Source organism: Bacillus rossius, chromosome 5 (assembly GCF_032445375.1).
Source record: "Bacillus rossius redtenbacheri isolate Brsri chromosome 5, Brsri_v3, whole genome shotgun sequence".
Taxonomy (NCBI): Eukaryota; Metazoa; Arthropoda; class Insecta; order Phasmatodea; family Bacillidae; genus Bacillus; species Bacillus rossius.
In genome coordinates, this window is record NC_086333.1 from 75,563,987 (window position 1) to 75,708,165 (window position 144,179).

General features: G+C 38.6%; 3 protein-coding genes across 4 annotated transcripts; all 3 read left to right on the forward strand.

Moving 5' to 3' along the window:
* Window positions 1-5,335: 5,335 nt before the first annotated feature.
* On the forward strand, window positions 5,336-40,219 carry LOC134532029 (uncharacterized). Its single transcript, XM_063368158.1, has 6 exons — window positions 5,336-5,414; window positions 20,147-20,382; window positions 23,016-23,196; window positions 27,240-27,431; window positions 33,180-33,288; window positions 36,596-40,219. Exons 2-6 carry the CDS (start codon window positions 20,262-20,264, stop codon window positions 36,821-36,823), a joined length of 831 nt encoding a protein of 276 aa, XP_063224228.1. The 5' UTR covers window positions 5,336-5,414; window positions 20,147-20,261; the 3' UTR covers window positions 36,824-40,219.
* A 1,876-nt stretch (window positions 40,220-42,095) lies between these two features.
* Window positions 42,096-105,465, forward strand: LOC134532030 (uncharacterized). The gene is made up of 6 exons (XM_063368159.1): window positions 42,096-42,150; window positions 45,845-46,030; window positions 49,361-49,559; window positions 101,035-101,235; window positions 103,491-103,596; window positions 105,195-105,465. The coding sequence occupies exons 2-6, from the start codon at window positions 45,883-45,885 to the stop codon at window positions 105,363-105,365; spliced, it is 825 nt and encodes a 274-aa protein (XP_063224229.1). The 5' UTR covers window positions 42,096-42,150; window positions 45,845-45,882; the 3' UTR covers window positions 105,366-105,465.
* Window positions 105,466-117,912: 12,447 nt separating this feature from the next.
* LOC134532031 (uncharacterized) lies at window positions 117,913-134,864 on the forward strand. Of its 2 annotated transcripts, none has more exons than XM_063368161.1 (6): window positions 117,913-118,095; window positions 122,029-122,139; window positions 125,199-125,361; window positions 127,611-127,802; window positions 131,436-131,556; window positions 133,968-134,864. In XM_063368161.1, exons 2-6 carry the CDS (start codon window positions 122,043-122,045, stop codon window positions 134,169-134,171), a joined length of 777 nt encoding a protein of 258 aa, XP_063224231.1. In that variant the 5' UTR covers window positions 117,913-118,095; window positions 122,029-122,042; the 3' UTR covers window positions 134,172-134,864. The 2 variants fall into 2 exon arrangements, with proteins under 2 accessions (XP_063224231.1, XP_063224230.1); XM_063368160.1 differs by having other exon boundaries at window positions 117,999-118,095; window positions 125,097-125,361.
* Window positions 134,865-144,179: the final 9,315 nt, after the last annotated feature.

Here is a 144,179-nt window from a genome sequence, read left to right on the forward strand (position 1 = left end):
GAAGCACGTAGGGATATATCTGTTTTACACTGACGATTAGACTAATAGCAGTAGTGGCCCTAGAATTGTCGGGACCCTTAGCTATTTAAATTTTAACCCTCCCCCCCCCCCCCTTCAAATGGTTTTGCTAATTTATATTAGGAACATTTTATATTCTTTCCCGATAAATTATCTTCCAGTCAGTTTTATAAATGCTTAAGATCAAAATTCCTGTTTAATCACATCAATATACGCGGCAGTAAAATCTTTGAAAAAAATTTTTTAACATAAAATCATGAATTGAAATAGACATTGGCCCACACATTATGTTACAAGATAACAAAAAAAAAAATTTGTTTTTCCCATTATGGTCCGTATTTTTAACAGAACACTAAGGAAACAAACAAAAAAAAAACAGCGCGTGTAACTCAGTACATGTAATAGAAGTGAAACCTTTTTGGCAATTCAAACCTAGACTCGTAAGTATATCGTAAGGGGTAAAACGGTAGAGAGAGTGAAATAAGATAATTATCTAAATAAATATAACTCATTGTTAAAACATCACACCATAAAGTAAAACTGTGAGTGTTTCTGTTCCTTCAAACAATTCTGCCTTTTTGAATACGCCAAATCTCTGAAGGAAATATGAAATTCATAACAGGTAACTCTATCTATGCGGGAAATACAGGGACTTTTGAAAAGCGCTCTCTGCGCTGCTGGTTGAACAAGAAGGAACGCGAGCATGCTGGTAGGAAATATGAAATTCAAGGCACTCATAGCTGGCGGTATAGGATACTTATATATATTTTCCGAAGGGGGGAAAAAAACGAATGCGCACACTCTCTGGCTTATTCTTTCGTTAATCGATCTAGTTTTTTTTATATCGGGGGACCAATCATAGCAAAAAAAGGAGAACGAAAGCGAGCCCAGCAACGTTTATAACATAGTGCTCTCTTTATAGCTCTTTGACCAATGACCTATTTTCTGTAATTTTTCACGCCAGAAATGTTTCACCGCAATGTTTTCACGAAAACGTTTCATTAGAATTCGGCCTTGAAATTTTACTCTCGCCGCGCCCGCGCCCAAAGAAGTTTCACTTCAAAAAATAAAAAATGAAAGCACCGGGGAGGGTACCCGGCTTGCCCTGCATTGGAGGAGCCGCCCCACGTACTTTATTATTATTTTTTTCCAGCATAAACCTTACTTAAACTGACATGTGCAATGGGTATGTTTTAGAGTGATGAGCGACTTTCTTTTTCAAAAAAAAAAATAACGATTACAAGGAAAACTTAATAATAAATAAAATTATATAACGGCTGTTCTGTACCCTCTCCTTCAGAAAATCCTGGGTTTGTTGCCGAAGTTCGTACAGTCTGTCGGCAGAAACGCCGCGCCGGTGTGAACGCGACTTAAGGGAATGCCTCTCATTTCAGGTCATGATTTTATATTTATATTAATTACTGATCAAGTTTTAGACTTTTTCAATTGTTCAACTTTCACGAAATGAAAAAATATATACAGTGCATACTTTTTGCATAATTAGCTGCCAAAGTTACATTTTTGATGTTTTTGGGTCGTACAAATAAAGAGAATTTAATTTATTGCAGAAATGAAACTTTTTAGGTTTAACGGCAGTGCCACTGGCTACTTCATGAAATGGTTTTCATTTCTATCACCAAAAATACATTTCATGTTTCTTGGCTGTCAAAATCGTAAAAAAAAATTGAGAATTTTTTGGTATTCCAGGTAAAATTAATTAATATTTTCTGAAATAATTTCAAACAATTTCTTGAAGTAGCCAGTGGCATTGCAGTTAAACCTAAAAACAAGTTTCAGTTCTGCAATAAATTAAATTCTCCTTATTTGTACAACCCAAAAACGTTAAAAATGTAGCTTTGGCAGCTAATTATGCGAAAAGTATGCGCTGTATATATTTTTCATTTCGTGAAAGTTAAACAATTGAAAAATTCTAAAAGTTTATCTGTAATTACAGTAAATATGAAGTCTCGACCTTAATTGGGAGGCAACCCCTTAATGGCCGAGGCGCTCCGGTTCATTGAACCCTTCCTTGCATTCTTCCCGGTCTGCGCAACCCGTCTGTTCGCCGTGCAGTGGCGTGCACTTGCCGGGACAAGGTCTGTGATCGGACGTGCGACACAGACCGGCGCGGCGCGTGCCTCCAGAGCACAAACTAAACTCCGCCGGACAGAAATTCTCGGACGGCCTCGGGCCATAAACAACTTGCGGCCACACGTCTCTGTAAACACGGCGTTATGCGGGTCCCGTTGCGTTGATGTTTCGGCGGGCCACAGATTCGAATAACGGTCAAAGGGGGAGGGGAAACGGAGGAGTGGGTCTCGCTACATCGGTAAGGCTCAAAAATATTTGTGTAACCTAACCTAACCTAACCCAACCCAACCCAACCCAACCCAACCTAACCTAACCTAACCTAACCTAACCTAACCTAACCTAACTTAACCTAGATGTTTGAAAAATAATTGTGAGCTGAAAAAAAAATTAGGTTTTCAGTAACCAGTGATTTTTTTTAAGTTATACTTCTTTATGCGCGTTATGAAAAAATTATGAGAATGAATTTTTTAACATGCAAATAATTGACAGGATGGAAAAGGCTACATAGAAATAAAAATAATATATGTGCTTTTTAAATAATTCACTTTAGTGATTGATGTTTAATACGGGACCATCTAATTAAAAAAAAAATATTTATCTGTTGTGAATATTAGTGATAGCCATTGTGATTATAAACTTTTACAATTTACCGTATGTATGATTTATTTGCATTATAAATCATTACATTATTATTTAATAAATAGTTAAAATAATCAATCAGAATAAACATTCAAAATAATGAATTGAGTAATTATTAATTGAAATTGATCACAATTATTTTACAAAATTAAATAAGCCCTAATTAATTTTATACATGTGTTTTTATGAATTTTGAATACTGAGTATTTATTATTATTATTTTTTTAATTTTTATTAATCCATACTTTACCAACCGTATTTATAATATCAGTTTAGTCAGTTTAGTCATTTTATTAATTTTTCTATTAGTTATTTGCATCCAAAATTAAAGGTAGTTTTTTTATTACGCCAACAAACTACAACTTCTAACGCGCGTACATATGTACACGCACATTTGTTTTAAGTTCCTTCTCTGATGTAGTCTACAAATGAACCAATGGGCCGGCCGGTCGGACAAGTGTTAGGCGGCTCCGACAGAGAAGACATCTGCAACCGCAGCCACGAACCAATCCGGGCCTGTCTGTCTCTCGCTGAGCATGAACACAAGTCTCGTGATACTAGGCCCGCGGTGTATCCTTGGCGACAGCTGGGGCATGGTGTGTTGAAACGTTAGGGTGGTGATTGTCGATAGAGTGCCTGATACGTGAGTTAAATACGTTGCAGCATCGTCTTTGTGTTTCGTGATTGGTTGGGTTTCTCTCGTGTAGATGCCTGCTTTCAACGCACTTGTCAGAAGCATTCAGTGCGGAAGCAAACGCGTCCAGAGTGGTCTAAATTCTTTCTGTCTCCCTCTTCTCCCCCCCCCCCTTCCTCTTTCCAAATAACCTTTCCGGAAATATTTACCTCACTGAGAGTAACACTTAGTCAAGCACACCAAATTTATTAACATCCCACAAGCTTTCAAAAAATTTTATACACTGACAACGATCTGTGTTGGAGGTACCATGTGCCTTGATGCTGGAGAAATTAGCGGTCTCAAACGTCTAGAATGAACACCAAAGTATTTTGCACACTCGGGGCACACGTATTTGTTGATTGGCTGCTGGCTTGTGTTTGAGGCTTGACTGGGATACCAGTGATCCGACACGCCTGTTGGCAGTAGCGGACCTGGGCCATTTACGTTTGCGAGGCCCCAGTATTCTGAAGAGTGGTTTTACCCAGAGGAAGAGCAGCCTTTGGGTTTAGAACATCTTCCGGGAAAAAAATTTGTAAAATAAACTTTCTAATCAACATTTTCAAAACCAACTAGAAACTTAAATTTCGACCAAGGTTTTGCTGATTTATTTATGTCTTAAAAGTAAAATTACAAATAACAACCAAGATTAATTTAACGTTGTTAAAATCAGAATAAATGATGTTTACGTGATATAATGAATATGGTTCACAATGTAATGGCAGGAATTTTACCCTGCAGGTTCGTCGGTTTTTGTAAAATAGCTGTCGCGGGACCCAGCTTCAGAGCCGCCCCTGTCTCTCAGCGAAGGTTTCCCAGACGTCCGTGAGAAACCGTCTGTGACCACGTCACGACGATGTGCACGTGTTTTAGTTTCAGACCGTCAAGAATTGAAAACTGCGAAATATTTCGGGCCTCTTCGTGCAATGTGGCGTCTTGTTTATACTGGAATGAATCATTCGCTATCCTGTACATACTTGCGGTGTTTGGTTTACTGCTTCTCATTTAATCTATGTGCAGCTACACTCACGCAAAGGTAGCTTTAGGATGAACCCTCAAGGTTTGGGGGGGGGGGGGGGGATTTCGCACAAAGAAGGGTGCAGTTACAAGTCGTGACGTTTAAAGTCAGAGATTGGCCTCGGATTGTTCACAAAAAGTATGGTATCAAACAATGAACTTTAGTACTTTCATACAAATTGTGACGAAAGGAAAGTTCAACACATGAATTAAAGTATTTAATTCAGCATAACTATACCCTACAAAAATAATTTAAAAAATTGGTTAGAAGTCATACTAACTTGGCGAAATAAAAAAAACTTTAATTTTGAATGCATATAAATATTATAAATACAATAATAAAAAATACTCGAGTGATATTATAAATACGGTTTGTCAAGTATAAATTAAATCAAATTTAAATTTAAAAAAAACTGCTCATTATTCACTATTAATATAAACACGTGTATAAAATTAATTATTTAATTTAGTAAAATAATCTAGATGAAATTTAATTGATTCTGAAAATCAACAATTATACTGCATGTTCATTTTATTAAATAATAATGTGATATTTTATCATTTATAAGGCAAATAAATTATACATACGGGAACATAACCTCACTTATATAAATACACTTTCTAACACTACAATTCACAATAAATAAATGTTTTCATGCAATGGACCAGTATTAAATTTCAATTAAAGTATAAGATTTAAAAAAAATATATTTTTATGTAGCCTTTTTTTTTATTGTGTGAAAATTTCGTGGCAACGTGAAAATTCACTCTGCTCATTTTTGCCGCGCGAGAGAACGAGCGAACACGTGCGCGGGGCTGCATGTTGTGTCATCCGGGTTGATGGGCAGGACCCTCCCCAGTGCGCATGCGCCAGTAGCCGTGACCCCGCCTCCAGGGTCACTCGAGTGACGGCGGGGTTGGCGCGGGCTTCAGTCGAGGTCCGCGCGCGGAGCAGGGAGGACGTGTCCGAGGCGAGGTGAGTGCGACTGCACTTGGTGGAGTCGTAGAGTAGGCGTCTTGGTAGAGCCGTCTCAAACACAGAGTCAGGAGACGGCGTGCTGTCACGTCATTGAAGCCACTTTTTAACTTCGCCACCGCCATGTATTTCCGTCCGGAACATTGTGGAAATGGTGCTCGATGACGTCTGATGATGTCTAGTAAGTATGAATTAGAGTCTCCGTTGTTAAAAAATCAATTTCATAAAAAAAATGGGCGCGTGTACTTATGTACTTACTTGGCATAGTAAAAAACATAACTTTAATTGGGGTGATATTATAAATACGAATGGTGAAGTATAACTTAGATAAAAAAAAAAAACCTCAGTTTTCAATATGAATACAAACACGTGAATAGAGTTATCTATTTGATTTAGTAAAATAATCAAGGTAAATTTTAATTAATAATGAAAATCAATAATTATGCTAATGCGCATTAGAATGTATTATTTTTATTTATTTATTAAATAATTTATATTACAATGGAAATAAGTTATACGGGAACATAAACTCTCTTTTTTTTAAAACACTTAAAAAAGTTTATAAACACAATTTATATCACTAATATTCACAATAAATGTTTAAATGATATGGACCAGTGAGCAATATCATTTACTAAAGTATATGATTTAAAAGTAATGATATAATTTTTATTTGTATGTAGCCTTTTTTCATCCTATCAAATTTTATTGCATGTTGCGCGCGCGAATCCCAAAAAATTAATCTCGTTAAAATATTTTACTTGACTTTGCTTTGCCATCATTCATTAGATATCATTTGCTGAGCTTCCTCAGTTAGTAAACACCTGCAAAGTTAACTTCTACTGTTCCGTTAAAAAAAAAAAAAAAAAAAAAAACTTTTATAAAACACTTTGAGTAAATAATAAAAAAAATAATGGGTGATGGACAGAGTTACAAAAAAAACCAGTAATAATTAGTACCTATATACAAAATTGTAAATCATAAACTATTCCATTCGCATACTGAGTCGAAAGTATTTTTAAGGAAAGAACCAATTCTTACAGTCAATTCTCAAGTTCTCGGTCATAAACTGATCTCACAAATGTTTCCCAGTAGCATGACATGTAGAGACCTGAAAAATTCGCGGATTCAATTGGAGTAATGCTACAATTCAAATAATTATACCTCAGTGCTGCTTCTGCCATTGGTCCACTGTTAATCTGGAGCAATGAGGGCCAATTGGAGATCCTCACTCATAGAATTGTCGAATCACAGGCTGCCCAGTCGAGACGACTCACAAGTCAACAGCCAATGAACAGTTGGTATTTGCCAGAGGATAGTGGAGTCTATCCTGGAGGTCGTTGAACCCGCGAATTTTTCCAGTCTCTAATGATATGATTTTTTTTTTTTTTTCGCGTGGATATCGCGCTAGTACGCCGAGAGTGATGCAGGCTGCAGGAAGGGGATCCACACTCAACTTGAGACATGACTTAGAACCACGTAACGCCGAACCACGCCAGTTAGAACCGTCGCGAGTTAGAACCGTCGCGAGATAGAACCACGTGGCTTGGAACAGGCGCGACGTGTGATGACAGCTCCCCGCCGGCAAGAATGTTTGGTCTCACGGCGAGGAGCGAGGTCTCGCTGCCAAAACAACACGTGACCGGAGCGCTGTCGGCCCGGGCAAGGCACGTGCTGTGGGGAAGCCTACCATTCACTCGTCCTTCTGGACGTACTCACGTTGGCAAGCCTTCTTTCAACAGACAAGAGAGCCAAACGCCCGAACGTTAGTGACCGGAAAAATTCGCGGGTTCAATGACCTCCAGGATAGACTCCATAGTTCTACGTGCACTCGGTCAAATGCCACCCACTCATTGGCTGCTGTCTTGTGAGAACGTCCCAACGTAGCAGCCTGTGATTCGATAAAGCTTTGGTTGGATGTTTCTCTCATTGGCCCAGCGTCATCCAGGTGAGTTGTGAGCCAATAGCAGAGGCAGCACTGAGGTATAACTATTTGTTTTTTAGCCTATCGCGAAACGAATTCGCGAAATTTTCCGGTCTCTACCGATCGTGCATCTTCGGTTATTTTTTTGTTCATTGTAAATAAATATGCAACTCATGATAACTAACGGTCAATTAGGTTAGGTTAGCTACATTATAAATACTTTAAAACATTGTGGACGGTTGATTTGGTTAGGATAGCTACATTAAAGATACTGTGAAATCATGTCAACGGTTTCCCCCAAATAAATACACCTGTTGTGGTACGGGAAAAAAAAAAAAAAAAAAACGAGCATGCGAACTTCGGGGAACTTCGTGTTTGGCTCTCTCATCTGTGAAAAGAAAGGCATGCCAACGTGAGTATTCGGGTATGTCCAGAAGGACGAGTGAATCGTTGGCTTCCCCGTGCGGTGCGCCGAGGGAAGGGAAACAAGCATAACCGCGCGGCGTCTGCGCCTGCGCAGACCCGGGGTCTCGCGGACTGGGGCGGCTGCGCTTCGCTCCCGTCCGTTCTTCCGCCGGCGGCCTGCCATCCGCGCGAACGCCGTCGGCAGTTGTGGCGGTAGCGTTAAGGGGGCCCGCCTCGTCAGGGGTGTACCTGTGTTAGTGAGGCGGGATGCTAAGCGCGACGCTCGCTGGTGCTTCCAGCGCGGTGTCTCCTCTGGACTGGCGCGCAGTCTTTTCGTTATCACAGGATAACTATGAAATTTAAGCGGTGACCGTAACGTAATATGGCCGAGATATGTAGAAAAAAAGTGTAATGCAAGTCCCTTAACCCTGCAGGACTCAGGTGGGGTCTGGCAGACCCCAGGCTAAATGTTTTCTGAAGCTACCACTATGTTGCGCGCGCGTCTGCCTTGTGGCTCCAGGTACCTTCAAGATTGGGAGGGTAGATAATGCTGCCACCACGATTGACAGTTTCCGTTTAGTCGTTTGCCTGTGAGGACCTACGAAAGTCGCCTGGGGTCCTACAGACCCCACCTGAGTTCTCACGGTATTTTCTCATGTCAACAAGGTAAGTAAATAAACAAATTTACCCTGCAACAGCCATGTAATTCTGTAAAATGTAAGACGTTTTTTTATGTGTGTCAAATTTTATTGTGATATTTTTTATCTTTAGATGACATGCCCATGGAAAGCTGAACAGGAGCGATTACATAAACTCCTGCGTGAAGTGGAAGAGGAATTGGAAGCAGAAGACGGATCATCAGGTAGCCCTGGAGGACAAGATAATGCGGCATTTCCTGAAGATGAGGATCAAGAAGAAGACAATGTAAGTGAAAGTGAACATGAGACTGGAACAGAAGAGGACGCTGACACGTCAGATGAGAGCTCAGAAGTGGATTCAGGTAATGCTAATAATAAGTATTACGTAGGACGAGATAAGATAACAAAATGGAGACAGAATGCATCATCAGCTACATGCCGTACTAGGAGCCATAATATAGTAAGCAAATTACCAGGAGTGCGTGGATCAGCTCGAAATGCTTTGACAGTAATGGATGCACTATTTTTGTTTTTCACATCGGACATGTTGGAGAACATTGTTGAAAACACTAACGAGCGTATACGAAAAGTAAGTGCTTCGTATTCTGATAAGCAGCGGGTAAGGGAAACTGAGATAACAGAATTACTAGCCGTCATGGGTTTACTCTATTTAGCTGGAGTTTTCAAATCTGGAAGGCAAAATCTAAGGGATTTGTGGGCGGAAGATGGCACTGGCATAGAGATTTTCAGACTTACGATGTCACTCTTTCGATTCAAGTTTCTCCTACAGTGCCTTCGGTTCGATGATGCAGGTACACGTGAAGAAAGGGCAAAAACTGATAAGATTGCAGCTATTAGAGACTTCTTTGAAGCGTTTGTAAAAAACTGCATAAATAATTACTTGCTTGGTGCTTATGTGACAATCGACGAAAAACTGGAAGCATTCAGGGGACGTGCTAGTTTTAGACAATACATTCCAAGTAAACCGTCTAAATATGGCATCAAAATATATGCCCTTGTAGATGCAAGGATGTATTACACAAATAACCTAGAAATTTATGTGGGAAATCAACCAGAAGGCCCATACAAGTTGAGTAACTCACCTCATGATGTTGTTATTAGAATGGTAGCCCCAATTTCCGGGTCAGGACGAAATGTAACAACAGACAATTGGTTTACTAGCTATCCTCTAGCAATAAGTTTGCTGCAGGATCATAAACTTACACTCCTAGGAACGATACGCAAGAACAAGAGGGAAATACCTCCTGAATTTTCAGAAACGAAAGGAAAACCCATTGGTTCGAGTCTTTTTGGTTTCTGCAAAGATGTCACCTTAGTATCTCATGTTCCTAAGAAAGGAAAAGTTGTAATTTTATTATCTACAATGCATCACGATGCAAAAATTGATGAGAGCACTGGCCAGAAAAAAAAAAACCAGAAATAATAACTGACTACAATCTCACAAAGGGAGGAGTAGACATGGTAGATCAACTATCATCTCTATATGATGTGTCTCGCAACAGCAGGCGGTGGCCACTGACAGTATTTTTTGCTCTAATGAATGTTGCTGGAATAAATTCCCAAATCATTTTTCAGAGCAATTCAAAGAGCGAGATGAACAGGAGAACTTATTTGAAAACACTAGGACTTGAACTCGTCAAGAAATGCAGTACCGAAAGACACCAAGTCCCTTGTCTTAGAAGAGAGCTGCAGGCAAAATTAAAACCTGTAAAACATGATGATAAGGATACTCAGCCTCCTACAAAACTATCTAGACGCTCACGGTGCACTGTGTGTCCACGGTCAAAAGACAGGAAGACAAACGTGCAGTGTGTGCACTGCAAAAGTCACATTTGTACTGACCACATTGTTCCATTTTGCAGGAATTGTGCACCTGATACTACAGAGGACAGCAACTGAATCCAGAGATTTAAATATCAGAAATGACAGTCTACAATAATGTTTATTAATTTATTTTATTTAATACAGCTTGCTTTTCGTTTTGAATATTTTTTGTCAAAGTATTGTGAAATGATATGATTTTCATTCATAAAAATAGTGTTTTGTATTGATTTATGTTAAATTCTGTGTATTCACATTAAATCTTAATATTTTGCTATAAAAGTGATAACCGAACGTCAGATAACAAATATTAATGGTCGGTTTTAAATTATGTCATTTCATAAAATATATATACAAAAATGTTTTTGGGGTCTCTCAGACCCCACCTGAGTCTTGGCGTAAAACCTTGGCACCTGAGTCCTGCAGGGTTAAGTGCTTTAAAGAATCTTTACTGGTTGTTTAACGCCTAAAACCAAGCGTTTTAGCCAAATCTCTTCGAAAAATACGGTTTAAAAACATAATCCGAAATCAAAAGTACTTTTTGGCCCTCTGCAAACTCTTAAATGCTTTCCGTAAGCAGACCCCACTCGGATATCTGGAGTAGTTTTGAAATCGCGTTGTTTTTCCCGAAGCTCTGCGCACCGTGTGTGTTTCCGGGTAGGCGCGGAGCTTCAGGAAAAACAACGCTATTTCAAAACTGCCCAACTTATCCGAGTGGTGTCTGTTCACGAATAGCATTCAGGAATTCGCTGAGGGCCGACAAGTAGTTTTTTTCCCCGGATTAAGTTAAAATGGCTAAAATGCGTGTTTTCAGAGTAATTTTTAGGCGTATAAACAACAGGTGCAGATTCTAGAAAGCACTTAAAGGACTTGCATTACACTTTTATCTTCATTTCCACGCCATATAATTTAACGGTCACCGCTCAAATTTCATAGTTGCCCAATGCACGACGAGAAGACTGCGCGCCAGTCCAGAGGCGACACCGCGCTAGAAGCACCAGCGAGCGTCGCACCTATCATCCCGCCTCATTGACACGCATACAGCCCTGACTAGGAAATAACAAATACCACGCGTGTTCTTTGTTCTTCTGTGCTACCAAAGGACACAGATCGGGACCAAAATTTCAAGTTGACCAATCATTGTATTCGGACCATCGCCCCCACCACACGTTACGTCAGAAGGTCGCGTGAACCGATCAGTGATCTGTGTCCGAGGGAAACTATTTGGGACATTGCAAATGTAGACGGACCTTCACGACGGCTGCGACGTTGCCAAGCTGCGCGAGTGTCTGCTCTGACCTTGACCCGCGCGAGACTGCGCTGATACCATCTAATGCGTGTTGATCTGAAAGCCTCGCCAAGAGGACGACAGAAAGTCTTCGCCAAAGATCCTCGTAAACTGAAAGACTGGGAACTAAGAGTTGTTTCTTCTGTATCAACAATCACTGACTACGCTGCCGTCTGTGAATCCACTAAAGTAGTACAGTGATCGAAGGTGCGTGACGATATAATGTATCGATATAATGTCGATATAATGTATCAACTGTTTTTTAAGCTCGAACGGAGGTATTAGATAACTATCAGTTTCTCATAGTAGAGTATTATTAATAATAAGAAACGCCTTAAGCTTGTTTATTGCCAGGATGCTCTATGTAATTTCAAAACTCTAAATGGGTCTATTTCGGTATAAAAAAACACATTTAACAAAAAATTATATTAAATGATAAATGGGATTTTCTACTATTTAAATTTTAATTCATACATTTAATCCCGTGATAAACATTTCAATTAATATTTAATTATAAGTATTCACGCTCTCTGTGAATTTACGACAGAAATGGCTAGATATAGTGGTGCTACCTATCGGGTCGCTTTTAAACACTACTTGGGCACATATCGGGCTATTAGAATGGCCACCCGTTGCTTGTGGCATCGAACACCCCGCTCGCGGTGAAGGAAGAGCTCTGGCGAGTCTCAACTCCGAAAGCACTCGTCCCAGCATTTTATTGCCACGTTTTGGCAACCTCAGATTTCGCCTGTTTCTTCGGTTGTAAGAAACTATCTTATTTTTAGGATTATAGGGCCTGTGCAGGAATCTTAGAAATTTCGATCGAATACTTAACCATTCACAGTAAGAAGTAGCCCTGTCCTTAAAATATGATTGTATATGTGGGTGTAATGGTTTATGATTGTCTTTTAAATAACAATTATAAACCATTACATAGTGCATAGGACAACTATGAGATTTGAGCGTTAACCATAACATTAGATGGCGGATAAGTGAAGATAAAGTTGTAATGCAAGGCTCTTGAGAACTTCCAAGAACCTTTACCGGGCATTTTATGTCTAAAATTAATTTTGAAAACACTCTTCTAAAATTGCAGTTAAAAATCGGAATACGGAAATATAACTACTTATTCACCCTAGCATAATCTTAAATGCTTTTTTTTCGTAAATAGATACCACTCTGACAACTGGAGCAGTTTTCAAATAGTTTAGTTTTTTCTGAAGCTCTGCACACCTTATGTGTGCCCAGATAGGTTGGATCCTTAATGGTAAAACCAGTAGGAACAAAAACCTCTCGGAAAACGATTTTTCGCAAGTTACCAATCTTTGAGAGCTGCGTGCTAATATTATTTATGTTGGCTGAACTTTCGAGTTTGAAATGTCACATTCGTGAAAATTTGATTTTTGTAGGTTTTACACGCACGCATGAAAAAAAAAACGGAACAGCATTTACTGAGTTCTCAAGTAATCCAATGGCGTTCATTCGCGGAGTCCTCGCGGGCAATCATCGTTAACACGCTACGTGAGTTCGCTTCAACATCACGACATGACTCAAGAACCTAGAGTCGGTGGTAAAGTGGTTCAAAGCCCAGGACCTTGAGCTACGAGGTCTCGTCTGCGCGTAACTGTGAGGCGTAAAACTTAAACGAATCAAATTCAAATCATATGCAATCATTCTGGGAACAGAAAATGTATTTTTTTTAATCAGTGTGCTTAATGGATAGCGCAGGATGGCGTCAGTTACGCAATCTCTGCCCCATTGACCTCCTTGCCAATGGCGCCTGACGTTACTGATAAGGGGTGTCCCCCGCGCGACAGTCGCGGCCAGTGGCCACAGATAAGACTAGAGTACAGAAGACAAGCCGGCACCCGTGCAGACAGCTGATCTAGGCTAGAGGTGACGTACTTACGGCCCGCACAGTTGCGCGTTAGCCGTCATCATTCTTGGCATCATATGGGTAGAATAAGCTGTCGTATAGGCAGAAAATGTTCAGAAACCACACGGCAATACCCAAAAATACCAATTATTTTTCTGTACCTAGGAGGCATAAGACACTATGTCAAAATTTTTTGGACAAAATGCACTTATCTTGACCACCTTTGACGTTTTTTTTGTAGTGGCATAAAACACTAAGTTCTACGATAGGTATGTAAAAAAATCACATATTTTGGTAAGAAAATAGTGGAGTACCTAAATAAGTGAAAATTATTTAAACTGCTCTCATGAAAATTTTTGTTCTTCTGACATAAATTCTTATGCCTCCGAAGTACATTTTTTTTGTAATCTATATGGTAATTCGTTTTTAATTTATTCTTTTATTCATTTAAATATATTTTATTGAGAATTATTAATCGTTTCATCTTCACATGCCACCTATTGTATTCATTGGCCAATGCAGAGAAATTAACAGCATAAAAAAAATTCAAAAATTTGTAACATTAATAAATATGTGTCAGGCACTCAGATTCGTTTCAAAAATAAAATCTGGTCCTTGTTTGTTAGACTTCGACAACCCGTGGTAATTTTTTTGCACAATTTCTTCTATTTATTTGCGAAATTTTCTTAATTCCCGTGAACTGTAGATAAATAGCAGACACAGCAAAAAGGTAATCATATTTTAATTTATGGCTGGTTTTATGTAACGACGCAATACGCAACCAACAAAGGAAAATCGCGGTCGTTTACACAGCACGAAACTCCACAGTTTGAAAACGTAAAACAGTAGAAAACGAATTTCTTTCCCGAGCTTATTTGGTACATTCATGTCTGTCATAAAAATTGTAATTTTCAAGTATGGAAGACGGTAACGCAAGCCTAAACGCAAGAAGTTGACGCGTTGCGTAATTGTGTGTTGCGTAGTTTATAAACGAGTACTTGAAAATGTGATTTTTTTAACTTTTTGTGGCTTACGTTATTGCGTTTCTTGCTTAGTTTTTTTAATCCGGCCTTAACCTATCGTGGAACGTATACGTAAGTCATTCTTCCGTTCTCTAGCCATAACAGTAAGAAAAAGCAGTTCATTTACAAACAAATGTTTATGTGATAGATGTGTGGCTCACTTGATTTTCGGTTATCAAAGAACATTCCTCCTTCCCCTTAAAAAAAATACTCCCTAGAAAAAACTACCAAGGATTATTTTCTAGAACCACCATCTCTCGCGGTGTGGCAACCTCACCCGGCCGTAATAGAATAAGTCGAATTTTTGATCTTTCATTTTAATTGTGTAACGTCTCAGATCTCAGAAATACGTGCATATTGGTTTCTCTTGCAGCATAAGTTAGAGCCAGTTTATTTTCGCGAAACATTGTGGCAGGCGCAAAATTTATATAATTTGTTGTCAGAGCAACAGCCCATCCCTGAAAATTAGCTTTAGTTTTTGTTAATTAAAAATAATTTCGTAGCAAGAATATAAAAAAAAACACAGATTTTCTAAACTGAGTGCTGAAAGAGAAGGTTAGCCCCTTTTTTACACTGAGAAAGATAACATTAATAAATAAACAACCAAAATATTAATAATTTTCCTATTAAATACTATTGGAAAAATGAATTTTTTAAAGAATTGAAATAATTAAGATGATTTTAGGAGTCCGTATTTATCATAATACCTACTTTTAAAATTATATAATAACTCCATTTTCGACTTAAAATTACTGAAAAATAAATTTCATATCCTAATTTACAGTCATATATTAATAGCAAGGTTTGGTTAAAATTATTAAAGCTACTAATCAATGCCATTCCACTGATTCGCGGATTTTTTTTTAAATTTTTTAATTAGAGTGTAGATATTCGGGATACAAGTCTGTCATGAGCTATCACGTTAGTTAATGTGACTCGCTGAAGCTCAAAACGACATTTACATAACGTTTCGAAAACGACTCGGTTTGTTTTTTGTTTTCGCCATGTCCGTGTGCTTGTGTATGACTTGAGACATAGTCTTGTCTTGCGAGATAGCGGCCACGTCTTGCTCAAGATCGACTGGTTTGCTGATCGCACGGCGGCTGACAAACACTTGAACCCACACTTCTGTCGACGTAGTTCGCTGCAGTGGTTTGAGCGATGTTATTAAATGCTAGCGCGTGATCACTACGCAACAATTGCTATTACAACTAAAACTATCAGCTGGTCTTTGCAATAATCTCTCTTCGAATAAAACAAAATAGGCCACACCAACACGCAAACGATATTATTATCTCTTTAATATCTAAACACAGTTTTGGAGTCGCATTTGCTACTATCAAGTGGTGGGAGATACATCACATATTGCTCAGTGCCTGGAGCAATTTGTCTGTCATTAATCAGTTCCGTGTTTTTATCTAAAGTAAATACTGGCAATTCCTGTCATGTGATAATCTATATATATATAAATTTTTTTTAGGCAAATAAATATGTTCAATCCTGGTTCGATTACCAGTCCGACACTTTAATATAACGTAATGCGCTCACGAATGACCATTAGTTAGACTGACTCCGTCAAATGTTATTTAGGTAAATTGAACAAATGTTAAATGAATATCATTCATTTAATAAATTATAGATGCAAGATAAAGTAAATTAAAAAAAGCCTACAGGTATCGTAATTAATTGTAGCAAAACGGGGGTGACAGTCAGATAGATTAAAGATTATTGTTTCTTGGCATACCGTTTTGGTTATATGAACAGAAATTTAATACGTTCTTTGAATGAGTCTTGCAATGGGCAAGATCGATTAAAAAAAATATATTGCTTGATTATCGTGCAATTAATGTAGAAAAAGTGTAAAAACAAAAATACAAGAAGAAGAAGCCAAAACAGCTGATGTCAAATGACTAGACTACACAGTAAATAATTACGTGGCAAGAATTTTGTTAATAAGAAAAAATATATATATATTACAACGAGACAGTTGTAACGATAACAGTAAATCCAGACGCCAACCTTTGTCAACACAACGACAGACAGATCAACCCGGCGATAGAACTTATCAGACATTCTGGACAACACAGACGATCACAGAAGGCTTCCTACAACAAAACACTATGCGGTTGAACCGGAGCGGTTGCCAATTCCTACTTCGTGATGTCTTCTAGGTCAGTTGTTTGCATGTTAAATTTCGATAAATTTATTTAGTGCGTTCTTGAAGATCTACATTGTGTACTCTGAGAAAAGCAGCCAAAAGAAAATCGCCGTGGAAGGTCTAGCCGCAGCGGCACAAGCGCATAAGTGCCACCGGCCTGCGCCATAGCTAGGGACATATAAAATTCGCGTTACAATTTGCCAGCAGACAAGACTGCAAACAAGTGTACGTTGAATAACCTCTGCCATTGGTTACTCGACACTCCCTGCGACAACCTGGAGGACACCGGGAAATTCGTGTGTTCATGTCACGAGAGGGTACCACCAAGCTGCCTCAACTGTTGGCTCCACAGTTTAAAAGGCATACTCCTGACCAGTAAGAAACGCCCAGCTAAATAATTAACGAATCACAGGGTAGCAGGTTGATACGTCTCACCAGTCGGCAGTCAACGAACAGATGACATTTGGCCCGAGTATGCAGAGTGCTGTGGAGTCTATCCTGGAGGTCATTTAAAATGCGAATTTTTACAGTCCCTAACAATCCATGGAAGATTGAATGTGCCCCCGTTGAGGTTACCTCCAAGGCCCAGGATTCTGATTGGGTAGGACTCGTACTTGGTAGTGGTGTTCCGATCGCTTGGAGCAGGCTCCAAGGGTTCCCTAGCCCGATGCGGAGTCGACGTGGTGAGCGACGACACAGCTCCGGTACTAGCCTGGACAGCTAGCAGAGGTTGGATACGCCTCCACCGGACCACGGGTTCACTGGGTGTTTTGAGGGGTCCCAGTGTGATGTGGGAGATCGGGGTAGGCGCCAGCAATGCTGATAACTTCTCAGAGCTTAGGACGCAGCCACTTGTTTGGTTAGCTGAGTGAGGCAGGGGGGTGACGGTGGTGTCTATGCTGGGATGGGTAGCCTCAGCCTCTGATCATAGCTGGATCTCTAACACCTCTCCTGTTTCACGTATACTCTGTATCCGTATCCACGCCCGTGGGGGCCCCAGGCCGGCAGGGCCGTATGGCTGAGAGGGCTTGGTTAAAAAACCAAAAGGGGGAGCAATTCCTTATTCAGTTTACTTTACTAGTCCCTAACAATGAGCTGGCAAACAAATTTAGGGCCCATTCTCGATAGAGGGTATAATATGACAGCAGCCGATCTACCAACTACACCGTCCGTATTTTGTACCAAAAATATGAATTCCATCCTGTGGTAACAAGAATGGTTCGGGTCACCTCTAGCCGTGAAACGTGATGTTGACAGTTAAATCGGCAAACAAGCCATTCAACGATGGCCTCAAAACATTTCCGGTGCGGAAGGTTTGGGCACGCGGTCTCTGTTCATGACTGCAGCCGGATTCATGCAACTCCAGGCCGGAATCGACTTGCCTGAGTATCATCATGCCTTCTTGTGATGCTCGCTGGTCGATATCGAGGGGTCATGTCCTTCGACGGGGTCACACGTGGTTGGGCAACCACATCTGCTCCTTGTTTACAACTGGCTCAGGGTCTTCAAAGGCGTGTCAAGACCACTGCAGGCCAATCACTAGAGACCTGCAAAATTCGCGGATTCATTCGGTGATAGGCTAGAATTCAAACACATATACCTCTTAGATAATTTTGCTATTGGCTTACTGTTCATCTGGACGAATCTCAACCAGTTATAAACCCTCAACAAAAGAAGGATCGAATCACAGACAAACCAAATGAGACGACTTACAAGTCGGCATCCAGTGAACTTGCGTTTTTTGCCCGAGTGTACAGCGGTATGTGCAGTCTATCCTGAAGACCATCGAATCCGCGAATTTTGCAGGTCTCTACCAATCACCAACGTGAACCGGATGGATGTTTCTATTCTTCAATTTCACTTTTCCGCCCAAAAGTCAGAGGCCCGGAATTTCAGTCGATAAATCTCACAGTCATATTCTTTCCCATTGACTGATTCCTTTCTGTAATTAAACCACCTTCTTCTGTGTGGGTGAATGTGATTCGGCCACTCCACTGCTGGCTGGTAGTTGACAGTCGTATAGGGACGTGTCAAGAGATTGTGATCCAATCACAAAAGTCTACCTTGCGACCAAAAGAACCCAGTATCCCTAACAGTAGTTAGAGATACGGAAATTTCGCGCTTTCTTATCGTGTCGAAATGGATCGCAAACATGCTTACTTTTGAATTGCTTTGAAGATTGGACTAAAATTCTCTCAACACTTCCGTCTACGATTGTGGGCCAGTTATCTCATAACTACCACTACACAGAAAAATATATTTTCTGTAAATTTACAAAATACTCCTTTGGAAACCATATATATTTATTTAAACCTTGGAAATTATAATCGAATATGCTCTTAATACCAAAAGATATTCCGGGAACAATTTACAAATAACTTTTAACTATTGGAGGTACTGGGACAACAATAAGCATAAATACCCGGGTAAGAATCCAAACACAGTATTTCTGCGAACACTATTTTGTGGTAATACAGTTGTTTTCATGTAAAAGTACACATTTACAAATATTTGTAATTTTGCATTTCATATTTCTGTTCCACTAAAAAAAAATACATTGTAGATAGCCAGAGTCAAGTTAACCCTTTTAATGAACCCGGGGGGGGGGGGGGGGGGGGGGAAGAGGTTATCTGCAGAAAGAAATGAGCAACAGAAAATTTTGGGTAGAGTATAACTAGGGCTGTGAATTTCAGTCTGACGCCACATGGACCAGTGAAGTTTCTGGGTGTCTAACAACGGTCATGTCTCCATCCGGGTGGTGGCCCCGTCTACATGGTTACATGTTTATCGTGTGAAGCATTTAATTTCCTTCAGCCCATTGCTGCGCCGTATTGTTTAGACGTCCAAAACATAAGCTAAAGTTCAGTGTTTGCATTGTGGAAACAGTTTTCAATGAATTTTTTTGCTTTTGAAAGTGACGGGTTTTTAAGGGCGAAGATTCTGATTCACACTTACTAACCATCATCAGAAGTTATCAAGCAACATTTTCGCTGTGTTCGGGGCCGAACAATATGGCGATGATGAGTGCAAAAAAAAGTGACTTCAACTGTGTCACGGTATGCCGTCTCCTGACAATTACTAAAGCTGAGTGCCAAATTAAAAAAAAAAAAACAGTAACAGCAACACTAGGTCGAGCGCACAAGACTTGGCCGCCATTTTTTCCAACCTACTGATTGACCATAGCGCATTGGACGGTCGTGTGCAAGGGAGATAGGTCGTGCACATAGGAGGGAAATAATTTTTTTTTTTGCTGTTACGGACGCATACGCAACAACCAATGAGAGTGGAGTATAAAGCCATTTTGGCTAGAAATCTGTGGCAAGAAATTGTCGAGATATTGCAATGCTCAGGTGTGATCCCTTTAAAAATAAATGTAATGCTGTTGCTTATAAGTCACTGGCAAAAATTGTAAATAAAATAAATATTACGTGGCTAGAATATTCAACTAAAATTATTGTTATATTGGTAAGCATTATTTATTTATAAGTTGGAAAACTGTGCTCGCCAATTGCTGGTGAGGTGTCACGGGATAACATTTGGCGGTTTATACAGCTACATATGTACTAACACTGCCAACAGATGTGTGATACTCGGCGAAGTTTCACCGGCTGAGATCGACAGTGAGATCTCAGGTGCGAGCAGACTTGGTGCGCGCGGCCAGCCCAGCTCCAGGTCTCCACGTGTGAGCGGCCACATGGCGGCCATCGCGCGGCGCCTGCTCGCCGTCCTCCTGCTCGCCGGGGTTTCGTCCGCCACCAGCGGCGGCATCTTCAGGGGCGTCGTGGACATGGTGCTGCACCCCCGGGAGACCCTCGGTGAGATCTCCCCCCCCCCCCCCCTGCTCCAAGTCCGGCCCGCGGGGTCGTCCAAACACAACCCGCCCTGACGATACTGCCGTTCTCACGTGCAAACACCTCAGCTCTCGGTACACGGCATTTGTTGAGGGCAATTCCGTGAATAGAGCGGAAGTCGCGTGGAACGGAAATGTGTAACCACGGTTGCTTCCGTCTGTGACGGATGGCGCAAAAAAAACAACGTTTACAAACCCAATAAAAAAAGTATATATTATTAACTGTTTAGTGAATTGTAGCAAGATGGCCATGTTTTTAAATAAAATTCGTTTTTTTTTTCTTTCGGAAATTAGGTCCAAAACCGGTTTTTTTTTTTTTTTAGTCTTTTATCAGAGCCGTTTCATTTCATAATTATTTATAATTTCGGTCTGCAATAGTCGACGTAGCTTCTCCGGCAGCATATTTTCTTATGTAGAATACATATATTGTTTCTTGGATATTAATCTTACATTCAAAGTTTTATTATATTTGTTTTTAATTACTATATACTGTTTTTAAAATGTAGTAGCAGGGTCGTAGTCAGAATTTTGGAAAAAAGTAAAGGAGGGTCTGGTTTAACAAGTATATAATTTTTCAAGAATAAAATTTTCTTTATAACTGAATTCCGGGGAATAGTGGGCTTCTAACACTCCAACTTTACACATGAAAATTTAAGAAATGATTTAGCTTGAGTAAAGAAAAACGGAACATTTTATATTCTGTTTTTATTTAGTTTTAATATTTTGTTCTTAAATAAATTATTTGAATAATTCGTTAAATAAAGTCATAAATACATGTATATTAATGTTATTAAATATATGAAACTCTCATGTCAAGTGTGTGTGAAAGAAATGCTTACAAAACAAGTGGAGTGGCGTCGCCGCTGACGCACCCTCCTCCTCTACCGGTTCCCCCACCACGTGCCTAACTGTTACCCTCATGCGATAGGAATTTTGGTAACGCTCTAAAATTGTAGCCCCCACATAAAATATGTTTCACTTAAAAATCCTTCCAAATAATATCTATGTAACCTCTATGTAGTTAGATTGGTACAATTTTGTTATTCTGTCTTGAATATTTCTTTCTTTCTTTGAAATTCTGGGAGGGAGGGGTCCGGACCCCCCCCCCCCCCCCCGGAAAGCTTTCATACATAATAATCCTCTAATTTGTGACCTGTCTCAAGACAAGAGTCTTTAACCCTGAAAACATCGGACGATGTTCGACTACAGGAAACGTTATCCCCACAGAGGACTTAATAATTTCTCAGTGTTTCAGAACAGTATGTGGTTTATTTAACGTCTGCACTATTTATATCATTTAAATTAACCTTCATAATTTTTTTTCTAAGGAACATAAATAATTCTTATTTTTTCCCCACATGTTTATGTATTATGTTTATTTTCGAGATGAAAACATTCGTTTATTGTTGTTTGTAAGTTGTACAGATGTAATGTACACAAAGATAAAAAAGAGGGATGGATAGGATAATAATTATGTTCTAGAAAATCAAGATGGTTTTTAAATTTTTTTTCCTGATAAGTAACATATTTATCGTCTTTTTTCCCTTCTTTTAAACAGGGTCTCGCTGTCTTAAAGAGCCGATATGGCTGGAGCATGTAATGGTTCACGTTTTTTTAAGGGTAGCCCCACATGCTAGGCGCCATGTTATGTATGTACTCTGTGTGAATGAACGAACTACTTACTTCCTTACCCGGACCGGACCTCGTTCCTGGGTACGTCCCTGGAGGCGGACGGACGGACAGACGGACAGACGGACAAGTTATTTCGGGAAAAAGCCCGGCCAAGCCTCACCCCCTCCACCTCCTAGATCTGAACCCGTAAGTTTATACTAGGATCACCGCTTTTCTTCTTTCTTTAGATCCATTCGTGCACCCTCTTGCTGGGGTAATCTAATGGATTGGCCTTTAGATGTTCCATTTGCCAATTTTGAATGTTTCATGTTACCATTCTGAGGGTCTTTAACGGAAATAACTCGTCCATTATGTTTTCACCGCCATGACAGCAGCCAGTATATGTAGCTTTGTCATTTCGATTAAAAACCTTTTCCTCTTGCGTCCACGCATAAAATCTGCACGACGGCGGTTGTTTAAAAAACTCAAACCTTGCAAGCCTCGTGGTATCTCTCGTATGCCACTGGGCTGGGACGGTTGCCTGTGCCCAGCACAACCATATACGAGGGCACTGATCCCACCGCCAGTCGGGTGTCTCGGTTCTTCGCCTGCTTGTCTTGTCCGTAGAACTCTGCCTTGACCTTCTTGCTGTATCCACAGCCTCTCTCCTTCTCCCGCTTTCTCGTTCCCTTCCGCCTCATTCTGGTTCGGACGGACGGACAGACAGTAGGACCAGTGACGTGTGCCCGGTCGCGCAGGCGTGGCCGTGTGGACGGACGGACAGACGAGCGAACGGACAGGACAGAAGGACAGACGGACAGAACGACCAGTACCGGCAGCGACGCGTGCCCGGTCTCGCAGGCGTGGCGGTGTGGACGGCCAGGACAGAAGGACGGACGGACAGGACAGAAGGACGGACAGGACGGAAGGACGGACGGACAGGAGGGAAGGACGGACGGACAGAAGGACCAGTGCCTGGGGTGGCAGGCGCGGCGGTGCGGACGGCAGCTGCGGCGGCGGCGCGGGTGCCGGACGCGGTGCTGGCGCGCGGGCTGGACGGCTCCCGGGGGCTGCTGAGACGCGCGCACCCCCTGCTGGGGCTGCCGGCGCTCGACCCCTGCCTGCTGCGGCGCGTGGACGCCTCTCACCGCCTGCCCGGCGTGTCCGAGTGAGCCTCGTCAACCCTGTCTCCACCGACACACAATCACGGCACTGTTCTTTACAATGTCACAAATAGGGTTTCCCCCCTTTTCTTTCTTGCCCCAGCGCTCTTAGCCGTGAGGCCCTGCCGCCCTGGGGCCCCCATGGGCATGGATGCGGATACGCCGCATACGCAATCAGGAAGAGCGTTAGAGCTTTTGGCTATGCAAAGAGACTGAGGCTACCCATCTCAGCTTATGCATCACCTCCGGCCCCCTACTCCACTCAGCACTGTTCTTTACAACTAGAAACATACATTTTTTTGACGTGATAACGTCTTATAAATCGACGAACGCCGGCTGCACGCACGAAAAAATTGTCACGTTCCGCCTGAGCCGAGGGTGCAATAACCGGCCAACGGGGACGCACCACAACGCCGAAATACCACAACGCCGAACATACAATAACGCCGAAATGCCAAATTGACCACAACGCCGACAGCTGGAAAACTACTGTGTACCACAACGCCGAAATACATTAACCCCGAAAAAATGTCATTGCAGGACTGCCACAAAGGTTAGGTTAGCTAAGGTTAGCACACAAATTCATTCAGTTGTTTTTTATTTTGCTCCTGCCCCCCCCCCCCCCCTTACCCGCAGCAACATTTTTTGGCCTTACTGTATTTCGGGCGTTGTGGTACACAGCAGTTTTCTAGCTGTCGGCGTTGCGGTCAATTTGGAATTCGGCGTCATGGTATTCGGTGTTATTGTACGTTCGGCGTTGTGGTAACGACCCCCGGCCAACCCCCGTGCGAGAAATTCTTCTATAATATCAAACAGGTTAAGGCGGGCTTTTTAACTAATTGTTCGTGATTATATTTAAACAAATTATTTAAATTAAATTTGCAAAAAACTGTAAATTATATTTTGAAAATTAAAAAAGTATGCAATTTTTCATCAAAGTTTTGTTATGACGTTATCACGTAAAATTATCGTCCGTAAACCGACTTTACAGACAACCCCCCTTTTTTTAATATAACAAAACTCCCTAATGGATCCTGCCAGTAGTCATATAGGCTATGCTAGTCTCAGAAATTAAGCCATGCGCATGTCTTAGCACGCGCCTCGTTACTTGGCACAAAGACACTACCGGATATCGGAATTTAAAAAAAAAATCGCTAATCCTGAAGATCCTGGTAAGGATAACGGGACAAAATATTTAAATTATTGCATTGTCATCGGCCCTCGATAAGTGTGCAAAGTTTCAAACCAATCCGAGGTTTTGAATGGGGTGAATATCACGTTCAAAAGATTCCGTTACATGGATACATACAGGCGAAGCTAATAAAAGCTTGTTAATAACGTGATTTTCTGTTAGTAATTTTCTTTTATCGTTGTACACAAATATAGGGGACAAATTAATCTCCATTACTAAAATTCATTAAAAATAAGTACCTACATATGTTTCAAACTAGATCATACAATATATAATACTAGCTGCAGTATTGGAAGTTGTCCGGGCTGAACACAGAGTGATATTTTATCCGCGAGTTAAAGCAAATTGGATAGCGCTATATGACACACAATTACTGATTGTTTTGTCTAAGACCTATGATGTTCTGTTATAAAAATGAATTTTACCCACGGCGATCAGTTGAACGGTTTAGAAGTTGATGCGCTGCTGCGCCATCTAGCGTCACTTCGATGTGCCAACTTTCACGGCGATCGGTCAAAACGGTGTCTGAGTCTATCGACGTCATACATACCAACATCCATTTTTTTTAAATATATTTCGATACAATTTATCTATTAAACTTTGATAGTCACACTTCCTGCCACTAGGTTACGTTTTACACTCCCCCCTGTGTTGTTAGTACAGAGCTGTCTATGTACTGTCTATGTACTGTCTATGGAGTGAGCATCTCTTCTGATTAAACTAAACTTGTCCTAGAATTTTCCTTATAGATTGAACGAAACTCATTGGTAGGGGCAGGCATTTTTCGCGAAAAGATCTGAACGCTTAATAGACTGCAACAAGGTATAACCAAACCCGTGATTTTTTTCCTTGTGATTGGCGACCGTATGCGAAATAAGTCGTTGCCTTATTTGACCGAGACATTCAGGACGCGTTTGCTTTCGCACTGAACTACTGTGATTGGTGTTGTTACTATCTGGGAGAAACTCACCTAATCACTAAACACAGACGATGCTACAGTTTTTTTTAACTTTCAGCTTGTCTCGAAATCTGCATCCCCCTACTCATTGGTAATAATTATACAAATGCAATCATGTTGTGAGTAGTGTTCATCTAACATGAGGACTGGGTCCATGTATTTTTCGCATAAAAATTTTTCAAGACTGTGTGTTACATTGTAGGGATCGTCTGCGTTTCATCATTGGTCGAATTTCGTTCAGAAGCAAGTCTACAGTCGGCACACGAATCGTAATAACTTTGTACGGAAGCGAATTCGTCCTGATAGGCGTGGCCAAAAAGGTCTTGCAAAACACGCCCGTATCTCATTGCAGTATACTGAGCGTTCAGATGTTTTCGAGAAATCTACATGGACCTGATGATAACTACACATAGAAGCAAGGAATTAAAGTCAAACTGCATTAGACACAGAAAAAAATTCTGTACTTTTACAAAAGATTTCTTTTGGAAACCAGTTGCGAAGATATAGTTTGTTATACTTAAAGAAAGGTATTAAAAATTTGTACAACAAATGGCTATGATTATTTTTGCATAGGCTATACGAAATGAGTATTTCAAGATAATATTGAATATACACAAAATTGTCCTGAATTGTTTTATTGATGTTTCATTCAAGCATAATTCTGTAACCCATGGAAAACAAATTTGAATATTCAATAATTTGTCTTTATTTTCATTTATTTTCCGTATTATTGTGCGCAGTTGATACAGGAAAGATATTCAGGGAACGGTTTAGAAATAATTTTTAACTCTCAGAGGTACTGGGACAACACAAAGCATAAATGCCCCGGTAATAATATGAACCCAGTATTACTGCGAACAATATTTTGTAGTGATACAGTTGTTTCCCCACGTAAGTGTACAAATTTACTAATATCTGTGAGTTAACAATTAAAAATTTATGTTCCATTTAAAAAGAAATTTTTTTTACAGTGCAACCAAAAAAAATAGTTTTGCTGTCCAGATAGGAAGGGAGGGTGGGGAGTTGTTCTCACTTCTACTTCAAGTGTTGAAGAAGATGGTGAAGACAGCAGGGTTTCGAGGCCAGCGTCCGGAGTGGCTTGGCTCCCGGAGTTGTTGCCGCGTCGAAGGCAGTTGCAGTCGCCATCAGCTGAGGTGCTATGGAAGTTCTCCACCCTGAGAGAGGGGGAGTGTTCCACGATTGGCTGCAGCTGTTTTTAAAAGCAGCACCCCGGCAGGTGAATTCTACCCCTGAAGATGGCGACTGCAACGTCGACCGCGAAACGCCGGTGACCGTCTTCGCCTTAGACTCGACCACGACCACACACTGAAAGAAATTTTTGTATATTTTACAAGGAAAATCCTTGTAAACCATGTTGCCAAGGATATTACTTGTAAAACTACAAGGCCGAGCTTCGTACCATGTGTAGAGACATGCAAAATTCGCGGATTCATTTCGCGATAGGCTAGCATCAAAACAACTATACCTTCATACCGATTCTGCGATTGGCCCACATTTTATCCGGGGAACTGTGAGCCAATGGGAAACACTAAATCAAGAAAGTGCCGAATTACGGACAGCCTAGTTGAGACATCTCACGCGTCAGTAGCCAATGAACAGGTGTTATTTCCGTTAGTATTTAAAGGACTGTGGAGTCTATCCTAGAGGTCAATGAATCCGCGAAATTTGCAGGTCTCTAACCATGTGTGATTTTGCAAGGCTCTGCCTTGTAGTTTTGCAAGAAATATCCTTGGCAACAGGGTTTCCAAGGATTTCCCTTTAGAGAGCAGCGAGCCGCGCGGCTCCAGTTGAAGACTGTTGTGCGTGGTGTGAGCGTGGAGGGGAGAGCCGGGGAGATGCCAAACGCGCCCTTACCGGCGGGTCCGCCCTGCCGACAGGATGAAGGGCCACCTGAGCGATGTGACGGTGCGAGGGCTGTCGGCCTACCGCGTGAGGCGCCTCGCCGTCAACTGGGCCGACAGCACCGCCGACCTGGGGCTGTCCTTCCCGGAGATCGACGTGGACGGCTCCTACTCCGTCAAGGGCACCTTCGCCGAGTTCCTGCCCGTCTTCGGCGAGGGTCCCTTCAGGTGCGCGGTCCTTGGACGAGGGGCGGCCAGCGACGGGGGGAAACTCAGGGAATTTATCGAGTACCCGGGGGAAATTTTGTTAATGATGAGGTTACTGATTTCTTTCTCACGCTTAGATTACAGTACAGAGAAAATGGCGACCATAGTTTTCAGACTTAACTACCAGGCTTGTTAACATTACAAATATGATACATTATAATGTTTTAAAATATTTTTTTTTAAATTTTACTACTTGTTGGTTTTTTTTCCCTTAAGACTATAAATTGTGTGTTTTGGCAGTATTGTTACAGTTATAAACATTCTGATACCAAAATAATTCACTGTTTACACTAATTATGTTTTTCCGCAGGAGAAACTATTTTTAGCAGTCGGTCCTTGTAGCAGTCGGTCCATACAATTATCTGCTGAGCTCATAAGAGCAAAAAAAAAAAAAAAAAGATGCCGTATTTTAACTATCACTCCTTAAAAATAAATAATGTGTATTATCAGATCAAGTACCCGAAGCACAAAAGAAAATTTTGCTTCCGAAACTCTTACTCCAAATCTTTCTTTACAAAAAAATGTTTTAGATACATGTTTTTATTTTATTTTATTGCATTACAAAGTAATTTCTTGAACTTTTTTGCACAATGGTGTATTTATGGCAACACAGCACACCGAAAAAGGACAGCACTAACAACAGAAATCGTGCTTTGGAAAGAGAGAGTAAAACCCATTTAAATGCACACTGCAATTTAAGGATGAGACGCTCTATAGTTAGAGCAGAGACTTATACGTACACGTCATTTCTTCCTCTTTTCCGCCCGTATCTAAGTTTTCCTCCCATACGTTTCTGCTCGTGAGTATATATCATCACTTCATTCACTCGCATTGAGTCCAGTGCTATAGACTATAGTGCGATGTAATAATAGATAACTAGCTGTTGCAGTAGTGAAGTGTGGTATGCGAACGAGTCACGATCTTCAATTTGAATTTGGTAGTTATTGCCTACTAACTAATATCGATAACCAGGGAAATTTTTCCGCAAACCATTAACAGCCAGATAATTTTTTTTATCTTATGTTTGCTAGCCACCGTACTGATGGTTGTAACAAAGGAAAAATCCCGGGTTCCATGAACTCCAGGATAGACTTAATGATACCGTGTTTTCTCGTGTTTTATTCGTCTGATCATTGGCTGCTGTCTTAGAGAGGACTCGTTGTCGTCTTGGACGAATTGAATGTAATTGGTCAGTACAGGTCTCTGCTGGTTTTTCATTGGTCCTGATTGCCTCGTGGCGAGTCAAAACAACTGCGAACCGGTTCAAGATGTCTTAGGCCGGTATTCCAAGACACCAAAATAAGGAAGGATTAAGTTTTGAATATGCTACACCTGTACCCTAACCGTATAGGCCACGGATTGTCCCTTGTTTTTGGAAGCGATGGTTGCGAAACGTCCGCTAGAATACGTTTAAACCATTTGAAACGCAGAGCACCGTGCATTAAAACTGATGCCTATTTGATTCCTTACTGTGATTCCGTTTGGTACGTTCTGGAATATGGCCCGCAAGTTAGGTTTAGGTTGTGTTCCAACAAGGCAGTGCTTTTTCGCTACCTTAACCGAACGACTTGGAAAACTGACCTTAAACACGTACAAGTACATATTCCGATTTATCTTTTCGTTACGTAAGATCACATTTTCCACGTCTCTACTGACGGCAGATTTCGCACTTTCTTCATGTAGTCTCGTTGAGATTAGTAACCACGTGTACATCATCAGTTGTATGTCTACTTACTCGGTGGCTGCTGCTTTATTTCTCCGGTTTTATAGGTCGCACGTGATTTTATTAGATTTGTTTCATTTTTTTTTTTTTTTTTTTTTAGGAATTTGTCCTGGACTCTTAGTCTTCAAGAGCGTGATAAATAACCCGTTATTGTATGACAATTATCATTAAGATATACAAGCAAATGAAATTTACGTGGATTTTGTAGGTCCCTCTTACTAATGGAAAATAGAGATCGGAAAATTTTGCGATAGTTTAATATTATAATACGCTTACGTTGTGATGCCACTGCGATTGAGGCCTCACTTGATGTTGACGGCTTTAAGCCAATGAGAAACTGAGAAACAACAGTCAATTTCGCTATCAGCTTGCAGAAATTCTGTTTTAAAATACTTAAAACATTTGTTGTAACTTGAAATGGGTTGTGAAAGTGATACATTATTTTTTTAGTAACTTAATGTGCGAGTGTGTGTGTGTTTGTGTATGGTTGGCATTTACATATCATATAAGTTAATTAGCTTAAAATGTATATTTAAATAATGTATGGTTTTTAGTTTTTTTTAAATAATACGGTGTAGTTTATATAATTTTATTTTTTGTAAATTATAGTTTTTATTCTTGTTTATCTATTTTTTTAAAATTTTATATTGAAATTGTGTATATTTTCTACATAAGAAACCAGACCACCATTTAAGAGCACACACAGAAAAATTTAATAAATTATAAATTTCTAACCGTAGTTTCGATATGAGCTATTTTCTTAAGTATTTTTATAAGTGATTATTTCTTTGTTTTTCGATTATATGTATATTTATATTTGTAAAAGCATATATATTCAAAAAAAATATGTGGTTAAATGTAAGAAAAGGCGTGCCCACGCCTTAACTTTCGCCGTATGTAAAAACAAGACGAATATATATATAAAAAATAAATAAATAATCAACTGTGGGGTGTAAAAAATTACCCCGTGCGGGGGCAAACAGCCCACGTCCATCTCTACCTGCACCGCCAGTTACAAGCATTGTTTTTCAACCCCGCTAACCTTGACTTCGACAAAGCTAGTTGAGTAAACGCGGTAGAGACGCAAAACTAAATTAGAAGTTTTATTGGGTATGCAGTAGGTTATTGCAGCGTTCAAACCAATTACATTATATGCAAACATTTAAATTTATTCCCGATAAATTAGAATACATGAACTACAGACAAGTGGAATAAAATATATAAAAAAGACATAAAATTTACAAATGCTATACGTGACGCCCGGCCGTAGCGAACACGTTACCTGCGGCACAAAAACCTTGCCATCGCATAAGTCTAAGTCTGTCCTTCATCGCCGCGCGAGGGAGGGGGGGGGGGGGGGAGAGTCCACACGAAATCTTGGCTACCGTCCCAAAACAACCTCTTCTTCCACCATTAATAAAATTAAAGTTTTACTTACATTGGTGCTCGCCGTGCCGTAGAAATTTACCAAACTGTAGCGCCTCGGGTACCCGGGCTGTAGACTGGCCGTAGACGACACCTGTTGCACAGTCAAATGGCGCCGGTGGATGCACTTCGGGGCGTGGTGGATTAACACTCGCGACTTGCGAAAAAGTTTAAAATCGTTGATGCGAAATACGTTGCCGTACATTCCAAATTATAAAAAATATAATGCAGCTGATGCGGGCCGCGGCAACGATAACTCCGCGTAGCAGTGTCCATGGTTAACCGTTCATACCGAAGTGAGGGTCGCGTCCCAACTCCCGTGCACGGAGTTACCCTGGGATCTCATATTCACAACTCGACCCGCCGTCGGTCAACATCCGCAAGCTTCTTCGACTAGACGGCGACTGCCTAGAGTCCAAACTGTCCGCTCGCCGCATACGTCACACTCCCGTGACGTCATCCACCTCCCTCCGCTAATTTCCCCCTCTCTCATGCGTGGACAAGTCCATTCAGCAGGGGTCAATGGCCGCACGGTAAACCACAGTACTAGATTAAATATTAACTAAAACTAGTAAAGACGTATAAAAAAATAAATATGAAAAAATTACGTTAAAATTATAATTAAACATAATAAACACTAAACATAATCACATGAGACACCTGAAGTGTCTCACAACAGACATCCCCAATCAAAGACGACACCCAAACTGGCTGCTGAGTGGCATGTGACATTTTGCCTAAGCATGCAATCGAACTTAATAGTCTCTAAATCACCAGCCTGCTATGATTGGCTCCAGTCATTCTTACACGAAGATTACAAATGGCAAAGGTACATCGAGGTCATTTGAGATGATGAAACAAAAATTATATGATTAATTTCACGATAGGATAAAATTCAAATGCGTACATAACTCTAAGCCGATTGGCATATCTACAGTAGGTACATATGGAATACTCCTGGCCGTTCAGAAACTAGCAACTAAAGAATCATTGAAAATCGGGCTAGCAAGTTGAGACGCCTCACCAGTCGACAGCCAATGGACAGGACACATTTGCCCGAGTATGCATAGGACTGTAGAGTCTATCCCGGAGGTCACTGAAAACGAGAAATTTTTTCGGTCCTCAAGTTATTTCCCCAGTGATTGGCGGTCATTTCAAGAGAAGCCATTGCCTTATTTGTCCAGGCCGCTTGGGATGCTTGGATCACGCACTCGCGCGCCTGAAGGAAACCCAACCAATCACGATAATCAGACGATGCTACAGTGTGTTAACACTTTAGGCTAGTATCGATATCTTTACGCGAAAAAAAATTGCATGCCACCTGGTGATGACGTTCATATCGGGAATTTTGGCGGAATTAATGGGTGGTGGGAAAACACGGGAGTGCCGCGAATAAATCCACCGCCCCACGGAAACGTCCGCCACGTGTCCCACTTGCTGTAGATCCGTGTTAGACCCGGCCGGGAATCGAACCAGGTGCGCATTGATGCCAGGTGAATGACATGACAACTCGATCACCCTGGGAGACTAACTCGGAAAACCTAATTCAAGATTATTGCAGGCTGTCAAAAACAGGTCTGTGCCGTAGCAATAAAAGTTAAGCTCTAATCAATTAATGCCGCAATGCAAAAAAGTATATTGGTTATTAGTAGCGCCATGCATATTTCGCGAAAAGATCTTGAGACTCATTGAAAGTTTACACACTGTACCATCGTCTGTGTTTCGTGATTGGTTGAGTTTCTCCCAGCTACATGTCGATTGTTACTAACACCGATCACAGTGGTTCAGTGCGGAAGCAAACGCGTCCTGAGTGGCTCGGTCAAATAATGCAGTAACTCTCTCGCAGACGGCCGCCAATCACAAGGAAGAAACCAATGGTGTGGGTATGCCTTGTTGCAGTCTAATAGGCGTTCAGATTTTTTTTTCGCGAAAAGTGTCTGCTCCTAGTTATTAGTAAGGCCAGGAATCTTTCGCAAAAAAAAAATCACCTATTAGACTTCAACAAGGTTTCTTCCTTGTGATTGGTGGCCGTCTGTGAGAGAAGTCGTTGCCATATTTGACCGAGTCCCGCACTGAGTTACTGTGATTGGTGTTGTAACTGTAGACATGTACCTGGAATAAACTCACCCAATCACGAAACAAAGACGATTCTACAGTGTTTTCAACTTTCAGGTAGTCTAGTTGACTGACTGTGCCTCTAGGGGGAGAGAGGTTTTTAAAAATACACCAAAATATTGAAAATTTTAAAAATCAATGCTTTTTTCGGTTTGGAGTGTTTTCGAACCAAAAGATCGGGTTATGGTGCGAAATGTGCCCGTTCGACATCCCCCTCCCCCACGGAGGGAGCTAAATAATGTTATGAACAATTTTTAGCTTTTTTTTAATAATATATTTATTTTAGAAAATAATTTTAACAGTGTTATTTGTCCTGTAGCTAAATAACGTAATGAATATTTTACAACATCTCCTTTTTTTTAATAACGTAATTGTTGTAGGAAACAATTCTAAACAACGGACATCTACAGCACGTGATAAGACTATGTTTTTTTGTGTGGTTCCAGGGTGAACATACGCGATCTGGAACTCAACACTGTGGTGTGCTTGAGCTACCTCAACAAGACCTTGTCGGTGGACGCTTTGGACCTGGACTACAAGTTCAAGCACTTTGAGGTCTCTTTGCAAGGATATGATGATTTACTGCCGTGAATATCACAAGTAGGGACCTGCAATATTCGCGGATTCATTTCTCGATATGCTACAATTCAAATAATTGTACCTTAGCGCCGCTTCTACCACTGTTTCACTGTTAATCTGGAGGACTGAGGGCTAATTAGAGACCCTCGCTCAAAGAAGTGTCGAATCACAGACACTCGGTCGAGACGACTCACAAGTCAGCAGCCAATGAACAGGTGGCATTTTCCCGAGTGTGTAGAGTGTAGTAGAGTCTATCCTGGAGGTCATTGAATCCGCGAATTTTGCAGGTCTCTAGTCACAAGTCATTTCGTAGGCGCACGCATTGTCCTAGCCCACCAACCGGCAGACCATATTCTCGACACATATGCCAGTGTCGGGTCGACCAGAAGCTCATCTGCAGCATCGGGTAGCAGTTTTGTTGTCAGCCTGTCGGGTACTTGCAGACTTAAGGGCCCCGCCTACCCGGGCACACACGCGGTGTGCAGAGCTTCAGGAAAAACAACGCAATTTGATAACTACTCAAGATATCCGAGTGGGGTCCGCTTACGAAAAACATTTAAGAGTTCGCTGAGGGCCGAAAAGTACTTTTGATTTTGGATTAAGTTTTTAAACTGTATTTTTAGAAGAGTTTAAATGGCTAAAACGCATGTTTTCCGAGTAATTTTTAGGCGTAAAACAACCGGTACAGATTCTTGAAAGCACTTAAGGGACTTGCATTACACCTTTATCTTTATTTCTCGGCCATATAATGTTACGGTCACCGCTCAGATTTCACAGTTATCCTGTGACGACGAGAAGACTGCGCGCCAGTCCAGAGGAGACACCGCGCTAGAAGCACCAGCGAGCGTCGCACTTATCATCCCGCCTCACTAATACCTTTGAATATATATACTGTATAGAAGTCGCGAGTGGATAGGATTTACTCTACGTTTTTCAGAAGCGTATGAGAGCAGCTTGGGAACTTCACCGCTGCAGTGCGCTGCCGTAACGCCCTGTATCGTCTTAGTTGTTATTTACACGTTAGAGCGCAGCGCTGTCGCCCGCTGTCATTCCCCGCACCCCCCACCTATCATTCACTGCAGCTCGAGGTCGTTCAACGGGAGGGGGAAGGGGTGTTTGAAGAGTTCGATTCTTGTCCGCTAGGGACCACCACAAGTCGATGCCCTAGAGATGGTGGCGATTGCGGCGGTGAATTAACCAACTACCTCAAAACCGTATTAGAAATTTTAACCTGGGCTGGCGACTTCTATACAGTATATATATTCAAAGCTAATACTCATACACACCTGACGAGGCGGGTCCCTGAAGGTGACTGCCTGGCGAAGTACAGACCTCCAGGTCTCAACGCGCCATGAACTTAAAAACAATATGAACATAAAATTTGTAATGGGGTGCTTGATATCATTTGTCTTAAAATTTCTATCACTAAAAAACCATATTATATATGATATAATTTCTCTTACTAATTTTAGGATTTAGTCAATACGAAAAATTTGGGAAATAGTCATTTCTAAAATTTTAGGATATATACATTACGAAAATTACTATATGAACTTAACAAACAATACAGAATTACAGACCTCTCGGGATTTATTAAACGCGTCTATTACGAACAGCATTTAAGAGTTATGCAAGTTTCGTCTACAACGTGTATTTTTTTGGACAGTGTAAAAGGCTAAAACTATTTGTTATTTGCGGACATTTATTAGTTATGAAAAATTAAATTAATATGTTCTCAGATGAAACAGGTGTAAGTTCATCTGTGCCTAGGTTAACATTTTTATAGTTGTAGCAGGAATCCCTTACCCAGTCCAAAAACAATTTCCCAGAATAAGGGTGCGCTTTGCTTTTGTAGTTGCTGACAAGTATCAGTACCTCGGTTCACGTCTTGTTATAGGCACACATTCCCAGAGAAATTGTTCTTTGATCAGCCCCCAACAAAAGACAGCTGCATGCTCTAACTCTTTTCTGGTGACTACTACACCTGCCTGGAATGAACTACCTGAGTCAATCAGACTTCAAAATTCCCTTTCGGTATTTAAGAAAACATTATTCAGGTACTAGCTAAACTCCGATGCTCAGGTTTAGCTGTGGTATCCATCAGCAAAGTGTTACTGCATGTGCGAAGAATTGCTTGAATGTGCATGAATTATCATAAGTAAAAGTATTTGTATTTTTAGAATTGTTTATGTCTTGGTTATTTTTTATAAAAAATTCTGTTACAAAATTTTAATACCGATAAAATTATATCTTTAATTAGATTTTTTTAAAATATATATCCACTTTAAATACCTTAACGATAGGTCAATCACGTTTATCTTATGTACCAATGACAGTGATTTGTTTTTATTTATTTTGTATTTGATTTTATTTATAAGTCAATTTCATTTTTCATGTCTATAGTTTTTATTATGCTTACATTGCACGTGCAAACTTTATAAATATTTATGTGGTTAAGTGTAAGACAAGGCGGAGTGCCTTGACTTCGCTAATTAAAATCAAACGTGAACCTAAAGGTGAAGTTAAAACCAAAAATAATTTTTCCCCAAGACAGATTCCTGACTGCAATGACTAGAGCCACGATTATGTCACAGATTCATGTCACTCCAGCAGGCCAGGTTCAACTTAACTGTACATAATCAAGCCATTTTAGAGTGTTCATTGGACGATATTAATGTCACATCTTTAGCGGGTTGCACGGGATTGGGTAACAACTTCTGCTCCTTGTTTTTAATTGGCTCAGGATCGTCAAGAGCAAAGTCGTCGAACCATCGACGTGGAGTAGATGTACAGGATGGGGCTAAAGGTGTGTATCGGTTTAGAAGGGCTATTAAAAAAAACAGAGCAACATACAGAATTTAGGTTTATTTTATTGGAATCAGTATACATCCCCATTTTTTTAAATCAAGTTCTGAAGATCACATCAGGAAAATGTGGCCATCACCAGTGATGCAATGATGGAGGCGAATATTTTGGAACTCTTTGACAGCTTTTCGGTACATTTCGAGAGGTTTAGTGGTGATTTCCTCTCGAATGTACATCTTAAGTTCTTCCATGGTGTGAGGACGATGTTTGAAAAGCTGTTTCTTGAGGTAACCCCACAGGTAGAAGTCACAAACTCTCCAATCCGGTCAACGTGGGCCCCGCGCTCCGTTTCAAAACCGACACACACCTTTGGCCCCATCCTGTATACGAGCTTCAGGTGTCCTACTCGTGGCTGTGGGCATGTCAGCTCGAGGGTGCCGAGGTGGTTCGGCCCATCTGGACTGCGCTGTGGTTCCAGAGCAAGTTCGCGGGGCTGATGGGCGGCGGACAGACGGGCGAGGCGGTGAACGAGGTGATCAACGAGAAGGCGCCGCAGCTGCTGGTGGCGCTCTCCCCGGTGCTGAAGCCTCTCCTGGTGCGGCACATCCTGGGCGGCGTCAACTCCCACCTGCGCAGGGTGGCGCTCAGCCGCGCCGACCTGCTGTCCTGGCTGCCGGCCGCGTGGCGGGGCGCCGACGTGCGGTGACCTGCCCGCGCCCCTGTCTCTCCTCCCCGTCAGGAACACTTCTGCGATCCTCAACTCCTTTGGAAGAGATCAGTGATACCTACCTGCTGGGCAGGAAGACAGCAATCCTCAACAACCTTTGGAAGAGATCAGTGATACTTATCTGCTGGTTAGGAAGACTTAAGCGATCCCTTTCTCCTGGTCAAGAAGACTTCAGTGCATCTTGCCTCCTCGTCAAGAAGACTTCAGTGATATTTCCCTTTTTCTTCAGAAAAACTTCAGCAATTCTCCTGATCAGGACCACTTCAGTGAACCTTACCGCATCGTCAGCAAGACTTCAGTGATCCCTTTCTCCTCGTCAGGAACACTTAAGTGATCCATACCTCTTGGTCAGGAAGACTTATGCAGTTCTTACCTCATTGGTAGGAAGATTTCGACATTTCTTAATTATTTATTAGGAAGAAACGAGTGTTCTTATATCCTGATCGGACAGACTACCGGTACGATTCCCCAGAAAAAAAAGTTGGTGATTATTAGTTCACGGTCAGAAATACTTCATGGTTTCTTACCTCCTGATCAGGATGACCACCGAAATCCTTATCTTCTGATCAGAAATACTACGATTCTTACTTTAGAATCAGGAAGACTCAAGTGTTAATTGACTTCAGATCATAATCTCAGCAATTACGCCTACCTTTTGGTTAGGCAGACTATCTGAAAGCCTGATTAGAAAGACCACAAAAATGTTCATCTCCTGATCAGAAAGACTATTAGTGCGATTTTTACATCATAATCTAAGAGACTTTAGTGATACTTACAACCTGTTCTTAAATACTTCAATTATTATTTCTTCTGTCAGAAGACCACAGGTATTACTATTTCCTGATCAGGCCGACAAACATTTTTGTCTTCTAATCATAAGCACTTTGGCGAAAGACTGGGGGCCAAGCTCGAGTTTGGTACTCATTTACTGAACATTCCGCGTGAATACACGAAGCAAGAGAATGACACATTTTCAAATTTGTATGTTATGTGTGAATTACGGGGACGATCAACACTGGACCAAGTCACTTTATGCTCTGAGCCACCCGCAGTATGAATACAGACAAGCCTTCTTCAGAGGATGAACCCCTAGGATGAACCCCTAGGAAGAATCCTATATCCAGTTACACTCATCACTGACTCACTGACTCTGTAACGCCAAAGATATGTGTATACCTTGGAGACTAGCGTACCATGTAGCTCAAATATTAGCTTGCTCCATAGAGATGTGTATAAAATAGAAAATTTAAGTGTAACAATATCGCAACATTTTAAATACAACTACATAGGTGGAACACATTTTGATTGTTATATTCGTCAATTTTCAATGGGTGCCGTAGGTGCCTTGCGAATAGCTATGCTTATAATTACAAAAATTGTTTATGTCTCAGTAAGTTTCGTTAGCGAAAAACTGTGAAAAATTTTTCCTTTTTTGGAAATCCACATTTGCGTCATATTAACTTAATCCTTTATTTTAGAAACAACATATGACATGTCTTCTGACACTGTGTTAGGTGTTATTTTGAAAATAAGCTATAAGCTTATATGAGTGGATATTAATCACCTATGGTTAAATTAAATTAATGCAACCTATAAAAATTGGCATAATTTTAATCAGATTTTGTTACTTAATTTCTAACTCTTTTTGATAATTTTGTATTGACTGTGTACAAAAACAGGAGGGGAACAGGTAACTTTTTTTCTGAAACAAAAGATGATAATGCAAAAAATTTATTTCAAAATGTAGCTCTTGTTTCAGAAATGTACAGAGCAGCCTTCTGAAAACCTGTAGGTATATTTTAGGGAATTGCTGATACTAATAGTTAACATACGCAATGTAAAGGTACAAAATAAAAGTAGAAACACATATTGTAGTAGAATAATGTAGGAAAGTCGTCGAAAATCTGCGAGACAAGTGATGTACAGCGATCCTGGGGGCCTCAGCTGTACCTAGCATTGCAAACAATGTTGTTAGTACGAGATTTAGAGGTTTAATTTCACGTTAATTGCTATTAAATGCGTGAATGGGTTATAAACAAATGCATTAGAGTGCGTGGAATTTTTATCTACAATAGTTTTAATTCTTTAAGGCTTCTGCTACAATGTTTGGTGAAGTGTAGGCTTCCCGAATTCCAGCTGACAATCCATAAATGTGGCAATGGATAGAAGCCTGTTACATACACAAATTTGAATTTCGTGTGTATGATTTAGCTCATGCCACTAGGATCACTGTAGTATTGTCTCTTGTGTCTCGCATATGTTAACGTGCTTGAATTTATATATTGTCTTCTACAATATGTGCTAGAAACTACTAAGTGTCTTACTCCTGTCTTTTTTTGGACTCCCTAAGTAACATGCTCGAATTTACCATTTCTTGTACATATACCCGAGTCACTACCAACTGTTTATCGGCTACTTACACTATTGTATTTCACAGCTAGTTTTTTTCTCTCTTTGGACTATGCTGTTCGTGGTTTATTGTTGATTCAGGATCGAGCAGGCATGCAGGTTTGTCAACAGAACTGTTTACCAAACGAACTTATGAATATATTCAGTTGCAACATCTACGTCATTTAAGTACACCCTGTGCCGAATAAATTAACACAATTTGTATTAACTTTTTATTTAAGGTGAATCAAATGTGAAATAAATGACATGGTATCGCAAGGTTTTGTTAAAGAAATTAAGGAATTATATTTCCTTTAAACTAATCAATAAATGTGTTTTTTTTTATAAATCTGTGAAAATAAAAATTGTGGTGGCGTAATTATGTTTGGTGAAGAATAAGTTCTTATCTGAGAATGTAAAATATGTGTGACTTAATTTTTTTTGCATGTTATTGTACATGAAAGATGAAAGTTATTTTTTTCTCAAACATTCAGATGCGTTATCTAGTCATGCATTCAGTTGGTGTTTTTGACTTATAATGTTGACTACAGATCTGTTTTTATAACTTTATAGTTTGTTAATGAATGATCAATAAGATGTAAATTGTTAAGAGGCGTCTTTGTTGTTGAACAACAGGGATGTATATATACATATATCTTAAAACTACACAATAACAATCAAACAAGAAAATGACGCTAAAAATGCTAAAATAAAAATATTTTTAAACATTCAATAGAAAATAAAACCTAAAAACTACTTTAAGATTTATGATTTTTTTCTTGTTAATTATGTATATTATTTAAAATTTGTGGACAGTGTGTAATAATACCTGAAGTGCTACAAATTAATTAAGTCGTAGTCATGCAAAGGTTCTTAAAAAAAATCTTGTAGGCTGTATTTTGTACTACAACCACCAGCGGTTTGTTTATTGAATTAAATTTCCCTGAACAGGAATTTTGTGTATGAAATAAAAATAATTGAACAAAATTGATGTTTCTTTCTTTCTTGACGTGGATTCGACGTGAATGCCGGTCGGGTGGCCACCGAGACAAACTCGACTCACCGTTCACAATCAGTTCTTTTGACGTGACAACGTCTAATAAATCGATGAACGCCGGCTGCACGCACGAAAAAGTGTCCCGTTACGCACATTGTTCCGTTACTCGGTGTCCCGTTACGCTCATTGTTCCGTTACGCTGTGTCCCGTTACGCTCATTGTACGCTTGCGCCGCATCTATCTCTCTTCCACTCGATTGGCCTATGCGTCCGAGGAGAAGAAAGACAGCGGCAGCACACAACTTACATCTACACGTGAACTGTTTCGTCGACTGTTTATAAAGTGAAGTGAAAAGTTAATGTGGTTTTCATTGCTTATTACAACAACAATTTCGGCAATAAAGGTTAATTATTCTTGCATTTTAAAAATCTGATTACTAGTATAATTTCAAGTATTTATTCTTTTATTAATAAAATAAAAATTATTCAATTTTATTCATAAAGTATGCAATCATTTCATCAATGTTTTGTTATGACGTTGCCACGTTAAACTATCGTCCGTAAACCGACTTTACAGACAACCAATTTTTTTGTCAGTTCCTAAAATCTGTATCGATGCGAAACCACAAATATGACTGCTGCGTTTGACTGATATATTACAAGAGCTCGACAGTTATTTCGTAATAATAAGGGTTTCCAATGTTTTTGAACCTTTACTTCATGGCTGATCGTCTTTCAAAACTTTGAAGATCTGTTCCGATTTGCTGAATAAACAACTGATTTCTATTTTTAGGTGTCTCAATATAGGGATGAAAACAGTTTCACGAATATCGATATATAGGTCTTTAGATTTATCGTTTCGACGATATCATGCCAATAAAATATCGGCTTAATAATGTCGATTCATCAGGTTATTGAAATATCGAAACTATTACCCTTGATATTAACATTAACATTTAGGTATATGTCACATTGAGTTCGTGATATGTCTAAGATTGAAAAACTAAATTACCTCAAAAAAGTCTAACTCTTAGCCTACTATCAAAATTCAAATTGATTTTTATTTACTTACAAAATAACTCAACTAATGTTCACAAAAAAATTAAGTTTCCGTTGAGTCTGAGATCAATATCAGTATCAATATCATTATCGTGACCTATTATCAAGTATTTAAACTGTCAGGGTATATAACCGACGTGTGATTATATATTTTTCCTAATTGTGTGTGGGTTTGTGCCAGGGGGGGGGGGGGGAGGATAGTAAAGTGGAAAATATTCCAATTCAATACCTACTATCAATACAAAATATCGATGTTAAAAAATTTATCACCATCAAAATATTAATACCAAAACATCGATAATTTTAAATAAAATATCAATATTCCCGATATATCGATATTTCTGATATATCAATATATCGTTGACATCCCTACTCAGATACTCATAAATAAGAAAATAAAGGGACAAAATAGTTCCTTAATCACTAGGGGCATGTAAATTTCGCGAAAATATTTTGAGACCAGCGGTTTTTTAATATATATCGTGATTGGTTTAGATTCTCTTGGGCGTATGTCTTCTGTTAGTATACTAGTCACAGCCATTCTGTGCTGAACAAACGCATCTTGAATGGGCCGGACGTATGCGGCGATGGCTTCTCACGCAGACGAGGCAGAAAACCGCTGTTGCAGGTTACCCTCATCTGCAGTCTAACGAGTTTTCCTATTTTACGCATTAACCTTTCCGCCAAGACTGTGGGCTCAGCGGCCTAACACATCTAACGTAACTCTGGCACGCTACGAGGGTTGGGTACTCGACGGTCTACTCGAGATAGCGCAGCGCATAGCTCGCGTTTGATTAGATAGCACGCTTTGCAAGGCGAAACAAACAACCCGTCCTCAGATGTTCGCGCCCGAGACTTGGAAGGTGAGTGAGCGGGTTATTCACGCACGCTTGCCTTGATTCACTCGTTCAGTAGTATCTTAAGGTAGAATAACATTCACCCAAACACTTTCAAAACCAGCATTAAAAAATATTTCGTCCAGAACTTTGTACTTGGCCATAAATCCAGAAGAGTTCCACAAAAAAAAAGTCTTTAACAAAATAGTTAACATGTTTATTTTCTAAAATTATGGCCAAAGTAAATGCAATATATTGTTAACTCTAATGCATGAATTAGCCAGCTGGTATCCAAGTACCAAGAGCGTATCCAGAATTTCATTTTGGAATGGCCCGGGGGGGGGGGGGGGAATAAATAACCGCTGTTTGTTTTAAAATCTTTCTATTTTATTGGTGGGAATGATAGATTTTTTAAAAAAAATATTGGGTTGGGGGTGAATCCCATTTCCCCCCCTCTTTTGTTTACGCCCCTTCTGTGAATGATCATTGCATAAGGAAAGATTGATTTAAAATATGGTTTTTAACACTTCATTGCAGGTTTTCACTACATCAGTCTGTTTGTACCTGACGATGAGAGCATGTGTCAGTTCCCGAAACGTCGCAACTGTTTTCCTCAGTAAGCCAGCTGTGTTCGTCTGTGTCGTCGTCGCTGAGTTCGTCTGTTTGCTGTCGTGTTGTCCAATGTTGTTGTTTGTCTGTATTTTCTGTTCTTGTTACAACTGTGTTGTCGTTGCCAGCCCACTGTGATAGTCTGTGGCGTGATGTTTTCAGACTTACTCCTCAACACGAATTCTCTAAGCTGTTCATGGATTTAATAACATCGGTATATACTCGCTTGTTTCTCTGTGTTTTTTGTGAGTGCATCTTTCCTGTCCTTTCTTGTAGTTTCTCTGTGGCGTACAGTGGGGGAAAAAAAAAAACAGAAGTGGCGGATGTCAATAAAATGGTTTTGAAATCAGTATTTCAATCACTTTCTTACCGATTGGTATAGTGTTCGGGCCTACAGTTTTTTCGGGTCGGAGGTCAGGGTTGGGTCGAGAATGCATCCTCTCCTGGCCACGGGAACGGGTCTTGTGCGGAAGGCAGGGGGAAACCTCCGCAGAGTCTCCCCGCCTCGAGCCTGCTCCGAGACGCTCGGGCGAGGCAGCGAATAAAGGCCTCTGTCACGCTGGCAACAGTTTGGCTTCCATCACCTCAACACCTTCCGATATGTTGTGTCAAATAAATTTGGAGTGTTGTGACGTCACCGAAAAAAGTCACTAACGCAGCCATGTTTTTTTTTTGACAGGTTGGATGGCTTGAGTTTCCGTCAAATATTTTGTATATGTAGACTGGGTTCTAAAACATGTCGGATGTTGGATGCAATCGGCCAATCAAAATCGTGTCTAGTAAAAAAGGAAAAGGCATTCGTTTCCGTCACAACGGTTCTTCATAATGCCGGAGGAGCACATGGGTGATTAAAAAGGTTACAAATTTTAAAAAAATAAAAAAAAGTTAATATTAATGTTGTATACGAAAACATCTCATTTGTAAAAATGAAATTATATTTCTATAGCCTTAAAAAATTCTCTGAACATTTATTTCATTACGAAACGAATATTATTGTGATTTAAATTGATACATGTTTAAATTTCAATAAATTAAAAAATTTCATCCACAACTGTATGCATTATTTAATTTCAAAAATTGATAGTAAAAATTAAAAGGTTAAGATAGCTCAGACCAATAATATACTTTAATAGTGTGACATGATTAAAAACATATTTGAGGTTATCTGTCAAAATATATTTGGTGGATAAAATTGGAAGCCATTTTCCGTCCAATACAACCTCTCCAACTCTATTGTAGAATATATTGGAGACAAATATTCGACAGCGTGGCAGGGCCTTAAGCGCAGCCTTGTTGAGATACAACTCGCGGGTCTTATTCCAGAACGTGTCCAAACCGAATCCCAGCAAGGAAACAAATCGGCAACAGTTTTAATAAACGGTGCCCTGCGCGAAGCTAGAAACTGGTTTGAATGCATTCTGACGGAAGTTTCGTAAACATCGAGACAATTGTTACGGGATAAATACTACAGATAGCAAGCAGCACCATTGCACAAAAATATACCTAATGGCCTTTCTAATATTCTCAAGTACTTTTAAAGTTGCGATGATTTCTTGTCATGATGATTAAAGTGTTCAAAATGTATTTTAGGATAGTTTCTCTATCACAAAGTTTCATTTGGCACACCAACACGCTTGGCGCGTCCCCCGATGATCACAATAATGACTATATACACGAGTTAATGCACGTCAGACGCGGGTCCGCCAACTGGACGAAATAAACGCAAAAGTGTGCTCTGCGCATGCGCGGAATTTGGGCAACAGATCGGAAACGGATAGGACACCAAAATCCGTTCCCTAACAATAAGGAACTGGCCGTGTCCTATCGTGCACCGTGCGCGGATCAAGTCAAAATCTCTCTCTCTCTCTCTCTCTCTCTCTCTCTCTCTCTCTCTCTCTCTCTCTCTCTCTCTCTCTCTCTCTCTCTCTCTCTCTCTCTCTCTCTCTCTCTCTCTCCCCCTTTTATTTCACTTTTCTCCGTCACGAAAATATGATTTCTGACATTTTTTTTTTAAAATTTAAAGTTCAAAGGACATAGTAATGATCTGATATTCTGCACTGATATGTTTTTATTTGAGCACTGTGGAATTACTAGCCTATTAACCCTCTGTCACATTTTGTCATGTTTAAAGATTTTTTAATTTTTAACTATTTTTTTATTTTATGTACTAAAAATCTTATGCTCTAATTATAATAAATTTTAATATATAATTTTTTACTAAAACATGACTAATGTAACATTTCTTATTGCCCTAAAGAATGATGTTGACTATATGAAGGCTACACCATGACCCACACATTTAAAGTTTAAATAATCCATGTATCATTGATATATAAATTGTCCACTTCAGCTGAAGAATAGACTGAAAGGGGTAAAAAGTTATCACAAATCCACAGCCAAGAAAAAAATCTAGTCTAGTCAGAGGGAGGGGGAGAAAAGGCCAGATATTATGCGGTGGTTCGCGACCCATACCCACAGTCCTGAACCACCAGGGAAAGAAAATTTACCACAAATTAAAAATAAATATCCCCAACCTGACAGGGAATTGAACTCCTCAAGCTTTAGCTTTCGAGTCAGAAAATCTATCACTTCAGACAGGCTGAGTCTGAAGTCTACGAACTTCGGCTACATGTTCATCAAGACGAAAGAAGACTATAGCTATATTATCAACATTGTAACTCCATTTCCCTAACTTGGGATTGTTCTTAAAGACTATTTCAGTTTACTGTTATATTACAGGGTATTTTCAAAATCATAAAGTTTAATTTGGCACACCAATACGTTTAGCATGTACCCCAGATTTTACAAAAGTGACTACATGCAGGTGTTTATGTTGCTACACGTGGGGTCCTACAACTTTGTCCCTCATTTCAGTTCCATTCCCACTGAATCACTCCCACCAAATGCCGCATGTCGAGAGAGCTACGATGTTCACGCATCATAAATTAACATGGCGCGCGAAACTCAGCCTTGATGACGGTGATTGTGACTGAGGCTCGTGATCCATCGTGGGGCGTTTCCAAAGCGCCGTGGTTCGAAATGTTTCGCGGTGTTTAAGCGCGGCACGGGGTGGGTTGGGAAGTGTCGTCAACCACGTTGCCGTCTGTCCCAGGCCCTGTGCGACAGAAACACAGACACACAGACGCAGGGATGTCCAACACGATGGCGTGGCTGTTGGCGCTGTGTCTGGCGGCGGTCCACTGCGCTCGGGCCGACACGGACGGACAGCTGTTGCTGGACACGCTGACCAACCTGGCGAAGATGACGCCGCAGTCGCATAGGACCAGGGAAGCTTCGGGTGAGTCCCTACAGTGCAACCACCTCTATGGAGAAAGACGCCATCTTGGGTCCTGTTATTTTTTTTTTAAAATGGAAACATCTTTGGGTGATATAGAGTGAAATTTCAAGGTCGAATTTTAATGCAACGTTTTCGTGAAACATCGCTGTGAGACGTTTCTGACGCAAAAAGGACAAAGAATAGGTACTTGGCCAAAGAGATATTAAGAGAGCACTATGATATATACGTTGCTGGGCTCGTTTTCGTTCTCCTCTTTGTGCGATGATTAGTCCACAACCATCAAAAAAAAAAAAAAATTGAACCGAGAGATAGATGAATGAAAGGATAAGACAGAGTGTAAGTGCTTGAGCCTGTTTAGAAAACAGATATAGGTATCCTATACTATACAGTCAGCTGAGAGCGCTTTGAATTTTATATTTACTACCAGCACGCTCGCGTTCCTCCTTGTTAGACCAGCGTGCCTGCATTTCCCGCATATATAGCGCTATCTGTTCAGAGATTTGGCGTGTTAAAAATTGCAGAATTGTTTGAAGAAGCAGTAACATGCGCAGTTTTTCTTTACGGTGTGGGTATTTCAACAGTGAGAAATATTTATTGTTAATTAATAACTATTTATTGATCAATAGCTATTGATAACCTGAGCTGTTATCTTTGTAGTGAGCAAAAAAATTTGTTAATATCGTGTTTATTATATTAATTTATTTATATTTGAATCAAACTTTTAATAAATACAAAAAAGTTTAGAATTCTTGAATACTTGAAAAGTAAATGATAGCCAAAAAAAAACCGAGCTGTATTATTTTTATAAAATGTTCTTCTTTCTCTATTTTGCTCTTTCTCTTTTTCTCTGCCCAATTACCTCTAACGATATATTTAAAAGTCGAGGTTTGAATGGCCAAATAAGTTAAACTTATATCACTTGTAATGAGTTACACACACTTTTTTTTTCCTTGGTTTATTTTCACCAACACAATTGATCCACCTATGACTCTTTCAATATCTAAGAGGGGTGTATAGGACTCGGAATAAGCCATTTAAAGACCATAACCATCTTCTAACGTTTAATTTGAAAATTCGGCTTTTCTAAAGCATAGTATATAATCTATATGTATAAAATTGGATTATGGTATTTATGACTTTGATAAAAATAAGACACCGTTTGACCGATCGCTATGGCAGTTGGCACAACGAAGAGTTTTTTTTTCTTCATGGAACAGGTTTTTATGATATCCATTTTTTTTGTAACTCGCCGCTAGATGGCGCTGCAGCGCATCAACTTATAAACCGTTCAATCGATCGCCATGGGTAAAATCATTTTTATAAAAGAAAATCATTACATGCAATAGATTTGTGTGTCATTTCTCTATGTCCACCACACTGTCATATAGTGCTATCTATTTTGCTTCTAACACGCAGACAATAGATCGGCATGAAAACGTTTGTAATCGATATGACGTCTATGACCTGCCGCCCCTCCAGCTCGAGGTACAGTCGGCACAGTGTGTCCGCGCTAGGGATGCAAACGATACATCGATGTTTTCAAAACATCGATGTATCGTTCATGAAACATCGATGTTAGCATCGATGTTCTGAAGAGCGATACATCGCCGATGCATCGACGAAAAAGTCCAAAACATCGACATCGTTCATCATTAAAATTACCCTAGTTTTTTATAATATTTTGGCTATCATTTCATGAATATTTATTGAATATATATAAAAAAACGTTACGATACATTTGGTTTTTAAGATACAATTTTTTAACTATCTATACTTACTATAAAAACCTACATTTTTAAGTAGGTATCAAAAATGTTGTAAATACTTACTGAACTATTTGGTTGATTTCAGCATCAATTTTTTTCCAGTACTTTAAGATGTGTAAAATCATTTGGAAAAAATAAATAGGTACCGTTGTTTACACAAGAATTTTCTTTTAAATTTTGAAAAATATAAGGAAAAAAGCAGCGAGACTTTATGGACAATTTCATAGCTTGTTGTACATACAAGCTATTAATTGGTACCGATACGGTCTCGCTAGCTCTATCGAGAAAATTAATGTTACATTTGAAACCTGCACATACACTTCATGCTTTTTCCCTAAATTTTTTTCCAATTAAAAATAAATTGTGTAAAAAATAGTTATTTTTTAATTGAATATAGACTTATTCAAATACTGTAAAAAAATAAGGATACCAACCAAAATGGTTTAGCGTTTATAACATTTATTTATACTTAAAAATGTAAGTTTTATAAGTATCGAAAATTAAAAAAAAAAAGTTTTGTTGAAAACTAAATGTCGTATCGCAATGGTTTTTGGATAGATAGATCTCTCATGATCTGTACTATTTACAATATATTCACGAAATGATAACTAAAAACCTAAAAGACAAGGGTAATTTTATTTTAAATAAGCCTGTGTCTTAAGGCTGCAGGCTGCCCGGGCACACATACAGTCAGTGGCGTAGCCAGGATTTGTGTATTTGGGGTGTTAAGAAGAATGCCCCCACACCCCCCCTGTATTAAAGTGGTGGGTCCGGGGGTCCTCCCCCGGGAAAATTTGGATTTTAAGGTGTAAAATAGTGCTATTTCAGCAGTTTTCGGTACTTAAATTTAAATATTGTAATGGTAAAATTTTTTATTAATTTTTAATATGAAATTTGTTTGAGTGATGAATAAGAAATTTAACTAAAGATTTAACGCTAAAGGGGGGGGGGGAATTGAACCCCTAACCCCCCCCCCCCCCCCCCCCCGGATAATCTCCTGCATACGGTGCACAGAGCTTCAGGAAAAACGTGATTTGAAAACTACGTAAGATATCCGAGTGGGGTATGTTTACGAAAAGCATTTAAGTGTTCGCTGAATGCCGAAAGGTACTTTTGAATGCGGATTAAGTTTTTAAATCGTGTTTTTAGTAGAGTGAAAATGGCTAAAAGGCGTGGTTTTGGAGTAATTTTTAGGCATAAAACAACCAATACAGAATCTTGAAACCACTTAAGGGCAGTGCAGTACACCTTTATCTTTATTTCTCCGCTATATAATGTTACGGTCACCGCTCAACTTTCACAGCTATCTTGTGGATATTGTGGTCAGGAACCTGTAGTAGGTATGATTTTTCGCTACATACTATAATTTAAATAATTTTGGCATGTTTTTCCTGATATTTAAAAACATCGGTTAAAACATCGATGTATCGGTTGTCAGAACGATTTTTTTTTACATCGATGCTTTTTCTTTTGAACATCGATGTTCGTGATATCGATGTTTTTAAGAGCGATGTTGCATCCCTAGTCCGCGCGCGGACAAACAGCTCACGCGACCCGGCGACAGGTTGCAGCTCGCAGGGCCAGGGCTGGCGCGACCCGGCGCTCACCATGACCCTGTCCCAGGCCACACTGGGGGACATCAACGACTTCCTGGCGCACTCGCTGGGCGCGCCCTTCGACCTGCTGGGGCTCAGCGTGCCTCGCCTCGACCCCCTCGTCGTCGAGAAGTTCGACGTCGACACGCAGGACGACCTCCTGGGCAGGTGAGTCCCCGGCCGCGACTCAGGCCGGCACACACCTGAACAACTGCACCGCCACAACATAGTGTTCGCAGTGTCAATGGGTTCGGATTCTTGTCCTGGAATTCATGCTCTGTGTCGTCCCAGTACCTCCAGTTGTTCAAGTTATTTTTAAACAGTTCCCCAAAATAACTTTACAGAATTAATTTTGCACTTCAATAGACAAAATAAAAAATAAATAGTTTATTTTTTTCATGGTTTGAAAAATTATGATTGAATGAAACATCAATTAAAATATAAATCTATGCTCCAATTTTTGTGATATATTCACAGTCTAGTCTAAAAAAAATGTATTTCACGCAAGGAAAACTATTAATTATAGTTTTGTGACGTACAAAAATTTCTTGTAGTATTCTTTAACTATTTATTTGGCAACTGGTTTACAAATGAATCTCTTGTAAAAAAAAGATGTTTTCTGTGTAGGAGTTTTAATGTGTATGTGTTAATCAGCTGTTTATTTCTGTATTAAAAGAGGTGGTTATATTTTTAACTTTTCCTTGAAAATTATGGATAAGCACTGTGGCGGTACATCGCGAAGACATCTACCGCACTACGCCCACCATGCGGCTATCAGCACCGGCTGTCCCGTCGGTGTTTGTACACCCCTGGGCCAGAATGCAGCGCACCCTCCAGGAGTCCCGTTAGCCCGGATGCCAAGGGGATTATCACCCCTCCTCCGCGCGGGCTAGCAGGCTGGCGAGGAGGAAAGAAGAGACAGTTACAGTAATTGTAGATAGCACAGACACAGTTAATTAACACACGCACGTGAACTGTAATAGTGCTTCCAAAATTTAGTTTTTGCGCCAAATCCGAACAATACTGCGTGTCGCCTCTTTACCTTATCGAAGTATTCACTTGCGAGGCACTTCCTTCCGTACCAGCTGGAGGTACGGCCCCATCCATGCCAACCCAGGCACGGACTGCCTGGCGCTGTGTCGAAGCATTATACACCTCTGCCCGCGGCGTAATTCCACCGCACGTGCGTCGGCGGCGACTCGCAGTCCATCGCTCCCCGAGGCTCACAGCTCACTCCCCACTCCCGCACTATGGGGCTGGTGACGTCAGACCGGGAAGCGACGATACCGCGCCCAGTAGCCGACCATAGAACCAATATCGATGTACAGTATTAAAGAAACTGAATCAAACCAAAACAATGAATAATAAATAAAAGAATTATTCATAAAAATTAAACAATTAAAAATACTGCGACTTAGTTTTAAAGATTAAAACGGTAATTTAAAATTGAAATAATTGAGAAAAATCAGAATAGCCAAAATAAAATATAAATAATAATTGTGGCCTGGTGGCCACAACAACCCCTAACAAAAAAAACTTTGGTAGATAAATTAGCTAAAGATAAACGCCAAATTGATAAGTGAGACAAACATTACGTTTACAAATTTAGTAACTAAAAATATGTTTTGCTTAGCTCAAAAGATACCTAGAAAAAAATATGCAAATAGGAAACGTTAAGATTAAGAAAAATATAAAAGATTAGAAAACCTTAACATCACAAAGCACATAGAAGATATGACTAGATAGCACTACAAATAACTGCATATTAGCAGGTAAATCTTAAAAGCTAAGACAAAAAAAAAATCCAAATTTTAGTACATCAGTCCAAAAACATGATATTAGCAAAAATTGAAATGGTGTAGTCCAACAGTTAGGATCGATAAATTAACTTGGACACTTCGATCCAACAAGACGTACTCAAAAATAAATCAGGAATTTAGGTCCCGCCTTAATAATTTCTTTATGTGGCTTAAATGGGCCCCTTTTTTAAATCTTATTAGGCCTTTCGACGTCTTGCAACAGAGCGGTTACAGGTCCCAAAAACTTTATGATCTTGAAAGGTCCATCATAATCATATTCTAACTTCGCAGTTTTGTACATAGCTTTATTACTTAGTACAAATTGCTTACATAAAACTTCATCTCCTATCTTAAATTCATCATTCACCCGTCCTTTGTTATAATATATACTTATTTTATTTTTAGCTTTTTTGCAAATTATCAGCTGCTTCGCCCCACATTTTTTCCTGCAGACGAGGACTTTGAGTACTCAAACATTTCGGATGCAAACCCCAGCAGTTAAGTAAAGGATGCGGTACGTTTCTCCCCAAAAATATTTCTGACGGCGTAAATTACACAGTCATATTGAAAGCCAAATTTAAAATATGGATGATACTATCCCACTTAAAACGATGATTGCGTTGTAGAAAAATAGTAAGACCGATCTTGATATTTTTGTTCATTCTTTCCACTAAATTAGGATTCGGGTAATAAGGACTGGTAGTGATATGTTTGATACCCCAATGGAGGCATATGACTTAAAAAATTTTACTAGTAAAATAAGTGGCATTGTCCGACACAATCTGTCCCGGGCTACCAAACATGCTCCACACCTTACTTTCCAAAGCTTTTATAATATTTTCACTTTTCATACTACGCAAAGGAAGAAATAAACAAAATTTTGAAAAAAAAAAACCATCCACCAAGGGTGAGCAAACAACTATTACCAGCTAGGGATCTTGGCAAAAACCGCTGGTAGCGGGGTATATACCTTGTTTCAGTCTAATAGGCGTTCAGATATCAATCCCTGATTTCAGGACTGTGAAAATCGTGTCCATCTGTGACGTGTGTGTTTTTCAATGTTTGTTTTTGGCGAGTGACAATTTCGATTGACTATTTCGATGGATGGAGCCAGTGGCGTAGCCAGGATTTGTGTATGGGGGGTGTTAAGAAGCATCCCCCCTCCGTATTAAAGCGGGGGGTTCGGGGCGTCCTCCCCCGGGAGAATTTGGATTTTAAGGTGTAAAATAGTGCTATTTTAGCAGTTTTCGGTTCTTAAATTTAAATATTGTAATGGTAAATTTTTTATTAATTTTAATATGAAATTTGTTTGAGTGGTGAACAAGAAATTAATTAAAGATTTGGTGCTAAGGGGGGGGGGGGGGGTTGAACCCCTAAACCCCACACCCCCCTGGCTACGCCCCTGGATGGAGCCACATAGGTCTCTACTGCGCAGCACGCTCCTCATCGCTAGTCCACGCACGTCACGTCACGTTACGTCAGTTGGGCCCGCCCGTCTGTCACGCTCCGCGGAGCGACACGCGCGCATCCTGGCGGCGGCCGGCCGAACCACGCCGCAGTCTCTCCTCTGCTGCACGGGCGCGCGGGAGTTCTCTCCCCCCTTCGCTTTGGGCGTCCTTGTACTGGAAAACAATTTTTTTAAAAACCCATTTAGAAAACGAACAAACAGGGCTACCACCGCAGCCAAGTAGTAGGCTTCTGTTGGTCGCACGTAGCAACGTAAACGGAAGAGCTGCAGCCAAGTAATCGGCTTCTAGACGTAAACGGGAGAGCTCAGCACTGCCGAGTTAATCCGCAAGGGTCCATCTCCGTTTACGTGTCACATATATGACGGGCCTTAGACCTGGCTTATAAACTACGCAAAAACGTAAGATGCAAACTATTGAACAACCTCATTTTAGAGTACCTGTTTATGAACTACGCAAGGTGCAATAGCTGGGGACCGGAAAGATTCGTCGGTCCAGTGTCCTCTCGGAAAGACTCTTTAAGACCTCTGTAGACACGGTGGCAAATACCACCGTTCATTGGCTGCCGACTTGTGAGACGTCAACAGGGTAGCTTGTGATTGGTTGCTTCTTTTGTTTAGTGTTTGTAATTGGATCAGTGACCTCCAGATTAACTGTGAGCCAACAGCAGAAGCAGCATAAGTAGAGACCGGAAAAATTCGCGAATTCATTTCGCGATAGGCTAATATACAAATAGTTTTACCTCAGTGCGGCCTCTGCTATTGGCTCACAATTCACCTGGATGACTCTGGGCCAATGAGAAACGCCCAACCAAAGCTTTATCGAATCACAGGCTGCTACGCTGGGACGTCTCACACGACAGCAGCCAATGAGTGGGTGGCATTTGACCGAGTGTACGTAGAACTATGGAGTTCATCCTGCAGGGCATTGAACCCGCGAATTTTTCAGGTCTCTAAGCATAAGTAGTACATATATGTATTTGAATTTCAGCCTATCGCGAGAGGAAACCGCTATATCTTCCGGTCTCTAGCAATAACGCAACGCAGCTTTCAATAAATTAAAACTATTTTAAATTCTTATGCCATTCACTGTAAGGTCGGTTCTGTTCATAGGAAGCTAGGAAATGTTATTCTATGAATTTTCACATAGAGTCTCGAGCTTTTCTTTTGTAAACTGTTGAACTTATTAATGGCATTAATATAATAAATTTTAAACGGTTAAACGTATTACATCAAAACCATTCTATGCATTTGCACAAAAATGATAGTTACGTAGTTATAATAAAAAAAATTCAGTAAAAAAATTTAAGCACTTTGAAATAAGTTCAGTAGTCCTTAGTAAATATTTTTTTATATTCGTATGGATATACCAGTCACAAATACATTTTGTATTAGATCAGTAGGTAGACTTAACTTAACGGGTATTCCACATCCCATTAATTATGGGATGAGTTTTGGCAGTTGTTACGAACGCCTTCGAACATCAAAGGAGCGTCAAACACACACACCAAACACAACACAAAACACACATCACAAACAACAACTAAAACACACAACATACAACCAAACAAACAACTAAAACGTACAACACAAATAACCTAAAACACACAGAAAACACAAAACCCATAACTCAAAATACATAAAACACATATCACAATACACAAAAAAAAAACAAAAAAATATAAAACAAACACAGACAAAACAATACATAAAATACACACACCACAACATGCAAAACACACACACACCACAACACAAAACACAATCATAACAAAACAGACACCACAAAACACAACACAAAACAGACACCACAAAACAAACAGCAAAAAACACAACACAAAAAACACACATAACACAAAAACTCTAAACAAGAAACAAATTTCAATGCAAAATACATAACACACACAACTCAAAACAAAAAACATATAACACAAAACACACAAGCACAAACCACAAAACACACCACATCACACACCAAAATTCACTACACACACCACACCATACAACACATACTACACAACACACAACAGAAACCATATAAAAACACATGACACAAAGCATAACACACACAAAAAAAATTTCAAAAACCAACAAAACACACATCACATACAAAAAACATAACACACACAACACAAAAACACATAACATAAAACATAAACAAAAACCGAAGACACACAAAAAACACCAAAAGCACACCACAGGACACATCACAACTCACTACTCACAACATATACTACACAACACACAACACAAACCACAAAACAAAAAACACACATGACACACTTAACACAAAACACACATCACAAAATACAAAAAACACAAAACACACATAACACACAAAACACAAAAACACAACACACAAAATGCATTAAACAAAAACACAAAACAAAAACAATATGAAACAAAACAAATATCACAAAAAACACAACAAACAATTAAACTCACAACAAAAAACACACTACAACAAAAACACCTAAAAAACAAAACACAATACAAACTACACAAAAAACACACTACACACAACACAATAAACACACACAAAACACACCATCCACAACTTAACAAACACCACATTCCATTCACCACAAAACACACACCACATAACACCACATTCCACACAACACAATCAACTCAACACACCCCACTCAACACACCCCAATGAACACACCACTACACACAACACACACCAAATCACACTCCACACAACAAACACCACATTCCATTCACCGCAAAACATACACACAAACACACAAAATGACACACACAAAACACAAAACGCATAACAAAAACATAAACCACAAAACACCAAAAACACAAAATTAAACACACAACACACACAAAACACTTGACACAAAAAACACCAAACACACAACACATAAAACACACAACACATAAATCACACAACACATATATTACAAAACACATAAATCACACAACACATTAAACACAAACCTATAAATCACACAACACACAACACAAAACACATAAAATGCAAAACACACAACATGAAACACAAAACACACACCACAATACACACACCACATCTAACACCACATCACACATCACTCCTCACACCACAAAACACATAAGTCCACACACCACACACCACATAACATTCAGCACACAACACACCAAAACTCACTACATACACCCCACCACACTACACAACAGACAACACAAAACACATTTCACAACACTAAAACACCAAAACATAAACCACAAAAAAACACAAAACACTTAAAACACACAACACATCAAAAACCACACACCACATCACACATCAGTCCACACACCACAAAACACTCACCACACCACACACCAAATTCACTACAAACACCCCAACAAACTACACAACAGACAACACAAAATGCAAATCAACATAACACTAAAAGCACCAACACAAAACATATACAACACAAATCACATTAAACATTTTACACATTAAAACATATAAAACATAAAACGCAAACACATAAATCACAAACACACAAAACATAAACACACAAAACAAAACGCATTACACAACACTAAAAACACTAAAACATAAAGCACATACAACACAAATCACAGAACAAATAAACAAAAAAACACTTATATACACAACACATAAAAAACAAAACACATAAAACACACAACACATAAAACACATAAAATGCAAAACACACACCAGAAAACAAACACAAAACACACAAAAATAACACAAAACCCACAAACCAAAACACACACCACATCAAACACCACATCCAACACCACATCCAACACCACACACTCATAACATCAGTTCACACACTACACACCACATTACACCACAAAACACTCACCACACCACACACCAAATTCACCACACTCCCCACGACACTACACAACGACAACGTGAAACACAGCACACAATAATAAAAACAAAAACACACAAAACACATACAAATAAACACATACAACATAAAAAACATACAACACAAACCAAATACAACACAAAACACATAAATCACAAACACATAAAAACATATAATACAATAAACACAAACACATAACACACAAAAAACATTAAAGACAATAAAAACAAAACACAATAAACACAAAACACAATACACAACACTAGAAACACCAACACATAATACATAAAACACAGTAAAACATAAAAAACAAAACAATTAAACAAAAAAACAGACATAAAACACAACAAAAATAACACACAAAACATACAAACACAATTCACAAAACACATAACACAAAACAAACACACACCACATCCAACACCACAGCAAAGACCACACATCACATTATACATCAGTCCCCACACCACATCACAACACCAAACACTCACCACACCCCACACCAAATTCACTACATACACCCAACACACTACACATCAGACAAAACAATACTCATATAAACATAACACTAAAAACACCAACACATAACACTAAAAACACCAACACACAACACATAAAAACACAACACATAAAACATGCAACTCATAAAACACACAACACATAAAACTAACAACACTTAAAACACATAACACAAATCCAAAATACAAAACACTTCAGAAAAAAACACACCACAAAAACACAACACTAAACAAACCACACAACACAAAACACATACAACAACACACATAAATAACAAAACACATAAAACACATATAATACAAACACATATAATACAAACACATATAATACAAACACATATAAAACAAACACATATAAAACACATTAAACATAAAACATATTAAACATAAAACACATAAAACATAAAACACATACTACATACAGCACATAATACACACAACACATAATACACACAACACATAATACACACAACACATAATACACACAACACATAATACACACAACACATAATACACACAACACATAATACACACAACACATAATACACACAATACATAATACACACAATACATAAAAACACAGATCGAAACACACAACACATAAAACACACAATACATAAAACACACAACAATAAAACACACAACAATAAAACACACAACACAAAACACTCAACACATAAAACACACAACACATAAAACACACAATACATAAAACACAAAATGCAAAACACATCACAAAATACACACCACAAACCACACACAACAGAACAAAAAACACACACAAAACAACAAAAAAACACGCAACACAAAACTCAAAACCACAACAGAAAACTCATTATACATAAAACAAATTAAGAAACACAAAAACACCAAACACATAAAACACACAACACAAAACATAAAATGCAAAAACAATATACACGAAAACAAAATACACACCACAAAATACACACCTCACAACACAATATCACACCACACTCCGCACACTACAAATTCACACCACACAACACACATCATACCACATTCCATTTACCACAACACACACAAAACGCACATCACAACAACACCTAAAACACACAACACAAATAACACACAACACATATAACACACAACACACAAAACACTAAAATGTAAAACACACAACACGAAACACAAAACACATAACACCAAACACACGCCACATCACACACCACATCCAACAGCACAGCAAACACCACACACCATACCAAGCATCAGTCCACAAACCACATCCCAACACAAAACACTCACCACACCACACCACACACCAAATTCACTACATATAACCCACCACACTACACAACAGAAAACACAAAACACATTACACAACACTAAAACCACCAACACACAAAACACATACAACATAAAACACATACAACACAAAACAATTACAACACAAAACAATTACAACACAAAACACATACAAACACAAAACATAAACAACACAAATCACATAAATAAGTTTAACACATAAAACATATAAACATAAAACACAAACACATAAATCACAAACACATAAAACTAAACACATAAAAAACCAAACACACAAAACACAATACGCATTACACAACACTAAAACATAAAGCACATACAACACAAATCATAGAACAGTTAAACAAAAAACACTTAAACACACAACACATAAAACACATAACACATAAAAAACATAAAATACACAGCACATAAAAAACATAAAACGCACAGCACATAAAACACATAAAACACATAAAATGCAAAACACACACCAGAGAACAAAAACAAAACACACACATGTAACGCAAAACAAACAAACCAAAACACACACACCATATCAAACACCACAGCAAACACCACACACTTAACACATCAGTCCACACACTACACACAACATCACACTTTAAACACTCAACACACCACACACCAAATTCACTACACACACCACACGACACAACAGACAACACAAAACACTTTACACAAAAATAAAAACACAAACACACAAAACACATAAAACACACACAACATAAAAATACAACACAAAACACATACAACACAAAAGACATAAATCACAAACACATACAACACAAAACACAAACACATAAAACAAATTACACATAAAACACAAACACATAAAACAAACACAAACACATAAAAACACAAAAATAACAAAACAGCATAAACATAAAACGCATTACACAACACTAAAAACACCAACACATAATACATAAAACACACTAAACCTTAGAACAATTAAACAAAAAACACACAAAACACACAAACCAAAACTCCACCACATTACACACCACATCCAACACCACAGCAAAAACCACACACCATACCAAGCATCAGTCCACACACCACAGACCACATCATACCACAAAACACTCAGAGCACCACACACCAAATTCACTAAATACTCCCCACCACACTACGCAAAAGACAACACAAAATGCATTACACAACATTAAATACACCAACACACAAAACACATACAACATAAAACACATAAAACATAAAACACATACAACATAAAACACATACAACACATAACACATACAACACAAATCACATACAACACAAAACATGTACAACACAAAACATGTACAACACAAAACATGTACAACAAAAAACATGTACAACATAAAGCACATACAACACAAAGCACATACAACACAAAACATATACAACACATAAAACATACATAACAAAACACATACAACACAAAAACAAATCACAAAAAAACATAAATCACAAAAAAACATAAATCACAAAACACATAAATCACAAACTCATAAATCACAAACACATAAAACACAAAATCATTAAACACAAACATTAAAAAACACATTACACAAAATTAAAAATACAAACACATGAAACACAAAAAACGCATCACACAACAATAAAAACACCAACACATATTACATAAAACACAAAACACAGAACAATTAAACAAAAACACATAAAACACACAACACATAATACACCAAACACATAAATAACACAACATAAATCAACACAATACATTAAACACACAACACATAAAACACACAATACTTAAAACACACAAAACTTAAAACACACAACACTTAAAACACACAACACATATACCACATAAAAACACAGCACAAAAACACACAGCACAAAAACACACAACACAAAAACACACAACACACAAAACACACAAAACATAAAACACACAACACATAACACACAACACATTACAACACTAAAAACACCAACACACAAACAACATAAAACACATAAAATGCAAAACACACACCAGAAAACAAACACAAACATACAAAAATAACACAAAACCCACAAACCAAAACACACACCACATCAAACACCACATTCAACATCACAGCAAACACCACACACTCAACACATCAGTTCACACACTACACACCACATTACACCACAAAACACTCACCACACCACACACCAAATTCACCACACTCCCCACGACACTACACAACGACAACGTGAAACACAGCACACAATAATAAAAACAAAAACACACAAAACACATACAAATAAACACATACAACATAAAAAACATACAACACAAACCAAATACAACACAAAACACATAAATCACAAACACATAAAAACATATAATACATTAAACACAAACACATAACACACAAAAAACATTAAAGACAATAAAAACAAAAGACAATAAACACAAAACACAACACTAGAAACACCAACACATAATACATAAAACACAGTAAAACATAAAAAACAAAACAATTAAACAAAAAACAGACATAAAACACAACACAAATAACACACAAAACATACAAACACAATTCACAAAACACATAACACAAAACAAACACACACCACATCCAACACCACAGCAAAGACCACACATCACATTATACATCAGTCCCCACACCACATCACAACACCAAACACTCACCACACCCCACACCAAATTCACTACATACACCCAACACACTACACATTAGACAAAACAATACTCATATCAACATAACACTAAAAACACCAACACACAACACATAAAAAAACAACACATAAAACATGCAACTCATAAAACACACAACACATAAAAAAAACAACACTTAAAACACAAAACACTTCACAAAAAACACCACAAAAACACAACACTAAACACACCACACAACACAAAACACATACAACAACACACATAAATAACAAAACACATAAAACACATATAATACAAACACATATAAAACTAACACATAAAACACATTAAACATAAAACACATTAAACATAAAACACATTAAACATAAAACACATTAAACATAAAACACATTAAACATAAAACACATTAAACATAAAACACATAAAACATAAAACACATAAAACATAAAACACATACTACATACAGCACATAATACACACAATACATAAAACACAAATCAAAACACACAACACATAAATCACACAACACATAAAACACACAACACATAAAACACACAACACATAAAACACACAACACATAAAACACAAAATGCAAAACACATCACAAAACACACACCACAAACCACACACAACAGAACAAAAAACACACACAAAACAACAAAAAAAACACGCAACACAAAACTCAAAATCACAACAGAAAACTCATTATACATAAAACAAATCACGAAATACAAAAAACACCAAACACATAAAACACACAACACAAAACATATAAAATGCAAAAACAATATACACGAAAACAAAATACACACCACAAAATACACACCTCACAACACAATATCACACCACACTCCGCACACTACAAATTCACACCACACAACACACATCACACCAAATTCCATTCATCACAACACACACAAAACGCACATCACAACAACACCTAAAACACACAACACAAATAACACACAACACATATAACACACAACACACAAAACACTAAAATGTAAAACACACACTACTAAACACACAACACGAAACACAAAACACATAACACCAAACACACGCCACATCAAACACCACATCTAACAGCACAGCAAACACCACACACCATACCAAGCATCAGTCCACAAACCACATACCAACACAAAACACTCACCACACCACACCACACACCAAATTCACTACATATACCCCACCACACTACACAACAGAAACACAAAACCCATTACACAACACTAAAACCACCAACACACAAAACACATACAACATAAAACACATACAACATAAAACACATACAACACAAAACAATTACAACACAAAACAATTACAACACAAAACACATACAACACAAAACACATAAAAAATTTAACACATAAAACATATAAACATAAAACACAAACACATAAATCACAAACACATAAAACTAAACACATAAAAAACCAAACACACAAAACACAAAACGCATTACACAACACTAAACATAAAGCACATACAACACAAATCACAGAACAGTTAAACAAAAAACACTTAAACAAACAACACATTAAACACATAACACATAAAAACATAAAACACACAGCACATAAAAACATAAAACACACAGCACATAAAACACATAAAATGCAAAACACACACCAGAAAACAAACACAAAACACACACATGTAACGCAAAACACACAAACCAAAACACACACACAACATCAAACACCACAGCAAACACCACACACTTAACACATCAGTCCACACACTACACACAACATCATACCTTAAACACTCAACACACCACACACCAAATTCACTACACACGACACACGACACAACAGACAACACAAAACACATTACACAAAAATAAAAACACAAACACACAAAACACATAAAACTCACACAACATAAAAATACAACACAAAACACATACAACACAAACACATAAAACAAATAACACATAAAACACAAACACATAAAACAAACACAAACACATAAAAACATAAAAATAACAAAACAGCATAAACATAAAACGCATTACACAACACTAAAACACCAACACATAATACACTAAACACAGTAAAACATAGAACAATTAAACAAAAAACACACAAAACACACACACGTAACACAAAACACACAAACCAAAACTCCACCACATTACACACCACATCCAACACCACAGCAAAAACCACACACCATACTAAGCATCAGTCCACACACCACAGACCACATCATACCACAAAACACTCAGAGCACCACACACCAAATTCACTAAATACTCCCCACCACACTACGCAAAAGACAACACAAAATGCATTACACAACATTAAATACACCAACACACAAAACACATACAACATAAAACACATACAACATAAAACACATACTACATAACCACATACAACACATAACACATACAACACAAATCACATACAACACAAATCACATACAACACAAAACATGTACAACACAAAACATGTACAACACAAAGCACATACAACACAAAACATATACAACACATAAAACATACAAAACAAAACACATACAACACAAAAAACAAATCACAAAAAAACATAAATCACAAAACACATAAATCACAAACACATAAAACACAAATTATTAAACACAAACATAAAAAACACATTACACAAAATTAAAAATACAAACACATAAAACACAAAAAACGCATCACACAACAATAAAAACACCAACACATAATACACTAAAAACAGTAAAACATAGAACAATTAAACAAAAAACACACAAAACACACACACGTAACACAAAACACACAAACCAAAACTCCACCACATTACACACCACATCCAACACCACAGCAAAAACCACACACCATACTAAGCATCAGTCCACACACCACAGACCACATCATACCACAAAACACTCAGAGCACCACACACCAAATTCACTAAATACTCCCCACCACACTACGCAAAAGACAACACAAAATGCATTACACAACATTAAATACACCAACACATAAAACACATACAACATAAAACACATAAAACATAAAACACATACAACATAAAACACATACAACATAAAACACATACAACACATAACACATACAACACAAATCACATACAACACAAATCACATACAACATAAAACATGTACAACACAAAACATGTACAACACAAAGCACATACAACACAAAACATATACAACACATAAAACATACAAAACAAAACACATACAACACAAAAAACAAATCACAAAAAAACATAAATCACAAAACACATAAATCACAAACACATAAAACACAAACACATAAAACACAAATTATTAAACACAAACATAAAAAAACACATAACACAAACACATAAAACACAAAAAACGCATCACAAAACAATAAAAACACCAACACATATTACATAAAACACATAAAACACAAAACACAGAACAATTAAACAAAAACACATAAAACACACAACACATAATATACCAAACACATAAATAACACAACATAAATCATGACAATACATTAAACACACAACACATAAAACACACAACACTTAAAACACACATAACTTAAAATACACAACACTTAAAACACACAACACATATACCACATAAAAACACAACACAAAAACACACAACACATAAAACACACAACACACAAAAAAACACCACACAAAACACACAACACACAAAACACACAACACACAAAACACACAACACATAAAACACACAACACAAAACACACAACACACATAACACACAAGCCATAAAACACACAACACATAAAACACAACACACAAAATGCAAAACACATCACAAAACACACAACACGAAACAAAAAAAATCAAACACCACAGCAAAAACCACACACCACATCATACATCAGTCCACACACCACACACATAACACCACAAAACACTCACCCGCACACACCTAATTCACTAAATACACCCCACCACACTATGCAAAAGACAACACATAATGCATTACAACAATAAAAACACCAACACACAAACAACACACAAACAACATAAAACACATAGAAAAACATATACAACATAAAACATAAACCACAAAATATAGAACACAAACACATAAAACACTAACAGATAAAACACAAAACATCATTACACTAAACTAAAACACGAACACATAAAACATAAAACACATACAACACTAAACACATACAACACTAAACACATACAATACAAAACACATACAATACAAAACACATACAATACAAAACACATAAAACACACAACACATAAAACACACAACACATAAACACATAACTCAAAAAACACATACACAAAACACATACAAAATCACACAACACAAAACACACTACACGAAACTCAAAACACACAATACGAAACACATACCACAAAACACACAAAACAAAACAACCCACATCACACCCCACATCCAACACCATACACCACAAAATACACCAAAATCAACACCATACACCACAAAATACACCACATCATACAAAATCCACACACTACAAAACTCACCACACCCTAAATTCATTACATACACCCCACCACACTACACAACAGAAAAATAAAATCATAAACAACACAACACTAAAAACTAAACATACACCACATAAAACACAACACATAAAACACACAACACATAAAACAAAACACATAAAACACACAACACACAAAATGCAAAACACACAACACGAAACAAAAAACACACAGCAAATCAAAAACCACAGCAAAAACCACACACCACATCATACATCAGTCCACACACCACACACATCACACCACAAAACACTCACCCGCACACACCTAAGTTACTAAATACACCCCACCACACTAAGCAAAAGACAACACAAAATGCATTACAACACTAAAAACACCAACACACAAAATACATAAAACACATACAACATAAAACACATACAACATAAAACACAAAAACATAGAACACAAACACATACAATTCAAAACACATAAAACACAAAACACACAGCACATAAATAACAAAACACATTAAATCACAAAAACATAAAACAAAAACATAAAACAAAAACACAAAAAACACATAACACATCAACCTACAAAACACATAAAACACACAACGCATATTTCACAACACATAAGAACACCACATAAACACATAAAATACAAAACACACAACACTAAACACCAAACACACACCACAAAACACAAAACAAACACACATACATCACACACATCATCCAACACCACATCACACCACGAAACACTCACCACACCAAACACCAAATTCACTACATACACCCCTACACAACTACACATCAGACAACACAAAACCCAAATCAACATAACACTTAAAACATCAACATACACATATAACACACAATGCATAAAACATGCAACACATAAAACACACAACATAAAACACACAACATAAAATGCACAACACCTAACCCATAAAACACAACATATAAAACACAAAACACATACAACACAAAACACCTAAAACACAAACACATAAATCACAAACACATAGTCACAAAACACATAATAACAAAACACATACAACACAAAACACATTCAACACAAAACACATACAACACAAAACACATACAAATAAAACACATACAAAACAAAACACAAATAACAAAACACATAATTAACAAAACACCTAAATAACAAAACAAATAAATCACAAACAATTAATCACAATAAACACAACACACATTAAACACACAACACATAAAACATACAACACATAAAAACACAACTTATAAAACACACAACACATATAACACAAAACATAAAACACACAAAACATAAAACACACAAAACATAAAACACAAAACATAAAACACAAAACATAAAACACAGAACACTTAATCACATAACACATAAAACATACAAAACATAAAACAAACAACACATAAAAAACATAAATTACAAAAAACACAACACTTAAAACATACAACACAAAACATACACACATAACACAAAACACACAAATCAAAACACACACCAAATCACACTCCACATCCAACACCACAGCAAACACCACACACTTAACACATCATACTACACACTACACACCACATTACACCACAAAACACTCATCACACCACACACCAAATTCACTACATACACCCCACCACACTACACAACAGACAACACAAAACACATTACACAAAACTAAAAACACCAACACACAAAACTCATAGAAATAAACACATACCAATAAACACGTAAAAATAAACACATAATAACATAAAAAATATACAACACATAACACAAACAACACAAAACAAATACATAAATCACAAAACACATAAAACATATAACACATTAAACAAACAACATAAAACACAAACACATAAAACATTAACACATAAAACACTAACACATTAAACACTAACAAATAAAACACAAAACTACATTACACAACACTAAAAACCCCAAACACATACACATACAACATAAAACACATACAACATAAAACACATACAACACAAAACACTTACCACACAAAACACTTACCACACAAAACACTTACCACACAAAACACTTACCACACAAAACACAACACAAAACACTAATCACATAAAACATATAACACATAAAACATATAACACATAAAACACTAACACATAAAACACAAAACATCATTACACAAAACATCATTACACAAAACTAAAAGATGAACACATAAAACATAAAACACATACAACACTAAATGCATACAATACAAAACACATAATACACACAACACATAAAACCACAACACAAAAACACACAACACAAAAAACACAAAACACAAAAAACACAAAACACATACAACACAAATCGCATACAACACAAAACACATACAAATCAAAACACATACAAATCAAAACACATAAAACACATAAAACAAAAACACACAATCCACAAAAAGCAACACAAAACTAAAAACACCAAAACATTAAACACAAAACAATTAAACAAAAACACATAAAATACACAACACATAAAACAAACAATACAAAACACATAAAATGCAACACACACCACAGAAAACACCACACACCACATCATACATCAGCCCACACACCATGCACTTCCTCACCACAAAACACTCACCACACCACACACCAAATTCACTACATACACCCCACCACACTACACAACAGACCACACAAAACACATTACACAAAAATTAAAACAACACACAACACATAAAACACATCCAAAAAACATGTACTCATCAAACAGATACAAAACAAAACACATATATAACAAAACACATATAAAACAAATACAGAAATCACAAAAAACATATTACACAAACACATAAACATTAACACATAAAACAGTAATGCATTAAACACAAACACATAAAACTCAAAACACATAAAACAAAAACACAAAACACACAGCACATTAAACACAAAACACATAAATCACAAACACATAACACAAAAACATAAAACACAAAACACAGTACACAACACTAAAAACACCAACCCACAAAAACATTAAACACATACAAAACACAACACAAAACACACAATGCATTAAACACATAAAACACCACCCAAAAAACACACAAAATATAAAAAAACACTACACTCAAACACATAAAATTGAAACAAACACAAACAAAAAACACAACACGAAACACCAAACAGATACAACACAAAACACTTATAAAACAAATACATAAATCACAAAATACATAAAGACATATAACACATAAAATACAAACACATAAAACAGTAACACATAAAAACAAACACTTAGAACACAAACACATAAAACTCAAAACACATAAAACTAAAAACAAAAACACATAAAACACAATACACACAGCAAAAACAAAAACTCATAATCACAAAACACATTTAATCACAAATAAATAAAACACAAACACAAAAAAAACAAAAAACATAAAACACAAAACACATTACACAACACTACAAACACCAACCCACAAAACACATACAACTCAAAAACACATACAACACAAAAACATAAAACACACAACACAAAAAACACAACACAAAAACACACACAAAACATAAAACACATCACTCAAAACTCATAAAATGCTAAACACAACACAAAACACAACACAAAACACAACACGAAACACCAAACACACACCACACAATACTCAACACAAATACACACCAAATCTATTACCGCAGAAAACACCACACACCACATCACACATAAGTCCACACACCACACACCACATCACAAAACAAAACATTCACCACACCACACACCAAAACTTACTTCATAAACCCACCACACTAAACAGACAACACAAAACGCATTACACAACATTAAAAACACCAAAACACAAAACACATAAAAAATAAAACACATAAAACACAACACATAAAACACACACCACATAAAACACACACCACATAAAACACACACCACATAAAACACACACCACATAAAACACACACCACATAAAACACACACCACATAAAACACACACCACATAAAACACACACCACATAAAACACACAACAGATAAAACACATAGCACATAAAACACACGACACTTAAATCACACAGCACAAATAAACAACACAAAAACACACAACACATTAAACACACAACACATTAAACACACAACACACAAAATACTAAAATGTAAAACACACCACACAAAACACACAACACGAAACGCAAAACACACAACACGAAACGCAAAACACACAACACGAAACGCAAAACACACAACACGGAACACAATACACACCCACAAAACAAATCACACACCACATTAACACCACATCCACAGCACAGCAAACACCACACACAACACATAAAAAACACAACACAAAAACACACAACACAAAAAACAAACAACACATAAATCACACAACAGATAAATCACACAACAGATAAATCACACAACAGATAAATCACACAACAGATAAAACACACAACACATAAATCACGCAACACATAAATCACACAGCACAAATAAACATAACACAAAAACACACAACAAATTAAACACACAACAGACAAAACACTAAAATGTAAAACACACCACACAAAACACACAACACGAAATGCAAAACACACAACACGAAACACAAAAAACACCCACAAAACAAATCACACACCACATCACACACCACATCCAGCAGCACAGCAAACACCACACACCACATCAAACATCAGTCCACACACCACACACCAAATCACACCACAAAACACTCACCACACCACACACCAAATTCACTACTTACACCCCAGCACACTACACAACAGACAACACAAAACACCAACACACAAAACACCAACACACAAAACACCAACACACAAAACACCAACACACAAAACACCAACACACAAAACACTAAAATGTAAAACAACACACAACACGAAACGCAAAACACACAACACGAAACACAAAAAACACCCACAAAACAAATCACACACCACATCACACACCACATCCAACAGCACAGCAAACACCACACACCACATCAAACATCAGTCCACACACCACACACCAAATCACACCACAAAACACTCACCACACCACACACCAAATTCGCTACTTACACCCCAGCACACTACACAACAGACAACACAAAACACCAACACACAAAACACCAACACACAAAACACCAACACAAAAACACCAACACACAAAACACCAACACACAAAACACCAACACACAAAACACCAACACACAAAACACATACAACACAAAACACTAACAACACATAAGACACAAACACATAAGACACTAACACATAAGACACTAACTCATACAACACAAAACACACACCACACAAAACACACCACACAAAACACACCATACAAAACATACAACACAAAACACAAAACACAAAACACACCACACACCACACACCACACACCACACACCACACACCACACACCACATACCACACACCACACATCACACATCACACACCACACACCACACAACACACAACACACAACACACACCACTCACCACACAACACAAAACGCACAACATAAAACGCACAAACCACACACTACAGACCACACACCACAGACCACACACCACAGACCACACACCACAGACCACAGACCACAGACCACACACCACAAACCACACACAAGACACCACATACCATACCACATACCATACCACACACAAGACAGCACATACCTTACCACGCCATACACAACACACACCACATTCCTTACCACACCACACACCACACACATCACACACCACATATAACAAAAATACCATACATCACACAACATAAAAACATACAAAACACGACATACTTTACACACCATACCATACTTCAAACACCCACACCACATCTAACAACACACACCTCAACAAACATCACATCACACCACACAACACACACCACAGCATAATATCACACCACATTCCGCACACTACAATATCACACCACACTCCGCACACAAAATCACACTACATTCCATTCACTACAAAACTCACACACAACACACAAAACTCAATAACACAAAAAAACCACAAAACACAAAAAACTTACAACACCAAACACAAAACACAACACAACACAAAACACAACACAACACAAAACATAAAACATAAAACACACAACACAAAACACAAAAACACAACACAAAACACAAAAACACAACACAAAACATAAAACACACAACTCAAAACATATAAAATGCAAAACACACAACACGAAACACAAAAAAAAACACCAAACACAATATCACACCACACTCCACACACCACAATATCACACCACACTCCGCACACATCACACCACTTTCCATTCACCACAAAACTCACCACAACACACAAAACACACACCACAACTACACCTAAAACACACAAGACACACAAAACACAAAACGCATAACATAAAAACATAAACCACCAAACACAAAAGACACCAAATTCACAACACAAAACATAGAACGCAAAACACACACGAGACACCACATACCTTATCACACAACACATCAAACACCAACACCACATCTAATACCACAACAAACATCACACACCAAACAATACACACTACAACAAACACCACACACCACATCACACCAAACAACACAATATTACACCACACTCCGCACACCACAATATCACATCACACTCCGCACACATCACACCACATTCCTTTCACCACAAAACTCACACACAACACACAAAACACTCACCACAACAACACCTAGAACACACAACACACAAAACACAAAACGCATAACACAAAAACTTAAGATAAAACACCAAACATACAACATAAAACACAAAAACACCACAAACACATCAAAACTCACTGCACCTTATCCTCACCACACTACACACAACACACAAAACACACACAAAACAACACACACAAAACAACACACACAAAATAACACAAACTAAACAACACATGAAAAACAAAAACAACACAAAACACACAACACTGACAACAACAAAAACAAAATAATAAACACAAACACAACACACACAACGCAACTGCACGGGCGGAACATGACCACCAAAGGAACTGCGCGGTTGAGAAATACCAACATCGAAATTTAAGTTTCGAATTTGAGGGAAACATAAAACAATTCTTAAAAGTAATAACATAAATAAAGAATAATAATATTTACGAACATCCTTAGGTAAGAATTTATGGAATTGTGTATTAACGTAGTGGCGTTTTGATTGGAACGGCAAAATATTATATACTTTGGGATAATTTATGCTGAAATTAAATTATTTTTTTATCAATTAAATAAGCATGTGCTCGTGTGCAATTATTTTTTTTCTGCAATAGAAACTGACGTTAAAATTTTCAGCACTAGTAAATTTGCTGCTATGCATGATTGTAATATTTGTAGGTAACAAAAGATAAATCATTTTTATGGTAGTAATGTTTTTGGTTGTTACGCAGTGAAAAAATAAATAAATTTACATTAAACGTAATGCGGTTAGTGTTCCTAACAACATAGTTCCTTGCTTCGTGCGCATGTTCCTGCGACTCGGCTGCCCACACGCCACTTCCGGTGCCTTACTTCAACAGGATGTCACGAGGGAAGGTTTGCGGGTGATAAGGTGTGAGAGCAAATTGTTTTGTCTCATTTTTTTTTGTTGACGTGGATGCTGCATTTTAAAGTACAAAACCAGATACGCTCAGAATTTCTGCACGTGTGCTATTTTTAAAGTGGAACGTTTGTTCCAATAGGCTGGTGATGGCCGTGGTCGAACTACTTCCCCTCTTGAGGCTTATTCGTTCACACGGGCAACCGAGAGGTGGCATCAGGCGCGCCACGTGGTGACGGCTCATTCATGCGACTGCGTGGTGAGACAAGAGACCAAGTAGCCCGTGAGCAAGGTTGCCTTAATGCCCTGACCCCCCCCCCCCTCCACCCCCCCACCCCGGCTTGAAGGGAAATCATTGTCGTCATGTTACTCACCACGCGGAGTGACAGTAGTGTTTTTACCAACAGCCGTCGTGTTTTAACAAAGCATTGATGCAATTGCCAAGGATTCATAACCAACTGGACAAAGCTATATTCTGGCTGCGGGCACGGCGGCTCAAACAGAAAGGTTTAAGTTGTTTTCTGGTTGAGGCTAAAGAAATGGTATAAAACCATCCGAATCACGGCATATGTTAACATCAAAAGGCCAAACATCCAGATGCCATCGTACATCCGGTGACATCCGGAGGAAAAGAAGAAAAGTTAGTGCTCCTGGGAACACCCTGACGGGTTCAGTCCCAGGAGGTGGAGGTTGTTGAGGCTAGGCCGGGCTTCGGCCCGAAACAACTTGTCGTTATGCTTTTATTCATCGTGGAGTGGGCTTGGCCTATGGGAAGAGGGGAGATAGTACCTCGTCGGGCCTCGTCGGGACAAGAAGGTTCATGCCGAAGGTCACATCGCTACGGACCCGCGTTGCATCGTTTATGATTTCTTTATAACTTCATCGTGCACCCTCTCACGCTCCCTTACCCCCCCTTCCCCCCTCCAACACCTTCATTCACCTTCACCCCTCCACCTGTTCCATAGACCTCAGCAGCTTCGACCTTTGAATATATATACTGTATAGAAGTCGCCAGCCCAGGTTAAAAATTTTCTAATACGGTTTTGAGGTAGTTGGTTAATTCACCGCCGCAATCGCCACCATCTCTAGGGCATCGACTTGTGGTGGTCCCTAGCGGACAAGTGTCGAACTCTTCATACACCCCTTCCCCCTCCCGTTGAACGACCTCGAGCTGCAGTGAATGATAGGTGGGGGGTGCGGGGAATGACAGCGGGCGACAGCGCTGCGCTCTAACGTGTAAATAACAACTAAGACGATACAGGGCGTTACGGCAGCGCACTGCAGCGGTGAAGTTCCCAAGCTGCTCTCATACGCTTCTGAAAAACGTAGAGTAAATCCTATCCACTCGCGACTTCTATACAGTATATATACTCAAAGCTTCGATGTAATTCGATCATTCTCCGGAGAGAGTGGCTCGTGTCAGGGTCGAGCAAGGGGGGGGGGGGGGAGGGGGAGGTATCCAGCTGTGATGTAATGTTCAATCCTATAACCTGATTCGTGCTCGGAGCCCCTTAGCGATGTGTGTCTGTGCCTGAAGGTGCCCCCGCCCCGTTTGTTCTATCGTAGATCTACTTTCGGAGGACATCGCCTCCATCTGACTTACAACTAGAGATAACAGTTAAAAAAAAATTATTTGTGGAAATATTTTTACTGTAACTCACCGGAAAAGCTTCTGCTAAATCGGAAAATTTTCCAACGAGTTACACTTTCACAGAAACATATAAATAAATTTTTTATCAGCAGTTTTATACAAACGTAACCAAATTAAATAAGTCAGTCATCAGGTAGTAAAGAAAGAGAAAATGTACACTCCACAGTTCTATGCCTAACTTTGTATTCAACTTTTTTTTTTTTAACTGTTCTCTACAAAATATCTGAACGAATTCAATGTTGTGTCTACGAAGGGAGTTACGATTTTTTTTTCTCCAACCCTTGTTTATTCTACACCTAGTAACATTGATTGGTCACATAAAAATATTTCAGACGAAAACTGTAGATAATTTAAGGTTTTACAATTAAACAGAACGGATTTAACAGTGTACACGGTAAGTAATTTATGACTTTTTTTAAAATTCTACAACTTTATTTTTTAACCACCCTGGAACAATGGTTCGTATTTTTTTTTAATTTTCAGACAAAAGTTTTAAATAAAAAATTATAAGATTTACAAACAATTTGAACGAATTTGATAGTGTACCTACTAATGGAGTTATATATATATATATATTAAATTCTACCCAGTAATTTTTAAACCCCTTGCAGTAATGGTTAGACTAATCGAAATAAAATATGCTATAAACTAAATCCATAACACTTCTAGAAAGCCATTAATCACGAGAGAATTGTTGGTGTAATAGTAAAAGATTAAATCTAAAAAAAAAAAGGGGGGGGAGAGAGTTTTTTTCAGTTCTCTTCAGAAATGTGTAACATTTAACCTTGGTAACAAGCAAATTCATGTGTTCACATGTTGCAAAAACACTATATAAATCTAAACTCGTAAACGAAATTTAACGTAGAATTCTTCAAAATAATGTCGAGCCTGATAAATTCACGCCAATTTATTTTTTTCAACTACATTCATTGACGCTGATCACACGTAGTTTCCGCACCCGCCGCTAGAATTCGTTGCAGGAGCAGCTACCTCACTATTCAATCATTCGATTTTCAGAACGAAAAGATTAAACTGTATAATAAAAAGGTTCCTATAAAAGAAAAAAAAATAATAAATCACGGCTAAGAACCTGATTTTCTACAAGGAATTTCATAAAAAATACCGCCCCTATCTTGTTAAAAATTCATCAAACAGTTAATGAAATGAAGTTTACCTTTGGCTTTGTGAACTTTCAGTTCGCGCCGCCAGCCACAGAAAACAGTACCGTGGGTACGTATTTTTCTTTCGTTCAGTAAATTATTCCCACAAAATGCCGTGTAAGGCGAGCTGAAGTATTACACATCAAACGGTTTTACTTCCATTTTTTTTTATAATAAGTGTGTCCACAGTGAAACAGCTAGGACGACGGCTGCTGGTCGGAGGTGAAGGTATGCCAGAGGACCATGCCTACAGACTCCGCTTCTAAGGATACAGCCTGTCGGAGAAGTATCAAGACGCGTCGCGAGACGTTGAGACACGAGACGGAGACCGAAATGGATGAATACCATCGAGGGGAGATAAATTGGACCACCCACCGGAATCTATTCAATCCCGCGCCATGACAGCGCAATTATGATTTTTTTTTCACACCCTTTCACCGCTTGTTTCGTCGACATACTCGTTGAGAGAATTTCACGACACTTCACCCCTTCTGCATCGAGTGTGACGCGAAGTTTCGCAGGATACCCGAGTGTAGGACACATTTTAAAGGATATATTTCCTGCTACAGTACTACACTACCAAGAATTTTAAATCATTTTTATTTTACCAAACAAAAAAAAATTTAAGTGTGTCCGTAGTCCGTCTTCTAGAGAGGGTAAACAACCCAATTTTTCAAATAAGTAAAATAATACATATTTTTTAAGTTAACTATTAGTGTAGTTAAGCATAATATACATAATATTCCCTTTGAATTGTACTTAACTTTATTTTTTTAAAAAAGAATATTTAAACGTAAGTCTAAACCGACAACGTTGGGTACCACCGAAAATGTAAAAAAAAAAAAAAAAAAAAAAAAAACATATACAACACTTAAATTTCTTCCTTTTTACGTATATTTAACTAAAAAATACGCAAGACAACGTGCGTCAGCGCACTCGCATCGTGTGACGTCGCGCGTCGCGTAATCAACTATGTGAATCTTTCTTTAAAAAGTTGAGCATTCATGCAGTCGATATTCACACACTCACACATGCACCAGGACCTTGCATGGGCGTGACAAGCGTAGAGCGCATGAATCGCTCGGCGATGGTTACACGGAAGCGCGGCTACTCGCATGTTTTAGCTGTTCGGGGGTCTTTGCGTTTCACGAGTGCGTACATGCGTCCAGACGTGTCGCCGGACACGCTGCGTGCCATGCGTCCTCGTAGAACAAAGCCCCCAGCTAAATGCTTCCACTGCATTGCTTCTCGTGAGGTCATGCTTCGCGAACATGCTCTGCGTACGCAGGTACTTACCCCCACCACTCATGCATGGGATTCACTCACTCACTCTCTCTACGCCTGTAGCTTGGCGACAGCGTTGGTGCAAATTTTTTTTAAAATAAAAATGTTTTATTTTAATTTTAATTTTATTTTACTTTAAATTTTTATTTTATTTTAATTTTTATTTAATTTTAATTTTTATTTTATATTAATTTTAATTTTATTTTAATTTTAATTTTATTTTTATTTTATTTTAATTTAATGAATAATTCGCTGTGGTACCCATAATTGACTGCGTTTGATTTATGTTCATTTATGCGGCGTTCTGTTGCTCTCAGCATCATATATGCACGTCTGTATCTATGATAACACCTGATACTCGCTTTATCCTCGCCATATAGAATCCGGGAAAAGTAAAAAAATATATATACTTATATATATATATATATTCGTCTTGTACCGAGTAAAGTAAAACATTTATGTTCGTCTTGTTACGGAATTCAATAATGCTAACGTAAACATTTACAGTAGGCTAATTTTTTTTGACGTGACGTCTAATAAATCGATGAACGCCGGCTGCACGCACGAAAAAGTGTCCCGTTACGCACATTGTCTCGTTACGCTCATTGTACGCTTGCGCCGCATCTATCTCTCTTCCACTCGATTGGAACAACCATCGATTTGATTTATCGAGGCACATTAAACTTGAAACACTCCCATTCGTTTCCTACTTTTCCTAACATCGTCCTATTCTTAACAGAATAACACAGATTGGAAGAAGTTAAATAGCAAACATGTATAAAAGTTATAGTTAAAATAATCTTTTTGTTAAAGTAATAAACATATTTGAATTAATGAGTGCAAATAAAGGTAAATTTATCAATTAAATTGTGGATTTAATTTTACTCCTTCTTTGTATCCATACAAAATAGTGATAATTCAATAAAAATGATTCAATTTTATTCATAAAAGTATGCAATCATTTCATCAATGTTTTGTTATGACGTCACGTTAAACTATCGTCCGTAAACCGACTTTACAGACAACCAATTTTTTTGCTTTCGAATTTGATGTGTAAACATTTCAGCTCTCGGTATACGGCATTTGGTAGAAGTAGTCTCGTGAATGGAACGGCAGTGAAATGATCGGAAATGCGTAATCAGGGTGTTTTTTCTGCCGGGAAGTCTCATAAATCTTGAAAATAGGTCGGACCCACGTATAAATATGTTTTTATGTTTATTACCAAGATTGACACAATAACCTACAATTAAACATACATTAATTTTTATTCTGTTTTTTGACGCAAGTCAGATTTTTTTTTCTTTTCGATTGACATTAATTTGCATGTTTTTATTACTTATGTCTTACGTAATGGTCTTTTTTTTTCAGGAAAACTACTGTGCTTTCTGTAGTTGCGCTATTTTTAATATTTTTTTTCTCCCCGTCCTTGGTGGTATGTGAGTAAATTTTCGCACGGAATTGAATACCACAATGAAGCCACTACACACTTGCTCACACCGTGCGGAAGAACAGCATCGTAGCTGTTACGAAACCACCCGAAGCGCATCAGATGTATTGACTTTGAGAAAAACTGTAGGAATATAAAAAATATATATTTACCTAACATAAACTGGGTTGGGTGGTTGGGATTAGGTTCGTTTCAGTTAGGTAAGGTTATTATCATCTTGTTAACAGTAATTATAGTCAAGTTTTAAAACGGGGAAATGGCTTTTACATTTTTACCACACTCGGCATAAAATTAAAGAATTAAATTTTGAGTAATTGTTTCATATTATAAGTTTATTTTCAACGTGAGAACATATGAATTGGCTCGTTAACCAAGGTTAGATGTTACACATGTCTGGCGAGTAATGAGTGTTGTAACTTTTTTTTTGTGGCCTGGGCTAACATGGGTTATCGTTGTAAATGAAATGTCATATTTGTAATTCAATGAATTCTTGTCTTATAAAGAGATGAAGAGTACCTACGCCTTGATTCACAAAATAGCAAATTTCCAAGATAGCCTAAAAGGAATTGAATGTTATGAAATAATTATGACCACGCCCCTTTATGTTTATAATTACTTGCCCCTTAGGAGTGAAATTTCGTAACGATATCATAGCCTTTACTTAAATCCAGATTACGGCCTACCTCTGATCCAAATTTCATCTAAAACTGCTTCAGTAATAGAACGTTATTGAGTAATGCATATTTAATCATTCCAAATACGTTTTTTGTTGACGGAAGCAGGATATTTGTATGGCTTGCATCCAGAATGTGTAGGCAAATCATGCTTAGTACATAGGACGTTATTTAAATTTAATTTATTCGTATTTAACTCAAGGATAATGTAAAGAAAACCTTCTTTTACCATTGCCCTTTCTCTGAGGCAGTGCTAAAATCTGCAGCGCTTTGAGGGAATCTACATTACGCAATGGCGTCGCACACATCAACCGATTTTTTTCTAACTGCCGCACAAATAAAAAAAATTATCTCTAGAGTCTTCTAGGGTGCCAGCAAACCTATACCTGAAATCGATATTTATGTTAAAAAATCTCAGCAGACAAAATTGGGTGTACGGATAAGCAACAGCATTTTAAAAAATTCAAAATTATATTTTTAACATTTACTATAAAACAAATAACTTCTCTTACAGCAAAAAAAATGCAAATGGCCTTGAATAGTTCTGAAACACACACTTTTTAATAAGACTTAAACCCATTATAAACTTGCGTCTAAAATATGACTACAGAAAATATAAAAAAAAAACACCAAGCATTACGGCAACCTGTTAAAATACTAGACATTAAGAATTAATTAATTACGCCCAGGCGGAGACAAATACATGATTTTTTTTTTAAATCAAGTCATTTGAACTTTCGCGTGTGCAAAAGAAAATGTTTATTTAAAAAAAATACCGTTAAACAGGTCCGGAAAATGGCGGCTTTTCTTTGCTGATCATTACGTTCAAGTCCATTTCCGGGGGGAATTTTAAATACACTCCACGACGGCGTAGCGAAACCAAGACAAAAAAACCGTGTCGATTTTCTCTTCAGTGTACTTGTGAAATCACAAATACTTCGGAACAGACACGATCAGGCAAAGCACTAGGGGGGGGGGGGGGGTTGTATATGAAATGGCCGGCCAACACTTACTTTCGAGTCTGTGGCTTCTAGAAGTTTTCTTCTTCCGGGTGTTTGCTTGCCAGGGCAGCAAGCACACTGTTGTAGCACCAACTGCACCCAGTTCTGTAGGACGCAAGTCAACGCTCTCGCCGATTCTGAAGGCTCGTCACTTCGGGGTAAAAAAAAAAAACCGTCCAGTTTGCCATCCCGAAACGTAACGCACACTTATAATCGCGAAGCAGCGAACGCGTCATCCGCGGCGGCCATTGGCTATCTGTCAACTTCACCCTCCGCCCTCCCGCCCCACCAACACGCCAACGTACGAAAGCACGGCAAGCCTAAGACAAGAGTCTAGCGGCAGCACCACTACTTCCTGCAACTGGCTGCAAATGCCGAGCCTTTCCGAAGTTGGCCGATCGGGAGCGCCTACCCCCTGGATGTTTTTATTTTTTTATTTTTACGCGCGCGTTTTTTCTCTCCAGTATAAAAAAAAAACCACCATAGACTGTTTAGTGTATGGTTGGTTATATTAGGTAAGTATAGCTACATTAAAAATACTGTAAAATCATTTTATGGTTTCTTAGCGAATAACTTTTTAATATGTAGCTATCCAGCGCTAGGAAACCGTTTGCATGATTTCACAGTATCTTTAATGTAGCTATCCTAACCAAATCAACCGTCCACAATGTTTTAAAGTATTTATAATGTAGCTAACCTAACCTAATTGACTATTAGTTATCATGTCCTCACTTGAAAATTACAAGTTGCGTAAAATTGCAAGGGAATATGGGGCGCCCCGAGAATATTTGTGGAAGACAAAGACTTCCTAGAATTTATACGGTATTAAAAATATATAAATCCACGAAGTAAGTTTCTTCAATTAGGTATTTTCCTCTAAAAACAATTACAAATAAATACCATTGCCTTGTTTATGGTCTTTACTTTTATCAACACCTCCATATTTATTTACGATGAACAAAAAAAAAAAAAAAAACGAAAATGCACGATCGGACGTTTTGCTCTCTCGTCAGTGAAAAGGCTTCCCGTTGCGGAATCGCGCCGCCGGCCCCGGAACGAGCGTGAGCGGTGCGGCATTTGCAGCCAGTTGCAGGAAGTAGCGGTGCTGCCTCTAGACTCTTGTAGCCTAAGATGTACATCAAGTTCTGTCCCTGCCCGAACACGCCCGAATATTCACCTTCGGCCAACGTCGGGTTCATTTATATTTCTCTGTTTATTTTAATGTAGCTATACTAACCTAACTAACCGTCCATAGTGTTTTAAAGTGTTTTAATGTAGCTAACCTAACCGACCACTTTTAATATTTGAATTCATTTTTCCTGCGCAAAAATAAAACAAATCCCGAGGTTGGCCGAAGGTGAATATTCGGGCGTGTTCGGGCAGGGACGGAACTTGATGTACATCTTAGGCTTCTCCGGAAGCACACGTGAACACACGTGACCAAATTGACGTCAGCGCACACGGCACGAAAATAGTTCCAACCCCCCTTCTTTTATAATAACTCGTGCCTATAACTCAGGTAGCCAAGTAATATATGAGTATTAAAAATCTCAAGCTAAAATTTTATGTAAATAATATTTTTAAGCATACTAAATACCCTACAACACGATTTGTAACAAACCACAAAGTTTTCGTAGCTTTCGGATCACGTGAGGTATTGCCAACTTAACAGTTACTTCCTTTTCTTAGCCTGTTTCCAGATAAATCGCTACATATAAAAAAATTATAACTTAACATAAAAATTTACTTAGCTAAAAGGGCAAATATATATATATAAATTATAAGTGCTAAAAAACTAACTTAACTAGAAATAAATAATTAAACGTTAAAACCAATACTTCTATAGATATAAATTAGGAAAAGTATTTGATGTTCGCGCTAAAATACAATGAAAGTCATTTTGTATTTCATTTAGTTAAATATCGTTGTATATACACTTATTTAGGTTAATATGTTCAAAAAAGCTTTCGTATGATGGTTCAGTAAAATATTTGCCTCACGATTTGTTTTAGAATGTGATCTGGACGAGAGAAGAGTTTTTTTACGGGGAAAACCGTTACGAGAAAAAACGAAAGAGGCGGATTTTTTTGTTGTTTTTATGTGGTTAGCGGTAGGTTAGGTAAGGCCTGTAGCATAAACATCACATTCGGCAAAATTCGCTTTTTAGACTTCAATACCACGTCTTATATAAATCGGGATACCAGTCTCAAAGTTAAAATAAAATATAACGATGGATTTTTAAACATTATAAAAATAAACCGGGCTTGACATAGAGAGAGAGAGAGAGAGAGAGAGAGAGAGAGAGAGAGAGAGAGAGAGAGAGAGAGAGCGATTCATGGCTTTTCATGCGCCATTATAAACAGATTTGGTATACTTATAAGTCTGCACGAGTATTAGGCAAGTTTCTAGAACGATCGTGTCCGGTTGCCTCATATAATTTGACAGCTGATATTTGACACACGCGTTAGCCAAACTGAACGAGATAAAATAAATTTTGCACATAAAAATAAAGAACTACACTGTAACCAGTACAACTGTTTACAGTTATATGATTATTATTTTTATTATTATAACATTAATTGTATATTTCATGAGCGAATATTATGTATTTAATTGTTTTGATTGTAAAGAGGACAACCAAGGTATAACAGATATAACACATCTTATTGCCATAGATAAAACACTTTCAACTTCAGGTCTTCTAAGAATTATTCTTTGGAAACTTTATTCATTTGGTCTTAGTTCGATACTCTTACACTCTAACATCCAAGTTTTTATTTCACTATGCAGTTTATTCTGTTTGCTGATATCGATAGCCCCTTGGTTGCTAGGGACTAAAAGTAAATAGTTATAAGGAGGAAGAAGGGAGACGCCATCGCCATCTTGCAGCGGGAAGACGTTTCTCGGGCTGGGGCGAACCAAAGCCTTGGTTGCCGCCCGAGAAATAGAAGATTCGCGTCATCCGCGATCGTGTCCTACTTAGAATTCTCCGCTCTACGAGTTGAGAGAATTGTATCTGGACTAAATAAGTCCTAGATAGGGAGTATCGGCGACTTCGAGTGCCAACTTCCGCGTCGGTCCCGTTTTCGTCCCGTAGTGGTTCCAGACAACTGAGGTCAGCGCCAGGTGCGATCGGCCACGACGATTGGTGAGACCGATCCAGATTAAACCAGACTTTCTAGGACGAGAGGGAAGTCGAGTCTTCAGCAGATACCCGGCTACCTCAGACCTTCTGTAGTTCGCTAATTACAGCTTACAGCATCCAGTGTTCCAGTGTAGCAGCAGACCACCTGGAGGTCCTGTGAAGAGAGCCTCAAGCCTCCGACAACGTATAGCTAGACCCGGCATGGTATTCAATGTGTTCCAGTGACGTCATTTGCATCCAATTACCGACACCTAGGTTTGACACCTTGGTTGTTCTCGCTTAATCACAGGTTAACAGTAACTTCACACCCATATTCAAGAACCCATTAAAATCATATGTTTTTCAGTTATTATTATTTCATTTATATGCAAATTTCTACTAGTCACACAACAATACCAAATTTTCTTTTTATAATTACTCTCTGGTCAGTAACACAGGGCAGTGACGTGCTAGCTGGACTATCAGTCTGGGCAGACCATCCAGTAGCAGCGTTCCTGATATTTACTGCGAAGAGGGTAGGCGCCAAGAACCCCGTGAGAACACACCAATAATTAGAGAGAGTTGAACACCATATACTATAGAGCAAGGAGGTTTTATTACAGTGGCTACCACAACTAGGGGCCAGCAGCATAAAGAGTTATTAGAACACAAACCACGCTTGAAAGGTTAAAAATAAAATTTATTGGTAAAACTGTGAGAAAATAAATTACGAAATAAATTGTACCAAAAATTACAATGTCGGGGCACACAGCGAATATATACGATCGTAATTGCAAGAAACGGCGATTAAAGAAAGGACAGCTTGTGATATTCACCGGTGCAGACTCTGAAAGCCAAAATGGCGGACGTCACCTTGCCTAGTTTTGAACTTCCCATTTACACGACGTACTCACGTTAAAAAATTTGCGGCTTCGTACCGATACAGTCTAAACTATTTTTGACGTGACAACGTCTAATAAATCGACGAACGCCGCGCCGGCTGCACGAACGAAAAAGTGTTCCGTTACGCTGTGTACCATTACGCTCATTGTACGCTTGCGCCGCATCTATCGCTCTTCCACTCGATTGGCCTATGCTTCCGAGGAGAAGAAAGACAGCGGCAGCACACAACTTACATCTACACGTGAACTGTTACGTCGACTGTTTATAAAGTGAAGTGAAAAGTTAATGTGGTTTTCATTGCTTATTACAACAACAATTTCGGCAATAAAGGTTAATTATTCTTGCATTTTAAAAATCTGATTACTAGTATAATTTCAAGTATTTATTCTTTTATTATTAAAATAAAAATTATTCAATTTTATTAATAAAAGTATGCAATCATTTCATCAATGTTTTGTTATGACGTTGTCACGTTAAACTATCGTAAACCAACTTTACAGACAACTATTTTTTTTTTAAATTTTTAGTAGTGTAGTTATCGCTAGTATTGACGAAGTTTGGTCATAAAAAAGTGATTTTGAGTTACTCTTAAATGGAAAAAAAGGGGGGGGGAACTAGTCAAATGGTGCTTGATCTTTTGAAGTTGTTATTCTTTAGGTGCGTTATGAAAAAAAAGTGAGTGAATTTTTACGATGCTTGCGCACCTGCAAAGAAAATTTTCACAGGAAGACGGTGGACCTCACGTGTACGAAAATAAAAAAAAATCTTAATTTATTGTGAATATTAGTGATAGAAATAGTGTTTATAAACTTTTTCAAGTGTATGTTACTGTATGTACGTTTAATTTGTGCATATTATAAATTATTACATTATAAATAATAACATTTAATAAATTATTTATTGCTTTTCATTATTAATTAAAATTCATCTCGATTATTTTACCAAATTAAATAATTAGTTTTATACACATGTTTGTTGTATTATTTAATACTGAGTATGTATTTACTTTAATTTATGTTATAGTAAACTTAAAAATAGTTCAGTGTCTCTAAACCAGAAGGAAATGTTAATTTGTAACGCGCTATTCCCACAGCGAAACTGCGCGAGAGACTTGCAGTTTGTTCAGCAATGCACCGCGGAGGGTCGTTGGAATTTAAGGCTCCTCCATTACGCGAGCGTAGGCCAGTCAACAAGAGGCAAAGTAAGCACTTTTCACCAGCAGACCTGAAAACTTGAAATAAGGGTAATTCAAGGATGCTGAATCGAATGGTGTTATTATTATTATTTTTAATCGGACGTGAAGTTTTTAGAGAAAAGGGTTGTTAAAAATTGGTTCGACTCAGTTTTTCTCCTAATTTAGGCGTTTAAGCGAAAAACGTTTCAAACAAATGTTGCGGAGAATTTAAAAAATACATTAAAAAAGGTTCTCAGGTCCATCTTCGTATTTGCAAACATGAGCGAGAAATATTGGAGAGAAAGTAGTAAAGCGTAATTGTAAAAGTGGGGCTAGTGTGCATGCGAGCGTACGTGTGAACTGAACACAAACGAAGGGTCTTCGGCTATTCTCGGACCTCTCCGTCATGACTAGAGAGTGCGAGTGAGACGAAACCTTTTGTTCTCTTTTTCTATTTTTTCACGCGTTAGCGAGTAATTTTCGTCTTTGGCCGTCGAGTGTGGAGCGTTCTATATATCCATATCTGTGTGTGTGTGTATGTATATATATAAACGTCACTAGCATGTCGGTGACGCGAACCCGTAAGTTTTGCACGTACCAAAAATAACTTCGAATTAGAATAAATTAAGTTTTAACATTAAAAAATCTATGAACTTAACTCACAAATAAAATAAACATTCACTTCGTAAATAACTGAACAAAAGAAAATCGCTCAACGCAATCAATTTTAACTTCACTTACTGCTACTACAGCATGTCGGTGATGCGAGCTCACAAGATTTTACCCATACAAACAGAGTCCAACACGCACATGATACAGTCGAGTATATACAATGTATGAGTGTATATATGCGTATACTTGTACACAGGCCAGTGCGCGTCGCCAGTCTGGCGCAACACGTCACGAGCATGTCGGAACCCTTTAAGTTTTGCCCCCTACAAAAAAAAAGCTCAACGCGGCTAAAGAAGTTTTCACTTCAGAAAAAAAAAGAGAGAGAATGATTGGAACGCGTTAGTGTTAGCTAAAACGCACTGTGGGAAGCCTACGATTCACTCATCCTTCTGGACATACCCGAATACTCACGTTGGCAAGCCTTCTTTCAACAAACGAGAGAGCCAAACGCCCGATCGTGCATCTTCGGTTTTTTTTTTTGTTCATTGTAACTCATGATAACTAATGGTCAATTAGGTTAGGTTAGCTACATTATAAATACCTACTTTAAAACATTGTAGACGGTTGATTTGGTTAGGATAGCTACATTAAAGATACTGTGAAATCATGTAAACGGTTTCCTAGCCCTGGATAGCTACATATTAAAAAGTTATTTGCTAAGCAACCATAAAATGATTTTGCAGTATTTTTAATGCAGCTATACCAACCATCCACAATGTTTTAAAGTATTTATAATGTAGCTAACCTATCCTAATCGACCGCAAAATTTAATGCCACACCGGTTTATACAATGAGATAGAACGAAAAAAAAAAAAAAGAGAGCATGAACTTCGGGGAACTTCGGGCTTGGCTCTCTCGTCTGTGAAAAAAAAAAAGGCTTGCCAACGTGAGTATTCGGGTATGTCCAGAAAGACGAGTGAATCGTAGGCTTCCCGTTAGCTTAAACGCGCTGTGGCGTGACCGCAAAGATTCACTCACCTGTGGAACGTCTCCCCCCGTCTCAGCAGCGCAACTGAAACTAACTGATTCAGCGCGTGCGGACTCGCTCCAACGTGGCCCATTTGACGCGAGCCGTCACACACTCTCGCGACTCCGCGCTACGTTCTTCCTTTTAAGGCCCCCGCCCACCCGGACACACACACACACACACGCGCGCGCGCGCGCGGTGCGCAGAGCTTCAGGAGAAAAAAACAACGCGATTTCAAAACTACTCGAGATATCCGAGTTGGGGTCTGCTTACGAAAAGCGTTTAAGAGTTCGCTGAGGGCCAAAAAAGTACTTTTTGATTTCGGATTAAGTTTTCAAACTGTATTTTTAGAACACTTAAAATTGCTAAAACGCATATTTTCAGAGTAATTTTTTAGGCGTAAAACCACAGATACAGATTATTAAAAGCACTTAAGGGACTTGCATTACACCTTTATCTTCATTTATCGGCCATATAATGTTACGGTCACCGCTCAGATCTCACAGTTATCCTGTGCACGACGAGAAGACTGCGCGCCAGTCCAGAGGAGGAGACACCGCGCTAGAAGCACCAGCGAGCATCGCGCTTATCATCCCTCCTCGCTGACGCATTTCGCCCAACGGCCAGCGGGCAAGAGTGACCCAGGTCACAACTACTGACGTGCAACGTCTTCACCTCTCGGACATTGCAATGATTTCGTGAATTGGAAACAGGAGTCGCGTGGAAAACGGAAAAATTCGCAAAAGCGTTGCTTGTAATCCACAAAGTTAAAGGGATACTTCACAGTTATTTTAATAACATTCACTAGTCATTGAAGTATTTTTGTCGCTTTTATCGGAGCCGTTTAGTTAATATAGTTTTCAATTTTCACTCTGCAAACTAGTCGACGTAGCCGCTTCTTCTAAAGCGAATTCTAGCGGTGGTTGCGCAAACTACGTGCGATTCGCGCCAAGAAATGTAGTTCAAAACAATTTATTTTTTGTGTATTCTCAAGTTCAGCATTATTTTTAAGAATTCTGCCTTTGTAGCGAAACTGTTTCATTTAAATAATTTGAGGTGGTAAAACACCATAAAAGTGGCCGTAACAAACTCAGCTGGTAAAGAAGCAACGTCATCTACCTCATATCTGCGAGAGGCTTCCCATTTTATTTTGCAAAAGCTTTCGTCGGCAAATTTAGTTGCGAAAATATTTCCGAAGGTTTCAATTGTCTTGAGAACTTTCACGTAACAATCATATTCACGTAATTCTAATTCTGAAGTTACGATATTTATATGCAAGATAATTTGTATGAACTTCAAATTATTAAGCAGTGTCGCGCTACTCGGTCGCCGCACTCTCACGATCCAGTCGAACTCCGGGACGTCGCGCCACTCTCAGGGGGGAAGGGGGGGGTCTCTCACCCTCTTCGCCGATGTCGCACTTCCCTTCGCTCGGAAACCGCTCGGAACTCCGCAACTGTCGCGGAACTCGGTACTCAACGCGACACTCCCACGCGGGACTCCGTTGTCGAACTCCCGCGGAGGGCCGGAGGATTCGCTGCTTAAGTACCTGGGCGTGCTTTCTCGAACCGACGAGAGCGGCTGTGACGAGTCGCGCCATCCCGCGCCGACCCGACGCCCGAACAATCCAGAAGGGCGGCGTAAATTCACGCCGCTCCGCGCGGCGGCCCCGCGGAATTTCCAAGGCCGCTCAGCGGTAGATAGCAGCGCCGAGCCATGACAATCCGCGGGGAGCGGAAGGAGGGGGGGGTAGGGGTGGGCATCCGGCCAGGCACGCTTGTAATTCCTTACGTCAATTGATGGCGCGTGACGTCAGTGACCGTGCGGGGCTGCCAGCCAGCTCCGAACCTGGCATTGCGGTCTGGTCTGTCGCATTCGTAACTGTGTAATATTTACGTTGATGTTAAATCAACTTCTGCAAACTGCCCCACGTCCATGCAAATGATTTTGAATTGAACTCAGAAATGTTTTGGTTTTTGCATTTATGAAGTTCCAGGGGCCCCGACCAGTCATAGGTGTGTTAACGTCAGCGAGGCGGGATGATAAGTGCGACACCCACTGGTTCTTCTGACTCAGAATCACTCATCCACCCTCAGCGCATTCTCAAGTGCTCTTCGTGAGCAGATGATTGTCTGGTATCGCGAGCTGTTTCCAAATAGCGTAGTTTCTTTTCTGGAGCTCTTCTGCACACCGTACGTGTCTCCGGGTGGGCGGGGGGCCATTAAGTGGGTTTTACCTGTCCAATACATATTTTTTGCATCCATTTAACGCCCTGCACATTGGGCCTTGCCCAATTCTCGGGCTTAACCCCTCTTTACAATTTTGTTTTGTTATTGTTATTCTGACGCTGGCGCTCAGGTCTGAAGTGCGGGAACAAAGGAGCGCGCAGAGGGCGGGCTGCGAGATCCCTCCTGTCTGATCACAGCCTTCATTCAGATAGTGGGAGGCGATGCGCGCTTGCCCGGCCGACCGGCAGGGGAGGCCGGACTACAATGGACGACGAATTATTCCGGTCTCTAATATTTTGTAGTGTGGCCCCGGGCACGAAATTTTATTTATAATTCATTCGCGATAAACAAAGGAAAATACTTATTAACGAGTGCCTGGTTCCCGAGGATTTCTTTTCTTCATCGCTGTCGCTCAACAGAGCCGTCCTGCGAAGAATGTAGGAGCGAGATTTCTCGCTCTGAGTATGCTCAGCCCCCCCCCCCCCTCTCCTACCACTACCCGGCCCTCCCCCCCCCCCTCACTCTCCTCCCCCTACCACTCAGTCAGTGCCGGAGGTCTCGAATTAGATTGCAGACTGATCGGAAATTAATAATTTATTTAATGTATCATTAATACAGTGTATATGTGTGTTACGAATAATGCTAAAATAAGTCAACCTAAGTTCATCCCGGGTTAACTTAACTTAGAATTATCCAAGTTTGTTGACTATAGTCCGAATATTCACTCAAATAAATTTGAGTTCGACGTTTACCCGTGTACACCTAGGTCTGCCGAACGCTGGCTGGCATTACCCATAACATATTATTTATATATATACATATATGTGTGTGTAAGTGTGTATGTATGTATGTATGGATTCTAAAATCAGTCTTGACCCCGTACTGTAGTGGTCCGAGGTTCTGACACCACCATAGTAAACTCTGAAAAGGAATGGGATAGAGAAGATAGGTGGGAAGTTCAATATTGTATTGGGATATCTGGGGATCTCTGGATCTTCGATCTTATCGGTTAAATCTATGGGAGACCTAATATGTATTCAGATACCAGCTTTCATTGTCTGCTCGGTTCCTTAAGGGTGTTCCAGTGGTCCAAAAAAACGTCCCCACTTCCGAATGACTTCAAACTGATACATCACTCAAAATAGCATAAAAACTGATCTCTAAACACCCTAATAGCACTCTGTATAAGAGTCTGGGTCTCACCGCTGAGCGCTCAGTCGCCTGAGGGCCTTCGAAGGGGGAGGTTGTGTCACTCGGCTCCTGAACAGCGGGAGGTCGATGCGCGTAAGAATGTCGCCCCTGTCGCTCCAAGCGGGGGTTTAGCTAACCGTTTGTAGGCTGGCAGCAGGTAGGATCTTTGAATATATATACTGTATAGAAGTCGCGAGTGGATAGGATTTACTCTTACGTTTTTCAGGAGCGTATGATGAGCAGCTTGGGAACTTCACCGCTGCAGTGCGCTGCCGTAACGCCCTGTATCTTCTTAGGTTGTTGTTTACACGTTAGAGCGCAGCACTGTCGCCCGCTGTCATTCCCCGCACCCCCCACCCACTGCAGCTCAAGGTCGTTCAACGGGAGGGGGAAGGGGTGTTTGAAGAGTTCGACACTTGTCCGCTAGGGACCACCACAAGTCGATGCCCTAGAGATGGTGGCGATTGCGGCGGTGAATTAACCAACTACCTCAAACCGTATTAGAAATTTTAACCTTGGCTGGCGCTTCTTTACAGTATATATATTCAAAGGTAGGATGGAGGGGGCGGAAGAAACAGCTGGGATATCACAACCAGAACTCACTCCTCGCCGGGTCGTATTCGCCTGGTGTCCGCCAGGCTTTTTGTGCCAGCACGGAGCGTAGCTTCGCGTGTTCATGCTAAGCAACGGCGTACTTTCACAGCGAATAATATGGCTGCCATTGACGCCCCCGCAAGCCCCTAGGGAGCGTCGTGAACCGCGTAAAATTGCCGGGAATTACCTGGTATAGTGTATCGCCATCCGACATATCAGAAAAATAAGTTACGGCACACAGTTCACCCAAACCTCTCGGCATTCAACGCGGGTATAGAAAATATCAGGGCTTAATTTAAACAACAAAAGAAAGGAATTTGCTTGAGAAAGCACAACTTTTGCGGCAAATACGACAAGACAATATTTATTAATCTGAAAGTCTGACATCAAACTATTACAAGCATAAAAAGAATATAAGCATTCGCCGGTACCTATTGATTAAATCGGGCCCGATGCTATAAACTATATATATATATTCATACCCAGCACATGATAAGGAAATATAAAAATACCCTAATCTTAACATCAGTTACAAAGACACCTTATACTTATTTAAAATCTCAAATAAACCAAGTTCGAGTTAGTAAACGCCTTCCTGGTTACGCGACGTGCTCAAGTGTTTGGGGGACAGGTACCCTTAAAACGTTCAACGCGAGTCTCTACCATTTGAATTTCAATTATTTACTTCACGTGTCCATATTTTAAAGTTGTTACATGTAACTGGGGGAAAACAGACCTCCGAAGTAAAATGACACTCTCAGGCTTGATGTAATTATTTCTGCCACCAATCTCTTGCAGCATAACCCCGTGGCACAAGGGGAATCACAAGGGAAGTCACTCACGTATCGGCTCGACGTCTCCATATGATTAGCGAATCCTCGCTAAACCCCACTGGTCCTCAGGCCAGTCGGTGCTGACGGCTATACCAGCCGGAAGGAGCCTCGTTCCGCCGCGATAGTACAGCGGCTATTATCTTCACAAGCTTTACAGCTACTCTTGCACACACATATCAACGCGTTATTTTGCTGCCCAAGCCGGCCCCACACTAGCAAAAGTAATTTTTTTTGCGAGGCCGCTGGCGCGAACCGCCTCACTCCACGGCCCGTCGTACATAACAGCTGATCGCCTGCCTTCCCCTCTCCTCCTTCAACCAAGGGAGGGGAAAAAGTCTGTCTCCCTCGCGCGCATGCGCGCCGTGCTCGTGAATTGTTTCATTTTACCCCGATCACAAATTGTCCAACTTTGCTATGTCGCATTAATAATTAAAATACTTTTATACAAATGCAAATATATAACTACATTATAAATATAACCAATAAACACAATTATTTAATGATATTCTCACTAACTGTTACCAGGTGCTCCCAGGCGACACTAGCGCTGAAAAAAGTTACCAACATTTAAAAAATACCGCCGTACGGATAACACCAATACTCAAATAAACTATACTAAAGGAAAACTATAATTTAAACTTCCTTTCTTGTAAAACAGTACCCCGAGAAAAGGGGTACACCATTTAATATCCTTTCTCGATTATCTTTCTTGTTGCTTCATACACATGCCGATACTTATATATATCTATCACATGTACTCAGCTATACTTATATAGGTGTAAACTCTCTTAGCTTTTTGTCTGTATTCAACGTTAAAGTATATCAATATGTTTCTAGATTGAACAATGATTGCGGAAACAAGTTTTATAGTTCTAAAATATTTTGGTATAAGGTATTGCATTTTATAACTCAAAGACACAATGCATATGCAGTGCATATTTCTTTTAAGACTGGCGTATTTATCTGAAAAGACATGGTAGATAAAACCGTTCCATTATATAAGAAGAAATAAAAATGATTCAATACTTAAATTACTCAGATCACCATTATGTTATTTCTGTATCAAATTATTAACACTTTCTTGATTTATCTCAACAGAAAACTCTTAGCACTGTCTACATTACACACATCACGGAACCTGCAAGCATAAGGTAGCTATGATTTGATTCAGATTTTGTTGACAAATATTTATACAATGGAAATATTTTTACTGTTATCCCTTATGTTCTGAAACAAAGCAGAAGACGTAACCGAATTCCGGCGATGAGCAGAACCTGCGTTGGTTTGAGACTCGGTGAGCGGTGTGACGCTAATACTTTAAAATTTGTATGGCCTATATGCATTAATTTTTTAATCCAAATATATTTACAACCCAACCCCTTGTGCGACTCACTGAACTGACCTATAAACATTCTAACCCACTTCCCGAAACGCTAGAAACTCGAAATTTTCACACGAAATAGATCTCGTCCCGTGACCGGCGGAAAAATTCCAAAAAGTTGAATTTTTTTCTTATTCTTGACGTCGCAATAAAAAAATCGTCTAAATTCCCCACCAAGCCAGGCCATCGTCCATTGTTATAGCAGCATCGTGATGGCAATCGGCCATTGTACCATTGTTGTAGAAGCCTCATCATGGAAAAACACACAAACTCGTGCATTTTCCCACTAAATAATCAGCTACAAGCCCCATGTCTATAAATTATATATATAAGTTGATAAAGTATATAATGATGATCGACTATGGTTTAGGTATGCTGTTTAAAAAAAATCCTGTTATATTATGGAAAATATTGGTAAATATTTATCTTGAAATTTCCGTGAATATACTGACAAATTATTATAACAATTAGGTAAATTTCTGTAAATTTACGATTTTTCTGTTGAAGTATGTATATGTATGTATGTATGTAGACTATGTGTATACACACGTTGTTGAAACTATGGAAATCGTCTGACGTCTCCTCTGACTAAAGTAATAAACAAAATCGAAATTATATATATATATATATATATATTACTTCTAGCAAATGAAAACTAGAAAAATATATAGGTATTCCCCGAAATTTATGTAGGCTGATTCATGTAAACGATTTTGGCACGATTTTTAATGAGTGTTTCTGTTTTTAGCAATTTAATATTAATTTATTTTCTTAACTATAAGTACTTTGTCAAATTATATGATATCCCTAATTGTACAACACAATTTTTTTTTAACTAATAACGATTCAGACCAAGCAGTGTTACAGTCGTATAGATAAATATTAGAACTACTTCAGTAGAACTATTCTTAAATTCAAGTGCCTTTTAAATCGTAATGATTATTACCAATTCACTCGGAAAGTTACTCATTTGACCAGAATTCAGATAGAGAACTAAGTATTATTTATTTTTAAAATGACATTTCAAGAATAACTGAGAGCTTAATCCAAGCTAGGAGAACTGATGGTTAAGTATTCAAGGACGAGAGCCAGTAAAATAATTCTCAAAATAAATCATAAGACTGTTAACGTTCATCAAAAAATTAAACACACAAAATTCATTCCAACTGAATAGACAAAAAAAACGAAAAATATAATCTATATCAAATTTTAATCATAAAACAAAATACTCTTACCATCAGTGTATAAATTAATAACAAATATAATGAACACATCTTAGTGTTTTGTCTTGTTTGCTGTCTGGTAGTATTCATCAAAAATAACATATAAAATACCAAATCCTGGAAACACCATCAACAAAGTACAATGGCCACTGGCAATGAAACCTGAAATAATTAGATCGCAGAAAAACATCAAACAATATTTGCAAAACAGAGAACGCAATTTTTAAATATGTGAAAAAAATTATTTCAGTTATTTTTTTAGCACAACCAATTAAAATGATTAGTATATTAATTTAAATATTAAATTGAGGAAGATGGCGCAACTCCTCCAATCACAGAGGGAGAAAATGGAGAGACAAAACACTTTTCATACACAAATACATTGGTTGTTACAAAATATGGATGAAATTACTGTCTCCCCGTGTGTGTCCCCAGAGTTCACTGGTTCAACTGCCCATCATAACAATACATGCAGTAGGCCTCAGAATGTCTTAGCGCCGGCTAGTCGCGGTGCACACCTGCCTGTCGTCTATTCTTTCACTAGCACATGCACCAACATTGCAGAAACGACACATAGCTTTTATAACATCGCTAATATAACACAAATCCATATGTGCCGGAAATTAGGTATTTCGGCACATTTCGACACGAGGGCCGTTTCACATTAAAAAAAAATTCATTTAAATTGTATGTTGTAAAATATTTATCCATAAACATTCTCCTAACCAAATACGAAAAATTTAGTAAATAGTGTAAATACACATTTTAAGTAAAAATGTAAAGCAAATATTAATTAACATGACCTTGATTGACATGATCAGCAAATCTTCTGTATAACATAAAACATATTAGTATACCTTAAAAAACTAAAAGACCTGCTGGGTTTTGCAATGTTACATTTCGTCAATAAAACAAGTCTCATACTTAATTTATATTTTTATTTAATAAAAACTTATTAAGTCATAGTTATTGAAACCTTTTACTATACTTAAAACCCACACCTACATTTACTTAAATAATATGTGCAGTTAATTAAGAATAAAAGAAATACTATAAACTTTGAATACATTTCAATCTCCCGATCAACTCAATACCTAAAATAACTCCAAACACAAAAAATATAATACGATTATAAATAACCTTCCTTGTGAAATTAAAACTTAAGAAATTACACTGTATACTTAAAATTAAAGCAAGCAATTTTTGAAAGCAAAATGAATGAATAATCTTTAACATCTGAAGAATCACACGAAAGCAGATACAGTCCACCATTACATGACGCTGTTTACAAGGTCACAAATCTAATAATTGTTTATGACATTTTCCTGCTAGAATTTTAAAGGTAGATAAAAGTTAATTTCTGCCGAAAGGTTCTAACCCGGAGACAAGGTCCCGATATCACTTCATGAGGGCGGTACCAAAGGAATAGGACACAAGGGTCCAAGTAGAGGCGACTGAAAGAGAAATTGTGTACAGTCCCACTGTGGGCTGGATGTAGGTGATTATATATTTCTGAAAATAAAAAATAATGAGTACAGAGTGTAGGAATGCACACATACATTTAAAACTACACATTGTCTAAGGATATACCAATAGACACAACTAAATACACGCAATGAAAATATGTGAAAGTTTTTCAGATTCGGTATCCTTAGCTTTTTTTCTCCAGCCAAAAATTCCTTTTGATCCTTGCTTTCTTGCTTTTTTTTTTTTTGTGAGAGCGGCTCGGAGGTGGTTTAGACCTCGGCATGGCGCACGGAAGAATATTCTCAACGACTAACAAATGCACTTCACTAAAGAAAACACAAAATGCGCGCGATAGTAGTGTTTGACGAACGCGCAGTAGCGCGGTGCGGCTGGTGGGAGCTCCCGGACGTAGTTCCAAGCAATGCCACCACGAGCGCCAGTGGACGGACACGCGGGGACGAAGGTTGCGCAGGAACGAAACACGAAGTCGGTTACTCGCGCGAGAGCGACACACGTCTCCATGTATTCTTACACCACAGCTGTATTTTTCATCGTATATATACAAATCATGTATCAGCGTAAAGTGAACAGACATGGCTGTATCCTCTGGTAATATGATTCAATAATACCCCTATTATAATTTCATTTTCTAAGTAAACTGCAACCATTTTTTTTCTGTTCAAATGACCATAATTCTTAATAGAATAAAAAAAATAATCTTCTGGCTCTAACCAAATTAAATCTTCAGAGGATAATGTTGAAAACATTTACAATAAATATATCTTTAAACATTACTAAAAAGAAATATAAGTATATCGATATGTATGAATGTATTTTGGACATTAAAACTTAAATTAAAAAGTTTAATAGAAGTAGTTTTGGTTTCGAAATGTTATTAAATATGCTCTTAACACATACTTGTTACATATATATGACTAATATCTCACATAACATTGCCTTTAATGACATGTCCGACTCCCTTGAACACCCTTAAGGCCCTGTCACACTGTCAAATTTTTGCTTCCAACACCTTCCAATATGTTGGTTCCAATATCTTTGAGGGTTGTGACGTCACGTTAAACGTCACTATCGCAGCCATGTTTATTTGAGAGATTGAGTTTCCTTCAAATATTTTACGTATAGGACTGGTTCTAAAATATGTTGGATGTTGGATGGGATCAGCCAATCAGAGTTATCTAAAATAAAGTGGCCGCTTTTGTTTCCGTTTCCGAAGTGTAATAGTTTAAATATCAGCAATGGCGAATACTACATGGGAAAGAAATGCAGTAATTGAACTAATTCTATTTTATTTCCTGCTGGAATAATTATTGTATATTTTCCTCCAATTGAATCTGTATGTACGGAAGTGCAGGTTAATATATTTTACTTAAATAAGTTACTGTAGTTTTGGAAAATTATGGTCCTTAAAACAGAAAACATCTTGTATTCAACTTACGATCATTATTTGATTGCTATACCAGTTTTGCTTATGTTCAGGTATTTTTGATACACTAAATTAAAACAGCAAACATTGCGTACAAAATGTGCCATCAGGAATGAGGTATCAACTAGGATATGCATTCGGAACTTTTACCTACAAATCCAAATTAATAACATCTAAAATAAATTTTAAAATATTTCAATTCAGAGACTTAATGTAACTAAAATTATTTTGGCTTACCCAATCACTCTTTCTTATAAGTCATTGTTCACCTTATTTCACAATAGCTGCTACTCTGTACTGAAGTATTGTCTGGAATTTTCTGGAATATAAACTCATAATTTCCTAGCAATAGATGGTACTGACCTATGTTAAAGCAGCATCTCTGAGTAAGCAAGTAGCTCTGGTGATTTGCAAGAAAGGCCTAGAAATATTAAAATTCTGCCTACGTATTCAATTATTATTATTTAAGTTTTGAAAGTAATACAATTTTTCGTGAATGTAAATATTTGTGTAGCAGATCCTTGTCAGTAGGCCTATACTTCCCAGGCTGTACGAAACAAGCATACCTACCTGGTCTAATATCTCATTAAAAAAATTATTTTAAACAGATAATGTGACTGAGGTGAAGTTAGCTTAAAGGCTCTGGTTGAGGTTTGTAACAGTAAATACACTTAATTCAAAATAAAACAAAATTGCCAATTTCTAAACACAGCAAAAATTAACACGTTAGCTTTAAAGTATAGGAACAATTTTGATGAAATACAAGTGAAAGTGTTCATACAACAGCAGCTAGTTGGGTGAGAAAATAAGCGCGAATGAGAAGGGATATTCCTACTTGCAGATTTACATTTAATTATATGTTTTATTCTTACTAAACATACTTTTAAATATTGTTTTTGAAGAGCACTATAAATTGCACCACAAATTTCAGGTACAAATTTTAAGATGGTGTTGTGTGGAATACTTGTAGAGAACATAAGGGACTTAAATGATTCCCCTGTTGCCAAAAATCTTAATGTAACTGCCAGCCTCTGCTTTGCTGGTATAGACTGGCGAAAATGAGTATCCTTCTTTGCAATGCGAGACTCCACAATTGAAAGAAGAAGATCAAAACTTTCAGAATCCATTCTTAAATAGTTCTGAAATGAATCGGCTTCTTCGTATCGAAGTTCATGACAAAAAGGGGTAAAACACCTTTTGTTTGCCGGGAAATTATCCACTGTCTCGTCCACCATCTGCGTTTCCTTTTCTTAGATTTCTCTTCTAGTTTACTGACACTTGCTACAATTGCAATTACAGCTGCAGCTTTTGAAACACTTTGATGCTTACTTAATGCAGGCATTGCAAACACCTGAATAACGTAAATTTTAAACTGTATATGATTACAATATAAGTACGTAAATTTGAATATAACCTACTAAAAAAAGCCCACGTTCCTTGACCCAAATATTTGTTTTTATTCTAAATACTGTCATTTACTGTTCTCTGCAGAATTTTTGGTAAAACGAGCTCACTCAAAGAAAATTGATAGTGTGAAATGACTTCAAATATATTTTACAGTGCTCATCAAATAATATTGAATACAATATATTTGAAGACGTATTTCATCCAAAATCACCCTTCAAATTTTGTTGTCCAATATATTGGAGACAATATATTTGACAGTGTGACAGGGCCTTTAGCACGAGTAGGCTGTTGTGCGCTGTAGAGTGCGCTAGCAAATTTACATGTGTCTACAGTGCACAATAGCCTACTCGTGCTAAGAGGCAGACTGTAACTGTCTCTTCTTTCCTCCTCGCCAGCCTGCTAGCCCACGCCGAGGAGGGGTGATAATCCCCTTGGCATCCGGGCTAACAGGACTCCTGGAGGGTGCGCTGCATTCTGGCCCAGGGGTGTACAAACACCGACGGGACAGTCGGTGCTAATAGCCGCATGGTGGGCGTAGTGCGGTAGATGTCTTCGCGATGTACCGCCATAGTACCCCCCTGCCAGTGACTTGCGCACAAGTTACGAGAAACCACCTTGGAGGCGGTTAGGAAAGCGGACTAGGCGGCCGGATCGACGTGTTGCAGTTTGGGGAGGCACGATGTTGACATCCAGATGATTCGTTGGAGCGGCCATCCCAGCAGCAGGACGTGGTATGTCGTGGTCCTCTGGAACGATGTCACAGATGGTGTATGCAGGTTTGAGGCGATCGATGGAAACAGTAGCCTGCCTACCATGCATTTGGATAGTCGCAGTTTTTCCTGAGCGACTAACAACAGGGAAAGGTCCCTCATAAGGAGGTTGCAAGCACCCTTTTGGACCGTCGTGGCGAACAAAGACCTCAGTGGATGTGGCAAGATCCTTGAAAACGAATGTTCTCGGCTTATCGTGTCTTGTGCTACCAACTGGTCGGAGTTCACGAAAGTGCTGCCGAAGCTCTTGGATAAGGCCCGGGGCCTCCAGTTGTCCTGCATCAGGATGGGCGACAAGAAACTCACCGGGTAGGCGTAGTGGTTGGCCATATACCAAATCTGCTGCAGAAGCACGGAGATCCTCGCGCCATGCTGCTCTGATGCCTAAGAGTATGGTGGGTAAGATGTCCACCCAGTGCTCTGTCATAAGGAAACGTATGGCGGCCTTGAGCTGTCTGTGCATTCGCTCCACCATGCCATTGGAGGCAGGATGAAATGCAGTGGTCCGAAAGCGAGTCATTCCCGTCAGGTTACTGAGGTCCCTGAAAAGGCAGGACTCAAACTGGCGCCCTTGGTCGGTAGTGATTTGTAAGGGAGTTCCAAAGCATACAACCCAGTTGGCATAAAATGCTCGAGCTATGGTGTTAGCCTCAATGTTCTCCACAGGAACTACCTCCGGCCAGCGGGTGAAGCGGTCTATGATGGTCACACAATAACGGTAGCCTTGTGAAACAGGCAAGGGTCCCACAATGTCGATGTGGACATGGTCAAAGCGGGAGGATGGTGGAATGAGCATGGCCTACTTGCCCCTCCCAAATAATCAGTAGCCTCGCGGCTACAAGCACCAATCAGAGCACAGTAGAATGCATTGTTTTTGACGCAAAATACGTGTTATTTATATTTATGTAGCAATTTGGTATTTATAGTAAGTAGCTTGGCTTCTGGGTTGTAGCCGTGTCCTTGGCGGATAATTCACCGACGTTTCGGTCGACATTGCATTCGCCATCATCACGGAGCAGTTGCCTACTGTACTGTACCTACTCAGTAGGTAACTGCTCCCTGATGATGGTGACTGCAATGTCGACCGAAACGTCGGTGAGTCAGCCGCCAAGGACACGGCTACAAGCCAGAAGCCAAGCTACTATAGACAATGGCCGTGAAAGCCTACGTAGTATACGTACACTATATAGTATACATGTAAGTATAACTATATAAAAATTAAGTATGACCACAAACAACCGAGGACACGGACTGCAGCGGCATACGCTGGAAAAGAAATCCTAAAAATATTCTATAAATATGTTTTATTCCCGCCAAAAAAAAACAAAGCAAACAGAGAGTCAACGTGGTTCCGTGTCCCCGGAAATGGAACTCTGACGGCCCGTGAGACACCGACGTGTCCAGGCGTGTCCAGGCATGTGCAGGCGTGTCCTGGTGTGTCCAGGCGTGTCCAGGCGTGTCCAGGCGTGTCCAGGCGTGTCCAGGCGTGTCCAGGCTGTGTGTCGGTCCATCCCAGGGTGGTGATCCACGTGAAGGGCATCACGATCGCGGACCTGTCCACCGTCGAGCTGAGCTCCGTGAAGCTGAACGTGCTGCAGCCGCCGCTCAACTTGCAGCTCGCGCTGTCCGCGGGGGACGTGCACGTCAAGTCGGGCGACTACTACCTCAACTGCAGCATCGCCAACTCCTTCTCCTTCACCGGCCGCGGCGCCATGTGGTGAGCCCGTCCTCCCGGCGGTCAGCCGCACCAGGGGCGCAACAACAGGGGGGGCAAGGGTATTTTGCCCCCCCCCCCCCCCATTCTGAAACCTTGAAGTGGCGGCAAAGAAAGTGCTGTGTAATCAATTTTTAGATAATAAAACAGCACGATTTTCCACCTTGAAATACAAATTTTCCCCGGGGGAGGACCCCCGGACCCCCCGCTTCAATAGGGGGGGATCGATGATTCTTTATAAAAAGGTATATTGCCCCCCTTTTGGAAATTTAGTTGTTGCGCCCTTGAACCGCACCACTGCTCACCCGCGGTCCCAGCACCTCCAACCGTCCCCTGAATAGCTTTCCAATGTTAGTTGAGCACGTAATAACTAGGGGCATGCATATTTCGCGGAAATATTCCGCGACTAGCTTAAAGTTAGAACACTGTAGCATCATCTGTGTATCGTGTTTGGGCGAGTTTATTTCAGTTCCACGTCGATCGTTACAACACCAATAACTAGAGACCTGCCAAATTCGCGGTTTCGATGGCCTTCAGGATAGACTGCACATTCTCCTGTACACTGGGCAAATAACGCAAGTTCATTGGTTGTTGACTTGTAAGTCGTCTCATCTGGTTTGTCTGTGATTCTATCCTTCTTTGCTTGAGGGTTTGTATGTAATTGGTTGAGAGTTGTCCAGATGAACAGTAAGCCAATAGCAAAATTATCTAAGACGTATATGTGTTTGAATTCTAGCCTATCACCGAATGAATCCGCGAATTTTGCAGGTCTCTAGCAATAACAGTAGTTGAGTGCGGAAGCAAATGCGTTATGAGTGGCCAGGTCAAGTAAGGCAACGACTTCTCCCGCAGACGACCCCCAATCACAAGGAAGAAACCGTTGGTGCAGGTATACCTTGTTTCAGTCTAATAGGCGTTCAGATTTATTCGCGAAAAATGCCTGTCCCTAGTAATAACCATAAAATCCAATGAAAAGGTATTCTAGTACCTTTTCGGTGGTTTCAAAAAAATATATGCTTCAATGAAACATCAATCAAAATATAAAATTATGTGCCAATTTTCAGTATTATCCCGAAAAATAAAACGTATTTTACATATGCAAAAAAAAAACCATAGCCACGTGTTGCACGAATTTACAATATATTAATATTTCTTGTAGTTTTAACAAATATAAACCAAAGGAATCTATTGTAAAATTAAAGAAAATTTCTGAGCACTGCTAATCGCTGGTTACAAATAATCTGAAATATTCGTTAATTTAGTGTTACCTTCGTAGATTTATGGGTACTAAGTTCATATACTTTGATAATGAATCCTCAAGAATATTCTTGGTACACATACTTGATACATTTTTTTTATGTGTGCGTGTATGTGTGTTTGCCCTGATTATACGGAAAAACAGAACTGGAAATCGAGTTACCAGAAATCGAGAATAACTCTTCGTTTATTTAAAGTGAGTTATTCTTAAATATACTGTAAATTATAACAGCCTCCTTTCCAGGATTTGAAAAAAAAAAAAAACCACACGCGAAGACTGGATGAGAAAATTATAGCCCTTTAGCCACATAAAGGTTACAGAGATATTATTTTAGAAGGATTATTTTAATCCTTGGTGGGTTGAATTCCTAGGTTCTTTCCTTTTTCAGTGTTTTTTCCTTCATTCACTTGGGTGATTCAGCATTTCTGATTTTTTTCTGGACTCGTATGAGGCAAGGGAAAAAGTGAGTTTTATTTATTACATCTATAAACAAGAATACTATTTATTATACAAACTGGTTAAAATAGAGCTTCATTATTATACACTACATTTCACTTTATTATTAAATTCACACTCGTATACCGATAGTGTTTCAAATTTACGTTTTGTTGAACTTGTTTTTAAAAACACCTGTTAGTAGCAAAACAATTTTTTTAAGAGAATGTGTTAGTAAGATGAAGTTACTGCTGGAATTAATTATTTGTGTTTTAACCTATAGTCGAAATCAAAGCCAATCTATACTTATGAGGGTGTGATAGTGAGATAGATAATCAATATGCTGCATTTGTGGATGTAAATCGGGAGTACCATGAGAAAACCCTTACGGCAATCAATAACATTCCAATCAGAATCCATCTCTGATCACCGTTTTTGTCGCAGGTTGATCGACAATTGCTTGAGTTCGAAATTAATTCGAATAAACTATTTATTTGATTTTTTTTAAGGGAGCATGATTAAGAACACAGATCTCTCACTCGAGCAATTCTGTATTTTTTTTCAGGTTCCAAGCATACGGCATAAAGCTGTTCGCTGACATCGATCTGAAGGAGATCTCTCTGTCCTCTTTGCACATCAATGAATTGGTTCTCAGCATCGAGAGATTTGAGGTAAGCATTTTAATTTATATTTAATAAATTTAATGTTAATTTATTTAATACATTAATTTATATTTAGTATTAATAATATGGTATAATTAATTAATATTTTTATATTTAATTTTAATTAATAATGAAATCAATAAATATGCTGACCATTTATTCTAATTTCTTAATTATAATTATTTGTTTAAAAAATGTAATAATTTATATTGCAAATAAATTATACATGCGGGAACATAACCTTGTTGCACTCCGAAAGCAGCGCGCTCTGTCGGAGCTCAGGCGAAACAGACTCGGGGTTAGTTCACAAAAGCCCCGCATGAGGGACTAGCGTAAGCCTGGCCCTTATGGGCCCAGCTGGTTTGCGCTCTGTCGGGCTTAAAGGAAAATAGAGAGAGTTATGGTGGCGACTGCTAGAGGCCTCGCTACTCGCCAAACTAAAGTAAAGTAGTTGGTATCTTCGCCACGAGGTCTGCCTTCGCCATCCAGCGAGATGTCCTTGATTTCGGCTCGCCGAGAGCCTTGGTTAAGGCCCGGTCAGTACTCTCGGTGAAGTTCCTGGAAAATATGATAGGGGTGATCTGCTAGTTCGTGAGAAATGTGTTTGGGCTGGCGCCGATACGCGCCCGAAAGCCCTGGAACATTAGAGTGGGGCATGTCTGGAGCTGCTAACCTAAGCTGAGCTCTGGGAAGAGGGATGCCCTGGGAGTAAGCTGAGAAAAGCGCTCTCGGTCACGAAGCCAGACATTGTTATACTTGCGTTCGTGGCCTGAGGCAGGAAGATAAATGATGTCTTATACTTGGCTGGCGAAATCACACCAGGCTCTCGGTTGCGGAGCTGGGAAAACGTAGCGCGACTCTATTAGGAAATATTTGATCAGGACGAACAATGGGCTCACAAAGTTTATATTAGGGAATTTAGGTGAAAAATAAATTTGTACCAATTTTTTTTTGACGTGACGTCTAATAAATTGATGAACGCCGGCTGCACGCACGAAAAAGTGTCCCCAAACGCACATTGCCCCGTTACGCTGTGTCCCATTACGCTCATTGTACGCTTGCGCCGCATCTATCTCTCTTCCACTCGATTGGAACAACCATCGATTTGACTTTTTCGAGACACATTAAACTTGAAACACTCCCATTTGTTTCCTACTTTTCCTATCATCGTCCTATCCTTAACAGAAAAACACAGATTTGAAGAAGTTAAATCGCAAACATGTAATAAAATTATAGTTAAAAAAATATCTTCGTTAAAGTAATAAACATATTTGAATTAATGAGTGCAAATAAAAGTAAATTTATCAATTAAATTGTACATTTCATTTCACTCCTTCTTTGTATCCACACAAAATAGTGATGATTCAATAAAAATGATTCAATTTGATTCATAAAGGTATGCAATCATTTCATCAATGTTTTTTTTATGACGTTGTCACGTTAAACTATCGTCCGTTAACCGACTTTATAGACAACCAATATATCTTTTTTCTTTTCAAATTTGCTGCACGAGCTCTTCCTTTCATCGCAAGGGGGGGGGGGGGGAGAGAGAGAGAGCGAGGTGTCGAGGGCCGGAGAGCGACTACCGAGTGCTTGTCGGTGCGCAGAGCTACTTCGAGGACCTGATGTTCGGCGGCGAGACGGGCTCGCTCGTCAACTCCGTGCTGGACGGCCTCGTGCCGCGCCTGGCCCAGGCCCTCGCCGACGCAGTCAAGCAGCTGGTGAACCAGGGGGGCGGCCAGGGGGGCAACTCCACCGCCACGTCGACCGCCGTCTGAGGCCCGCCCTGCCAGCAGCTCGTGCCGTCATACTTGTGAACTCACGCATGTTTGTACATGTCCGCACTTGCAAGTACAACAAAGAAATATGTTCACAGTAGCACTGGGTTTGATTTCTTGTCCGGGCTTTTAACGCTTTGTGTTGTCCCTTGTACCTCCGATAGTTAACAAGTTATTTGCAAACCGTTCCCTTAATAACTTTCAAGTACTGACTGCACAAGTCAATCAGCGTAATAATATTAAGTTCGTAAATGCTACCAGATATATTCGGTACTTTTCACACACAAAAAAAAGTATTTCTTACATACGAAAATTAAAATAACCATAGCAATGTTCTGAGCAAATTTTAAAATGTTTGTCTAGTATTATTACAAATTATGTTTTTATAATGCAAAAATTCAAGAATGCAAAATATGGAATGAAAAAATTAAATCATCAACCAACCTAGAACGAAGCCCGAAATCAGCTGATGTCGAAAATATGGTCCCAAAGATATAACCGGTATTTGGGCCCGTTCATTAATTACATAAGGACGATTTTTGACCTCCCTCTGCACCATGTAGGGACACATAACATTTCTCGGACCTACCCCCCCCCCCCCCCTTTTTTTTATTTTTACATAATATTTTAACAAGAGTTTCCCTTAAATTCTTTAAATAGTTAAATGCGATACTAAAAGGTTCAGTTACAATAAAAACTAATTAGTTTTTGACAAATAAAATAATAATTTAAAAATAATTATTTAGTTTTTTGGAAAATGCATGTTGATAATGAAAGGTAATATTTGTTACAATCTTAAAGTAAGTAAACAAATGAGTAAAAAAAAAAACTACGGACTACTTTGCGAGACATAATAAGCGACTAGATGTGAAGCACTCTCCAAGGAGGTCGGTGAAACAGTCCTGGCAAGTCGCGCTGCCCAGTGGGAGACAGCCGGCAGCAGAGGACTCCTGAGGACACCCCCCCCCCCCCCTCCACCCACCCTGCGTGGTTGCTCCGACCAGAGGAGATCCCTTGGGATACAATCACTTAGCTACCGCGTTGGCCCGAACATAGTCCGATCCCGAATATAGATCGATCCCTTCACTCATCACCTCTTAAAACTAGGCTGTTTTTTTTTTCAAACCCCCACCTATAAAAGTAACAACATATTCTAATTCTTTTTAAAGTGATTTATGATAATTATGTTTAGTATTACATTACCTATAAAATATTGCATTCCCTTTCATTTTACAATATTATCTATATTAATAATAAAACTGTTCTAGAAAAAAAAAGTGTGTACATTGGTTGAAATTATGAAGAAAAAAACTATTGGAAATGAGTATTTAAATTATCGAGAACTCAAAAATTTAGTTTATAGAAATATTTCTGTTTGTTCGAGCATCAATCGAATATTACTTGAGAATTTTGATGAACTTTGGCTAACTTAAAAATTAGGCTACATATAATTACAGAATTCCACCCATAAGAAGGTGAAAAAGGGGTAAATATGGTTTTAAGGTAATTAATTATATCTCTTAAATTAATTAAACAAAAGAAAGGATATTCAGTGCCAATAATAAACACATGAGTACAAACAATCACAATTTTTATATTTTGCAAAATTGAACCTCTAATGGGTGAAAAAGGAGTAAGTATGTTTTTAATATTAATTAAGGTTAGTAAATTATTTTGGGTATCAATAATAACAATATGAAAACTACAACCATAATTTTTATATTTTGCAAAATTAAACCCTTAAGGGGTGAAAAAAGGTAAATATGGTTGAAAATAATTTATCTTATTTCCGAAGCTAACCAAGCGTAGCAGAGATACTAGGAAAGAAGAATAAACACACACAAACTACCAAACACAATATTACCATTTTGCGAAATTAAAACCCTTCGGTTGGTTAAAGGGGTAGGTGTGTTTTTAAAATAAAAAGTAACACTCCTGATTCAATTAGAACTAGAAGTAAGAAACTAAAAAACTTGCATCAAGAGTTAGGTATTTCTTATTTTTTTGCGTTTATTAAAATAAATTATTTAATGGTGATGAAAACGGGGTGGTTTTAAATTTATTTTAAAAAAATTGAATAAAAAAATAATTAAGTAGGACGAAAATTAAATGGTAAAAATAAAAAACTAAACATTTCTATTTTACTTATTTCAGATTATACTAGATATAAAGGTACAATATTAAGAATGAACAACAAGCATATAGAGATACGATTTTTTTCTTCATATTTCTGGATTTTATTCTTTTAGGGGTGTGAAAAAAGAGTAAGGGGTACTTTAGTTTTTACATTAATAAATTATATAACCAAACAAATTAATATGAAGGTATGATCAAGAATAACGTACAAATTTATGATTTAATATCATGTTTTAACCTTTACCATTTTTCTATATTTGACCGCAGAAGAGGGTGAAAAGGCGGTCAATTTTTTTCATCTTTAAAGTCGTGTCTCTGAAGCTAATCAAGCAGGATTTGATTTATGTGTTATTATTTGCAGGCACGCATAATCTACCAACTCATTTTTACAACTTGCTGAAGTTCTACGTTTTAAAATGTGAAATATTGTACAAATGGTTTTAACATTAAAAATATATATTTTCTCATCAAATAAAACTTAATTTAAGATACTGTAAGTTATAAATATACATCCCTTTAGCTACCATCTCTTATGGAAGATGTTCGGGAAACAAGAAGCCATGCACGCAGTGGTAACGCAGTGCGCTTGCGCTCCAGAGGATCCGGGTTCGGGTCCTTGCTGTTCCATTATGATTTCAGAACTACATGTTTTCCCGATATAACCTCAAGAAATTTTGACGTGACAACGTCTAATAAATCGATGAACGCTGGCTGCACGCACAAAAAATTGTCCCACTACGGATGTCCCTCTACGGATGTGTCCTGTTTGCTCATTGTACGCATGCGTGGCATCTCTCTTCCACTCGATTGGAACAACCATCGATTTGACTTTTCAATCATATTTTCGTCGTTTGAATTATTAATATTATGTAATTTAACGGTCGTCCACCGATTTTCAGCACAATCGGTACGGTTATTTAAAAGTAATGTTGAATATTCAAATACGTTTTGAACCAACAATGGTGTTTTACAGTTACACATAATAATTCAAATTACACCCGGGATCTTTTGCACAATGTTTTAAAAAATATTGTAACACATTATAAATAATATTGGTGTATTTCGGAAGCGTATTTGTTATAAAATCGTGTTATAAAAACAAAATAATAATATTATTCCCCTACCGTGATCAAAATTTTTATAAATATATATATAATATCTGAAACTACAATATTTTAAGAATGGCCTCGTGACCACGCGGTTAACATTGCTGCTATTAATTCATTGGTTGTCGGTTCAAATCCCGGCAACTGCGAATTTTTTTTTGTAGTTGTAAAAATAAATACGGCGCACGCAACATTTCAAAAGTAATAAATATATTTGAATTAATGAATGCAAATAAAAGTAAATTTATTAATTAAATTGTAGATTTCATTTCACTCCTTTGTATCCATACAAAATAGTGATGATTCAATAAAAATAATTCAATTTTATTCATAAAAGTATGCAGAGGTAGATTTTACCATACAAAAGAAAAAAATTTAAAAAAATTTATTTCTCAAAGAATATAATATTTTTAATGCCTACATGGTTTGGTTGCAAAAACCTATTACGGCTCAGTCTCAGGCCGAATATGATATTTCATTTTCTCAATGTTTTTTTTATGACGTTGTCACGTTAAACTATCGTCCGTAAACTGACTTTACAGACAACTAATTTTTTTTTTTTGATTTTGTCTTACTTTAAGGGCCAGACTATATGTCTTGAGTGTGCAGAGCTTCAGAAGATAAAATGCGATTTGAAAACTTACCAACATATCCCAGCGGTGATTTTTTTCCCCCGAAAAGTATTTAAGAAACGCCGAGTACGGATGATTAGTTCTGTTTCCGTAATTTGTTTCTAAAAAGTATTTTTAGAAGAGTGAAAATGCTAAAACGCGCGTTTTCAGGATACATTTGAGAAATGAAACACCCGGTTAATATTGATTCCTGAAAGCCCTCTGCTATGTTACTGCTCAAATCTCTCAGCTGTCCTGTGCACTACGAGAAGACTGCGCGCCAGTTCACAGCCTTGCGCTTAGAGGCGATAACGCGCTAGAAGCACCAGCGAGCGTCGCACTTATCATCCCACCTCACCAACACAAATACACCCCTGACTAGGCGGGCAGCTTATATCATGGCATATTCTCATTCCAATGTCCGTGGTGTTTTTCGTTTTGTGTTACCGTCTTCAATAACTTCACTGTCGACCAGTCTCCCATGGTAACGAAAGCCAATTATATAAGTGTTCAAAACGAAGATAATATTGGATGACCTTTTCTTCGCGCGTCCATTATATGCAGCAGATAAGAATATAAAAGATTACCACTTATTTGCACATCTGCGCGTGGACTCAAGTACCTGCCTTGACGATAATGAATTAACACATTGTAACATCGCAAAAGGTTTGTCCACATTCTATCAGAGTCTTCCTTATCTTTAGTTAAAAACTTTAAACTGCCTGGACATGTTCTTCATCATTCCCTATAATATTTGAAAAAAACCTCACATTAAGTTATTGTACAAGTAATTATTAACATTTGTAATTCTAGAAATTTGATTATATCGCTGGTTTTAAAATAATTTTATTATTTATACATAGATTAACGTATGTTAACTGGACATACGTCATTGCAGGCTTACACAATTTTTTTCATAGAAAAAATTCAGGAATGTTCACAAAAAAAAACAATACTTATAAACGCATAGAGACGGAGTCAAAATCAGCTGATGTCCAGTTTTGCATCCTTAGAGAAAACAGAAACTTCTGTGGAAGAAATTGAGTCTGATGCAGAAACAGCACAAACGTACGGAATAGGCGAAAAATTATGCGGGAGTTCCTCCCAAAAAGAACAATGAAGAAAGAAAAAAACTGCCATAGACAACCAGGCGACGCACAGACGAATCCAGTACAGTACACATCTAAAAATCTAGTGAGATCTTTTTAGCTGTTGTAGTAATAAACACCTATTGTACATTATACTGGAGTGTTTGACATTTAATTACTCCATTTCCAGGACTTATTAGTAATATATGATAAAGTGACTATAATCTGCTATTTTTTAAAGTTAATGTCAACTTTTAATCATTTATAACATCACAATTTTCAGCGAAAAGTTTTTTATGTCGGTGCCATAGTTTTGATACAGTTACGTGCCCATGTCAATATTTAAATATTTTTATTTTCGAGTCACACATATATTTTCTGCTATTGGGCTAAATATAACATGCATTTTAACCTTCCGTTCTGCAAATCGAATAATTCAATAGTCGATGTAGCTGTTCCGGCAACAAATTCTAGTGGCGGGTGCGAAAACTACATGTGATTCCCATGGTTTGATTAAAAACCATTGTCAGCGTTTAGTATTCGATCTAAATAAAATAATCATGTGAGGCACAGGTATAAAACACAACCCACAATCACAAAAAAAAAAGTCTGTTGAGAATGTGAAGGACTTTGAAGTTTCCAAATCGGCCGAGAACACTTTGTGATTGGCTTGACGTCACCATGTGAAACTCGCTTGGCGAGACTTTGTTTCCTTATTCCGTTCCTAGACCACGGTGAGTAAAACTTCCGCATAAATTTGCGTGCGCTTAGCAGACATGGAATTTTTTTTGAAAATAATTTATAACATAATTCCTTGCAAGACTACCGTTCAACTGAATACAGGAAATAATTCCTTGCTAGGTAGAGCTTGTGAATTATTTTAAGACAAAAAACATTGTACGGTTGAAATCAAATTTTTACTTTATCAATAAAAATAAATATTTTTGCTATAAAATAGTTGTGAACTGTTTCAATAAATGTTCAGGAAATTTTCACGAAATATGTTCGTATCTATGCTGGATCTAAAACTCTCGCAGGTGACAAATAATTAATTTGTTGAACACATAAGACATTGCAGGCTTGTGTCTGTATAATAATAATAGTTTCTATCTTTGTTGTAATATAGCTTATAAAAATACGTAAACTTTCATTAAAAAATGTTTCACTTACGTTTTTAGTTAAATATTCTGCCCAAAGACAACTGGCGGGTGACAGAACGGTAATACAAGTTCCCGTGTTCCAAAAAAAAAACACATGGGTAGTCGTAACGACAAACATCTACGTTATTTACGTCCAAACTGTTTGAAAATGCTCACTTTGAAATTACGAAGAATACATGGCTGTTTTTTGTACATTTACGGATATCTTCGTAAATATAGTACACTGAACTATTTTACTTTGAACATGAAGAATCTTTGAAGATTTTGGAGAGTTAAAATAGTTTTAACAAATGTGAGTGCATATCTCAGTACTCGCTAGTGACGTGTTAAGCTCGGTAACGAACAAACTATGCATGTGTCCTCATGTTGCAAATAAACTTGGAATTAGACATTCTGGCAAGAAATGTAACGTAGAATCTTTAAGATATCACCGATCATGATAAATATAAGAAAAAAATTTTGTTTTCAACTACATTTCTTGACGCGAATCACAAGTATTTTCTGCACCCGCCACCATAATTCGGAGCAGCTTCGTCGATTATTGAAACGTTCGATTTGCAGAGCGAAAGGTTAAAATATGCAATGAACGGCTTCGTTGAAAGCGAAGAAAAATTGGACCGGCTTTCGACCTGATTTTTGACAAGCAGTTTTTATTGTAATACTGCCCGTCTTGTTCAACTTCATTAAACATTAAATATTATAAAGTTTCCCATTGTCTCTATAAACTCTGATCCGCGCCATCCGCCACAGATGGCAGCACCGTGGTTACACATTTCCGTTCCATGCGACTTCCGTTCCATTCACGAAATTACTCCTACCAAATGTCGTGTACCGAGAGATAAGAAGTTACACGTCAAAAATGCCAATTTGAGTTACCATGCCATTATCACTTCGTGTTCACGCAGCTCTTGAAAAAAAGCTGGTTATACAACACGGTGATATCCTGATAGCCTGAAACCATCAGTCGCTGCATGTTTCAAGATACCACGAGAAGTCACCTGAATGATATTGTAAACACGTGCTTCGGCATGTTGACGTATTACGTAACGGATGCTGCCGCAACACAGGCTGATAGTTGTGCAATCGTATAGTGTATTCCTGTGTGAATATCGGGACCGTACGCGCTAAGGCGGCATGTTAGAGTGCCAAAATAGAGGAAGGGGCAGATTTTTCGTCCGATACCTCAAAAATTCAAGAACTCGTCTATCTTCAGGCAGCTTCCGTAATGCAAACTCACAAGCTAGGCACGCTGCAAATAGCTCTAAGCCCTGGCGAATGCAGTGCCTTATCACTAGAGCCCAGAAATTTCACTGCTTCATTTGATGTCAGGCTAAAATTCCCAATTAATGCATCTCCTGCTCATGTGTGCTATCCTATTGGCCGCTTAATTTTTTTACTGCAAACAACCTCTTCCCCTTCTTATGAGTGAATCGATATGATTCAGCCACCCTGCTACTGGCTAGAATTTGATTATCTCACAGTCGTAGAGGGGAGTGTCGAGAGAATTGTGAGCCAATCACCAAACCTATAGAAGGTACACCTGTTTGCAGTGTAACTTGCCAACAAAATAATCCGCAAAATGTCCATGTGTCCACTTATCACGAGCGATTCAGTTGTTGAGAAAACACACATTTTTTGTGAATGTAGGCCAATGCGAATCAGTGTTAAGTAATGCTGAGGCCTGGCGGTTTCAGCGTGTTCACTGCTTGAATATTTTTGGGCAAAAACAACGCTGTGTATAAATAACAGAAAATCTGCGTAATATTTAACGAAGCATGCACATCGTGTAGACGAAAGTTTCTTCACGGTCAGAGGTAAAGCTCTTATCAATCGATGAAAGTTTCTTTGGAGGTCTCCCAAGGTAGCAGGTATGGATGGTTCTGTGGAAGAATTAGCATTTTCATTGAAGTTTGTGCAATAGGTCGTGTTTGAATTTCTGTGGAAGGTTTCGTAGAAGTTGGTAAATTTATCCAACCATAATGAAGTGGTAGTGTGCCCTTAGTGTTAAAAACGGCAATTTATTTTGGAAGGATTGAAGTTATCTTGATTATTGATTTTAAACTCGGTGAACAAGTGGTATTTTGGAGCAACTGAGAGCATTACGCGTTTATTATGACAAATTATCCATGTTTATACAATAACAAATGTATTAACTATAATAAAACAATCGTACATCACAATTATACGTGTGATAGTTTCTTTCATAGAAACATCCTTACCTGCTTCCCGGAGGTATGGCTAGCAGTTTTGCTGCGAAATACAAATAAGAATAATTTAAAGTTTGAAAACGCCATGTAAATTTATTAGCAATATACCATAAGCGAAACCAATTAAAAGGTTTACCATATTTTTTTACACGACTAATATTAAACGACATGACTAGAAAATATACAAAACTGTGAAGGTTAAAATTATATTGCTTTAAAATACAAGTGCTTTAGAAATAAGGAAAAAAGCAGTCAATTTGACAATAAGCTAAATTTAAACATTATATTTGTGGGTAGCCAGCAAATATTTGTTATTTAAATTTATTTAACTTAAGCTTTGAATGAAATGAACTCCGTACCTGTAAACTGTTAATATATTCGACGGTTTACGAATATACCTGAATGCCCTGCAATGAAATAAAATATCAGTCTAGATTGCAATGATTTGTACAGATAAATATAATACTCGTCATTGGATTATGAATCATTGGACACCAGCAGCCAATTACCACAGCCTTAAAAAAAATTGAACAAATCATGTGTAGCCCAGAGAGAATGCTAAACGTGGCAGCAGACAATACTAATACGACATCGACTTGATCATACACGTGTTTATGGAGCCAGAGGGTAGCGCTTATTTTTGCAGTTCCTTAGTTATGAAACTTTTAAGCTAAAATCTCAAGAGTTCCATTGTTGTAGTTATCTCTGACCTTGCCACGAGCCTTTTCGGCAGCCTTGCTTTTTCCAGACACGTGTGTGATAGTGAACCTGAGACTCACTACAACACGAAGAGACACAATGTTTGCAATAGATTAAAAATTTACTTTTAATTTTCCTACCAGACTTCTTGTATTTTTCATCCTCAGCTGCCTCTAAATAGTTACGTTCCTTGAATGGTTCGCGCAACGGGGAAGGTTGGTTAAAAATATTATTTTCGACATACGACACTGTTGGTTTCCACTGTATGTCCTACTATAGAAAACCTGAAGAATGAACGAAGAAAACATGAGTACACCAACACCCAGAACAGAAGAAAAAATCAGACGATGTCAAATGTTAAATTCATAACCAGCAAATATAATTCCCTGGAAGGAATTAGAATATTGTCACAGCAGAAATGAACATACGCCTGACAACGACGATACATTTGTCTGTTTAATTTCATGGCTTTGTTTGCATTGTGTCATTTTACTGTCACTGTGTTTGCGTTGTACAAATTATCTGTTTAGTGCCGTCGTTGGCTCCTCTGTCACTGTTTTGTCCGCGGTTTTTCTTGTTGCAAGTGTCTTTTCGCTGCAGCCCGCTGTGTACGTACGTCTGTGCTGTGATATTGTTCTAATTCCTTCCAAGGAATTCTCTTGTGACATAGGCATATTTTGGCTGATTTTCTGTGTGTTTGTTTATTCAATTTTTCTTTGCCCGTATTCAATTTTTTTTGTGATATACAGGATAAACCAGCAGTAGCGTATGTCCAAAATAAGGTGGAGTCCAATTTCAACTATAGGCTAATATCAATTAGATCAATCCTTTTTTCAAGTGGTTTGTCACGTGAGAGAAAACGAAAGGCTACTCGGAAGACTTTTCTGTAAATAACTGAAAGTACATAAATGTTTCCGCATGCAACATGTGTAGAGGTAGTTATTTCTCATGGAAAAACTTGACTTTTTGCTAAGACTTCAGCGTACTGTTTTCCTATTTCCGAAACACCTGCCTTCATTGGCTGCAGTCTCGGACATCTATGTCGCACACGACTGGGTACTGGGAAAATCCCAGCATTCATTTCCCGATATAATACAGTTATAATAGGCTATGCATACCTCTAAGCTATTGGCACAAAGATGATTGGAAATACTCCTGGCCAATGAGAAACTATCAGCTAGATAAGTGCCGAATCACAGGCTACCAAATTGTAACGTCTCACCAATGAACAGATTACATTTCCCTGAGTATGCAGAACACTGTGGAGTATATTCCAGGCGTAACTGAAAACCAGAATTTTTCCGGCTCGTAGACGTGATTCAGCTAACCATATAAATTAGAAGAAGCTATAGGGTATTGATGAATATCTTGGCACGAAATGCACGTGAAAATACAAACGTTTCTAAACATGTACAATATAGCTTATAGTTCTTAAATGCCACACCAAAAATTTTAATAATTTTCACTACCATCCGTGGCTAACGTTTCGGAATTTACTGGCAATCACTAGTTCTTGCTTCATTTCAGCGTTCACAATCCCTGACGAATAGTTGGATGTGTTTAAAATACGAGGTGCTACGCCTGTTAAACCATAGCTCATTTTACTTTCGTGCATATGGGTTTGCTTACCTCTAGGGGCTCCTGAAACCTCTACTTATCCATGTTTCCTTTCTTATTGTGAATGATTCACTAAAACTAATTCTCCTAGTCTAGTCCCCAAAATTTCTTTGAATTTATTCTTTTGCGATATGTGCATGGATTCAACTATTTGTTGAAATTAAAACAACCTATCAGTGTTAGGTAGAGATGACTATTTATCGCGAAAAGTTTTTAGTCAAAGTAGTTTTACAAAACACTGTAAATTCTTCGTAACATTTTGGTTTGGAAGAAACATAGTATTTTTATATTAAGCAGCTATTTTTCCAAAAATCAAAGTCGTTATGTAATGTAACGACTGCTTTCTCATTAACCCTTTCAATAGCCCGGCAAACTTATTTTCGCCAGAGAGAGCTAGTGACGTGAGACATTTTTCAGGTATAAACTAAGAGTATTGAAGCCTTAAAAAAAACAAAAAAAAATCCCGCGTGTGAAAACTACTTGCTGCACGAGTCATAAACCATATCCTCGACGCCCCACAAGGAGCAGATGTTATGCGTTTCAAAAACAAAATTGAACTTTACAAATTGACTCACAACTACACACGTAATTATTACCATTGCTCTCCCACTACCGGAATGACCAAAAATTGAAGATTTTAAGTAAACAATTATAAATATGACAAAGTCATTAATAAGGGTTAGCAGCTAATACTTACAAATATTTAGCTACGCTTACTAAACAAACTTCAAACTTTACAAACGAAGTATGGAGTGAAGCTATAACGATATAAAAGTATAACAAATCGTGTCTTCATTACGCCGCTACCAGAGTTGAGACACAATATATAAGGAGCTATTACTCCCATTACTCCGGACGTGTTAATTTTTTTGTTAATAGAATGTTGCAAAATGTTAAAAAAGACGTATAGACATAACAGGTTGGCATTATAAGTGTAATTCATGTTCGATTGACGTGATTTTTTTTTGTTCCTTCATTTTATTCAGCTGGACATCGTGATTTAACATTACGCCTTAAAATAATAAAAAATACGAAGCTGATAAGAGGTACTATAAAAAGGCAACGTGTGAATAAACAGCCAAAAGAGGCGCCAAAAATGCCAGAGAATGGATGCGAGAGCACAGAACGTTGAAAAAGACTTTTTTTTTTTTTCAATTACGATCAGACCCGCATCTTTACTATTTTCAATTATTATTATCTCTTGTTCAATTGGTTGTCTGTAAAGACGGTTTACGGACGATAGTTAAACGTGACAACTTCATAACCAAACATTTTATGAAATGATTGCATACTTTTATGAATAAAATTGAATCATTTTTATTGAATTATCACTATTTTGTATGGATACAAAGATGGAGTGAAATTAAATCTACAATTTAATTGATAATTGTACTTTTATTTGCACTCATTAATTCAAATATGTTTATTACTTTAACGAAGAGATTATTTTAACTATAACTTTTATACATGTTTGCTATTTAACTTCTTCCAATCTGTGTTATTCTGTTAAGGATAGGACTATGATAGGAAAAGTAGGAAACGAATGGGAGTGTTTCAAGTTTAATGTGCCTCGAAACGGTCAAATCGATGGTTGTTCCAATCGAGTGGAAGAGATAGATGCGGTGCTAGCGTACAATGAGCGTAACGGGACACAGCGTAACGGGATAATGTGCGTAACGGGACAATGAGTCATCCTTTTTCGTGCGTGCAGCCGGCGTTTATCGATTTATTAGACGTTGCCACGTCAAAAATACTTATAATTTTTCCCTATTTATATCTAATAAGCAAGAAGTTTTACTTTTGTCGCGCATGCACTCCATGCACACATTTTTTTTTGTCTCGTTTATTATCCAATCAAGGGTCGGGAGCAATATCATTCCTTATCGCCGCCAAACTATAACCCGATTCAGGCTCTCGAAATATGCACTTCAAACTGTCGAGACGTGAACTGAGTTGTCGATATACTTGCTTGCCTTATTGCACATATCAGCCAATGAGAACGCTTTGTCTTATCTGGAAAGTGCAACAGTATATAAAAGACTCGCCACACGGTTGAGAACACGGTATCTGACAGACGTACACATCACTAACGAACGTTTCACTCAGGTAAGCTGTTGTTTCTAGCTCAGAATTTGTTTTTCTCTATTGTAGGGAATGTAAATCTGCAAGATTTCCATAAAATAATGTCTCAGTTTCAATGGTACATTATAACAGTTTTACTTAGACTATTTACAACAAATTATACATCAAATTGAAGGTAAACAAACCTAGTTTTTCTTACATAGGTATGTCCAATGTGTGTATTCAGCTATACGGCACAAATTCAACCTAAAGTACAATTATTCTCATACTTTGGTTAACACATCCGGAATAATGGAAGCAATAGCCTCTTCAATTCTGTGTCTCAACTTTGAAAAATTATTTAGAAGGAGCGGAATGAAGAATCGATTTTTTATAAACCCCCAAAGGAAAAATCGCATGGCGTTATGTCAGGTGAACGTGGAGGCCAGGGAAAAAGAGCTCTGTCGTCTCGACCATTACGACCAATCCAACGGTCAGGGACTTCGACGTTCAACCACTCTCATACAAAGAGATCCCAATGGGAAGGGCTGAAATTACAGATTCACTCTTAGCAAATTGAAGAACACTAAACGCTTTACGCTCAGGAGTCACCATTTAGCGTAGGTGGAGCTGCAAGCGAGAAAAAGACAAAGCAGTACTCGCGCATGCACTTATCTCAAACTGTTTGAGATACTCTTTAATCATGACCTTTAACCAACACTCTAGAACGATTGAAAAATAAGTTGATACTATTAAAATGTGTACCTGGGACATTATTTTATAGACATGCTGTATTTTAAATTTCAGTGCCGTCTTAAATAGTATTTTGTTATTAAACACGCATTTATCTAAGGCATTTTGTTAATTTGTATTTTTAATATCAGAAATTTTAGTTTAGAAGATTTATTTTGTCGATGTTATATGTTTTATAGAAAATTATTTTATAAAGATAAGTTACTTTAAGACTTTATACACAGTGTCTGTAAATCACGATTATATACCTTGTCAAAGGAAACCATTAAATCAGTTGAAATGCTATTTGCAATATCAAAAACAAAGTGAAATTTTCAAGTTCTTTCTACCGATTATCAGGTAGAACTTCACCTCAATTTCTCGACCAGCTACCAGATGTTAAAAATTTTTCAATTTGTGGTTACACCCACAATTAACACAACGATAAAGATTAAAAACAGAAGACGGGTGAAAAGTGTGCTAAACATACAATTATGAAAGGAGTAAAGTGTTATTATTTAAGTCTGAAACATGCTCGTTCCAAGGTTGGGAAAGACTTTTATAGGTGAAGATGAATAAAAGGCAACAAATAATGTTTTTCACTCGCGGAAAAACAGTTATTACGCTGCGTAAGTAGATTACCGTAAATTATTTTCTTATTCTAATTTTCTTAATATTATCTACAATTACATCGATTTAAATATTTATGTGCAGATTTATTCATTCAAAATTAAAAACTGAAGAGAGTTTAGTTGGAGGACCTTCTAAACGTTATCTTTGAAAGATTTGTGCAATGGGAGTGCATGACTTGATGTAAGCTTTTGGACATACGCCATTGCTAAGAACATGTATGTCTGTAGAAGAAAACTACAAAAAACCAAAAGAAAAAAAACACAAATCAAGCAAAAAATTGCTATTGTTAACAGGATATATACACCTCATAATATTCCATAACAGGAATATGGTCAACAAACAATGAAATCTTAATGTCTTTTTTTTTTTTTACTTTCTTCGATTCTAAATACATAGTTATGAATATATTATCTTTATGAAACTACACTTAAACCAGTTTAAAGCTCTTAGCGGTTGAATTTAACAAAACAAAATGTTACTTTATAAGAGTGTTGTTTGAGTCAAATTCATTACATCCTGCTGTATTGTAATTTAAAATACAATAGTTTTATATAGAATTAAATACACCCATTTTTATCCCTTTAGAAGTGGATGTTTAAAAATAGAGACAATATAAAACGTATATTTTTAGGCAAGATATACTAAACTTAGTCAAAAGTTTTTATTTCTTGCTTAAGTGAATTTTGAGACTTGAATTTTCTTTATAAAGCCATAAATTATCCTCTTTCCAATATAATTTTAAAAAAAGGAATATGAGCATTATGTAAGTTCCTGTGCTTTACGAATACCATACTTTCAAATTTTATGAACATGTAAAATATTTGTTCTTTTTAAAATTTATTTACTGTTTACACACTTGGTAACGGAATGTTTTAAGCCGAGATAAATTTATTTTAGTTGCAGTTTTAAATATATTACAAAATTAAATCTTATAACCTTCGGTTTTGGTAGATTTATAGGTAAGATTTATTTATTTTTTTGGTCAAATATTCAATAATAAAAAATTTAAAAGACTTTTTATAGCATTTGTGTAGTGCTGGAACAAAAATAAATATTTGAACTATTATTTATTTGAGACTATATAATGAATAGCAGTTTCCCATAGCTTTTCATAACTCAAATAAAGTATAGAAGTTTTATCCACAAATATTTCATTATCAGCTGAAGTACCCGGCATTGCCCAGGCTAAACTCATCATAATATTATCAAAATCACTATCGAGTTTCGAGTCTGTAGGACACCCACTTGAAAAACTGGAAATTTTGATTTTGAAGTCCCACTGATTGCACAATCTCGGTGATCGAGGAGGCTATGCATAAGCAAAACCGGGACGCCAATTTTCAGCTTAATTTTGTGGTACGGCAGGTAACCCCTAGGCAAGACGAGACGGACGCACCACACGATAGCGCGTTACAAATTATAGGCAACGCCATCTATTGACGAAAATCTAAACTAAACTGTTTATCTATTAGCGCCATAAGGTTCGCTAGCAGCCGCGAGATAGAGGGTGTATTTCGCCTAAGAGAAGTATAGGAAGTTGCCAGACCTCACTATATGACCGCGTGGCGGACTTAGAAAATTGACACAAAATTACTGTTTGTGTGTATATGACCTACCTCCTATGATTTTCTATTATCAATCCGAATTTATCCTTTTTTTTCACTACCTTAAGAATGCAATTTCATAATTATATGTAGTCTACGTCATTCTCCGGCCCATAAACTATCTAAATGCAAAAATAATAATGTTGATCCTTTGTCGTTGCTGCGTGAAAGAAGGACAGTTACATTATTTCTCAAGTGAGGGAGCCAATGAGCAGTAGAATATTGCTCGTATGCACAGAACTGTGAGTCTGTGAAGTTTCCCAGTCACTAGTTATTACAATATAGACAATTATTTTTAATGGAGGGTTTTCTAGACAAAGCGCCAAATCTAAATTAGGGCGTGTTTTATTCGTATTGTAATCATCTGTTGCTCTTATTTCAGACAATAATTAGTATCTTATTAAATTATTTATTTTATGAGATGAAAGTAAAGAATTATAATAAAACAAAATGTATTATTGAGCTAACCTAGTTAAAAATTTGCCAGAACATAAAAAAATCACTTTTAAAGCCTTTTCAGTACAATAAGAACTAACTAAACACATTACAAGTAATTAAAAAATCATTTGTAATAAGTTACACAGATACTCATAAATTAAAAATTGAAAACTGGTTTGAAATTTTTACATTATTACCGAATATTACAAGTTGAAGGCCTATATTTTGGAAAAAAATTTTAATGTTCCTAATTGGAACCTCGTAAACATTTAACTTCAATAAAACAAATTTTGTAACTGAAAATTTAATAAAATTTACAAACACGTAACTATCCTACAATAATTAAAATATTATGGAAAATGTAATTATTCGTACACAATCACACATTACTGGTATCACAGGAACTTTTGTGGATTCTATGCGGTTCAGTGCCTTATTTGGCAGACCTTTTTTGGCGTGACTTATGTTGATCCTATCCTGCACTTGTATTATAATCCTCTCAGTATTATTACGTGTTTCCCATCGATGGAAAACTGGATGTTCACACTTTATCTGGTTCGCGTGTGAACAGCTGAACAGTGAGCCATGGACAGCCGATTCCTCCTCGCAGCGACACTGGCGGTGGCAGTGTTTGTCTCGGCCACGGCCGCAGCTTCCGTCAGCAGCGATGAGCATTCTTCAGGTTAGTTTGTAAAACTTTGATGTCATTTATGCCCCTGGATCCCGGGGGTAGGGGGCAAAATGGGCCCGAGACCCCCCTCCCTTGGAACTAAGCAGCCCTTCACTTGTGTGTGGGGGGGGGGGGGGCTCTTGCGCTTGACTAATGGCGATAAAACGTAAACACGTCTAAATTATGTTTCATGGAAATTTTCTGTTAATTCAAAGTTTTCTGCTTATGTATTTGCGTGCATATAGCCCAAAATATGGGCAGTGTACGACATACAAGCATCCTATCCAGAGATGACTCGTTTCGGTTAAAACCCACGTGCTAAATTCTCGCCCACCCCTTGCAAATTTGTGTTTAACCCCCCCCCCCCCCCCCCCTGTATATTTCCATGGGCTCCCCAGCGAATTTACGCCCTTTGGTGTCATTAAACACCAGATTTTCTTTTCTAACACCACGAATATCCAGTCTATCATAGTAATTTAACTTCTGGGCTTATGTTTATTTTTTTTGTGCCACAAACGTGACTCCATACATAGAGTGTACTGGAATTGCTGGGCACATAAATTTAATGGGTGGCAGGGAAGTCCAAAATAAGGAAGTTTTGTTAGGGAAAAAATGTCCCGGAACGCAACCCTTCAAAGTTACAGATGCGAACGTTTGTGTGAAAATTTTAATTCCGCGCGCATCGAGGCGCTACTCCACTGGCTGAGAGGTCGCGCGAGCCGGGCGCAGACGCCTATAGTCAGTCATGCGCACTAGCAGCTAGCTGTTCGCTATCCTGCGATTACAAGTGGGCTCGTGTTCCAAGGAGTGGTTGGCCTCTCTGACGTCACAGCTAGACCCTGATGCATCAGCCCTTAGTGCAGCCTTACAATTTTTAGTATTTCACTTTTAGTAGCATAAACGAGTAATATCTACGGATGATAACTTATAAAATCACTTCGAATGTAATTTTATTGTTTATTACTGCGTATTTTATTTTAATTTCAGTAATACTTTTTTATTAAGTTTTTTCCACTGCATTCGTTTTTCAATGTGATAAATTAGACATCTGCTTCTGTCTTTCATATTTGTTTTCTTCTGTATTTTCCTTCTAAGTTTGTGTTGTTTGTCCATAACGTATTTTACTGTAAAATAATTGTGTACGTGTACACAAAATGTGTGTTAGCAGAGTCTCCACAGACGTTAACGTAATTTTACATCAACATGTGATGTCTAAGTAAAAAATTATCAAAATTGGAAAAGTACAATTGCTATGGTTTGACAAAATGTGTCCTAGCTGTTGGTGTATTTTTATTTCGTGATACACAAATTTACATATGAATGAATGTGTATATTTACCACAACTGTCAGTTAATTTTAATGCAATGTTGAGTAAACTTTAAATAACAATGAACACGTTAATTCATACTACTTCAAAAAAAATGTGGTAGCTTATAGCTGTTAGTGAATTAAATGTATTTCAGAGCGATTTTTAATTTTTTCTCTTTAATTGTTCAAGCAAGCACATTTAACAGTGAGTGACTTGGATGAGTATTGAACTTATGACCTTTTGGTTGAAAGTGTAGAATCTTTACCTTTCGTCCATCATGCACACTAATAAATAAATGTTTAATGGGAATACCACTTTCGTAATCTATTGTAACTTAAATGGGTGTTTTGTCAGTATAAATTACAATATACATGGTATTATTTTCAATTCCTTGGTAGCTGAAAATTTACTCTGACAAATGTATTTTTAGAATGGCGTATGGGTGTTCCTACAAGTAGAATGTAAAAATAATATAAATAAAAGACATTTATTAATTCAACACTTGTTGGATGTGCAATTTCATCTTTACACCTAAACGTGTAATTTAACACGTTAGTTACTGCAAGAACAGGTATACACTCATATATTTTTACCAAAGCCTGTACAATTTTTTAGAAACATTTGTGGAAAATTACAAGAATTGTACTAGTTTTCTTTTTCAAAATAATACTACACATTGTGTAACAATAATAATTCACACACATCCACACGTTACTGAAATCACAGATAAACTTGGGTTTTATATGCTGTTCAATGCTTTCAAATGAATTCTGTTACATTTTCAATGGAGTTAGAATGACTAAACCTGTGCATTTGTAATTTTACAAATTTTACAAGTTTTGTTTATTCATTTGTGTAATGCCCGCGTAGTTTGGACCAAGTCTGTTGGTTGGCTATTAGTTAAAAATAAAAAAAAAAATAAGTACGTGTAACAATGTATGCACGTTAGAAGTTATACTTACCTTCTTGACGTAATAAAAAAAAACTAATTTTAATTTTGCATGCAAATAATTTATAGAAATAGAGTAATAAAGGGACTAGAGTAATTATGCATACAGGAACATAACCAAACTTATATAAAACCACTTGAATATACATTTGAAAAAATTTATAACCACGATTTATTTTACTAATATTCACAATATCAATCTAGAAACCGGAAAAATTCGCGAATTCATTTCGCGATAAGCTAAAATACAAATCGTTATACCTCTGTGCTGCCTCTGCTATTGACTCACAACTCACCTGGATGATGCTGGGCCAATGAGAAACACCCGACCAAAGCTTTATCGAATCACAGGCTGCTACGTTGGAACGTCTCACAAGACAGCAGCCAATGAGTGGGCGATATTTGACCGAGTGTACGTAGAACCAGGGAGTTCATCCTTGAGGTCATCGAACCCGCGAATTTTTTCCTGTCCCTATCAATCACTAAAATATGTGATTTAATTAGACTTATTTTTTTCATTCTGTCAATGGTTGTTGCGTGCTGTTCTGACGACGCGCCCGGAGAAGTGTGACAGAAGGGCGGGAAAGGGGATGCGTGTGTGTGATGCAGGGGTGGGCCCGGAGGCACGCAAGGACATAGACCAGGCCATCACGTAGGCGCTGGAGAAGTGTGACAGAAGGGCGGGAAAGGGGATGCGTGTGTGTGACGCAGGGGCGGGCCAGGAGGCGCGCAAGGACATAGACCAGGCCATCACGGAGGCGCTGGAGAAGTGTGACAGAAGGGCGGGAAAGGGGATGCGCGTGTGTGACGCAGGGGCGGGCCAGGAGGCGCGCAAGGACATAGACCAGGCCATCACGGAGGCGCTGGAGAAGCTGCGCTCGGAGATGCAGACCGGAGACGCTTCCCTGGGCCTGCCTCCGCTGGACCCGTTCGTCGACTCGTACCTGCCGTTCGACATCAACGAGGAAATCGCCAAGTGAGTGGGCCGCGGTGGCCGCAGTTTCCCGTGGCGGTATTATCTTTGAATGATTTGTGCAAAGGGAGTGCATGACTTGATGTAAGCTTTTGGACATACGCACTTGCTAAGCACATGTATGTCTGTAGAAGAAAACTAAAAAAAAAACAACCAAAATACAAAAACACAAATTAAGCAAAAAAAATGCTGTTCTCAACAGGATACAAACACCACATAATATTCCATAACAGTAATATGGTCAACAAACAAAGAAAAACAAAGAAAAATGGACTAAGAGCACGAAAAAAAATAACACAAATGATGACAGCACAAAAATATTGAACCCAACAAAAAAATTCAGCACAACAGTTGAAACGAGACACGTGTCGTGTTTTTTGTCTCGTTTCAAATGTTGAGCTGAATGTTTTTGTTGGGTTCAATATTTTTGTGCTGTCATCATTTGTGGTTTTTTTTATTCATTCTCTTAGTCCATTTTTTTTTTCTTTGTTTGTTGACCATATTACTGTTATGGAATATTATGTGGTGTTTATATCCTGTGGATAACAGTAATTTTTTGCTTAATTTGTGTTTTTGTCTTTTGGGTTTTTTGTAGTTTTCTTCTCCAGACATACATGTGCTTAATAATGGCGTATGTCCAAAAGCTTACATCAAGTCATGCTCTCCCATTGCACAAAATTGTCCAAGATAATACCTAAACAGGTATTATGGACAACACAACGACGACAGCACAGACAAACTAATTCAAATTTAAATTTAAGACAGCACAAGACAGAACATGGTGCCCTACACCCCCGGGGGTATGGGACACCATGTCGAAAAATGGTAACATTTCAGGAAAGCAAGTTTTGAATTTTCTTTTGGCCTAATTTTTTAAAAAATTATTTTTTCCACTAGCTTTAGGATTTTTTTTTATGAAACTCGGGCATGTGTCGTTTTGCCTAATTTTAGGCAAAACGCCGTTTAGCAAAACGCCGTTAGGCAAATCGCCTTTAGGCAAATCGCCTTTAGACAAATAGCCGTTAGGCAATTCGACGTTAGGCAAAACGCCTTTAGGCGAAATGACTTTAGGCAAATCGCCGTAACGAATTCATGTTTAGGCAAACCGCCTTTAGGCAAATCGCGCGTTACTATAAAACTCACGCGCGATTCTTAAACTTATTTACTAGATAAAAAATATATTATACATATTATAAGGTTTTCATTTTAAAAAAAATTGACGAAATAATACGGTAAGTTTTTTTTGTATAAAAATTAAATTTCATACATAGCCAACACATAGACGAAAAAATGTACACCTTGGACGTGATTCCAATTATAATATGGAGTACACACACATGCACACGCACGCATACATATATATGTTAAAGTCCTTTTAAAAGTGTTGAACGTAAACGCAACGAGGGTTTCCAAGCTACGGTGTTGAAGAACGCTTCGTGTAACTCGGGAAACGCACGTGCTTGAATCCGCTGAGCCACGAGAAAAACGGAAAGTGCAGTGCCTGAAAATACTGAGATCAGACCGCGAATAAGTACCTTCTAGGGCCCAGCCGTTTCCAAACGGTGTGTCGCGACGCACTAGTGGGTCGCGTCTCGATCCTAAAACTATCAGAAACCATCGAATAAACCATCCGGAAAGATAATAAAAATCCAAAAAAATCGAATTGTGTGCAAACACACATCTGTTGTTAAATAAATAACTGTTTTGCTACAAAGTGCTGCAATCCGATTGCAGAAATAATGGAACTGGTAAAAACAGAAGCTGGAATTGCCTGACAAAAAAAAAAAAAAAAAGAGGTAGACTAACTGGACAGACTTTAAGGTATCCCAGTTTTTTGCGAACATGGCTGGTAACCTAAAAAAATTAAATAGTTATAACACTGTAGAGTTAAAAAAAATCCAGAATTAATGAAGTAAATGATAGGTTTAGGATGATAAATGCTCAGGATATGACCATTTTCCAATCAGAACACAAATTGATAAACAATAATCAATCGGTATCTTAAAACACACACATATATAAGTATATTCGCAATATTTGATGGTAAATGATATATACATAAGGAAGGGATACGATACAAATAAGGTTTTTTTACTCCACCATGGACCGATAGACCGTGGAGGTGTTCCTATAAGGAAAGGTGGGTCGCCAGCTGAAAAAGTTTGGGAAGCACTGTTCTAGGCCCTAGGGGAGGGGGGCTGTGTGCTGCCCGAGGGCGCAGTGGCCGTCAGGAGTCGCTCCTTTGTTCGCAGGGCGAAGGGCTTCCTGAGGAACCTCACCATCAACAACCTGTCCAAGTTCCAGATCGTGCAGATCAAGAACGACCTGAAGAACCTCAAGGCCTTCTTCAAGTTCTCCTTCCCCTTGCTCCACTTCACGGGCCGCTACAACGTGAGCGGTCGCGTGCTGGACTCGGTCAACGTCTTCGGCGACGGCAACTTCTGGTGGGTCCCTCGTCCCCCGACCCCAACCCCGGCCCCGTGCAGATGGACCAACGGTCGACGGGGCGGCATTCCACACACGGGCAGGCGTTTTCCGCGAGAAAAAGGGGGTTGTCTGTAAAGTCGGTTTACGGAAGATAATTTTACGAAATAACGTCATAACGTAGGGACCGGAAAATTACGCGGGTACAATGACCTGCAGGATGAACTCCATAGTTCTTTACACTCGGCCAAATGCCACCCAATCATTGGCTGCTGTCTTGTGAGACGTCCCAACGTAAGAGCCTGTGATTCGATAAAGCTTTGTTTGGGTGTTTCTCATTGGCCCAGCGTCATCCAGGTGAGTTGTGAGCCAATAGCAGAGGCAGCACTGAGGTATAACTATTTGTATTTAGGCCTATCGCGGAATGAATTCGCGAATTTTTCCGGTCTCTAGTCATAAGAAAACATTGATGAAAAATTGCATACTATTTAATTTTCAAATATCATTTAGATACAGTTTTTGCAAATTTAATTTAAATAATTTGTTTAAATATAATCACGAAAAAATTAGTTAAAAAGCCCGCCTTAACCTGTTTGATATTATAGGAGATTTTCTCGCACGGTGGTTGGCCGGTTATTGCACGCTCGGCTCAGGCGGAACGTGACAATGAGTCATGCTTTTTCGTGCGTGCAGCCGGCGTTCATCGATTTATAAGACGTTATCACGTCAAAAAAAAAATATCTCAACGCATATTAGACTGCAACAAAGTACACCCGCACCAGCGGTTTCTTCCTTGTGATTGGCGGCCGTCTTTACCGAACCACTTAGAACGAGTTTACTTTCGCGCTGAATTATTGTGATTGGTGTCCTAACAGTAGACTTGCACCTTGAAGTAAATTTACCCAATCACGAAACAAAGACGAAGCTACAGTTTTTTTTTTAACTTTCAGCTAGTTCCGGAATCTTTTCGCGAAATGTGTATGCCCCTAGCCTTTGCCCTATTTTACCGAGACAGTCAGGATGCGTTTGCCTCCGCGCTGAATAATTGTGATTGGTTTGCTGACAGCAGACACGTGTTTCAAAGAAACTCGACCGAACACGAAACCAGAAGATGCTACAGTTTCTTAACTCCCAGCTAGACTGGAAATCTTTTAGCGAAAAATTTGCATGCCCCTACTCATGGCAGGTCAATGCTTTTATTAGAGAGAAAAATATATATATCAGACTAGCCATGTGGCAAAACACTGTAGCATCGTCTGAGGTTCGAGATTGATTGAGTTTCTGTCATCTACATATCCAATGTCAGTACGCGAATCTCAACCATGTCTTGCGGAAGCAAAACTCGTCCTGATTGGCCCGACCGAAATAAGCAAATGGTTTCTCTTGCAGGCGGACGCCAATTATTACAAGAAAGAAACCGCTGTTGCGCGCACATTTTTTCAGCAGTCTACTGAGAGTTTGGATTTGCATTCCGCGGAAAATAACTGTGATTACTATGGCCGATTCTTCCTCAGTATTCTTGAGCTGTTTCAGTTGAGTGCTAACTTATCTAATAACCTCGTTTTCGACGATAATTATTTATTTCTCAAACAAACATTTTTATTCTTTATTTGGGTGTATAATGATCAAACATTATATACTTATCCTCTTTTTTTGACTTGGCCAAACAAAATAAGCGAATCCGATTGAAGAAATAATGGAACTGGTAAAAACAGAAGCTGGCATTGCCTGACAAAAAAAAAAGAAGAGGTAGACTAACTGGACAGACTTTAGGGTATCCCAGTTTTTGCGAACATGGCTGGTAACCTAAAAAAATTAAATAGTTATAACAGTGTGGAGTTAAAAAAAATCCAGAATTAATGAAGTAAATGATAGATTTAGGATGATAAATGCTCAGGATATGAGCGCCGGGGAATGGCAAAAATCTAGGGGACGTTGGTTGAACTACTTCTTGAATTCTTACCAGACGAAATCCCTAACTGTACAGGTTTATGATTCATGGTCGGTCATAGCCTCGACGATGTGTTTACAGCCGAGAACAACGTCGCGTCGAACCTTCTAGAGGAAGGAGTGATCTGTTACACATCAGCGTATCCGACCAAGTGCGTGGGGAAATACGTACTGTGCTGTTTGTGCTTTTGATCACGTTCATCTGGGACGAAATTCTTCACTTGCCGTCGCAGAGAAATCTAATCAGACCAAGTAAATAACAAGCAATCTCCACTCTCTTATCGGGGAGTGTTTAACTCACCGCTGTAAGATAGATATTTTGTAGCATTAAATACAAGCTTTCCATACTGCGTAGACTGTACCTAAAAAATTAGCATAGTGTTATGTTCGAATTTTTTTAACTTAAAAAAAGAAAATAATTAATTTGTTTGAGAAAGAAATAATTATCACGCAATAAAACAGCCAGTAGCATTGATTTAACTGCTTACAAAAGCAGTCATTGTCTTTGAAGTAGTGACCGGGGAAATTCAAGGATTCGTTTGATTAAACTATGTATACCAATAAGCCGCTTCCACTATTGGCAGACAGTTTACAGGGAATAATCTCGGTCAATGAGGAACCGTCAACTAAAGAAGTACCGAATCACAGGCTGCACAGTTGAGACGTCTCACCAGTCGGCAGTCAATGAACAGGTGACATTTGTCCGAGTGTACAGAGGACTGTGGAGTCTATCCTGAAGATAATTGAAAAACTCGAATTTCTCCAGTCCCTACTTATTACTTTATTAGCCAGTAAATATTTCACCATCCTCATTTCAAGCAGGAGTTTGGAGTTCAGCCTGTGGTTTATAATACCGTGAAATTTACTTGGTTTAATTTCTCGTCTAAAACGAGGTCGTCAAATAAGGTAGCACTGAACTGAACGTGTTAGATACCAAAGGTATCTTCAGGTGCATGCATTTTTCACGAAAATATTTCGAGACTAGTTGAAATTCAAAACACTGTTGAATCGTCTGTGTTTCTTGATTGGGCGTGTTTCTTTCAGTTTACGTGTATACTGTCAGAACACCAATCACAGTGGTTCAGTGCGTAAGCAGACGTGTCCCGAGTGGCTCGGGTGAAATAAGGCAACGTCTCTTCTCTCGGAAGGTCGCCAATCACAAGAGAGAAACCTCTGTTTTTGGTATACCTTGTTGCAGTCTAATGGGTATTCAGAACTTTTCGCGAAAAATGCCTGCCCTTAGGTATCTTTTTAAATGCGTAAAATACTGTGTGAGCTGAGGTACAACTGAGTTCAACATCAAAAGATATGATATGTAACTATAACTAGGGACCGGAAAAATTCGCTGGTTCAATGACCTCCAGGATGAACTCCATAGTTCTACGTACACTCGGTCAAATGTCACCCACTCATTGGCTGCTGTCTGGTGAGACGTCCCAACGTAGCAGCCTGTGATTTGATAAAGCTTTGGTCGGGTTTTTCTCATTGGCCCAGAGTCATCCAGGTGAGTTGTGAGCCAATAGCAGAGGCAGCACTGAGGTCTAACTAGTTGTAGTTAGCCTATCGCGAAATGAATTCGCGAATTTTTCCGGTCTCTACCTGTAACTGAGGCACCGAGATCCGCTTGCGTGTAGCTGGGACGCGCGAGAAGGCTCGTCGATCGGGAGACAAAGGGAGATGAACTGACCAGCTCCTCGTTGCAGGCTGAACCTGACCACGCTCACCACCTGGGGCAACGTGGCCATCTCGTCCAAGGACGGCACCGAGAACTCGGCCATCGTCATCAAGACTCTCACCGTGGACTTCACGCTCGGCGACATGAAGGTGAGCGCCGCTCTCTCGGTCGTCATGTCGAGCGAGAGTTCGAGAGTTTCTCTTCCCCGGAACATCCCTCAATTTCCTTCGATGCTGTTGCCGACATCGTAGTGTAGTAGTGTGATCTAAAATAGCACAGACCTCCACAACTTCACAAATATGATGTTTTACCATCGATCTTAATGCCCCCGCCCACCCGGGCACACACACGGTGCGCAGAGCTTCAGGAAAAAAAAACGCGATTTCAAAACTGCTCGAGATATCCGAGTGGGGTCTGCTTGCGAAAAGCATTTGAGAGTTCGCTGAGGGCCGAAAAAGTACTTTTGATTTCGGCTTAAGTTTTTAAACAGAGTTAATATTGCTAAAACGCATGTTTTCGGAGTATTTTTTTATGCCTAAAACAACCAGTACAGATTCTTGAAAGCACTTAAGGGACTTGCATTACATCTTTATCGTTATTTCTCGGCCATATAATGTTACGGTCACTGCTAAAATTTCACAGTTATCCTGTGACTACGAGAAGTCTGCGCGTCAGTCCAGAGGAGACACCGCGCTAGAAGCACCAGCGAGCGTCGCGCTTATCATCCCGCCTCACCGACACACATACACCCCTGACGAGGCGGACCCCTTAAGGTCGTATCACACAGCTTTATACACACCCAAGGATAACTTCAGTGCATAAGCTGCTACTTCTATTAAACTCCATTTCCAGTTTTAAATTGACGGAAATCCATTCAGGAATATAAATTGTAACAAACTGGAGAAACTGGCACTGTCAGTGACTTGTAAGAAAGCCGCCATGTATCGTGATATGTTTTCTGTCTTCAGATTGTATATTTGACTACGCGGCTAGATTCAACAGTCCTAAACAGTACATACTCAAGGAATTGACCTCACGAAAATTTCACATCTAAGAGAGAGATATATATATAATGTATTAGGATATGGGGTATTCTTATCGTGCAAAATTAACGGCGGTCTTATGGAAGGAGCGATGGGGACTACCCCTCACCCCCTAACCGCCCAATAATCCCAAGGGAAATAATAGGTTGATGTATAAGAAAAAAATAATCTATACCAGTCCACATATCATATCTTTTTTTGTTGTTAACATGTACTGTTTTAACCTTTTTTTAGTGCTGTGTGTAAAATTTGTACACTTCTGAAACCATAGTATTGTTTTGATGATGAATTTAAAAAAAATAAGTATAGATCCCTGAGGGGGTCCACTTGCACATTCAAAATCATTAACTGCGAATTGATATTAAAAAACGTTATCCCACGGAAGCGCCCTCTGAAAATCCTACGAATGTTCACCCATGTCACAAAGTGCCAGAAATTCTTTAAACCAGCTTGTTAAAGGGGCAAATATTTTTCTTGAAATAATCTGAACATCCATTAGACTGCAATAAGGTATGCCAGTGCTAGCGATTGCTTCCCTGTGATTGGCGGCCGTATGCAAAATGAGGCGTTGCGTAATTCGAACCTAGCCATTCAGGACACGCTTGCATCCGCACTGAGTTACTGTGATTGGTTGTTCTGATGGTAGACATGTGCATGGAAGAAACTCTGCCAATCACGAAACACAGACGATGCTACAGTGCTTTAACTCCCAGCTATTCTCGAAATCTTTTCGCGATAAATGCATGCCCCTAGTTGTCTGAGTTACAAAGAACTCTTATTTTAGTTCAGTTATTTTTTTCGTTAAAAAGTCCGTAACATATTCCACACCAGCCGAGACTATTCGGACGTCCGCTCTCGTCGGAATTCTAAACTGTATGCGGCACTACATCAGCGCGAAATGGCGGGGTGTCTAGTCGTTGAAGCCGGTAACATCGCATGACTAGGGACACCTGTACTTCGCGAATACATTTCGTGTCAAGGTATTTCACAAAATACTGAAGCTTTTCTCCTGTGGTTATTGGCTGAGGTCGGCGAGAGGTGTCGTCCCGCTCTTGACGGGGCCGATGAGAATGTGGTCACCGTACTGCTGCACCCTCAGAATTTACCATGACTAGAGACCTGCAAAATTCGCGGATTCATTGACCTCTAGGATAGACTTCGCAATCCTTTAAATACTCGCGGAAATGACACCTGTTCATTGGCTACTGACGCGTAAGACGTCTCAACTAGGCTGTCCGTAATTCGGCACTTTCTTGGTTTAGTGTTTCCCATTGGCTCACAGTTCCCCGGATGAAATGTGGGCCAATCGCAGAAGCGGTACGAAGGTATGGTTGTTTTGATGCTAGCCTATCGCGAAATGAATCCGCGAATTTTGCATGTCTCTAGCCATGACTCTTAGAAAAAGCTACAGTGTTTGGTGAAATACCTTGATCATGAAATGAAATCGCGAAATACAGGTGTCCCTACGGCATGCCGGTCCGTAACGGGGTTTTGGTTTTCTGTCCCCGGATCGGCAGGCCAACTTCGAGAACCTGAACGGCGGCGGCGTGCAAGGGGCGGCCATCAACTCCGTCATCAACGAGAACGGCGTGCAGCTGGTGACGGAGCAGAAGAGCGCCGTGACGTCACTCATCAGCAAGTACGTCGTCGAGTTCTTCAACAAGCTGGCCAGCAAGTACACCTTGAAGCAGGTGCTGCAGTACCTGGGAGTCGAGAACTGAGCGCTCCAGCTGTTCCCCCCCCCCCCCCCTGCCTCGACCAATAAACAACAAACATCGTTTCCCCTAGCCTCGTGTTGTTTTATTCCAGTTTCTCCTTGTCCCACACGATATCCACGCAGAAAACTTAAAAACTTCGTTTTCAGATGTACGTAAGAAAATGATTTTGGTATTGACGTGATAACGTCTTATAAACAGAGACCTGCAAAATTCGTGGATTCATTTCGTGATATGCTACAATTCAAATAATTATACCTTAGCGCTGCTTCTACCACTGGTTCACTGTTAATCTGGAATAATGAGGGCTAATTAGAGACCCTCGCTCAAAGAAGTGTCGAATCACAGACACTCGGTCGAGACGACTCACAAGTCAGCAGCCAATGAACAGGTGGCATTTGCCCAAGTGTGTAGAGTGTAGTAGAGTCTATCCTGGAGGCCATTGAATCCACGAATTTTTCATGTCTCTACTTATAAATCGATGAACGCCGGCTGCACGCACGAAAAACTGTCACGTTCCGCCTGAGCCGAGCGTGCAAGAACCGGCCAACCACCGTGCGAGAAAATTTTCTGTAATATCAAACAGGTTAAGTAGGGATTTTTAACTAATGGTTCGTGATTATATTTAAACAAATTGTTTAAATTAAATTTGCAAAAACTGTAAATAATTTTTGAAAATTAAAAAGTTGCAATTTTTCATCAATGTTTTCTTATGACCTTATCACGTAAAAATATCGTCCGTAAACCGACTTTACAGACAACCCCCCCCCCCTTTTTTTATTAATAGTATGTCGGTGACGTGAATCATAAGTTTTGCGCCTACGAAAAATCACTCCACTTCAAAAACTGTTCTGTACTTGTACAAATGTTTCCTTTGGAAACTGTTGCCAAGAAATATTTTGTGATATGTACTACAAGAAAGATATTGTAACTTTGTACAACAAACGGCTTTGGTTAATTTTGCAGTATGCAATACTTTTTTTTCGAGATAATACTGAGTATTTCTTACGAAAATTGGTACATATTTTTATAATTTAATTTATGTTTTATTCAATAATATATTTTTTTAAACCATGGAAAAGATAATTGATAGATAACGGAAAATTTCACGGTTTATTTTCGTGCTAGGCTAAAATGCAAATATTTTTACCTTACAACTGTGCCTGCTATTGGCTAACCATTTTAAGGAGGACTTTCAGCCAATGATAAACCCTCAATTGAAGACATATAAAATCACAGGCTGCTACGTTAGGATTTCTATTGAAGAGTCAACAGCCAATCAGTAAGGTATATTTGTCCGAGTGTACTGAAAACTGTGGAGTCTATCCTATAAAGGTCATTGAATACACGAATCTTTCTAGTCTCTAATAATCGAATAGTCAATCATTGGTTTTTATTTTTTGTTATCATGCTTATTACAAATAAATCTAACTAATGAACGTGGACCTACAGATAGGTCACCATTTTCAAGGTAGCAGTCTCCTACTGTAGGAGACAGATACCCCGAAGATGGTGATTGCAATTTCAATCGAAACGTCGGTGAACTCTTCGTCGTTGACGCGACCCAACGCCATAAGCCAAGGAACCTCGAATTCCTCCCAGTCACTTGGTTCAGTTTTAAAAAAGTAGAAAAAATCACACAAAGGAAGATAAGATAGCAAAATTAAATAAATAAAAATAATAATAATATATTGTGTGGGGCAGGTTGAAGAGGTTGAGAGTATAGATGGCTACAGTTGAAAGATTTCTTATCGGAAATTGAATAATCACAAAAATCTACGTTCCTTTCCATAAAAAAAAATCAGTTGAGCTATCATACCTCTAGACAATTTCTTGGCAGTGGAATTTGTCCATTACTTCTCTCTGCAGGAGCTTAATCAAAGTAGTCTTATAGCTAGAGGTACGGAAATTTCGCGCATTCATTTAGTCGCAAGCTAGAATGCAAACCTTCACACTCTCTCATTGTGTTCGTGATTGGTCCGCAGTTGTTTGGACACGCCCTTCTACGACCGTGAGCCAACGATGCCCTGTTAGGAGAGAAGTAAGCGAATCAGGTAGAGTCAAATAACAAGGATAAAAATATTCTCGCTAAGAAATCAATCAATGGGAAAGTAAACATGGGTCGAGCACACCTATAACTTTGAATTATATCCCGAGGCCAGAAGAATCCACGAAATTTCCGGGTCTCTACTTATAGCCGATTCCGTACATCATTTAACGACTATATACATAATGTTGCAAGTGCAATTTCATTAATTTTATTGAAAACTGTACGATTGTTTGAAATCATTATGTTTTTTTTAATAAAAAAAAAGCTTCTTTACATGTTTACAATATAAAAAAATTATAGCAGAAATGTTTCCTGGAGTGCTCAATCAGTATATTCCCAGAGAATAGGTAGGTCGTGGCAGATATAAATACTATTTATTTGATGACATCTGCGGAGGTATACAGTGTAATACTTGTCAACTGTTTGCATAGCTTGCAAGTGTGTGAATATCTTAATTACCATTTATCAAATATTTTCTTCGAATATTTTTGCCCTTGAATACCAAATCTTTAGAGTACTTAATAATGTGATGGTATTTGAGGGTTAGAGGATTAGATTGGCTAAATAAGCATTGTTTTTAAAATAATAAAATAAAATTATTGCTAGCTAAAAAAAAGCATTATGCTTGGTCGATTTCCAGTACTTTTTTAATCTGCTGTCTGCCCTCCTTGATGGTCGAAAGATCAGCGTGGCTGACATAAAGCACTGAGGTATTAATACGCAACAACTTAGCTCTCGGTATACGGCATTTGGTGGGAATAACAGTCTAACAGGGATGTGGGAAGAGCAATGTTGTATTTAAAAAATTATCATACAATATTTACATAAAAGAATGCCCATAAAAGAATGTCCCAGTCTCGATGGTATATTATAACATTTAATTTAGACTTTTACAACAAATAATACATAAAATTAAATGTGAACTAACCTAGTTTTTTCTTACAAATGTTCAATATGTGAATACGGCACTCATTCGATTCTTCCCCACTTTGGTCAACACGTCCGGAGTAATGGAAGCAATATTCTATTATATGCTGTGTCTCAACTCTGGAAAATCATTACGTTGTGGTGGAACGTACACACGATATTTTATAAAGCCCCCAAGGGAAAATATCGCATGGCCTTATGTCAGGTTAACGTGGAGGCCAGCGAAAAAGAGCTCTGTCGTCTCGACCATTGCGACTAATCCAACGATCAGGGACTTCGACTTTCAACCACTTCCAAGCGTGAGGGGTTTCATCCTGTTGCCAAATAAAGTTTACAGGTTCACCCTCTACTAATTGGGGAAAGAGCCATTCTTTCAACATTGGTGGCGCTGCAAGCGAGAAAAACGTCAAAGCATTATTCGCGCTTGAGCTTATCTAAAATTCTTTGAGATAATCCTTTATTGTGACCTTGAACCAACACTCTAAAAACGCTCACAGCAGATACCATTAGATTATTTATAATTGGGACATTGTTTCATGAACATTATGTATTTAAAGCATTTTTTTTTCAGTGTGTAACATCAACCCACCAGTGTTGTGTTAAAACATTCCCAGGGACTACACAATAACTTGATTACTGCGCTCTCTCTCACGAGTTACACGCCTTTGAGACTGGTTCCCGAGGTAAGGTGATACACATCAATGGCGAGCACCAAAAGGTTAGCTCACTTTTTTTTTTTTTAGTTTTGAGATCCACGGGAGACTCAAAACCCAAGGCCGTATCGAACAAACAGTGGCCTACCCACAAAAGTAGAGGTAACGTACAGTTGCTTAAAGCACAAGCTAGTATTCAAACATGATGGGTAGACATGACTTTCAGGGAAGGGGGGATTGGGAAGGGAATAAATCCCTGGGGTCCAGGCACACGTAGAACCGGGTTGAGTTTCAAAATTTGTATAATTCATAAGCCTACCTTGAAAGTAGGACGAGATAGCAAGTCTGATGTCAGACACACAGAGATTTCGAAGGAATATTTTGGTTGCAAGTTAAACTGCAGACATGCATACCTATGAATTTATTTGATGGTTGTATCACGCCCCTCTTCAACTGTGGGCCAGTCAGCTACCAGCCAGCAGTGGAGCGGCCCGAATCACGTAGACCCACTCAAAGGAAAGGAAGGCTCTACAGTGAGAAACCAGCCAACAGGAAAGCACACTCGGGTAGAGTTTACGTAGGGACCTTGGATCTCAACCCAACACCAAACGAACCCGCGAAATGCACGGGTCTGTGGTGACAGCCGAGGAACGGTAAGCCACGCCCAAACAGGAACCACGGGAGGGGACGTGGCGCAGACAGAAGCAGTCTCGCAGCGCGCGTGCCGCCGAAACAGCAAGTAGCTGCGTGCGGAGCTGAATAGTTGTTGTGACGTCGGTACACGCGGAACGAGCCGAGACGCCGCGCGCTAGACACGCACGCGATGATGGCTCGTCTCTTCTGTAATATAATAAAATAGCGGGTGTTATCGGCTGTGTTTTATATCTGACAAGCTCCGAGCTCGCCAGCAGGAAACGCGGGGAGTGTCGGCTACAGGCACGGGCGATTCAGATGTTGTTTCGTTACCGGGTTCTATCTCCGTCGCTCGCAGCTCGAGACACAGAACCGGGTGCTGTCACAACTTAGAAACACAAAACTTAGAAACATAACTTAGAAACACACACGATAAAATCTTCTAAGTTGTGTGTTTCTCAAGTTATGATAGTTCTAAGTTATGTGGTTCGGCGTTGTGTGTTTCTAAGTTACGTGTTTCTAAGTTACGTGTTTCTAAGTATATTACAGTTCTAAGTTGTGATGGTTCTAAGTTATGACGTTTTTTAAGTTGTGTATTTCTAAGTTATGGTCGTTCTAACTTATGACAGTTCTAAGTTACGTGGATACTTTCGAGGTGTCTAAGTTATGACTGTTCTAAGTTGTGTGTTTCTAAGTAATGTGTGGTTCCCACACACAACAACCCCGAGGGGACAGGGATGCCATTTTGTCACTGCGAAGGACAGTGACGGTCACCGGGGGGAAGGGGTGGATGTTCATATCCCCTGGTCCCGAAGTTAAGAACAATTTTGCGATGTTTCTGTGAATGCGGGATGTTATCATTGGTGAATCAGATTGAGCCGTCACGACGCCTGGGATAAGCTATACAAAGGCAAGGTCATAGCCAGGATTTTGTGAAAGAAGGGGTCCAATATAACCATTATGTCATTTTTTTTTTAGAAGAAAATATTCTTTATAGTAATTTTTTTTAAATTTTAAAACGAAAATGATTTGGCTCACTAAAAGTAGAATTTTAGTACTCCAACTTTTATTAACAGAATTTTTAAGTAATCATTTTGATTGCGGAAATCAAACTTGATATTTTATTTTATATTTTGTTTATTGTATTAATACGTTGTTTTTAAATTAGTTGTTTGATTTATTTAAGTCAAGTCATAGCACATATATATTAATATTAATAAATATATGAAACACACATTATAGTTTGTATGAAAGACATATCTACTAACACATGTGTCAACTGGCATGAAGTATATACTCGAATAGTAAATAAAATTCCTGCCGTTTCTGTGTATGAGAGCTGTATTATGGAGGAAATACACTAATGTTGTCCACTAAGGAATACAATAGTTTCACACAATGATAGGTTGCAGCGGAACGTAGACACAATATTTTATAAAGCCCCGAAGGAAAAAAAAATCCTATGGAGTTACGTCAGGCGAACGTGGAGGCCAGCGAATAAGAGCTCTGTCGTCACGACCATTAAGACCAATCAAACGGTCAGGGACTTGGACGTTCAACCACTCTCGTACAAAGAGGTTCCAATGGGGAGGGCTGAAATCACAGATTCAATCTTAGAAAAATTGAAGAACACAAAACGATTTACTCTCAGGAGTCGCTTGTTTTCTTATAGGTAGCGCTGCGAGCGAGGAAGCGACAAAGCAGTACTCGCGCATGCGCTTATCTTAAACTTTGATTGTGACCTTGAACCAAAACCCTACAACGCTAACAGTTGATGCTATTGAGAAGACTGAGAATTTGAGCTCGGAACCAGATGCATCCGCGAAATTCCTGCGTCTCTGCTGATTGCAGTGTGACAAGGGTCACGTCAGGTGTCCGCCCTTGTCTGTCAGGGAAGCCTACGATTCACGCCGAGTATTCGACAGGCCCGAACATTACCGAATACTTGCCTTCGGGTGTCTTCGGAATTTTTTTTTTTTTTAAATGAAAAAACGTGTGTGATAAAAGCCGTAAATGTCAATGCTAACTTCTCCAATGCTACCAATGAGAAAATCTAGTCAATGTGAGTGTTACATATACTGGAAAGTTATGTATGAATGAAAAAAGGAATAAAACACCATTTATGTTTGTTCTTCTGAAATAATAAATTTGTAATTATTAAGGTGAGTAATTTTTATAAAAGGGAAAATAATAATAACAACTACTTTTTGACAAGGTTTTTCTGACATTGTGATCTAATAGTTCACAATTTTAACAAATGATTATATTAGGTTTATGTATTACAAATCTGTGATATAGAGAATGAAAATGGTCATTTGGGTTAGGTTGTGCGGACAGTGGGTTATGATAGGTTGGGTCCATTTAATATTCTTTAAAATTAGGATGATTGGTTTGGATAGGTTAACTACATAGCTAAACAAAAGAATTCCGAAGTCACCCGAAGGCAGGTATTCGGTAATCTTCGGGCATGTCGAATACTCGGCGTGAATCGTAGGCTTCCCTGTCTTGTCACGCGCAGGGCAACCTCGGCTGTGCGCGCGTGCATCGCTGGCGATGGAACAGCGATACGGAACAAAGCGCCGTGCAATCTCCGTGCACGCGCAGTCGACAGTCGACCTGCGCCCAGGCGTTGCGTCACACGATCACGGTCAATGTTGAATTTATAAAAAAAATAATAATAAAGTGAATGAGGCTTTCAGTACTCACCAGAGAATGTGCGACAACTAACATCGGTAAACGAGCAAATTCGCGTGTTCTCGTGTTTGCAAACAGACTCGTTATTCTAAACTCGGACACGAAATTTAACGTGAAAATTCTTAAAAGTAACGCCAGCGCAGCTAATTCGATTATTGAACTATTTGATTAGCACACCGAAATTATAACCTGTATAATGAAGTGGCCCCGATAAAAGCGTGACCCCCCCCCCCCCCCCCCCCCCCTTTGAAAAAAAATTGAAAACCTTCCAAACCTCGGTTTTGGATCTGATTTTCTGATTTTGTACGAGAAATTTTATCAAAATTCTATATTAAAATACTACCATCTTAAAAAAATCACTAAAATTGTTAATACTATAAAGTTTCCAATTGTATTTGTGAACTTGTTTGGCGTCAACCGCTACAGATGACAGCACCGTGGTGGTTGTTACACATTTCCGTTCCTTCACTTCCGTCGCGTTCGCGGAATCACGGCCACCGCGGGAGCTGAGTGTTACACATTAATAAAACCAACAAACAGTATCAGGTTACACACCACGAAGTTATGATTTTTTTTTTTGACGTGACAACGTCTAATAAATCGATGAACGCCGGCTGCACGCATTAAAAAGGATGACTCATTGTCCCGTTACGCTTTGTCCCGTTACGCTTATTGTGCGCTTGCGTCGCATCTATCTCTCTTCCACTCGATTGGAACAACTATCGATTTGACTTTTTCGAGGCACATTAAACTTGAAACACCCCCATTCGTTTCCTACTTTTCCTATCATCGTCCTATCCTTATCAGAATAACACAGATTGGAAGAAGTTAAATAGCAAACATGTATAAAAGTTATAGTTAAAATAATCTCTTCGTTAAAGTAATAAACATATTTGAATTAATGAGTGCAAATAAAAGTAAATTTATCAATTAAATTGTAGATTTCATTTCACTCCTTCTTTGTATCCACACAAAATAGTGATAATTCATTAAAAAGGATTCAATTTTATTCATAAAAGTATGCAATCATTTCATCAATGTTGTGTTATGACGTTGTCACGCTAAACTATCGTCCGTAAACCGACTTTACAGACTAACAATTTTTATTATGTTCTCTTTTATTTTATTTATGTTTGCTTAGTTACTTTTTTCGTCTTGTTATAACTTAACGTTACATTTTACAATATGTATATGGTTAAGTGTGGACAAAACTGTGTACTGATATTTGCATTGATTTATCTCTCGAGAAGTCATCCGATGATGAATTCTCACAGATGTGAAGACTTAAATTAAAATACTGGTTTGTCCTTGGCAAAAATGTTTTGTGTGATAAAGTTTTATTATATAAGTAATATAACAAAAATCTTGCCGAGTAGTACGAATGTCCTAGTAGCTCAAATGGCTAGAGCGATGCGTGAAACAATTTGTTAGCAGTGGTTCCAGGTTCGAATCCTGGCTAGGACAATAACTTTTTTTTTTTTTTTTTTTGCCGAACGTGCCAACTTATTACCTACTGTAGGCCTGTATTTCAATGTCTGTGTCGATATTAACGTGGGTTAAGTTAACGTAAAGTTTCCCGTATCCGCTACCGACATGTTTGCGGCCGAGAGAATCCTCGGAATTGGCGGCGACGAGATAATGAGTAGAGGCCTGAAAAAATTTCGCTAATTCATCTCGTGTTCAGTTGGAATCCAAACTCGTTTACCTCTTTTCTGCTCGGGTTATTGGACCACAGTTTACCTTAAGAGCTCAGTGCTAATGAAAAACCTTCTACAGAAGAAGTATCGATTCCCAAGCAACCCGGATAATAGGTATTAATAGAGACCTGAAAAATTCGCGGGTTCATTTCGTGTTATGCTAAAATTCAAATAATTATACCTTAGTGCTGCTTCGGTCATTGGTTCACTGTTAATCTGGAGGACTGAGGGCCAATTAGAGATACTCATTCATAGAAGTGTCGAATCACAGGCTACCCAGTCGAGACGACTCACAAGTCAGCAGCCAATGAACAGTTGGCATATGCCCGAGTGTGTAGATGATATTGGAGTCTACCCTGGAAGTCATTGAACCCGCGAATTTTTCCGGTCTCTAGGTATTAAAAAGTTAGTAGCAAATGAGCACGTGTCATTTACGTGATTATGTATAAGATTTTTAAGTCCAGCCTATAGGTAATTGAAACCGCGAATTTTTCCAGTCCATAATAATGATTAGGGGCATGCATATTTCGTGAAAAGATTACGAGACTAGCTAAAATTAAAACGCTGTAGCATCGTCTTTGTTTCGTGATTGGGTGAGTTTATTTCAGGTGCATGTCTACTGTTACATCACCAATCACAGTAATTCAGCGCGAAAGAAAACTCGTCCTGAGTGGCTCGGTCAAACAAGGCAACTACTTCTCTCGCATACGGCCGCCAATCACAAGGTAGAAACCGCTGGTGCGGGTATACCTTATTTGTAGAGACCTGCAAAATTCGCGGTTTCGATGGACTTCAGGATAGACTGCACATACCCCTGTACACTCAGGCAAATAACGCAAGTTCATTGGCTGCCGACTTGTAAGTCGTCTAGCTGGTTTGTCTGTGATTCGATCCTTCTTTATCTGAGGGTTTATAACTGGTTGAGATTCGTCCAGATGAACAGTAACCCAATAGAAATATTATCTAAGAGGTATATGTGTTTGAATTCTAGCCTATCACTGAATGAATCCGCGAATTTTGCAGGTCTCTACTTATTTGTAGGGACATACTGATTTCGCGAAAAGATTTCGGGACTAGACGAAAGTCAAAACACTGTAGCATCGTCTGTGTTTCGCGAGTGGGTGAGTTTCTTCCAGGTACATATCGATTGTAACAACACCAATAGCAGTGATTCAGTGCGGAAGTAAAACGCGACCTGAGTGGCTCGGTCAGATAAGGCAACGACTTCTCTCACAGACGGCTGCCAATCACAAGGAAGAAACCACATTTGCGGGTGGGTATACCTTGTTGCAGTCTAATAAGTGTTCAGATGTTTTCGCGAAAAATGCCTGCCCCTAATATCGAGACGAGATGTGACGAG

What these genes read in the sequence shown, in the direction of transcription:
- LOC134532030 (XM_063368159.1), top strand. Translation starts at nt 45,883, where the DNA reads ATGTCCAACACGATGGCGTGGCTGTTGGCGCTGTGTCTGGCGGCGGTC. An exon ending in CAGGACGACCTCCTGGGCAG is followed by an intron (nt 49,560 to 101,034) that starts GTGAGTCCCCGG and finishes GGTCCATCCCAG; the next exon opens with GGTGGTGATCCACGTGAAGG. An exon ending in TCAGCATCGAGAGATTTGAG is followed by an intron (nt 103,597 to 105,194) that starts GTAAGCATTTTA and finishes GTCGGTGCGCAG; the next exon opens with AGCTACTTCGAGGACCTGAT.
- LOC134532031 (XM_063368160.1), top strand. Translation starts at nt 122,043, where the DNA reads ATGGACAGCCGATTCCTCCTCGCAGCGACACTGGCGGTGGCAGTGTTT. An exon ending in CAGCGATGAGCATTCTTCAG is followed by an intron (nt 122,140 to 125,096) that starts GTTAGTTTGTAA and finishes TGTGTGACGCAG; the next exon opens with GGGCGGGCCAGGAGGCGCGC. An exon ending in ATCAACGAGGAAATCGCCAA is followed by an intron (nt 125,362 to 127,610) that starts GTGAGTGGGCCG and finishes CTTTGTTCGCAG; the next exon opens with GGCGAAGGGCTTCCTGAGGA.
- LOC134532029 (XM_063368158.1), top strand. Translation starts at nt 20,262, where the DNA reads ATGGCGGCCATCGCGCGGCGCCTGCTCGCCGTCCTCCTGCTCGCCGGG. An exon ending in GCACCCCCGGGAGACCCTCG is followed by an intron (nt 20,383 to 23,015) that starts GTGAGATCTCCC and finishes CTGGGGTGGCAG; the next exon opens with GCGCGGCGGTGCGGACGGCA. An exon ending in ACAAGTTCAAGCACTTTGAG is followed by an intron (nt 33,289 to 36,595) that starts GTCTCTTTGCAA and finishes CTGTGGTTCCAG; the next exon opens with AGCAAGTTCGCGGGGCTGAT.